A 124,107-nucleotide genomic window follows, 5' to 3' on the forward strand; every position below is an offset into this window, starting at 1 on the left:
AAAAAAAAAAAAAATGTTTATTTTTGAGAGAGCCAGGTGAGCAGGAGAGGGTCAGAGAGAGAGTGCGAATCTCAAGCAGGCTCCGTGCTGTCAACGCGGAGTCCGATGCGGGGCCCGAACTCACCAACTGTGAGATCGTGAACTGAGTGGAAATCAAGAGTTGGACGCTCGCCCACTGAGCCACCCAGGCGCCCGCCCCACTTTCTGCATGTTTTGTAACAGCCATCCTAACGGGCGTGAAGTGGTACCTCACTGTGGTTCTGTTTTGTGTTTTTCCCTGATGGTTGTGAACGTGGAGCGTTTTTGTTTGTGCTTATCAGCCACCCGTGCATCTTCCTGGGAGAAGTGTGCGTTCAGGTCCTCTGCTCATTTTTAGATCCAGTTGTTTGCTTTTTCTGATGTTTAACGTAATTTTAAGTCAAAGAGCCTGTGGGAGTCCGTGGTTTTGTTAGAAATTCTTTGGTCAGAGGGAAAAGAGAATCTGGGTACCTTCTGCCCAACGAAAACGAAAAATTTACAGCTGAGATCAACTCCTAAGTTCAGCTGACCCCGAATAGTAAGTTTAAACAAGATAGAAATGTTTCCCATAAAAGTCCAGACTGCAGCGCTGGGTCCAATTAAGTCCTCAGGGTAAGTGGTTTCTCTGGAAGGACAGTTCTTTTGGAGACGTGGCTTTCACCTGTTGGCTTTCGTTGCTTCTGTGTGCGAGACACGACACCCATGGTCTCCTGGCAGCGTGACACCGTAGACGGTCAGACTCACCCTTATTTTGTGTACCGGGAAAAATGGTGCTAACCTCTGACACTCACCCGGGCTGTGAGATAATGCTAATTTCGGAGACGTTAAAATGTGAAGGAGTTAGCATCTTCAAAGTCTTAAGCCTAAGGCCTCCGGGCTGTCTATGTGCTGACTCCTGGGTTCTGCGCACCCCCAGCTGTCTCAGTGGCTTCCTTGGGACCGTTGGGAACAGTCGCCTGGGCTGGGAAGACAGCAGCCTTAACCTGATCTTTGCTGCTGGTCAGCCTGTCAACATTTCAGGGAGGTCGAGGAGGGCTTGGCCCCAGGATCCTATCCTGCCCTCGCCGCCTCTCCCAAACTGTCGGTGTGACTGCTCCAGTTTGGGGACGAGGCCTGTCTTCAACCCTAAGGGGCCCCAAGAGTGAAGGTGACAGGCAGAGACCCCTGGACAGAGCTCCGTGTCTCCATGGCCTGCTTCACTCAGCCTGCGGCCCCCACCCGCCGCCGTCCTGCCCTCCCAGCTACCCACGAGCCGCTGCCAGTCCTTCAGGGTCCTTCCCTCCCCCTCCCTGGGGTTGCCCGGATCTCTCCTTGTCCCGTACCTTCACCCCTCTAGCTCCTACCCAGTCTTCCACATCTCAGCTGGCGAGCCCATCAGATGGACCCCACCGGTCACACGCCTCGCCTCCCTGCACCCGTCCATCTCGGGCCTCGTGTGTTACTGAATTCCTGATCGTGAGATTCCTTGCTGCGTGCCCCTCCCCCCTGCTAGAATGTAACAGCTTCATGAGAGCTGAGGTAGTTCTTTTTGTCTTCATTGGAATTTTTCCCCCTACTTTCTCAAGAGTGGTGGCTAACCTGTGTTCCGCATTTGGCGTTTTCCTCTCGCCTGGTTTTCCACCCACATCATGAAGGTGACGAGAAGGATGCTCTAATTTCATGGAACCGAAGGAGCCCCGTGGTTGCCACAGACACTGGTATGTCTTACATGTGTCTCCCCACTCCTGCAAATTAACAGCATTCTTTTTTTTTTTTTTTTCCTTTTTTACGTTTTATTTCATTTTTTTTGAAAGACGGAGACAGAGCACGAGCAGGGGAGGGGCAGAGAGAGAGGGAGACACAGAATCGGAAGCAGGCTCCTGCTCTGAGCCGTCAGCTCAGAGCCCGACACGGGGCTGGAACTCACAAACTGTGAGATCATGACCTGAGCTGAAGTCGGTCACTCAACTGACTGAGCCACCCAGGTGCCCCTAAAAAAAAACTACTTAAAAAAAAGAAGTAAAGGAGCACCTGGGTGGCTCAGTCAGTTGAGTGACCGACTTCAGCTCAGGTCATGATCTCGCAGTCCAGTCCGTGGGTTCAAGCCCCACGTCGGGCTCTGTGCTGACAGCTCGGAGCCTGGAGCCTGCTTCGGATTCTGTGTCTCCCTCTCTCTCTCTCCACCCCTCCCCCGCTCATGCTGTCTCTCTCTCTCTCTCAAAAATAAACATTTAAAAAAAAGTAAGAACAGGGGCTCCTGGCTGGCTCGGTCGGTGGAGCGTGCGACGCTTGATCTTGGGGTTGTGAGTTCGAGCCCCACCTTGAGTGTAGAGGTTACTTAAATAAACTTAAAAAAAAAAAAAAAAAAAGAGGGACTGACCTCTGTTGCCTGTATCACAGCGTAGACTCGTGGACCCCGCACAGGTCATTCACTCACTCGTTCACCGTGTGTGCACCGAGCTCCTGCCGTGTGCCATCACCGTGTCCGGGGCCCTGCAGTGAAGCTGACAGCAGTGACAGCAGCGTCCTGCCCCCACGGGGCCCCCGTGCAGGAGCAGGGACCGAAAGCAGCCAACGCTGTAAAGTGCGAAGCGGCCGTGGTGCCCAGCACCTCTCCTGCCTTCCGCTCCAGCCCTGCTGCAGCTTTTCTTCTGGGTCTTAAACCTGCCGCTGCCCCCGGCCTCCGGGTCTGGGCCCACACAGCTCCTTCTGCCCAGAATTCTCTTCCTACCGCCGAACTACGCAAGCCTCAGCTCCCGTGTCTGCTTGTCGGAGGCCTCCCCCAATCCCACAGAACTGGCCAAGGTCCCCCCGAGTCCAAGACCCGCCTCGGCTCTCCTGCCGTAGCCTCTTCCACCGAACAGTGAGGTGTCGGGGGGCGGGAACTGGGCCCAGACTCGTCCTCAGCTCTGTCCTAAAACAGCATATGGCATGTGGTTGGTGTTCAGTAGGTAAATGGTGGGTGAGTGAATCAATGAGCCCCTGGGACTTGGGAGACAGACCCACACAGCCCTGGGACCCGAAGGGTGACCCGGGGTTGGCCCTGGCAGGTGAACTGTAACTGACTAGTTTTTAGTATGTTACATTGTCCTGTGTCTCGGGCAGATCACGGGGGGGTCTGGCCTCCTGGGAGGGGACGTGGGGAGCGGCTGGGGACACTGTGGCATCTCCATCCTGGAGACTTCCTACACCTGTCCGCCTCTGTCCCCAGAATGCAGATGGGGAGTGTGTGGAGAAGCGAACTCTAGCTGGCCTCTCAAGGGACCCTTCCAACGTCCCAAAGAACAGAATCTCCCCCAGCTGCCATCTGGGAGGGTGGCTGTCCCTGGAGGGGTGGAGTGGCCGCTCTGCTGCTGCTCTGTCCTCACGGAAGTGGCCCGCACGTGGCCCGGAAAAAACAAAACGTTGGATTTTCCAGAACTATTTCCCCACGTGCTGTTTGAATGTAGCGTTCTGATGTCCTGAGGATTTACAGCATTTTGGTGCAAAGAAAAGTTTCTACTGGGCACCCCGAGTCAGAGATCGGGGTTCAGACCCTTGCCGCGGTCTGGCGGCTTCCCCACCCATGTCCTTGGGTGCGTCACCTACTCATCCTGTGGAAAGGGTGACAGCACCAGTGGGCAGGTACAGAAGGCTGCACGTGGGCCGAGCTGAGAACAGGGCCCTAACTGGTAAGACAGGTCAGCTGTCCCCAGCTCTTCACGTCCCCCACGCCGTCTCATCAAGACCAGTGCCATCTGCACGGGGCACAGTGCACCTGCCCTCTGAGTTCAGCTTCCTTGTGCGCACCTTCTCCAGGGGCGGGGGGGAGCCATTAAGTGTGGAGTCTACAGGGTTAAAGCCTTGCTGCTCTGGGGGCTGTTGCCCAGAGCAAATGGGTGACAGAGCAGTCCGTCATCGGGGCTCTGCCCGCAGGGAGTAGGACAGGCGAAGTCAGCCACAGGCCGCAGGTGACCAGGGCCTTCCCCAGCCATGTGAGGGGGGTCGGCCAGGCTGTGCAGGAAGTCATGAGGGGAAGCCAGGGCTCCATGGGACCAGGCTGTGGCCAGAGGGGGTGGCCTGAGGTTGGGCCTCGCTGACTGGGTGGCCTTCGGGGACATCCCCCTGTCGTGGCACCAGGCTGAGCCCTGACCACAGGGTACTCCTTTTCAGGTCCTCTTTGACTGGAGGTGGCAGGGTTTCTCTCTCCGTTTCCAGAAGCCGCCAAAACAGCCTCTGAAAGTCCCCAGAGTCCTCTCTGCCTTATGGCAGGGCAGCAAGGGGCCCGGGTGCAGAAGGGACCATTCTTGGCTACCCTGGACTGGGAACCCATGGGATCTCAGCTGGGAAAGAAGGTGAGGGAGGCTTGGAGAATTTTTCAGATCTCAGATATGGTGGGGGGGTGGGGGGTGGGGTGGGATCTTTCTTGCCCTCAGGGCTGGGGAATCAAAACCCCAGCCCAGAGGGAGACCTCTCCTTTCTAATCCCAACAAATTCGGACAACCTCCCCAGCCCCCCTTGCCAAAGTCTGCTGGGAGTGGGAGGAACAGCACGAGAAACACCCTCCCGGGTTGGCGGGGTCAGTCCCAGCCAAGTGGGCAGAGCACTGAGCCTGGAGCCGTGGGCCTCTGAACCTCAGTTTCCTCATCTGCGGAATGGGGATTTTAATGCTGGCTACCTTATGAGGGTGTTTCGAGGACTAAATGAGATAATAAATGCTTAGTGCAACAGCTAACACTTTGTGCTTGATAAATACAAGGGACTGATTGAAAGCAGGCGTCTGTGTAAGTATTTGAAGGTGGAGGTCCTGTCTTTGGGGAGGTCTACCCCACCAGACTTTAAACATAGTAAGGAATGTGGGAGGGAAGGGGAAAGTTCTAGGTAGTTTCTCTGGTAAATGATTGGTAAAGGACCCTGCCTGGCCCCATGTCCCTCCCAGGGCGGGCCCCCATGGGCCTGCATGCCCAGGAGAGACGGGTGGGTGGGTGAGAACAGCATGGCTGGGCTGACCAGAGGCCTGGAAACCACTCAGGCCTTTCCAGGAATCGTCGGGTTAGAACTAGGGGCGTGGGGCTGGCTGACACAGCCTGGGAAGAGAGCGGGATGTGGGCGTGAGGTTACGCAAGCCTCCATCCATCTCCTTTAGGAACAAACCTCTCTCCTGTCTTCCCTTCAAGAACTGTTGTCCAGACCTTTCCTCAACCTCCCCGCCTGGCCCCGCACTCCTTGCCCCCAACCCCCCACCTCTGGAAACCATCCCTGGCCTTCGTCTTCCCACGTCTCTCGACCAGGGCCGGGTGGGCTCATTGGATCTTCTTGCCTTGCTTGGGCGGGGGCCGGGGTTCCCAGGGGCTGCTCAGCCCCGTCGGCCCCAGCTCGTCGATGCCCATGGAGGACGTGGTGGCCACCAGCATCGGGAAGAGCCAGTATCGCCCCTGGGCCCACAAAAAGTGGGTTCAGTGGTGGCCCCAAGCATGGATCTTCCCAGAACCTCAGAATGTGACCTTATTGGGGGTTGGCGTCTTTGCAGACGCCACCAAGGTAAGGCTCTCAGGATGAGATCATCCAGGATGAGGGAGGGTCTAACTCCAGCAGCGGGTGTCCTCGTAAGAGGAAAGGAACACGCGGACACTGGAGAGAGGACGTGACGTGTCTGGAAGCCGAGGGCTCCGGGATTGCTGGCCGCCTCCAGGAGCTGGGCAAGGTGCCTGGGACAGATTCTCCCTCAGAGCCTCCAGAAGGAACCGACCCCGCAGACACCTCGCTTCGGGGCTTGCCGGGGAACGAGGCGCGGCCCTGTGCGGGGCTGGCCCCCTTGATGGTTGCTCACGCGGGCGCCCCGGTCCACAGCTGGGCTCTCAGCTGCAGGAACTGCCTTTGTGGGCAAGCAAAGCCGCTGCGTCACGGGCCGAGCGTGCCCCGCCACCACCAATTCGTACGTTGAAACCCTAACCCCGCGCACCTCCGAAGGTAACCAAATTAGGAGATCAAGTCTTTAAAAAGGTGATTCAGTTCCTTACAACCCAGCACGACTGGTGTCCTTATAACAAGGGGAAATTTGGACTCAGATGCGCACACACACACACACACACACGGAGGAAACACATTTGGGCTTTGTCAGCCATGGGGCGCGTGGTCCTTTGTCCGGACAGCCCCGGGAGACTGATTCCCCCCCCACACACTCCCCCCCCCCGCTGCACACACACACGCGGCCTCAAGGGCACACGCCCTCCTGCACGCTCACATATCCCCTCACACGATCAGCACACACGCACGCACACACACACACACACGTGCTACAAGAGGCCTTGTCGTTGTCACTGTGGCCCCAGCACCTAGTCATTTAACACCCCACTGGCCTCCGCTGCTTTCATGGAAGCCAACGTTTGGTTTTTCTTTTGCCGAGAGCTTCTCAATTTCTCTCGGTCTCACTTTTCATTCTGACTGGGAAGGTTTTTTTTTTTTGTTGTTTTTTTTTCAATCTCTCTCTCTTGTGGTTTTGGCTGTGCCAGTGGCTGCAGCTCTGTCCCCTCCAAGTGTCTGTCCACTGGGGGGGGGGGGGAGGGGGACGTGCCCTGCTTGTCAGTCCCCTCCCCCGCCAGCTGCCCAGCCCTTTGCAAAATGGAAGGTGGAGGGGAAGGACATGTGAGGGTGAGACGCGAGGTCGCCGCGGGGGCTGGGGTGGAGGCCGGACCCCAAAGGCACGAATGTGTCATTCAGCCTCCTCTACTGGGAGTTTCTGTGAGCAGTTCGAGAAGTGTTTGGGCACAGAGAATCGTGACGTGATAGCTAGAGCCCCTTCAGGGACTTGGGGTCACCAGCTGATCACAGAGCTTTCCTGGGGATGCTGACACCTGCTTGCCCCAGATTCTTGCCCCTCCCCCAGCCACCACGCTTGGGGTTCTCCAAGCCGGGCCTCCACCCGCTTCCTTCAGACCGTCTTCAAGTTCAATTCTGCCTCTGCTAACAGAGGAACCCTGGGCAAGGCCCTCCATGCCCTCATTAACTCAGAGTTGTGAAGTATGAAAAGTTCTAGAACAGTCCGTGGGAGAAAGCAGCCTCTTCCTGCTTCCAGACGCTTCAGACCCCAAATCCTATGACTCCCCTCTTCCTTTTCAGATTATTTGGATTTGGGGAGAGGGGCCACGGAGAGATGTGGTGCATCACCGGAATAGCAGAAAATTGTACTTTTTCTTCTTTCTGATGGGATATTGGATAACTCACCCCTCAACTCAGTTTCATATCCATCAACTGGCTATTGTAATGCCTACCTTGTGGGACACAGGGAAGAATAAACGAGCTCGTGAGACCCTACGCCCCAATGTGACCATATTTGAAGATAGGGCCTCTGGGGACGTACGGTTAAGTGAGGTCATAAGAGCCCCGGTCCTATAGTGGGCCTTAAAAGGAAAGGACAACGGGGGGTACACAGCCAGGAGCAAGGTCAAGTGAGGACACTGAGAAGGTGACTGTCTGCAGGCCAAGGAGAGAGACCTCAGGAAAACCAAACGTGCTGACACAGCGACCTTGGGCTTCTAGCCCCTAAGGCTGGAACTAGGCTTCTGCTGTGTGAGCCCCCCAGTCTGTGGTATTCTGTTACAGCAGTGAGAGCAAGCTAACGTAGAGGCTATTTTTTTAAGTGTTTTTTGTTGTTGTTGTTGTTTATTTATTTTGAGAGAGAGAGAGAGAATGCAGGGGAGGGGCAGAGAGAGAGGGAGAGGGAGAATCCCAAGCAGGCCCTGAGCTATCAGCACAGAGATCGATGCAGGGCTCGATCCCGTAAACAGTAAGATCATGACCTGAGCTGAAATCAAGAGCCGACACTCAACCGACTGAGCCACCCAGGTGCCCTTAACATAGGGGCTATTGTTGGGATCACTGGCATGCACAAAGAAACTGGTCAGTAAATGGGAGGCAGCGTCGTCGGTGGGAGGCAATTCTCCCTGCCGTTTCTACAGATCTCATGGCGGCTTTTGTCCTGGACAGTCCGTTTGCACAGCGCACAGCCGAGGGACCTAGTGACTGTCTCCCTGTGGGTCAGAGAACAAGTTCATTTACCCTTTATGATGGTAGGGTCTGCCACCACCACCCCCCCCCCCCCCCTCCAGTCCCCAGTAGAGATCTGCTTCCATTGCCGGGTAATAAAAATAATGTTATCTTGGGGCAAAGGATGAGTCTTATGAGATCGGCGGTCTCCTAAACTGTGACCCAGACAACCGTATGCTCAGCATTCAGCTGGGCCAGCGCCACGCATCACTCTGCGGGACTGGAGGGCAAGGGGACCCGTTCAAATACGGGGCTCAAGCTGCATGCTGTGCGGAGAGCAGTAAACCATTTAAATCCCTTTGGGCTTCTGGAATGCCACGGAAGGGTGGCAAGCCAAACTAATTGTTTGACATTTATTATCACTGACTCAGGATGGCTGTATTCATTAAATCAAATATTTATAGTGCCAAGCCCCGGGGGGGGAAAAGCATTGAAGAAATTAGGCAAAATTCCCTGGCTCATTGAACTTGCCTTCCAACGGGGGTTCTGAGACTCTATGCGCAAGTGCGCCTGTGTGCGTGCGCTGAACCCTTGGGGACCTCGGGGGCCTGCAGGGAGCATGGTGGCCTCATTTGTACTAGATGGCGGTGTATTTGCATGTTTAGAATAGATCCCTGTCTTTGTAGTAGTCAGGCAATGAATATTCGCGAGCTTCCTGTGTATCCAGCACTCCGTGAAGACTTATCAGCTCCTTTAATCTCTGCGCAACCCTGTGAAGTGGGTGAAGCGGGCCTGGGAGGTTAACCAGCTTGCTCCGGGTGGCTCAGCTGTGGCAGAGACAGAGGCACGATTTGAACCCAGCTTTGTCTGACTTACTTTCCCCAAATTCTTGCTTGCTTGCTGCTGCTTCTTTTTTTTTTTTTTTTTTTACAACACTGGGTGTGCCTCCAATTCCATTCTATTCATACAAGGCATTTCTTTTTCTTCTTTTTTGAAAAAGTTTGCGGCCCAGGTGCTCCGTGTGCCGTTCATTTCGCTGAGCCCCGGGGAAGGCGATGGGGATGCCAATGCAAGGAAAAGCTCGCCTTGGCGCCTGGGCTCTTGCAACGCTGAGCTCCCACACAGGGGCCCTGGGGGCTGAGCTCTGCCTGACCTGGTCATTTTGAAATCAGGGGCCCCTCCTGGGAAGGATGCAGCCTGGGGAGAGCTGCAAGGCAGGCTCAAAAATCAGGGCTTGAGATGACTCATCTGTGGCTATTTATTATCCATCTACATTTCTCGGTCTGATTGGGCTGCTCGAGGGCCAAGCCTCCTTTTTTCTGGGTGCTGAGTAAGCAACCCAGCGTTCTGCCCACTCTGGCCTCATCTGGAGCTCGCTCTTCTCGCCCTTGGCAACGCTCGGGCCCCGTGGGGCCACGGGAAGTTCCCCCCAACTGCCCTCACCGAGGTCTTCCCAGCAGCGCCCCCCCCGGCCGGTTCCTGTCCTTTTTCCCCAGACGGCTCTTCCTTCTGTTCTCAGCCTCTATGTCACCACCTCAGGGAAGCCCTCTCTGACCACCGCACCCACCCCACCGCAGTCTGCTTACGTGGGCAAGATGGAGTCATTCATGTCAAGCAGGGGCCTCTGTCGAGCAAATGACACAAGCAGGGAAGGGCATCACAGCTATAAGATAGCGTCCGACACCGGCTCTCTTGGCATACAGAAGGGCCAAGGGAGGATTCAATTCGATGGCATCTGAACAAGTCAATGGCTTTCTGTAGTTCACCATCGCTTAGAGCATCAATGGCAGTCATTTTTGTTTTTAATCATTTACCCGATCCATCATTTCCTCAGTCATCTCTACATCGTCATCTCCCGTTTCTTGAGGGGCATCAGTATCTGGTTCAATGACACCTTCGTTGTCAATTTCTAGAACACTTTCTTCGCCTGATGGTTTCCTCTGCCTTCTTACTTGGCGATTTTTCTTCCTTGGGATTGTCTTCTGATTGAGTTTGATAAGTAGCAGGGGGTAATCCCCCCTCCCCCTCCCCAAGGCTCTCCACCAACTCCCTCAGGAGGCGCATTTCCTCAGTGTGCAGAATGCTCGGATCCTGCTTACGCATTTTCACAAAGATCTAAAGCTCACTCACGGTTGGGGGGGGGGGGGTCTGTGGTCCACAGGCTCCCTGTGGGGCAGTGGACCCTGCAGAGGTTGCCGCCAGATTCCAAGCGCAGGTACCAGCTCAGCATGACTGTGACCGTGTGGAAGGGGGCGGCTCCCGCGAGCTCTCCCGACGTTTTCTCTTGTTGCATTAACCAGATACTTCACCTGTTGCCACAACGGAAATTGCCACGGTGGTAACGAGACCCCAAGCATCGCGCAGAAAATTAGCCAATCCTACCACCTGCTTAATTTTTTAAAGGTTACTTATTTTGTTTTCAATTGTTATTTATTTGGTTTTTAGAGACAGCGAGCGGGAGAGGGAGCAGAAGGAGACGGAGAATCATATTCTTTTTTTTAAAAATTTTTTTTTGATGTTTATTTATTTTTGAGAGAGACAGAGATAGAATGCAAGTGGGTTGGGGCAGAGAGAGAGGGAGGCACAGAATCTGAAGCAGGCTCCAGGCTCCGAGCTGCCAGCACAGAGCCTGATGCGGGGCTCGAACTCACAAGCTGTGAGATCATGACCTGAGCCAAAGTCGGACGCTCAACCGACTGAACCACCCAGGCGCCCCTCATATTCTTTTTTTAATGTGTATGATTTATTTATTTTGAGAGAGCACCAGCTGGGGAGGGGCAGAGAGAGGGGGACAGAGGATCTGAAGAAGGCTCCGCGCTGACGGGCTGACAGCGGCGAGCCCGATGCGGGGCTCAAACCCACGAACTGCGAGATCATGACCCTGAACTGAAGTCAGACGCTCAACCGACTGAGCCACCCAGGTGCCCAAGCTTGAGAGGATCTCAAGGAGTCTCCACACTCAGCTCGGATCCCGACATGGGGCTTAATCTCCCAAACTGGGAGATCACGACCTGAGCCGAAATTGAGAGTCGGGCGCTTAACTGACGGAGCCACCCAGGCGCCCCACCATCTGCCTAATTAACGCAGCATTAAAAGAAGCAAGGTTTTTCACATTAGCGGAGAAAGACGCACCAAACAGCAGACCCGGCCATACCAGACCTCCCAGAATCTTCTGACAACGATCTAGATTTGGCACGTACAACGTGGGGGGGGGGGGCAGGGGGGGGATGATCCAGAAATTGCCCTGATCGTTGAAGCGGCCTGGGAAGATCTCTCAGATTTTTCAGAAGACACGTCCGATGTCGATGCCTGGCCACAACAGGTAAACGCCAACTGGTGTGAGTGCCAAGATGTGCTCACCCCCGCGAGGCATCCTTCTTTTAATGATTGCTTCTTGACTGAACTACAAGCAGTGCTAGGAGCCTTACAACAACTACTGAAAGTCTCAAAGAGATGGATTGGTGGCTTTTCATACCGTATTGTCAATGTCTCCAAGGGCTGATTCATCAGAGAGATAATGGAGGACACGATTCTAGGCTACGAACATACCCCACCCCGTACCACATTATTGGCAAAATTTGGTGGCCCCATGATCAACTGTGATCAACATCCCGATGAACTCAGAAGACAAAAATGATATGTTAGCTCCTGAATACAATACAACATTCCCTACAGCCCCAAAACAGCTCACACCTGAACTCAGTTTTTCAAATCATGCCCCAACCACACCAGGGTTGCCTGAGCACATATCAGGCTGTATTTTATACAGTAACATCTTTTCAGAGCTAATTACATACGCACTTCATTCTACCAGAGCTCAGAAAGCAGCTTGAAGACACGTCAGCACAATTTTAGAACCAAATTGTTATTCTAGCTTACAAACTGCACACCTTGGGGCACCTGGGTAGTTCAGTCGGTTAAGTGTCTGACTTCAACTCAGGTCATGATCTCACAGTTTGTGGGTTCGAGCCCCACGTCGGGCTCTGGGCCGACAGCCTCAAGCGTGCTTCAGATTCTGTGTCTCCCTCTCTCTCTACCCCTCCCCTATGTGGGTGCTGTCCCTCTCTTGCTCAAAAATAAACATTAAAAAATGCTGCACACCTTTGTCGAGCCATATACAGAATTAACTACGCACTAGATGATTGTGGACAAAATACGATAACATGTGAAAGACCAGAATTATGTTCTTTCAATGAAGACTTTTTTTTAAATGTTTATTTTTGAGAGAGAGAGACAGAGCACGAGTGAGGGAGGGGCAGACCGAGAGGGAGACACAAAATCGGAAGCAGGCTCCGAGCTATCGGTGCAAGAGCCCGACGCGGGGCTCGAACCCACGAACTGCAAGACCGTGACCTGAGCTGAAGTCGGACGCTTAACCCACTGAGCCACCCAAGCGGCCCAAGACCCGTGTATTATTGAGAGAGGATGTTGGAATGCTACACACTGTATGAGAATGTTCCATTGCAAGCCACAGTAGATACATGGTATTACCAACCCAACACCAAAAATCCTTAGGCCAAATATGTTTGAGTCTATTTTACTTAACCTTCTGAGAATTGTATACAAACCCATGCCACAGAGAGCTGAAATACTCTTCCAAAAGAAACAATGCAAGTTGTACTATATACAATCTGAACATAAAATTTATGGCACAGAGTTAGGAACAACCACCCACGAAGGGCCCAACTGACCACCCATCAACAGGATTGAGTTTAGAAAGCCTACAGTTCTGGTAGGATTAGGCATCATCTCTAATTTAATTATCTCCGGAATTCAGGAAGCAAGAATTCAAATTACGAAGCAGGAATTATTTGCTTTTTAAAAACGTGTGAATCCCCTACTTAATACAGTAGGAAGTTTAGATTCCAAGATCTCAGCATTCTGAGAACTATATTCCCTTGTCTCAACTGTGCATGATTACCATGCCTACCAACGGGAATTAAAAAAAAATTAAAAATAAATTTTTTTAATGTTCATTCATTTTTGAAAGACACAGAGAGACAGAGCACAAGCAGGGGTGGGGCAGAGAGAGAGGAGGACACAGAATCTGAAGCAGACTCCAGGCTCTGAGCTGTCAGCACAGAGCCCAAGGTGGGGCTCGACCTCACAAACCGCGAGATCATGACCCGAGCTGAAGTCGAACGCTCAACAGATTGAGCCACCCTGGCGCCCCCACCCCCCAATTTTTTTTTAATGTTTATTTATTTTTGAGAGAGAGAGAGACAGACAGAGTGTGAGCAAGGGAGGGGCAGAATCCCAAGCGGGCTCCGGGCTCTGAGCCGTCAGCACAGAGCCCGACATGGGGCTCAAACCTGAGAACCGACATGGGGCTCGAACCCGAAAAACGTGAGATCATGACCTGAGCTGAAGTCGGACCCTTAACCCACTGAGCCACCCAGACGCCCCTATGTGTGCGGCATTTCAACAGGCCGCCTGCTCACCGTCCCCTAATGTTTCATCAACCTCCGCAGTCACTCCTTGGTACTTTCCTTGTCAGGGTCTGAAACTCTGGTGTCAAACCTTTGCTCCCGTGGAGAAGGCGGATGGTACCAAGCAGCAAATAAGCATGATAAAGCAGGGGGGGGGGGTGGGAGAAGAGGGCAGAAGACTGAGGTCTGGGGACTGTCCCTGCACTAACTTGCTGCCCGACTTTTCCTTAGGGACCGTGTAAATGGGTGGGGGAGGGGTTATCCCACGGTAGCGACTCATCACCTTCCAGATCCCTCTCAGCACTCACACTCTGCGCTGCCTTCTTATGCAAATCAGTAGCTGGGGGCTGTGGGTGATGACTGTAGGGTTTTTGTCAGCCCAGAAGAGAGTCCCAGTCTCCAGCAGGGACCCCGTGAGTCTCCGGACCTAGCCGAGGCCCGAGTCGGGGCTGTGCCTCAGTTTCCCCAGATCGTCAGGCTTCGGCTCCTATTTGGAGGGAGAGAAGGCCCTGGGTGTGATGGCCGCCCCTTCCTCAGTGGTGTACCCCCGGAGGGGTCCCCGGGAGGCAGGGCTGATGTCTCCCGGGGCCCCTGGCCTTGTCGTTCAGTCATCCAAAAGATATGCATTAAGCCCAGCCCTGGTCACATCAGTGGACAAGGCAGACGGTCCCTGCTCCCATGAGCTCCCGTCCTGGGGGGGACAGTCAGGCTCCTGGCAGAGACAGTTTTAGATGGTGGTGTAAGGTGTTCCTTGAAAGGAACAAACAGGGTGAGGTGACAGAGACTGGCCCCAGCCACTTGGGGGAAGGCCTCTTTGAGGTGGTTCCATCTAAGCCAAAAACCTGAAAGATGAGAAGTGCAGCATTTAAACAATTTATCTTTTTAGGGATGCCCGGCCGTCTCAGTCCGTGGAGCATGGAACTCTTGATCTTGAGGTCTTGAGTTTGAGCTCCTCGTTGGCCATAGGGTTGACTTTACAAAATTTAGTTTGGGGGGCACCGGGGTGACTCAGTCGGTTGAACATCTCACTCTTGATTTCGGTTCAGGTCATGATCCCAGGGTCGTGGGATCGGGCCCCGCATTGGGCTCTGTGCTAAGCATCGAGCCTGCTTGGGATTCCCGCCCCCCCCCCCCGTTTTCTCTCCCATCTTCTCCCCCCCCCATACTCTCTATCTCTAAAATAAAAAATAAAAATTCAAAAAAATTTATTTTTATAGCTTTATTGAGGTATAATTGACATATAAACTTTATTTAAGGTACACAATTTGGTGTTTTGGCATATGTATGCATCCATACAACCACAACCAAGGTAATGAACATATTCATCACCCCACAAGTTTCTTTGGAGGGCCAGCATTTTGAAAAGTTGGGGAATAGGGTTTCAGGCAGCAGAACTGGCAAGTGCAAAGGCCCTGTGGCAGGGACAAACTTGGTGGCCCCCGGAGCAGAAAGGAGGCCAGTAGGGAACGTGATAGGGGATGAGGTGATGGTGGTGAGGGGCAGGAGCTCCACATGGGGGTCTTTTTGGTCTAGGTAAGAAGCTGAGTTCTGAATCTAAGTGCTTCCTCGACACCCTCTTGACTGGTGAGTAAGCAGCCACTTTATACTTGGCCATCAGCTCCTCTGGCCTTGTTCTCACCAAGGCTCTTCTGAGAAAGCAGCCATGTGGGTCTATGACACCTGCGAATGACTTAGTAAGTGGTTTCCCCCAGAAATGATTTATGTTTTACTGGGGCCTTCAATACGTCCACCCAAAGGAGTGAGTAATGATGGAATTTCAGGCTGATGGGCAGGCCCGTGGGAGGAGCCTTGATCAATCACTCTTCTGTCTCTAAGTTCTCAGCCTTCAGAAAGTGAAGCTGGCTTCTTGAATGTTCTGGTCGTAAGTCACGATTTGAGGACAGGGTGCGTTTGACTCCCTCCAATCCTCCAGACTTGGTCCTTGGGAGCCTCCCCCAGCTGGACTGCCAGGGGCAGAAGGGGAAGGAGGGGGGTTGACAGAAGCCGATCCTCATAGAGCAAGTTCCTTGACAACAGACAGCTCTGGGAGCTTGAGAGCAGACCGGAGGACCGACCACCAGGCAGTGAGGAGTACCCCTGGGGCTTCAGGACAACATGATTTTGGGGGGCCAGTTCCAGCAAGGACAGCCACCACCCTAGAGAGGAGCGAGGCTTACTCTAGAGTCACAGATTTGGGTTTGAATCATGACTCTAGAAACTTAGTAACTGGGTGGCTTGAGCAGATGATTTCTCTGAACATCCGATTTCTCATGGATTTTATTTATTATTTTTTTTTAAATTTTTTTTAAATGTTTTTATTTATTTTTGAGACAGAGAGAGACAGAGCATGAACGGGGGGAGGGCCAGAGAGAGAGGGAGACACAGAATCTGAAGCAGGCTCCAGGCTCTGAGCCATCAGCACAGAGCCCAATGCGGGGCTCGAACTCACGGACCATGAGATCGTGACCTGAGCCGAAGTCGGTCACTTAACCGACTGAGCCACCCAGGCGCCCCTCTCATGGATTTTAAAAAATCGTCCCTTAAAACAAAAATCATCACTTTGCAGGGCTACTGTCCAGGTACCTTGTAAGTACCTTTGATTCATTTATTCTGCATTTTTTTTTTTTTTTTACCATACACCCATTTTGTGCCATGCATGGAACATGGTGGGCAAAATCCCTGCCCCCGGGGGTTACTTTTCCTCCTCGGAAGCCAGCAGACCCTGGCCTTGATTTTTCCATCTGTAGGGTGGGGGCAGTGCTCCCTGGAGAGAAGTGTGGCTCATCCAGGTAGGAAGGTCCCTGTAAGGAGTGGTGCCCTCTTTCCCGAGGAGCCACCTGGGGAACTCTTGTCCAGGCACACAGGATTGGGGACGTGCTCAAGGGTACACCCCCTCCTCACCTGTGCCTCTGACTGAGCTGCTGCTTGTTTCTTTCTTGCACCCGAAGCCTCTAATTCCATGATTAATATTGGACTAGGCTTGGTTTCCTGAGAGTTGAAATGACTCACCCCCATTCACAACGGCCCTGCTGAACATGAAGGTCTGGGGGAGACAGGGACTCCGTGATGGGGAGCTGAGGCCCCTGGGGTCATCCCTGCCACCTTCTCGGCCTTGGCCAAGTCTCTTTCCCTCTCTGGTCTTACCTTCCTCCTCTGTCGCTCTGGAAGGTGGAAGGAAATATTGGAAACCGGGAAGAACAGTGGAAGCCCCTGCCAGGCTCCTGGTCCCAGGAGCTCAAGAGGGTTACAATCGTCTCCTGGGGTCTGGTCAGGGCCTCCTCACGGTTCTAGTCACAGGAACCTTTTTAGTCCTCGCTGCAACCCTTTGCAGTGGATACGCTGTTCACATTATGCATGAAGAAATCGAGACTCAGAGAGGGTGAGTAACTTGCTGAAATCCACACAGCTAGTAAGTGGCAGAGACAGGGCTGGACCAGTGCCTGGTCCTCGTGTCTCCGTCAGCCTAGAAGAGCAGGGCTGGAAGTATCCTGCAGGAGCCCCGCAGGCCCGGATGAGACCCAGGCCTCCTCTCCTTCATTCTCCCTGGAGCCTCAGACCAAGAGGACTTAAAGCAGACTGTCAGATACCAGCCCCCCATTAAAAATTTTTTTTCTTTTTCTTTTTTTTTTTAATGTTTATTTGTTTTTGAGAGAAAGAGAGAGATAGAGAGCGAGCAAGGGAGGGACAAAGTGAGAGGTAGACAGAATCCCAAGCAGGCTCTGTGCCGTCAGCACAGAGCCTGTTGTGGGGCCTGAACCCATGAAACATGAGATCATGACCTGAGCTGAAATGAAGAGTTGGATGCTTAACCAACTGAGCCACCCAGGTGCCCCTAAAAAAAATTTTTTTTAATGTTTATTTAGTTTTGAGAGAGAGAGAGAGAGAGACAGAGCATGAGCAGGGGAGGAGCAGAGAGAGAGACACACACATACAGAATCGGAAGCAGGCTCCAGGCTCTGAGCTGTCCGCACAGAGCCTCACGTGGGGCTCGACCCCACGAGCTGTGAGATCATGACCTGAGCCAATGTCGATGCTTAACCGACTGAGACACTGAGCCCCCAGCCCCCCATTTTACAGATGAAGGCACTGAGGCCTGGAGATGGGTAGTTGTACAGCTAGATGCAGACCTGGGCTCGAACCTGGGCTCCTTACCCTCCTTCCAGTCTTCCCACCCCTACAGCTGCCACCTATTAGGCGGGAGCCTAGACGGAGCCCGTAGCGGGGCACGGAGGCCCGAGGAAGTGCCCCACAGCAGCTGTGTGACTAGCAGGCTGGCCTGTGCTGAGGCACAGGGGGTGGTCGCCCATGTAGCATCACCTGAGAGGCCAGGGAGGACCTCTGACCCCAAGGCTCTCGCCTGCGGGCACCCAGAACCCCATCTGAGTCATTCCTAGCTGGAATGGTGAACGCCATGGGAAACTCATGGCTGGGGAAGGGGAACCCCGGACTGTGAGCATTTCGCCTCTGGTCCCAAACGGAGAGGTCTGGGGCCGCAGCAGGGGCCTGGATACCCAGTGGGGGTGGGGCAGAAGGCAGCGAAGCTCTTTACATGTCAGAGCTTTCTGCGTCCACTCTTTTATTCAGGGTTCATTGCAGCCCTCAGAAGGCTGCCTGGCAGCTTTATTTATTTTTTATTAAAAAAAAAAAGTGTATTTATTTATTTTTGAGAGAGAGAGGCAGAGCACAAGCAAGGGAGGGGCAGAGAGAGAGAGGGAGACACAGAACTTGAAGCAGGCTCCAGGCTCTGAGCTGTCAGCACAGAACCCCGACGTGCCTACGTGGGGCTCGAACTCATGAAGAGTGAGATCATGACCTGAGCTGATTAACCAACGGAGCTACTCCTGCGTCCCTGCTTGGCGGTTTTAAAACCCACATCTGGCAGAAAAGGCCACATGCCACCGGTGGGCCCCGTCCACCTCCTGGTATTCACACGCCTGTGCAGTCCCCACCCACAATGGGGAGAGCCAGCCTGGGTCACCAGTAACATAGTGCGGAAATGACGAAACATGGCTTCTGAGGCCAGATCATCGTCTACGGCCATACCATCCTGAACGCGCCCGATCTCAGATGAGGCCAGATCATCAAAGTCATTGTGGCTTCCATCTTGTTCTTTGGGGATCACTTGCTCTGGAGGAAGCCAGCTGCCATGTTGTAAGGGTACTCAAGCTGCCTCGAGACTGATGCCTCCTGCCCACAGCCATGTGAGTGGCTGATTTTGGAAGCAGGTCCTCTAGTCTCAGCCAAGCCTTCAGATGCCTGAAGCCCCCCGGGGGACATTTGACTGCAACCTCCTGAGAGACCCCCCGAGCCAGGATTACCCTGTGCAGTACCCCCTGGATTGCTGACCCACAGAAACAGTGTGATATAATGTTTATTGTCAATTTAAGCTGCCAAATTTTGAGATACACAGCAACAGATAACTAATACACTCAGAGAAAAGAAAATGTCTTGTGACATGGCTAGCCCCAGGACTCCTATAGCCGTGATCTTCCTCCTGGGGAAAGCAAGGGTGACAGGGGCCTAGAAGGAAAAAAGGAGGCGGCTGAGGCCTGAAAGTCAGACACGGTTGGAGCCAAATCCCAGCTCTACCACTCTCAAGCTGTGTGACCTCAGGCAAGTTACTTAACTACTCTGAGCCTCGGTTTGTTCATCTGTGAAGTGGGGACAGCAATACTGACTTGAAATCTCCTTGCCAGGATTAAATATGTAGCCAAGGGCCTGGGTAACCTGCTTGGGGGGTGTACTCCTGGAGCTCATCCAGGCAGCTGGGAACCCCTAGTGTTTGTTCCTTGCCAACTTGAAGGAGTGAACTTCCTGCCCCCAGCCCTCTGTGGCCACTCCTCACCACCTTCTGAGAAGCCCGAGCTGAGTGACCAGGATCCACCTAGTGTCCTGGGCCTCGAGGCAGGGAGACCTCTGAGGCTTTGACTTGGAGGCGGCCGGACTCGCAGGGCCTGCCCGATAAGCTCCCTAATACAGAGTCCCACTTGCATTAAGGCTCCAGAGAAAGGTACTCAGAAAAGCACCTGGGCTAATCAGAGCGGAAGGGTCCGGGCTTTCCTCTTCCGGTTTGCAGCCTCCTACCTGCCGGCTGCTGCCTGTGGCAGAAAGAATCCCTTTATCTGCCGAGGGTATTTTGGGGCCATTTGGGGCTGGGGTTCCCAGCTGTCGGGGAAGTCCCTGACTTTCCTGAGCCTGTGTCTCACTTGTATCTCTTCCGCGACACAGGCTGCCTGTTCCCTTCCGAAGGCTTCCTGCTGTGCCCACCTTGTGTCCCCCTCGTCCGAGACGAGATGGTGCGGGCAGGCACTGCTCACCTTCCCGCCCCCTGCAGGCATGGGGTTGGCTTCCACAGCTCACTCTGGGCATGTGTGGCAGCCTGTGGCCCCCGCGATCCCACAGCGGCGCCTGCCTGCCGCACCTTGCATGGGGCCCAGGGACTTCCCCTCCTGTTCTTCAAAGCACTTTCACACTTGCGAGGGGGTTCGTGAACCGCCTGGAACCTGCACAAGGTGCCCACTCGGCCCCGTCCAGTGCCTGCCCTTTATAGTCCCCTAGGCCGCCAGTTTCCTGGGCCGCTGCGATTTCGACAGTAGAGGCCGGACTTCCCCGGGCTCCAGCTCGTCCCCTGGCCCCAGAACGTGCCCTTCTCCCTGCTGGCCAGCTGTGGGCTCCCAGCCCTGTGCCGGGCACCGTCTCGGGCTCCCGAGGCATCTCGGTTCTCCAGGAGCCCACAGTTTCCTGGGGCAGATGGATCCACGAACCAGTCATTACAGTCATGACGCAGTAAGACCAGTTCTAGAATTGACGTACAAAAAAACGACAGAAACCGCCTTTCTGACTGGGAAGATGGCTGGGGGGGGGGGGGGGGGGGGCGGGGAGAGGGACAGTGCCAGGAAAGTGACAACGAGGAGGTGGCCCTGGAGCAGGCTCTGAAGGTACATGGGAGGCTGAGGTGTGTCCCGAGGGAAGGACCAGGATGGGCAAAGCCATGAAAGAGGCGGGGGAAGCTGGAGGGGAAGACAGGACGCTAAGACTGGGCCATGGTACCAAGGGCCCTGAGTGCCCCTGGCTTGGAGGAACCGGAGCCTGGTGGATTCACTGTGCCGTGCCTCGGTTTCCCACCTGCACAACAGGTATGCCATCTTCCTCGTGGGATTTTCCAGAGGATTGGAGGAAGCAACGCCTGAAAAATCCTGGCCCCAAGTCAGCACTCAAAGGCAGCTGTTGTTATTGTCATCAAGTAAATTACATGAGTTTTCATGTAATGAGAGCCCCCGCCCCATCCCCACCGCAGGTCTGCGAGGCTTCTATGCAGAGGAGATGTGGGGAGCTGTCCTTTAGGAAGCCCGTGAGGGGAATGCCAGGGAGGGGACGCAGGCTTCCAGAGCACCATTATTATGATCATTTTTAATGGATGTGTAGTATTCTAGTAAGCTGGTGTACCATAATCTTCTTAACCCTTAACCCCTGATGTTGTGATTCTTAGGGTATTTCCAAAATGTATAAATAACATTTTAGGAAACATTGCTGTGTTTATAGTTTCCTTTTTTCTTCTTTCCAGTTGAACTATTACCTTGGTTTTTCTTTATGGGGGTGAAATGACTGAGCCACAAGTTGTAAACATTTTTTTTTTTTTTTGCGGCGGGTTGGGGGGAGGTTGGGGTGGGGGTGGGGGTTGAAGGGGGGCTTTTGCTAAGAATTGCTACATTGCTTTCTGACCAGGGTTGTTAACATTTACCAGCAGAGCATGAACGCATATTCCAGTTTTACCACAACTTTGGGGTTGGATTTTACCAAAGTTGCTTTTATAAAGAAAAGCAAAAAAAAAAAAAAAAACAACAAAAAAACCCTGATGATTTAATGAGTCGAAGATGACATCAAAGGTTGCTTTAATTTGTATATCTTCGCTCGCTAGAAAAGTGGAATTTTTAAAGCGTGTAATTAATGTTCATTGTATTTCCCCTGTGTCCACTGTTTTGATGTTGTTGTTTGGTTATGCATATGTGTTTTATTCAGAGAAGCTCTTCTATAGTAGAAAGCCCTGACCGGAGGTGTCCTGAGTGACTCCTGCCCCTGTCTGGCTCTGTAAACATCATGGGTGGTCACTTCCACTGTTACTCACTTGTTTTTTTTAAACCCTCTTTTAAAAAATTTTTAAAAAATGTTTATTTGTTTTTGACAGGGAGAGAGACAGAGTGTGAGCGGGGGAGGGGCAGAGAGAGAGGGAGACCCAGAATCCAGAGCAGGCTCCAGGCTCGGAGCGGTCAGCACAGAGCCCGATGTGGGGCTTGAACTCACGAATCCCAAGATCAAGTCGGACGCCCAGATGAAGACGGACGCTTAACCGACTGAGCCACCTAGGCATCCCATAACAGACTCTCTTTTCTTTTTTTGTTTTTATTTATCTTAAAGGAGAGAGAGAGAGCGTGTGTGCACACAACTGGGGAAAAGGCAGAGAGAGAGGGGAGAGAGAATCCCAAGCAGGCTCTGTGCCGATGTGGGACTCAAACCCGAGACTCATGAGATCAGGAGCCGAAATCAAGTCGGACGCTTAACTGACCGAACCACCCAGACAACACTTACAATCACTCACTTAAGTATTTAAATTGTTTAATGAAGTCCCAGCTCAAACATCCCAGGGCACTGGGCCCGGGCACCCAAAGGAGAGCCCGGAAGGGGGTCTCCCCGGGGTGGGTGCCCACTGCAGAAAGTTTCTCCAAGCGGAATCCAGGAGCACGAGGACAGTAGGGTGTGGCAGGAAGGGCAGCTGTGGAGTCCTGGTGGGAAACTGCTGGTGGACCAGGAGATGAAGACGTTTCTGTAAGATGGGGGGGCCTTATACTTTGCAGGACAGAACGAGGTACAGATCCTGAGAGTCACTGGGCCATTCTGGGCTCAGCGAGAACAACTGGCTATCTTTAATCACAGCACCCAGGATTGGCTGCCTGTGTCTTGGTTTCCAGGTCTGGGAAAAGATTACAAAGACAAGCAAATGAGTCCCTGACCAGCAGCCTCCCTGGTGGATGTGCAGTATATGTGTCTGGAATGTACAATGAAAGGAGTAGAGAAGCCATGGGTTGGAGAAGCATGGGAAGGGAAAATAACCCTCTGCAAATGAGAACTTAATCGGAATGAGGCTTGTGTAGCTTCTTTCTCTTAGGTAAGAGTTCTAGCCTCTTCCTCTAGGCAGACGACGTTCAGGGGGGCAGGGAAATATTTGTGGATTGATAACCAAACGCTCTGTTCTCTGTCCATCAGTCCCTTCAACAGTCAGTCCATCCGCCTATCCAATCATCTGCCCTTGTGTGTGCCCATCCATCCACTCACCCACCCACACACCTGTCCATCCGTCCACCCAGCCACCCAGCCATCCAGCCAACCACCTATCCACCCGTTGATCAACTCACCCACCCACCCATCCATTCATCTGTGGATTCATTTTTCAGCATATATTTCTTCATGGATGTTGGCTGTCTCTGCAGTCTTCTGACTCCAGCTGTCCCTTTGAAAAGAATCCCCAGGACAAGAGAGAAGGTCTGGGTTGATCTGTGTCAGAAGCAGGAACCTACTCAGGTCTGGCCCTTTCTTGGGGTGGGGGTGGGGTGGGACCTTTGCACCTGGGACCTCCCAATCTCCTGAGTCCCCCACCTCCAGAAGCAGGGGGTGGTGGGCAGGGTGTGTGTGGGGGTGATGTGGGAAACAAAGGCGGAAGGAAATGGTAGATAAAATAAAATTTCCTTCTGACCTGCAGCCAAGGTGCTGCTCTGTCTTCCCAGCGAGGCAAACTTGGTCCACACGCCAATATCCATTGTAGTCTAGAATGTGATGGGGGAGCAGGAGAGGGCAGAGCCTTTATGGCAGGCAGTGATCATAGCGATTTTGTTTCAGGGCTACCTTGAGTTGCTTTGATGCCAGAACCTCTGAAATATCCTGTGTGTGGGACACCACCCAGGACGCAGGGGAGGATTTTCTTGATAATGGACCCTGTCTATTTTTCTAGGATCATGGGGGCATCTTCAGTCCCAAGGACTCTCCCTTGACATGCCTTTTAACCCACTGGAAACAATTCAGATTGCAAAGATTGAAGAAAGGACTGACCTCCTCTAACACTGCCTGGCTTCAGTAAGGGTCAACCAGTTAGACCTCTCCTGCAGAAAACTGGGCAAATGGATGGAAGTACCAGGCCTTCATGGCTGTAAATCAGGACCTGGTCCTAAGGGCCTCTTGCAGAATGGTTTGGCCACTAATCAGGCCAACAAACCTCCTGCTCTATTGGATGATAATAGTCTAAATAGGTCTCCTCCAAATAAATCCAGGTTGCTGGAGGAAACACAGGCCATCCTTAATGAAGACGATACTGCCCCTCTCTCCCACTGTTCCTTCTCCTAATAGATGTGGGGGCTTCTCCCTCATATATTTCCTGGGCTCATGGTTATAATCAGAGTCAACTGTCTCTGGTAAGTCTCCCTTCGACAGGGACTTTACGTAATATTCCCAAGTAGTTGCTGAAACTCCCTTTGTTTTCGGGAAGTTCCCCGTTCTCCTGCCCCATGTGGACTGCATATTTCCACTTTGGTGGGAAAATCATGGTGTCTGCTCCTCTGTCTGAGCTGGCAAAGTTTAGAACCAGGAACCCTCTTTCTCTGCCCTTTGGTGGCACCCTGCCTCTTCTGCCTCCTCCTGTTTCTGCACCCCTGTGGGTGCGGCCTGCATAAGTGGTTCCCACAGAGTCCTCTGTGGTGCCTCCTCAGGTACCATCGGCTCCTCGTCCCGCCCTTGTTGTCGAGGAGTGAGGAGCACCCAACCAGAACTTGCTCCGCCCCCTTCAGATTTCCCCACTAGTGTCCCAGGTAAAACACTGACAGTGGGGAGCAAATTGACTTTTAAGTGGACACAGGTGGAACATATTCAGTACTTAAGCTAATTTAAGTTTGTTGGTTTAATTAAAATAGGCATGTATTTAGAGTTATCAGCATTCAATATGAGAATGTATTCTACCTAGGTTTACTGAAGGTCGAATAAGCTAGTGGTCTCTGTTGCAATTTGTTAGCAAAAAGTTGACTTAAAATGATGGTTAATTCTGTGTCAAAGTTTTCATGGGTAATTGTTAAGATAGCTTTCAAAGTCTTTGGTAACTTGAAACTTCAAAGCTTTGCATGATAAATGGGATTCAATCCATTGGACATCTAGGTCTTTTCCAAATAGGCTGGGGCACCGAAGCATTGATTTCTGAACATAGGTGTGTGTTTTTGGTTTCTTCTTATTGCAGAGAAGCTAAGGATACTTGGGTCTGATGGTAAACATTTTTTTGTTTATTTATTTATTTTGATAGATAGAAGGTGGGGAAGGGGCAGAGAAAAACAGAGAGAGGGAGAGAGAGAATCCCAAGCAAGCTCTGCACTGTCAGCACAGAGTCAGACTCAGGGCTTGATCTCTTGAACCGTGGGATCATGACCTGAGTTGAAATCAAGAGTTGGAAGCCCAATGGACTGAGCCACCCAGTTGCCCCAGTAAACCTTTGTGCTTAAATGTATTCATAAATTTGCCATCTAAAGAATTCTGGTGTAACAAACCATTCATAATGGGTTACTGCTTAGTTTTCACTGGAGACTGAAGTTTGCAAGAGTTAAAAGTGCTGCTAATTGTAATTAGATGGAAATTAAGGAAGCAACTCCAAATTAAAAAAAAAAAAGGATTTTTCTCTTTTGTCTTCCTGGAAAACTAATTTCTACGCTCTTTCTTTATCAGGTCTTTGATTACTTAAAGTTAAAACCTCTCAATATAAAAGGAGCTCAGTGGGTTTTTTTTTGTTTTGTTTTGTTTTTAACGTTTATTTACTTGTTTTGAGAGAGACAGAGAGAAGCAGAGGCAGAAAGACAGGAGAGAATCCCAAGCAGGCTCCACAATGTCAGTGCAGAACCCCTCTTGGGGTTCAAACTCACAAACCATGATATCATGACCTGAGCTGAAATCAAGAGTCAGAAGCTTAACCAAGTCACCCAGGCACCCCAGAGCTAAGTTTTCCTAGTAACTGTATAATCCTACATATTTGCTTTTGGAATCTTTTATTGTTACCTTGGTTAAATAAATAATTAAGTTTTGTAATGCTCTCTAATCCTCTAATCCACTTTAGGAAGTGCTTTATAGCTTTCTAAGTTTTTTTTTTTAATTTTTAATGTTTATTTATTTTTGAGAGAGAGAGAGAGAGAGAGAGAGAGACGGAGTGTGAGTGGGGGAGGGGCAGAGAGAGAGAGAGAGAGGGAGACACAGAATCCAAACAGGCTCCAGGATCTGAGCTGTCAGCACAGAGTCCAATGGGGGCTCAAACAGCGAGATCATGTCCTGAGCTGAAGTCGGATGCTTAACCGACTGAGCCACCCAGATGCCCTGTAGCTTTCTAAGTTTTTAACAAACTTCTCAAGATTTAAATTGTAAATGAAGTCTTTTTGACCAAGTAGATGTTTTTATTTGGTATGTTAAGTTATTCCGGGAGCACTGTCAAACAAATAATAAGTCATATAATAGTAAGTTGTAGGTTATGTTTGGGTAAATGCTATAACTATTCTAGAGATAATATGCAATTCATAAGGTCTTAATATGTTTTGGTAATAAGACTGTCATGTGATATTGTGATTATCGAAGTGTTTTGTGTTACAGAAATAAATGGATTTCCTTGTCAACTGCATCAGAATGAACTCTCATATCAGATGAACAATGTCCATTCCTGACATTTTGTCATTAATAGTTAATTGTTCTGATTCTCTTACAAAAAAACTAGTTTCATCTTTAAGGAGATTTATAAAAAGGACTTTTAGGGGGCACCTATGTGGCTCAGTCGGTTAAGTGTCTGACTCTTGGTTTAGGCTCAGGTCAGGATCTCACGGTTCATGAATTCAAGCCCTGAGTTGGGCTCTGCGCTGACAGCACGGAGCCTGCTTGGGATTCTCTCTCTCTCTCTCTCTCTCTCTCTCTCTCTCTCTCTCTCTCTTTCTCTCTCTGTCCTTCCCCTGTGCTCCCTCTCTCTCTCTTTTGAATAAATCAACTTAAAAAAAATAAAAAGGGCCTTTAGGACAAATACAGGTATTTGACATCTTTAAAATCATAAAACTGAAATAGGTTAAGAATTTCTAGAACTAAAAAGCTGCATTTATGTGGTCTGGGTGCTCAGTCTGTTAAGCATCCGACTCTTGATTTTGGCTCAAATCATGATCTCGCAGTTTGCGAGTTGAAGCCCCGCGTCGGGCTCTCTGCTATCAGCACGGAGCCCACTTTGGATCCTCTGTCCCCCAATCTCTCTGCCCTGCCCTTGTGCTTGCTCTCTCTCTCTCTCTCTCTCTTTCTCTCTCAAAAATACATACACATTTCGGGGTGCCTGGATGTCTCAGTCAGTTAAGCATCCTACTTAGGCTCAGGTCATGATCTAGTGAGTTCGAGCCCCACATCAGGCTCTCTGCTGTCAGCACCAAGCCCACTTCAGATCCTCTGTCCCCCTTCCTCCCCCACTCATGCTCTCTTTCTCTAAAAAATAAATACACATTAAACAATTTTTTAAAATAAATATATGTTAAAAAAAAAGCTGCTTTCAAACTAAACAAGACTTAGTAATGACGAAGGAGCATAAGGCAAATTGATAATCCACAAATGCCTTCCCGGCTTTGGTGGGATACATGTGACATTCCCCAGGGCATTCCTGGCTGCTCCAAAGCTAAAAAAGGAGAAAAACAAATGGTTTACTGATAGAGATCACAGTCATGCAGGATATGAGTCTCCATCAGTTTATAAATGTCTGCAATTTTATCAATAGCCTAACCTCCAGAGACCCATAGATTCAGCTTCCTGGAGCCCTAACATCACGGTCCCCTCCATAGAGATGTGGGGAATAAAGGCAAGAAGGGAATGGCAGATAAAATTCAATTTCCTTGTAACCTGCAGTCCACTGACAAATACTTGAGGCAGGGGAGTATGACATTTCTCCGGGAACTCCCTCCTGCCTTAATGTTCATGCTTTGCTGGAGGGAAAAACAACCTTAGCCTGACAACAGCTAGACCTCCAGTATCTTTGGAGTCCTCTGTAGCATATAAAAGTCCTTTTGGAATCTTATCTTTTTTTTTTTTTTTTTTTTAGTGTTTTAAATTATTTTTATTTATTTTTGAGAGACAGACAGAGAACCAGCGGGGGAGGGGCAGAGAGAGAGAGGGAGACACAGAATCTGAAGCAGGCTCCAGGCTCTGAGCTGTCCGCACAGAGCCCGTCGGGGGGGCTCGAACTCACGAACCGTGAGATCATGACCTGAGCCGAAGTTGGTCGCTTAACCAGCTGAGCCACCCAGGCACCCCTGGAACGTCATATTTGAATTTTTTTTTTTCCAACGTTTATTTTTTTTGGGACAGAGAGAGACAGAGCATGAACGGGGGAGGGGCAGAGAGAGAGGGAGACACAGAATCGGAAACAGGCTCCAGGCTCTGAGCCCTCAGCCCAGAGCCCGACGCGGGGCTCGATCTCCCGGACCGCGAGATCGTGACCTGGCTGAAGTCGGACGCTTAACCGACTGCGCCACCCAGGCGCCCCTGGAACGTCATATTTGAGAGCGACATGCATAGACTCAGATATGAGTAGACAGTTTTAAGGAACTAGGATTGACTTTATGATGCATAAAGCCATAAAGCCCCTTGGAAATGTTGGCCTGATACCTTGCTTACAGAGTTCCCAGCAGCCTTCCCATCTGAGTAAAGACAGTCACTTCCTTGCAGGTGCAGGAACCTCAGGATATCTTGGGGACCTTGTGAAGAGGAATTCCCCCAAATCTACAGGTATTGCAGGCGAGTCTCAGGGCAAGTACTTGGCTTGGTGTCTGGCCTTGGCGAGGCCACTAAACGCTCAATCTAGACACTCCTTTTGAAAAAGTTCCAGCAAAGCAAACTTTAAAAGATCTATATGCTCAATCACTATTCTTGCTTAGTTTCTGTAAATAATTAGGCCACGTCTGTTAAAATTAGACTTGTTTGCTAAATGAATAGATCCCGAATTCTTCTGATTTCCTCAGATATTTGGCTATGACTCTCCAAACCAAGGTTTCCAAACTTCTTCCAAAAAGCCCTTTCTCACTGCAGACATATCAATAGATGGAGACTATAATGCTTTATTAAGTTATTCCCTTGAGGCCAGGTTCATTCATACGTTTCTAAATAAATATACCGTCCATATCCTTCCTGAACCCGAGCGGATAGTGCTAGAAACCCACCCCATATAATCTGGTTTATCTCACGGATTGAAAGCCTAACAAAGCAGGGGATTTAGCTCCAAAATGGAAGGGCCCCCGCCAGGTCCTATTATGTACTCCCACTGCAATAAAAGTAGGACCTTCCTCATGGGCTCACATATCAGGAATTAAACCTGTTCCTTCCCCACAGGAATCTGGCACACCAGCTGACATGCTTTCTTATTCCTGTGAACCTGTGGGTGACCTCCAATTTCTCTTCAAGCGACGATGAAGAACTGGAGGAAAATTCTGATTAACCGTCAAAGGCCATTTTTATTGGGCTTCTTCTCATAGTGACATTAGCCACATTTTGTTGTCTTTTCCCGTGTCTCCCTGCCTGGTGCCAAGATTCCTTCGCCGCCATAACTTCCAGCTGATAGATGTTCCTTTCTACTGAATGAGGTTCATATACATGTTGTCCCCCTTGGATGGGCTGCCTCTGCCTTTGGGAACTCATATATAAATATATATAAAATGGTCAGGTGGGGAATTAATACATATATAATCATTATACATATTTATAGTTATATATATATAATTATATATATATCATGGTCAGGTGGGGAATTAATGCATATATGTAATAATTATATATATTTATAATTATATATACATAATGGTCAGGTGGGGAATTAATATATATGATAATTATATATATTATATATATAATGGTCAGGTGGGGAATTAATACATATATATAATTATATATATGTTTATAACTATATATAATGGTCAGGTGGGGAATTAGTATATATATAATAATTATATACATTTATAATTATTATATATAAATGGTCAGGTGGGGAATTAATACATATATAATTATATATATTATATATAATTATATATATAATTATATATATTATATATATAATGGTCAGGTGGGGAATTAATATATATAATTATATATATAATGGTCAGGTGGGGAATTAATACATAATAATTATATATATTTATAATTATATATATAATTATTATATATAAATGGTCAGGTAGGGAATTAATATATATAATTATATATATTGTATATAATTATATATATAATTATATATATAATGGTCAGGTGGGGAATTAATATATATTATATATAATATATATAAATAATAATATATAATATATATACTACTATGGGTAGGGACAGCACACCACCCCTATTCAGCAGGAAGAAGTTACAGAAGAAAAGAAAGACCTTCCACCCTCAGCGACCTTAAATTAAGGGTCAAAATGGTTCCGGGGACAATGATGTGGGGAACAAAGGCCGAAGGAAATGGCAGATAAAATTAAATTTCCTTATAACCCGCAGCCCATTGACAAATACTTGAGGCAGACAGAGTAAAACATTCCTCCTGGAACTTCCTCTGGTCTTAAGGTAAATGCTTTGCTAGAGGGAAAAACGGCCTTAGCTAGGTCTCAGGGATCCTGCGAGTCTTCTTCAAGCATAAGAAAGTCCTTTTGGAAACCTGCCCCTGCCTTTCCCGCCCCCAGCTCCCAAGTTTATGATCACTCACTCCTCGCAGTCCCCGGGGCGGCTGTTTCTGCCCAGGGTCCGGTCCCCAATAAGATCACCTTTTGGCATCAAAGACGTCTCAAGAATTCTCTCTCGGCCCTCCGCTAAGGACGCCACCCCCCCCCCACCCCTCTCCAAAACCACATCCCCCTGGGGGAGCTGCCTTCCCGGCCCCTCAGCCCCGCTGGGCCAGGCAGCAAACTCCCTGGAGCTGGGGGACCACGCCTTCTGTCCAATAGCGGCAGGTCTTTCAAACAGCCCGAGGCGAGCCTGGCTGGTCCTGAGTCATCTCTGCACGTGTTTGTCCGCGCTTACTTTGCTGCCGGTAGCGTTCCTGGAAACAGTTCGGGGTACACCTCGGGATGCTGGAGGAAGTTAAGAGCTAAGGCAGAACGGTCGGAGAAAGCGGTCACTTTTGAAGTGACTTTGCAGCTGTGGCTGGTGCCAGCGGGGTGCGCCGGGGGAAGTGGGCTGGCGCCCGAGGTCCACGCAGGTGCGGCTCCGGGGCCCCGGCACCGCACGTGGGCGCAGCGCGCTTCCCAGGCCGCCTGGGTGGGCACCTCCCTGGCCAGCTCAGCCTCCCGCCCGCCGGGATGCGCCCCCTCCGCGCTGTGCTGGGTCTGCTGCTCCTGGGGGTGCTGGGAGCCTTCCCGCAGGTAAGCGGTCGGGTGGTCCGGAGTCCCCTCTTTGCCGCCACTGCCCAGAGCCCCTGGGAGCGTGGGCAGCGTGGGGGGCGGGGGAGGCCAGGGAGTCTCCTCCCCTCATTAGCGCCCAGCTGGGGTGAGGGGGCACAGGTGACAAGGAGGGGGGCCTCAGTGTGCAAGTATTCACAGGTGGGAGGTGGGCCGGCTGATGGGGGCCCCTCCTCTCCCCGCCCGGGGGCGGAATGCTGGGATTATTCATTCCGTCCAAGGCAACTGAGCGGTGGGGGGCTGCCTGCAGGAGGTAGGCTGTTTGTGGGTGGGGGTCCTGGGCAGGCCAGCTGGGGCCTCCATGACCAGAAGAGGACGGTGTTGGGGCTCTCCCTGCTACTTGCCCCTGGTCCCTAAAACGGTTGGCTTGGGGGAGTGGAGTGTGGGTGCGAGGCAGGGGTGAGGGTGCTAGACAGGCCAGACTAGTATCCCCCCCCCACACCCCTGTCTGGATTCCTTGCCCTGGAGCACGTGGTAGGGGACTACTTGAGGAAAAGTGTGCGCTTACCAGTGGCCAGCACTGAGCTAGGCATGGGGTGGGGAGAGAGCTCAGGTTAACCAGAGGTGGTCTATCATGCCAGCGCCCAAGCGGCGGGTCTGAAGAGGAGAGACAGGCCTGTGGCTGACCATACTACCCGGGTGGAACACAGTAGGTGTTGGTGAGGGCCCGCCCAATCTTGGTACCAAGGACAAAAGTGGGAACAGCAGTCTACTGAGGGAGGGGCAGGCCCACCCCCTTTAATCCTATAGGAAGGGTCCCTCCAGTGTGGAGGTCAGTCCTATTCATCCCAACCTCGGGAGCCGGGAGCCGGGAGCCGGGAGCCGGGAGCCGGGAGCCGGGAGCCGGGAGCAGGGGAAGAGGGTAGAGGGGTGGGCTTCAGGCAGGAGGAGGGAGAGTTTAGGTAGAAAGGGGGGCCAGCAAATGCCTCCCACCCCGCCCCAGTCTTCAATGGGACTGTATGAGACCACCCCCCAACAGAGGGCAGAGGGGGCAGCTGATGCCCTGGCTAGAGAACCCTCCTGGCCCTTCAAATCCTCTGCTGGTGACCTGGGGGAGGGTGTGAGTTTGGGGTGCCAAAGTCTTGGGGAGATAAAGGGAAAGAAGGAATGTGAGGCAGGACTTGGGGGCTTTGCTAGTGTTTGGTGGCTGGAACTCCTATGCTTCCTTTCTATAGCGAGAAACCCCTGTTTAGATGAAAACCGAAAAAGGATGCATTTAATGACACAGGGATATATGAATATATCCTCAGTGCAGAAAGTACAGATAAAGCTAAATCTTTGGACCTCGCCTCTTCTTGATTCCTTTGGAGGTGTAACTGCCGTTATGGCCCTGATGTTTCCTTGGCCGACCTTGATAAACGCGTGTCCATATTTTATTAGTGTTGTGGAAGTAGGTGGGGTTTTCCATATACTCCACAGAGTGTACCATCCTTCATTTGGCTGTTACTATGTCTGCAGTAGGTCTTGGGGATACTGCCTCAGCGAGCCCCTGTTTATCCTTTAAAAGGCTGTCTACTGTTCTACCAAATGGGGGGTTCCATTGTTTTACTTGTTTATGTCCCCGATGGGTGGGTGATGAGGTTCCTCCCACTGTTTTTTGCTTGTTTGCTATTGCAACGTATAGCCCCACAGCCCCGTATGGATGCTTCTGGGAACGCGTATGCTGCTTTCCCAGAGAAGAAGCTGAGAAGAGAATGTAGAGGTTGCTGGGTGAAAACGCATTCAAATTACAAGACGCCACCGAATTGCCTTCCAAGGTGGCTGGACAATTTACCCCCGACCAGTAGTACATGAGTATCGACTTCCCCACATCCTAACCGACCTTTGATCTTATCAGAGTTTTTATTTTTGTCAACGTGACCGGTGAAAAGGGCCATATCCTTGTTGTCTTAATTTGCATTTCCCGCCTACTAGAGAGACCGAGTGACTGTCGTGGGCTAAGACACTGGGTCATTTCTTGGCAGGAATCGGGCTCCCTGTGGGGGTGGGGGCTGCCAGCTCCTCCTGGGACACCCTTCGACTCAACCAAGCTTTCTTCTGCCTCTGCTGTCCCAGTAAAGTTTTAGGAATTCATTATTTTTTTTTAATTTTTTTATTCATTTTTGAGAAAGAGAGAGACAGAACGTTAGTTGGGGAGGGGCAGAGAGAGAGGGAGACACAGAATCCGAAGCGGGCTCCAGGCTCCCAGCTGTCAGCACAGAGCCCAGCATGGGGCTTGAACCCACGAACTGTGAGATCATGACCTGAGCTGAAGTCAGACGCTTAACCCACTGAGCCACCCAGGCGCCCCTAGGAATTCATTGCTCAAAAAAAAAAAAAAAAAAAAAAAAAGAAAAGAAAAGAAAAAAAAATCCCAAGTCAAGGGTTGCATTTTAAATCTTTTTTCTCACCGTCTGATTTGAGACTCCATCATTTTGTGGTTGACGCCCGAGATGAGAATGCTTTCTTGCTGTGTGTCACCTTCTGAGAAAGAGATTTGGCTTCTGATGCCTGATACCATAGTCTCCCCAAGAGTGGTTTTTGTAATGTGACCCACGATTGCTCTGATGTGACTCCGGAGAAGAATTCATTGCCCTAATGCCTCCCCCTCCCCTTCAGCCCCTCCATCCTTCGCACCCCGGTGGTGGCGGCCGCGCAGCGACGCCCAGGGTCTTTCCACGAGCTCTTGCAGCCTTCACATTCCCATCCTGAGCTTCCAGCGCTGAAGTTACAACACAACTCCCTCCCACACCCACTCCCTCCCGTTCCACCTCCTTTTCCCTCCAGCCAGATGTAGACCTTTGAGGCTCCCGCTGGGCACGGTTCTTGTTTGCTGGCGTGGCTGATAAGCTCTGTATGTCTCTCTTCTCACCAGGCTTTCCAGAGCTGGGCTGGTGACCCCGTGGAGTGGAGTGCTGATCAGTGGGTTTTAGGTACCGGCAGATGGAGAGGAGAGAGTTTCTGGTTTTGTTTGGGAAAGGGGACTTTTCCGGGGGCCGCTCAAACGCTGCATAGGGGCAGTTTATGCACCAGGAGGAAGGGACCTGGAGGGCAGGGGGTGCCGGATGTGAAGAGCGGTCAGCGGGGAGCTTCGGGTTGGTCTTACTCAGGGCCTCCCCTCCCTCAGAGAGAGGCTGGGGCAGCCAGGAGAGCACAGTGGGGTTTGAGAGGGGCCATTAGTCAGCTTGAGAGCAGTCAGTGCTGGAAGAAGGGCAGCGTTTACTGTAAGTTTCTGACTGTGCTCTCACTCATATCTGACCTAGACTTGTTTCTTGAGTTGATTGTGATTCATCCTTAAGCTCAAATGCACCTTCCTCAACAATGCTTTCACCTCGGGAACATCATCAGAAGGAAAACGGGGCTGAGGGATGTGTGTGTCAGGGCCTGGGGAGCCCCGGAAACTTGGGGGTCCTTGGCACAGATAGGTAGGTTAGGCCAGCCGGGGCCGGCGTGACCTCGTGGTCTGTCTGGGGTCATGGTCCCCATTTCCCAAAGAAGCAGAGGCTCAGAGGCAGAGGAGGGCCTTGTCCACAGTCCCAGGACTGGTCAGGGGTTGAACAGGACCACCGCGCCAGACCCTAGGGACAGAATGTCAAAAAAGGCACCTTAAGCGAGACAGTTCTCCAACATCTCTCTCTCTCTCTCTCTCTCTCCTGCCACCTCCCCCAAGGGGCCCTTGGGGTGGAGGTAGGAAGAGTTCAGTCCCAAATCTTTGCTGCCTCTGGTTGAAAACTGCTGGCATCCTCAGTGGCCTCGCTGGTGGGAAGGGACTTTTATATGTCACCCAGTTCAATTGCTTATTGACTTCTTCAGTCTTCAGGGACATGCATCTGAATACTTCATTCATTCATTCATTCATTCATTCATTCATTCATAAAATCATAAAGCTGCTCTGTGCCTGGCATGTGCTGAGTGCTGTGTAAAGGTAAGCCATTATTAAGCTCCTGTTGTATGCTAGGTATGGTGAATGCAGGATGAAGGTGAACCAGTCCTTGCCCTTGAGGATTGTGAGAAGAGGGACACGGAGGAGAGTGACCGGTGCTATGTAGAACCCTGTCCCCCACCAGCGGGATCCCACAAAGGGCGTGCCCTCTCCTCCACCTGGGTTGGTGGGGGACAGCTTTTGGAGTGGGGGAGATGAGATGGCCAGGCTGTAGAGTGAGTGACAAGAAGCTGTGTACCGTGGATGGTGCCAACGTCCTCACCAAGGGCCGGGTGGAACAGCACGTCAGCGAGGGTGTGTTTGCGGGCCCGGCGCTCGGAAGCTCCATCATTAACTTCCACGCAAGGTCTCTGAGCCTCCAAAAGCTACATGCCTGACACGCTTCCTGCACCGGGGGAGTGCACGCTTTGCTGAAAAGGTTCCAATCGCCCAGGACCATGAAACCCCTAAACCAAATCTTCGCCTTCCTGCTCAGAATGTGTGTGTCCACCGCTGCTGTGTCAGAAGAGGGAGGCCAAGAGTTGGGTCTTGGGGAGGCTGGGAACCTGGCTTCCCTCTCGTGCAGGCTGGGATGGAGGTGGTCGAGGAAGCAAGCCGGCTCCTCTAGCTGGGGGAGGAACCCAAGGCACCTCGGAGGGCAAAAGCCCAAGTACCACTGGGTACTTCTTTTTTTTTTTTTTTAACGTTTATTTATTTTTGAGACAGAGAGAGACAGAGCATGAACGGGGGAGGGGCAGAGAGAGAGGGAGACACAGAATCGGAAGCAGGCTCCAGGCTCCGAGCCATCAGCCCAGAGCCCGACACGGGGCTCGAACCTGCGGACCGCGAGATCGTGACCCGAGCTGAAGTCGGATGCCTAACCGACTGAGCCACCCAGGCGCCCCATTGGGTACTTCTTTAATGCCATTAAACTTTCCCTGGCAGCTGCGGGTGTCCCTCGGTGGCTGCTGCTGGGACTGGTGGTCCAGGGCTGGCAGATTTTATCCCATCTGAGGTATAGCTGAGTGTGAGGCCCAAGGACTTGCTGCAGCCCCAGAACTTTCGGGATGACTGTAATCCAAACAGTTGGCTCAGGCAGCCGGCCCCGGGTTTCTCTGGGGGGGGCGGGGAGGGGCTTCGGTGAGAAGTGAGGAGTCGCAGATTTTGAACTCCAGGCCAGACCCTGACAAGGTTGACTTCGTGGCCTCCATCCCATCCGTTTCCTCACCTGTGAGTGGCTCTGTAACCTTAAGTGGCTCCCCATGGCCAAAGGCAACATTTCCCAAAGTCACTTCCAGAGAATGAATAGGAGTTGCATGAAGAGAGGGTTTTATGGCCAACTCAGGGTGGGAAACCATTTGTGTCTCTCTCCCCAAGCTTTTCCGTGGCGAGTTAGAGAGCAAGCAGGCACATTAAAGGCCCTACGATTTAAAACGCAAACCTCTCCAGTGGAATCCAGTGGCTGGGTGGTGGGTTGTATTTTGTTTTTGCTGGCCACGCTTGGACATCGGGTAGTATTGGCATTGGATGGAACAGTGTGTGGGAAATGACAAGAAAGTGCAGACTGTGTGGCCCTGAGTCCTGAGCCTTGTCTCCTTCTGCAAGCTGCTGAGCCCCCCCCCCCGCCCGCCATGGCTCTGTTCTTTCCTGCTTCCGCATCCTTCACTTCTGCAGGGCTTCCTGCCAGGGATGCTCCCCCCTCGTTTCCTCCTGTCAAGATCTCACCCTCCTTCAAGAACAGGGAAGTGCTCCTCGTCCAAGAAGCCTGCGCGACTACCCTGGGCTAGTTTTTTCCCCTCCTTACCGTGCGACACTTGCATCATTCTGCTTTGGTTTGGTCATCCGTGTGCTCTTCTGATCTTGTCTCTGAGCTTCTCCCACAGTCATTCTCTCCAGAGATTGCTGTTTAGTGTCTCCCGTGTGCCCGTCGTGGGAGCTGCGTTCGTGAGCTGGAAGCATCTGGAACTGGCTTTCGTGTGGCCCCTAACACCTAACCCAGCGCCTGATTCCTGCTGGGCCTTCGAGGAATGCTTGGTGGCAGGGGGGACTTGGTGGAGGGGGGGTGGGGAACTCGGCTTTATTCTTTGCCTTTTTGGCTGGGGCCCTGGTTTAGCTCCCCGTTGTGGCTGTCATTACCATTTAGGGGCTCAGAACAACACAAAGGGTTATCTGTGGTTCCTAAATCCCAAACGTCACCGGGCTGGAATCAAGGTGTGGGCAGGCCTGCCTTCCTCTACGGAGGCTCCAGGACAAAACCCACCCCCTTCCTTTTCCAGCTGCTGGAGGCGCAGGCTCTCTGACCCCGCCGCGTCCAAGCTTTCTCGGACTCTGACCCTTCTGCCCTTTCAAGGACACTTGTGATGGTGCTGTACTCACCCAGATAATCCAGGACCATCGCCCCATGTCAAGGTCACTGATTAGCAACCTCAACTCCCCTCTGCCACATAAGGTGACCTAGTTCTAGGTTCTGGGGATCGGGACGGGGATGCCTTTGGAGGGGCATTGTTCGGCCGACCACGGCCCCCTTCTCTTCTGCCTCACCGGGAAGATTCTCCGGGAGAATGGCTCCTATTCTTGTCAACTCCATCTCAGAAAAGGTGCTCACCTATTCCTCGTGTTCCCTCCTACCAGGGGTGCCAGACTGCCTCCTCTGCGGCTGTATCTGTGTCTTACTGCCTTTGAGCCTTCTCTCCGCCACGGGGCCAGGCCACACACAGCCATGCACCCTCCCCCCTCAACAACCTGGAGGCCTGTGTGCAGACCCGCACACAGGTGTGGGAGCTGCAAGGGATGTGGCCCGTGGGCAGGGACAGACTTCATGTCTGTACATGTGTGGAAGGTTGGGCAGGAGCATGACTTCAATTTTAGCTGGGCTCTTGGCCTGGAGCTCCAGTCTGCCCTGTGGGTTGACAGTGGGGCTCAGAAGCCCCCAGGACTAGGAGAAGACAAAACCCAGTCTGGTGGCAGAATAGCCTCGTGGTTACTTACAAGCAGGACTGTAGTCAGCAGAATGATAGTCCCTTAAAATGTCTGCATCATGACCCCTGGAACCTTATGGAAAAAGGAGACTTTGTACATGTGGTTAAGAGTCCAGACCTTGAGGCGGGGAGATTAGCCTGGATTATCCAGGTGGTCCCACTGTCCTCACATGCATCCTTAAAAGAATCTTCCTGGGGCGCCCGGGTGGCTCAGTGGGTTAAGCATCTGACTTCGGCTCAGGTCACGATCTCGCGGTTCGTGAGTTCGGACCCTGTGTCGGGCTCTGTGCGGACAGCCCGGAGCCTGGAGCCTGCTTCAGATTCTGTGTCTCCCTCTCTCTCTGTTCCTCCCCCGCTCACACTGTGTCTCAAAAATAAGTAAACATTAAAAAAAAATTTTTTTTTAAAGCAGAATCTTCCCTGGCTGTGTCAGGGAAGGGTGATGTGGAAGAAGAGGGAGATGGGATGGAAGGATCTGCCCCAGCAGTGTGGGCTTTGCAGAAGGGGGAAGGGGGCTGGCAGAGTTGGAGGAGTCAAGCAGTGCAGTCCAGGGAACACAGCGGTCTCTAGAAGATGCCCTTCGTTGATGGGCAGCAAAGAGATGGGGCCTCAGTCTTCACCACAAAGAAATGGGTTCTCCCCCATAGCCTCCAGCAAGGATGCAGTCCTGCCCGCACCTTGATTTTAGGCTGCTGAGACCTGACCTGAATGGGGATGTAAAGCGGGGTGGGGGTGGGGGTTCCCCGAGGATGCGGCAATGCACGAGTGAGGTCAGAAGGATGGGTGGGGGTGTGCTGGGCAAGGGGAATGGGGTGGTCAAGGGATGCACAGGCCAGCTGGGGCTCCTGGGCCATTGTCCACACTATGGGCTTCACTCACAGTTGAGTCGGAACCCTTCTGAGTGTCTTTCAGCAAGGTGGAAGGAGGACACCAGGTCTGCGTTTCGAAAAGATCCCTCTGGCCTCTGCACTGTGAGTGGGGCATGGGGAACGAGGGTGATGTGAGGAGGGCCTTGGACACCCTTGGGGGGTGGTGAGGAGGCGCTGGTGAATTTGAGGGTAGCACTGGAGGTTAAGCAGGCAGGACCAGTAACAGAGCGTTGTGGATAAGAGCCTGCGCAGGATGATTCGGGCCAAATCCTGGCTCTAACGTTGCCCAGCTGTGTGATTTTAGGCGAGTTTCTTAATCTCGCTGTGCCTCAGTTTCCCCACCTGGTAGTCGGTGGGGCTTGGGGTTCTGCGTTTTTAGCGAGCTGCCGAGGGGTGCCAGTGCTCCTGGCCCAGGCACCTCACCTTGAGTAATAGAGGTGGGGGTCCCCTGGGGTGGGGGTGGGGTGCACCCCCCCAGCTCTCCCTGGCTCTGACCCCTTTGGGTATTTTGCATTTGACCTGACTCCTCCAACCGCACCCCCCCTCCAGTCTCCAGCTTGGTCCCTGCAGGTGAGACTCCCCTCCTGTTCCCCTCTGCGGCTGAAACCAGGTGGGGCTTTTTGAAAGTGAAATTTACCAGGTTTTGCAGGGAAAACCAAACCAGCCTGAAAATAGGCAGGTTTAGAAATGGGAAGGTTTCGGGCCACCCTCTTTTTATCTTGATGCCTCCAAGGTCGGGCCGCCACAGGCCTCGGGTTGCACAGCTCGTTACCCTGTGGACACCTCGCTCTGCCTCCACCCTGCTGGGGAACCCCACCCAAAAGCCCCCCTTCCAGTCCCCGGGCTTCCCCCTCCCACTCTCCCCTTTCTGACGCCCCTTCTCTTCCAAGGCCAGGGCCAGTTCCCCAGGGGCGGCAGGAACTGATGGGCCATCCGGGGTCTGGGCCCATGGCCGGCGGGGATTGTTGGGGCCCCAGTATTCGGAGGGTCAGCCTTCTCGGGGCTGCGTTGTGCTGAGGTAAATGACCTGTGTGAATGGGCAGTGGTGCAGGGCAACAGGGGACATGGGGGCAGGTGGGGAGATGGCGGGAGGAGGAGAGTGACGAGCAGGCCCAGAGGTGAGGGCTGTGCAAGCTTTGGGAGATCACAGTGTCGCCGAGGTGAAGCCCAGGACCCCAGATGCCAGCTCTCTCTAGTTTATGAGCTGGGTATACCCTGGGAAGGTGCGGTTGTCTCCCCTACCGGAGAGACAGCTCCTAGAGGCTGTTTGGGGGCCCCGTCGGCTCTCTGGTGCTCCGTGGGCACTGGATGTACTCACGGAGTGGTCTGGAGTCAGCTGACCTGGACCCAGATCCTGCCCTGCCACAAGGTGCCGCCTTGGGCAGCTCGTTCTCCTCTCTGAGACTAGTTTTCACGGTAGGAGGGTCTCACAAGGGCTGCTGGATTCAATTACTGCTGTTACTTCTACCACACGTGTGCACCGCACTGGCCCCATTTTCTGGGCACTTGCAGAGTCATGACATCATAGGCAAGAAAATTCCCCTAGTGTCTCTGCCAGAGACGGCCAGCCACAGCTGCCTGGGGCATCTGCGGTGGATGCTGGGGGCTGGCCCTGAGCTGTGCCCCTACCTGGGCTCCGCCTATGCCCCTTTCCCCGTAAGCCCCCCAAGGGAACCCCGCCACCACGACCTCGACTTCTCTCACCGCATCCTGGCTGAGGTCCCACCGACCTTGTGGACCGCGAGAGGGCAGCGCCCCCTGGCGGCGGCAGCCATGGATTTACACAGGTTTATCGCTGAAAATTGTTGCCGTCTGTTTCCCGGGCACCTATTATTGACACGTGTGGTTTTGTACAATTGCTTTATTTCTCTCTGACGATGTATGCTCCTGCTCCTCCTCCTCCTCCTGCTCCTCCTCCTCCTCCTCCTCCTCCTCTTCTCCTTCCTTTTCCTCTTCCTCTCCTTCTCCTTCGCCTCCTCCTCCTTCTTCCTATTTCCATTTTCTTTTGCTAAACCATAGCAAGTTAGTTGCAGACATTTTGAATTTTTACCCCTAAATATTTCAGCAGGTTCTTCTACAACAAGGACACCTCTTAGATAAACAGGTTATAAGATTCAGGCTTTCAACACTGATAGGACAGAATCAGATACAAAGTACGTATTCAAATGTCATCAGCAATCTCAATATTCTCTTTCATAGCCCCACCCAGATTCAGAATCCAATGCAGACATTGCATTCAGCCACCATGTCTCATTAGTCTCCCTATTCTGGAACATTCCACAACTCTTCTTTGTCTTTCATGCAAAGAGTCCAGGCCAGTTGTTTTATAGAAAGTCCCTCAGTTTGGGTTTATCTGATGTATCCTCATGATTTGATTCAGATTATGGAGTTTTGTTAGAAAGACCACGAATGTGGCAGGATATCCTTCTCAGCACAATAGACTGTTTTTCTTTTATAGATGGGCAGCCTGTGGGCCAGAGAGGGGAAGAGAACTGGGGATATGGTGAAGCTCAAATATCATCTGTGCGTTTAGTTGCTGTGTGACCTCGGGTGGGTGACTGCACCTCTCTGAGCTGCAGTGTCCCCATCTGTAACATGGGGTGATGATGGGTGACTGGGAGTAGGGGGGCAGTGATATGCAATACCATGGGTTCCCTATTCCCTTCCACTGACCCAGGATTGGCAGGAAGTGAAGAAGAAGAATTCAGGCTCCCATCAGCTGTCCCCCCCAGACCCTGGAAACAGAGCAGGGGCTGGACCTACATCTCCTCCAGAGTCCATAGTTATCAATGAGATGAGCAGGAAGCCAGGAGGGGAAAACCCAGGCCAGAGACCCAGAATTTTCCCCACACTCAGCAGGCCTAGCAGGCCTGAACCCTCGCACCCGACTCCACCCCACCTGTAGGCTTCCAGGCTCACTGGGTGAAATGCTGTGGGTCAGACCGGGGTTGTCCTGGCAGGTCTCTCTTCCTAGAGAGGCTCCCAGGAGCTCCCCACTCTCCTTGAGAAGAATGGGATCCTGCTGGAGGGAGGAGGCTGGGTGTGGGTGGGTGAAGAGAGGGTCCTCAAGGCCTGGGGCTCTGGATTAAATGAGAAAGGAGGCACACAAGTGCCATGTGACTAGTGTTGCACAAACGTCACGTTATATTTGTTATTTCCCATGTACCTGGTGACGTTTCAGATGTGCAAAAAAAAGAAACAAGGAAAATGTAATCGATGCTCCGTGTGTCCACTGTCCTGCCACGCTGGCCTCCTCCTGCTCTCTGACCACAAAGGAAATATTTCTTAGTTTTCACTGTTCCCTTGTCTGGAGAAGAGAGTAGGGAAGCCCTGAGGCCAGCCAGGCCTCTCCCCCTGTGGCTTCTGCTCCCCCCGCCGCCCCAATCCAAGAAAGCCCTTTCATCCTCATCCATCAGGCCAGATGGCAGGCACCATCTGGGAGGCTGCAGATACAGAGGTGGGACACAGCTCCCTCCTTCCCTCTCCCCTCTCCCTCCCGCCTCCCTTCCCGAAGTCTAGAAACCTGGTTTCTGCTCTGCTCTCATTCAACCAGGACAAAGTTCCTCCCCCAGGATGTCAGCAGAGAATTTCCTCTCTTGAGCCCCCTCTAACAAAGGGGCTTAACTTTCAAAGAGCCCTGGAAACCTATGGGGAACTTGTTAAAAATGCATGTTCCAGAAAAAAGCGAGTCTTGACCTCTACTTCACACCATGCGCCAAAATGAAACCTACCTATGGCAGGTTAAACGACAGCATCTAGTGGATAATGTGGGAGAGCATCTGTATGACAGCGGGCTGGCAAGTATTTCTTACATAGGACATTAACCGTGAAAGAAAAGACTGATAAATTGCTCCTCATTAAAACTAAGAACTTCTGGGGGCGGTGACTCGATCTCAGAGTTGTGAGTTTGAGCCCCACTCTGGGTGTAGAGATTACTTAAAATTTTTTTAATGTTTATTTATTTTGGGGAGAGAGAGAGAGAGAGAGAGAGAGAGAGAGAGAGCACGCATGAGCAGGGGAGGGGCAGAGAGAGAGGAGACAGAGGATCCAAAGCAGGTTCTGCACTGACAGCAGAGAGCCTGATGTGGGGCTCGAATTCATGAACCATGAGATCATGACCTGAGCCGAAGTCAGATGCTTAACCCACTGAGCCACCCAGTGCCCTGGGTGTAGAGATTACTTAAAAATAAAAATCTTAAAAAGATCAAAAAACAAAACTAAGAACTTTTGTTCATCAAAACTCTCCCTTAAGAAACTGAAAAGGCAAGCCATAGAATTGGGAGAAGATATTTCCCAATACCAAAGGGCCTGTATCCAGAGTATATAAAGATTTCCCACCCATCAGTGAGAAAGGTCAGACAATCTAATTTTTTAATGTTAATTTATTTTTGAGAGGAGAGAGAGAGAGAGTGTGAGGGGAGAGGGGCAGAGTGAAGGAGAGAGAATCCCAAGTAAGCTCCACACTGTCAGTGCAGAGCCCCATGTGGGGCTCGAACTCAAGAACCTCGAGATATGACCTGAGCCGAAATCAAGAGTCGGACGCTTAACCGACCAAGCCACCCCGGTAGCCCAACGGTAATACCAAATGTTGACAAGAATGTAGAGTGACTGCAACACTTCTAAACTATAGTGAAGTGTCGGTCCAGTTTGGAAAACCGTATGAAGAGTCTATCAAGGCTGAGCATACATTACAACCCAGCAATTCTGCCCCCTACGTATATATCCAATAGAAATGCATACATTTGTGCACCAAGATATATGTATAGGAATGCTCCTAGTGGAATTATTCATAACAATCAAAAGTGGAAACAACCCCAAGGGCCATCAAGAGTAGAATGGAGCAGTACATTGTGCATGTTCACGCGATGTAGTACTACAAAGCAATGAACCTGAATGAATGGCCGCCATCTGCAACAATGTGGGTGAGTCTCACAATATGATGTTGAGTTGAAGAAGCCAGTTGCAAGAGAACAGAAATGATTCTATCCTACGTCAAGCTCCAAAGGTGACCAAACAAATCAATGGCGTAGGAGCTGGGTTAGCGGGCACCTTTTGTGTGTAGTGCATGGGAGAGGCCTGAGGGAGGGTGCTGGGGTGTTGCCCATGTCCTGTGGCTTGATCTGGGTGCTGACTGCAAGACGTGTTCACACTGTAAAAATTCAGTGGGTATGCATCTGAGGTCTGTGCACGTTTCTGTGTAAGCGTGTGAGACTTCAAAAAACAAATTTCCTAGAAATCTGTATTGCTGGGTCCATGCCAGAGGCCAGGTAGGAGGCAACTGAATTAATTAATGCTGGGGAGAGAGGATGGGGACTGGGACCAGGTGGAGGAGGTGAGGACATTGGTCCAAAGAGGCAGAGAGAGAGAGAGAGAGAGAGAGAGAGAGAGAGAGGGAGAGAGTTTGCTGCTGGGTTGAATGTGAGCATGAGAAGAGCGAGTCAGGGGAGACCCCGGGTTCGGGGCTGAGTTATGGAAGGCTGGAGTTGCCATCACCCGCGCCCCCCCCCCCCCCCAGCTGGGGTGCATTTGAGGCAGATGTGAAATCGGTTATTTCTGTCCCGATTGCCTTCTAAAACTTGAGGCTGTGTCTCAGGCCTGGCCTTGACGATGAGTGGAGACCAGGCCTCCTGGGACCTGAGGGGCAGGAGAGAGGATGCGTGTCTGGGACCGGCCCGGTCTCACCAATTTATCCCGTCCTCCAGGATCGAGTTCCGAGGGACGGCTATGCTGGAGACCCTGGCCACCATCACGACAAAACTGCCGGTAGGTGCTGTTACTGCTGCCCCGTGGGTGAGCGGGGGTGCTGGGGACAAGGGGGGATTTTTGTCCTCAAGTTATAAAATTCCAGGGGGAATTGGCGAGTGGCAAGATGGGAGCCCAGATTGCCCTGTTGGCTATAGGTTCCTGAAGGCCAGCCCTCTGAGTTTTTGTTTTTAGTGCCCCTTATGAACTTATACAATACATGCACTGGCCTGAGACCTTCACATGCATTGCATGACCTCATAAGATCCCCACAAGCATCCTTTATCATTCCTACTTTGCAGACGAGGCTGTTAGGGGTGCTATAAGATAAGGTAACTGGCCCAAGGTCACAGAGCTGGGGGAATGGTGGAGCTGGCCGGGGCTGGAGCCCAGGGTTCTGTGACCCCAGAGCCTGGGCTCTCGACACCCCCTGGCCGCCCCTCATTTCTGGGCCTAGAAGCCCTTTGTGGTCCTCATGTTTTTCAGCCCAGAATGTGTGTTTATCCCCCGGGCCCCCTGAACTGTAGATCTCTCTGGAACCAGGCTCCCTGCTCAGCGCACATTTCTGGAAGGCTCACCCTCCCTCAGCACAGTGATAGGCTCTGAGTAGATCATCAGCCTGCCCATCCCCACTCTTCGGGTGATGCTTAGGCCCAAAGACTCGAGCCAGCAGAACAGGGTCGGGAGGCACCGCCAGGTGCTGTGGTTGTTATCGCAAGTTCCCAAGGCACATCCAGGGGCCTTCGTGGGGCGGGGTGTGAGATAGAGCTGAACCGTGGTCTCTGACCTCTGGTGGCAGAGTCTTGAGGGGGAAAGATATGAGTTCTGGCAGCGGAGGCTGTGAGGGCTGTACGTGCCTGGTTCACGAGAACTGCCTCATGCTCGGAGGCCCACAGGCCACTGGCAGTGGGGGTGAGTGACCTTCAGGATGGGTGGGGGGCCACCTGCCCATCCTCTAAGCCTCCCAGCATTGCTGTCTGGAGGGTGGCAACAGGCCACGATGCACAAAGTCACCGAGGGTAAGTGGCCCGAGCCAGGCGGGAACCTCAGTCCGTCCGTCCGGAAACCTGCACGCAGCCTCTTTTCTCCACCGTGAGGACAGGCCGAGCCCTGCGCCACCAAAGGACCGTGAAAAGCATTTGGGGAAAGAATTTGATATTTTGGTTTTCCAAAAATGATTCAGAGTAGTCACGGTGGGGAAAAGAAATAGACCTTTATTGGATTTTCTCACTTTTATGTTGTGGTTTAGTATGGGTTTTGAGGTGCGTGTATCAGGTGGGTGCCTGTGCTAGATCTTGGGACTCCAGTGCCTAACTGGCCAGCCCCACCCCCAGACATATACCTGCCCATCCCCCCCATCCCTTCGCCGCTCTCTTACCTGCCCACCCCTCCCCCTTCTGTTTCCTTCACCCCCTTCCCCAGTCCTTCTTCCACCCCCCCCCCCCCCCATCCATGTCCCCGTCTACCTCAGTCCGCTCTGGCGGCCAGAACAGAACATCACAGACCGGGGGGGCTTCAACAACAGACAGGTGTTTCCTCACTGTTCTGGAGGTTAGAAAGTCCAAGGCCAGGTTTCCAGCAAGGTTTGGTTTCTGGTGAGAAGCCTCCTCTTCTTCTTGGCTTGCAGACAGCCCCCCTTGTCATGGCTGGAGGACAGAGAGAGAGAGAGAGAGAGAGAGGAGAGATCTATCTTTCTTCTTTCCTTATAAGGCCGCCAATCCTATCAGATCAGGGCTCTGCCATTATGATCTCATTTTTTCTTTTGTTTTTTAGTGTTCATTTATTTTTGAAAGAAAGAGAGGGTGTGAGCAGAGGAGGGGCAGAGAAAGGGGGGACAGAGGATCCGAAGCGGGCTCCATGCTGACAGCAGAGAGCCTGAAGCGGGGCTCGAACTGTGAACCGCAGGATTGTGACCCGACCCTTAAGGCAGACGCTTAACCGATTGGGCGCCCCCACTTCTGACCTCATTTAACCTTGATGACCTCCTAAAGACTCTCTCTCTCCGAATAAGGCCTTCAACGCATGGATCTGGCGGGGGGGGGGGGGGGGACACACAATCAGGCCACAGAGCCACGCTGCTCCTCCCACCCCCCTTTCATCTGCTCTGCTTTTTGTCCCCCTGACAATTGTTTATTGCTCCTTGTTGTTGTCGTGATGTCACTTGTCCCCTTTCCGGCCTCTTTCCTTTGGCTTTTCTACCAGAACTGCCGTGCTTGGTGTCCTCTGAACGCACTGTGTGCTTTCAAGTCTCTGGGTCTTCTGTCTGCACCTGTTGCACCGCCCCCTCCCCCTCCCCCTGCTGCAGTCCTGGCACCCCTTCCTCCATGAAGCCTTCCCTCACCGGCCCAGTGCTGTGTGGCCGCTCACACGCTGCTTCTCCCCGGGACAACTGCAGTCAGGGTGGCCCACAGGGCTCTGTGACTTTCCATAGGATCCATGATTCCAGCTGTAGGAAGAAAGACACTTCCTTCCCATGCCCTCCAGCTGCCCTCACCCCTGCCTTGCTGGTGAAGTGGGTGGAGGCAGAGTGATGTCTGGGTCCCCGGCTCCCTCCACTTCGATGCTGTGACTTGTGAAGAAGGGGACTCCCCTCCCCCTATGTTCCCTCTCCATGGCCCAGCGACTGGGGGTAGGTGAGCACCTATGCCGAGGTGTGGTGGGCGGGGCATTTTGCTGGAGTTTTATTGACTCTGTGCTTCCGGCAAGCAAGAGGAAAAAAGAAAAACCCACAAAAACCCCTTCCTCGGTCTCTGGGGGAAATTTCTGACATTTCGCCCGCCCTCTGCAATCAGCGCTCAGCTCAGCTGTGTGGCAAGGTTGGCCGGGGGTGAGTTGCTGGAGGGAGGAAACTGGGAGGCCTTTTGAAATTGAGAAATTTAGATGTCACTGAATCTCTCCTCTTGCCCAGTCTGTAAATGCTCTTTGTAGCATCCTTGACAGCTGATCCCCAGCCCTCTGCTTACACACCCCCAGTGACGGGGAGCTCACTCACTGCTTCATAACCAGGACAACATTACCGATGATGGAGTGTGTCTATGCCAGCCACAGGGCTAGCCCTTTACCTACATTAGCTCCCCAAAACCCTGATAGGAAGCCCAGAGAGGAAACTTGGACTTGATGAGGTTCAGAGATTTGCCTACAGTCACATGCTAGTAAGGAGCCAGCGGGGGCTCCAGTGTGGCCGGCTAACTCAGACACCTGAGCTCTTCCCCCTTAGCTGGTGTTGACCCCCAAGACAGAGCAGATCAGTGAAGGAGACAGCAGAGTCTATCAGCAAAGACCCCATGTGGGGGCTACAAACCCCTTCCTATTCTAGACCCTACTTCCTGGATCAATCTGCCCTTGGTGCCCGGACTCCCTTCCCAGAGGAAGGGATCTCCCCTGCAGACGTACGAGTCCCGCCCAGGTGTGGGGGTACAAGGGAAGCCAGGCCTGGTGTTAGGCAGAGAGCATGGCTTGCTTGGGGCCTGGCAAGTATATCCCATCTTGTCCCAGGAGCAGAGGGTCTCTCCGAGGGCTGTGAGCAGCGGGGAGTGGGAGGAGGCCTCCCTGGCCCTCTGGCCCTTGGCCGAGCTTGGCTGGCCTTTAGTCCCCTCCCTGGTCTGTTCTCCCTCAGTCACCTGAAGGGACGCTTGGCAAACATCTTTCAGCCCCAATTCCAGATCCCAAGAAGGAAGGGTCTGATGGTGCAGATAAGTCCGGATGTCCACCTCTGCTCTGGTCCCCCCAGGCCAGGACTGCTCTAGATGACAGCTCAGGGGAGAGGTGGGCCGGGGGCAGTTCTCTGAGAAGGGTGGCCTGTGGGGTGGTAAGCCCTTGCAAAATGTGTCTACTGCAGCAGGCTGTTAGAACCCGGGATGGTGATGGGGTGCCTGGGTGGCTCAGTTAGTTAAGTGTCCCACTCTTGATTTTGGCTCAGGGCATGATCTCACTATTCATGAGTTCATGTCCTGTGTCAGGCTCTGCACTAACAGCATGGAGCCTGCTTGGGATTCTCTGCCTCTCTCTCTCTCTCTCTCTCTCAAAAATAAATAAAAATTTAAAAAAACATTAAAAAAAAGGAACCTGGGATGGTGTTGCTGGGAGCCATGGGAACTCACTCCCGGGGCACCTGACCTGATCAGAACATTCAGGGGGTCTTCCTGGAAGAGGTGGCATCTAAAGGAGTCCTAGAGATGAGCAGGGATAGGCCAGGCCAAGGCAGGGACGGGGTGTGCTCTGGGCAGAGGCACAGAATGTGCAAAGGTCTGGAGGGGAGTAGGATGGGCTGCTGAAGAATGGGGAAGTTTACATTTGGCTGCAGCCCAAGCCTGGGGTGTGCAGGGGAAGCCCGGGAGGGCAGGCTGGAGGAGCTGGTGGCCCAGACTCAGCATGGAGCAGTTTTCAGTGTGGGAGTTTTTGGCACGAGAGCAGCTGGGGCAGGTTGCCTGATGCTGAGCCAGAGGTGAGAGGCGGTGTGAGAATGTTAGCACAAACTTTGAGAATATCTGGAGTCAGCGACGGGCCCTGAGCCAGAGGGGATGTGGCTGGAGGCAGATCAGGGAAAGGGGATACGTGGGGACCAATTCTGGCATCACCACCACAGCTTTGGAGCCTTTCTCAACCTTTTTTCTCCCTTTCTTGCTTCCTTCTTTCCTTCCTTCCTTCCTTCCTTCCTTCCTTCCTTCCTTTTCTTGCTTTTCTTTCTTTCTTTCTTTCTTTCTTTCTTTCTTTCTTTCTTTCTTTCTTTCTTTCTTTCTTTCTTTCTTTTTCTTTCTGTTTATTTATTTATGTATTTTGAGACAGAGAGAGGGAGAATCCCAAGCAGGCTCTGCGCATGGAGCCTGATGTGGAGTTTGATCACAGAAACTGTGAGATCATAACCTGAGCCAAAATCGAGTCTGACGCTTCACTGACTGAGCCACCCAGGCGCCCCTCAACCATTTTTGTTTCTGATTATGAAAGTGATATCCAGGGGCAGCTTGGTGGCTCAGTCAGTTAAGTGTCTGACTCTTGATTGTGGCTCGGGTCATGATCTCACAGTTCATGGGTTTGAGCCCCGCGTTGGGCTCTATGCTGATGGCACAGAGCCTGCTTGGGATTCTGTCTCTCCTTCTCTCTGCCCCTCCCCTGCTTGTGCTTTCTCTCTCAAAAAAATGAATAAACTTAAAAAAAAAAAAAGAAAGGAAGAAAGTGCTATTCACTACAGAAGATCAATGTGGAAAACGGGAAAAGAAGAAAATAGAAATGAATCAACAGTTGTAATTCTTTGGCTCCGCCTATTCCAGACCCCCCCGCCCCCCCCCCCCCCCATGGCCTTTCTGTTCTTGGCACAAGCCATGCTTGTTCCTGCCTCAGGGCCTTTGCACTGCAGTTCCCTCTGCCTCGAGTGCTCTCCCTACAGCTCTCTGTGCAGCTGCCTGCTTCCAGCCTCCCTGATCCCACTCTCTGGAGCTCTCACCCCTCTCCCTCTGCCCTCTCTCTTGGTTCCTGCTTTATTTTCCTCAAAGTTTGTATCCACACTGGAAGCCAACTTGCTAATTTCTTTTTCTTTTTTTAAAAAAAAATTTTTTTTTAACGTTTATTTTTGAGACAGAGACAGAGCATGAACGGGGGAGGGTCAGAGAGAGGGAGACACAGAATCTGAAACAGGCTCCAGGCTCTGAGCTGTCAGCACAGAGCCCGACGTGGGGCTCGAACTCATGGACCACGAGATCATGACCTGAGCTGAAGTCGGCCGCTCAACCGACTGAGCCACCCAGGCGCCCCCCGACTTGCTAATTTCTTTCTGCACTTGCTTGCCTCTCTTCCCCAGGCTAGAGGGTAAGCTCCACAGGAGCAGGGACCTCACCTTCTTCTATCTCTAAGTCAGTGCCTACCACAAAGGTGGTAGTCAATAAAGGTGAATTGACTGAAAATATAATCCTGCCACTGGATTAGTCACTCAGGTCTGCTTCAAATCCTTGAACCGATTTCCTGCAGCAGGGGGTTTCTAAAGTTCACCCCAAACAGCCCCTGGTGCTGAGAGGTGATTTTAAAGAGATCCAGAGAGGGGATCTGGATGGGGATCAGGAAAATTCCACCAGGGGATGGTATTTCATCCTGAGCTGGCTGTATACACAGTTCCCAGTGGGTGGAAATGCAGATGGGCAGGTGCCTCAGCCTGGGCAAAGCACATTTGTATTTGTTCTCTAGGGCTGTCATTAACCAAATACCACAAACTGAGTGGTCAACACAACAGAAATTTATTGCCTCACAGTTGTGGAGTCTAGACGTCCAAGATCAATGTGCTGGTAGGGCCATGCTCCCTCTGAAGGCTCTGGGGAAGGGTCTCACCTCTCTCTCAGCTTCTGGTAGTTCCTGGCTGCTGACATCATGCCTCCAGTCTTTACCCGGCTGTGTTCCTGTGTGCATGTGTATTTCATGTCCAGATTCCCAGTCTCCCTTTTTATAAGGATCCCAGTCATTGCAGATCATGGCCCACCCCAATGATTGCCTTTTAATTTAATTACCTTTGTTAGTATGCTGTCTTCAAACAAGATCGCATTCTGGGGGCGCCTGGGTGGCTCCGTCCGTTGAGCATCCAGCTTGGGCTCAGGTCATGATCTCATGGGTTGTGACTTCGAGCCCCCGCATCGGGCTTTCTGCTGTCGGTCAGCACAGAGCCCACTTCGGATCCTCTGTCTCCCTCTCTCTCTGCCCCTCCCCCACTCACTCTCTTTCTCGCAAAAATAAACATTAAAAAAATCATATTCTGAGATGCTGGGGGTTAGGGCTTCAGCATATCTCAACCAATAACAGCATTCGACCCATAACAACATTGCAGGACACAGGGGGTGGGGTGCTAGAGAAAAGCCCAAGCGGCACAGTGTTGGCTGCAGCATAGAGCCCGTGAACTGAGTCGTGTACAGTAACGCCAGAGCAGGAGTCGGAGACAAAGAATGCGAGGCTAGTTCCATATTGATTAGGTGGTCAGAGCACGTATTGGTCAGAAATGTGCCAGGCCCTGTGAGATGGGAATCATTGCTGCGCTGAAAGGGAAAGATTCAGCCTCGAGGAGCTGACATTCATGTGAGGAATTCAGACCCTGAGACAATTTGTCCCACAAATAAATGCGATCACACATCTAGATTAAATAGATTACAGCAGAGTTAGGTGGAGGAGGGAGAGGTACATGGGTCTCTGATAGTTTATAACAGTGGCCCTGGCCCAGTTACTGACAAAGCGATACGTTGACAATGATGTGAAGGCTGAGCAGGAGTTTACCAGGGAAAAGGTAAGAGGAATATTCCTGGCAAAGGGCAAGCTTGTGCAAAGGCCCTGGGGGCTGAAGGGAGCATGGCCCCTTTGGGGGACATGGAGATGCCAGTGTGGCTAGAGATTAGACAGTAGGGGGGGGTGTAGGCGGGCAGAACCTCCTAACCCAGTAAGGACCTAGGCCTCTATCCTGGGAATGAGAAGGATTTGAAAGTTTTAGGCAAGGGAGGATGGGACCAGATTTACCTCTCTGAAAGACCACTGGGCAACTACTGAAGTTTTCTGAGCTAGAGGGTGTTAGCCATCAAGCTAGTATTTTTCCAGAGGTTCTTGCATGCTGTTCTAGAGCAGGGGTTTGCCTTGGGGTCCATGGATTCCCTAGTGCCCATGGGTATATTTCAGGAGGGCCCTGAACTGAACGAGGTCACTCATTTTTCATCAGCCTCTAACTAAAATGTCCTGTATGAATTCCTTCCATTATGAATCAAGATAACAAAACATACTGATAATATCATAGTACCTGCAGTTTTTCCATCAGTAGAAATCAGACATTCTCATGACATACTGCAATTATATTAGAGTTGCTACCGTTGTTATGAAATATTTATGTTCATCGGTACTATGAAACCATACTTATTAGACATTAATGAGTTTATAAAGAATCACATATATGGCTAGATCTTAAATTATTTTAATGTTCTGATAACTGCATTCTCACATAGCTAGGTTCCTTTGTAATCCTTTGTATTTTATTTTATGCACTCAGAAACACAATCCTGAGCAGTGTCCCAGGTTTCCCCAGAACGACTAGGGGGCACGAGAAATACTGAGACCCCATGGTTTAACTTTAGTCTGTAACCACTCAGACCTAACTTATTCAGGCACAAACAAGACAAAAGAGAAATAAATGGCTCAGTAACAGAGAAGTCCATGGCACCATAAATTCACTGAGAATGTCCTCAGCAGTCCATTTCTCTCTGTCTCTGGACTTCTCACCTTTGGATCATCTCGTTCTCAGGCACCCTGCCCATCCTGCACCTGCCACGACCTGGCAATGCTGAACTTAAACCGCCCTTTGCACCAGAAGTCTGAAAGTAAAGAGAAGGGCTATTTCCCAGGAGCTTTTGTGAAACTCTCAGAGATGGGGCTCATTGGCTGGCATGGGTCATGTGTCTAAGAAGCAATTAGAATGGTGAGGAAGATGTACTCTGATTGGCCTGTTTGGGTCATGTGCCCGTCTGAAGGATGAAGTATTCTGATTGGCTTATCTGGGTCATGTGCCCATCCTGAGGGCTGAGGCATCTGATTGGCTTACCTGGGTCATGTGCCCATCGTGAGCGATGAGATATTCTGATTGGCCTACCTGCGTCATGTGGCCATCTTGGAATCGAGCGGTGGGCGGGTGGCCTGTCAGTACGTGACTGGAGGGAGAGCCCGCAGGGCAGGGGAAGGCGCCCTGCCCGCTTTGCCCCAGGCCGTCGGTGTCAACGCGATTCGTGTCGCATCCCTGTGTAGTGGGAGCAGGGAACGGTTTGGCACTGCTCGCTGATCCGCGAGCGTCTCAGGCTGGCTTAGGCTCCGCAGCGTCTCGGGACTTAATGGCTCCCCGGTTCCTGCAGTGAAGCAGGCCTCCTGCCCAGGAAGACAGCCGCCAGTGCCCCTCCGGCACTTGCTGTGTGCTAAGCACACGTTTATTTTCACAACCCCTGTAACCCGCTCAACAACCCTGACAGGTTGAACTTAACAGTGCCCGTGAGGTGGAACCCCAGGCCCAGGGCTTCTCCCAGCTGCCAGGGGACCCTGGGGCAGGTCGGCCCTCCTCTGCGCCAGCGCTTCCGTCTGTAACGCCAGCGGCGGACTGACATGTTTGGGCGCTAAGGGGTGGAACTGGCGGTGGCTTTAGGGAGGAGCGGTAACCGGTGGGGAGGTGAGGCCTCTGCCCTGGCGGCCTGGCCTGGAGCTTCTCTGCTTCTTTCCCCAGGGCTGCCGTGCCCCCAGGGGTCACCTGACTGCAGGAAGCAGTGTGAGCCCGACTACTACCTGAACAGGGACGGCCGCTGCACGGCCTGTGTGAGCTGTGCTCGAGGTAAGGGCTGTGTTCTCGCCTCCAGGGGCAACTTCTTGGGAGGGGTCACCGGGGGTGGGGGGTGGCAGAGAAGGTAGGGAGCATCAAGATTTGCTGCCTGGACTCCGGGTTGGCCCCCTGGTGCCTCGCTTTACCCCTCTGGATTTGTGAGTTGTTGTCAGCCATGATGTTTTGCATCCGTTTTCAGAGAGACTTAGTTAACCCGTTTCCTCAAGGGAGGGACTCGCATTTATTGAGTACAATCTTCACAAGACTCCTAGAAGATTTTGTTTTTCTTTTCATTTTAATTTTTTTAAAATGTTTGTTTATATTTGAGAGAGAGAGAGAGAGAGAGTGCATGAGCAGGGGAGGGGCAGAGAGAGACGAGACACAATTCGAAGCAGGCTCCAGGCTCCGAGGTGTCAGCATAGAGCCTGGACGTGGGGCTGGAACCCATGAACCCTGAGATCATGACCTGAGCCGAAGTTGGATGCTTAACCGACTGCGCCACCCAGGCGCGCCTGTTTTTCTTTTTTTAAGTGATCTGTCTGCCCAAGGTGGGGCTCAAACTCATGACCCTGAGATCAAGGGTTGCATGCTCTACAGACTGAGCCAGCCAGGCACCCCGAAGGTTCTTTTCTCATCCCTGCTTTACAGTGAGGAAACCCAGGCTTAGGAGGTTAGGACCTTTGCAAAGTTACAGAAGTCTCGTAAGTGGCAGATGTGGAGTTTGAGCTGTGGTCTGACACCAGGAGCTGTGTTCTTTGCCTGCGACCACAAGTGCTTCCAGGAGATTCTTCCAATGAGCACTTTCATTGTTAATTTCTTATTAGGGTGAGTGAATGTGGTTTGTGAGCTCTCTGGTGTTTGTTTTGTTTTGTGCGGGTTTTTTGTGAGGTGGGGCTGGGAAATTTGTTGAGATTTCTTGTGCCCTAATAAATGTGGATATTTTTAAAGCCTATTTTTAGTGTGTTTGGAGAAAAATGTGTGTTCTGTTTGTTGTGTACAAAATTCTCTACATACCTATTGGATCAAGCTTGTTAATTGTGTTTTTCAAATAATATGCATTCTTCTCAACAAATTTTTTTTGAGTTTATTTTTTTCAGTAACCTCAACACCCAACGTGGGGCTTGAACTCACGACCCCCGAGATCAAGAGTCTCATGCTCTTCCAACTGAGCCAGCCAGGCATGCCCCCAAAATAATATGCTTTAAAAAAAAAAATTGTTATTTATTTTTGTCACCTTCCCAAAGGTTGATGTCACAGATAGATGTGTTAAAATTCATCTTCCCTATGCTTTTTTTTAATCAGATTTTCCTTGTGTTCTATTTTTTTTCTCTATGTCAAAGCTATGTTATTAGGTACAGTGTTTATGAATATTGTGTTTTCTTGGTGGACTGGACCTTTCATCAGCATGAAATGTGTAATATACCTCTTTGCTCCTTATAATGTATTTGCCTTAATTCCATTTTCATTTGATGTTAATATTGCCATACATCTTTGTCTATGTGAGCATTTCTCTGGTGTATCTTTAAGTTTTTAAAATTAATGACGATGTTGTATGAAATAAAAGTTATAGGCATTCATTATAAAAAATTCAAGCAATACAGAAGCGTAAGGAAGAAGGCCAACTCTGCCTGTTCCCCATCATTGGATGTCTGACTGAGACTTCTCTGTGTATATATAGAGAGAGAGAAGGAGAATGGGAAGATTTGTAGCCAGACTATACACACGTAGAGAAAGGGATTTAAAAATTTTTAATTTCTTTTAAAGAGAGAGGGAGAGAGTAAGCAGGGGGAGAAGGGCAGAGGGAGAGAGAGAGAATCTCAAGCAGTGGCTACGCTTAGCATATACCCCAGCGAGTGGCTGGACCCCTGATATCTGAGCAGATATCAAGAGTCAGATGCTCAACTGACTGAGCTACCCAGGCACCCTGGGAAAAGGGATTTTTAGAGGATGAGATCATACTGTTGATGACATTCAAGCAATTACATTTAATTTTATTTAAATGTATCAGAGGAAGAAGAAAGCAAAATTAAAAAAGAATGAAATGATCACAAGAGACAGTAGTTTATAAGAAAATCCTCTAAAATTAAGAAGAGGTGTTGAAAATCAAGAAGCAGTTAGGAAGCATTTAAGGAACAACTATGTCTTGTATTAAATTCATGTTCTACTTGTTTCAGATTTTGGACGGGATGGAGTAGATTGGCTTCCTATAATGAAAAATGAAGTAATTAGCCTGCCTCCTCCCTGTCCTCTTCCTGACTTATTACTTTTCTTTTCTTTGTTATTGCCTGTGGCATTTATATTCTTTTCTGTGACCCACAGTCCCTTGGCGTGTTTGTTTTAGTTTGGTATTTAAACTCATTCGTTGTACAGTATGAGCACATTGACCACAGCTTCACTCTTTCTGAACTTTTTTTGTAAGTCTATTTCTTTCTTTCTTTTTTTTAACATTTATTTATATTTTCGAAAGAGAGAGAGACAGAGCGCGAGCAGAGGAGGGCAGAGAGAGGGAGAGACACAGAATCCAAAGCAGGCTCCAGGCTCTGAGCTGTCAGCACAGAGTCCAATTCAGGACTCAAACTCATGAACCATGAGATCATGACCTGAGCCGAAGCCAGAGCTTTAACCGACAGAGCCGCCAAGGCACCCTCTGCTCTAGGAAGTTCCTAGATTCATAACATATTTATCTTTTGTGACGGCCTCATTTCACTTAGCATAATGTCTTCAAGGCACTGTATCATGTGTCCGAAGCTCCTTCCTTTCCAAGGTTGAATAATATTCCGTTGGATGGATCTACCCCATTTGGTTTATCCATTCGTGCCGATGAACACTTGGGGTGCTTCTGCCTGTCAGCTGTTGTGAATACGGCTGCTGTATACCTGAGTCTACAAATGTCTGTTCAGGTCTCTGGCGTCAGTTCTTTTGGGTAGACTTAGCAGTGGAACGGCTGGATCATGTGGTAATCCTGAGTGTTACTTTTGAAACTGATTTTAGGAGTCTGAGGACCTGGGTGGGAGGCCGAGTGCAGCCAGAGATGGGTGGCGTCCTTGCTGGAGCACAGATCTGCCTTCCCTTCTGTGAGATCGTCATTACCAGAGCTCCTGCGGCTGCAGAGAGATGCACCCACTCCCGGGGTCTCTACCGATTTCCACTGGGTCTGCCTGCCCGAAAGTTAGCCAGTCCAGCACCTTTCCCACCTTTGTTCAGGCTTGTGATAATTATGTTTGGCTACTACTCTGGGGTTTAAAACCTTTTTTTTAAGTAGGCTTTACGCCAAGCGCAGAGCCCAGTGCGGGGCTTGAGCTCATGATCCTGAGACCAGGACCTGAGCTGAGATCAAAATCAACCAAGCCACCCACGGTTTTACATGAATTTCACAGGGGTGTCCACTGTTTGTCCTCAGCCGGCCTGCCTCTCTCTTAGATTTTCTACAATTCTCAGGATTTTAGTCTCTCCTCAGTACTGCTTCTGGGGTGCAGGCGAGAGTTAGGGGCTACAACAGTGCAACCACAGCAAGGAAGAGAGAGATGATAGAGCCTCCTGCGATGGTTTTAGGGGCCAGGCCTGGGAGAAGCCCTTATCATTTCTGTCCACGTCCCATTGCCAGAATGCCATCATATGACCCAAACCAAACTGCAAGGGAGGCTGGGAAATGTAGTCTTTCTGTGAGCCCACTTGAATTGGCGGACACAACGTTGTGCCCAGGGGGTTTCTTTTTATGGCTTCCGTTTCCTTTGTGCCCTTCCTTGAGCTCCAGGGGATTCTGTTTTATAGCTGCCGATTCCTGAGAATATTAATTGTACTGATTCTAACAGCTCGTTCTGTTTTTGTTGTTGTTGCTTTGTTTTTTGTTTTCTATTACCTGCTTTCTCAAGAGTTTTTTTGAGCTTGGAGGTCTTTTTGCTTGGTGCTGGTTTTCTCTCATGGGTGGTGGCCTCTAGTTCTGCACATCCTATCTGATGACCACTGGGAGGGGTTCTGTTAAGTGGCTGATCTTCTGGGTCTGCAGGCTCCCTTCTTCCCAGGTATGACCAGCCAGGGCACTGTCCCGTTACCTCCCCTGAGAGTCTCCTGGGGGAGATGCTTGGCTTCTGGGTCTGTGGCATCAGTGGATGAGAAGTGTGGGGAGACCCCCTGGGGCACTCCCCATCGGCTTCCCTGGGGCCTGCCCCTGCCCTCACCCACTTGGAGACTGGAGTACCCCACCCCAGGGCCTCTCCCAGAGTAATCCTCTTGGGTATATTCTGGGCTTTGGTCTCCTTCTTCCATGCGATCCTATCTGCCTTCCATATTCTAGGAAGTCTTCATTGCTGGTTGACCAAGGATGCCCTGTGTTGCTTTCCAGGGATGTGTGCATTTGTTAATTACTTATACCGGTGATTTTTTTTTTCTCTTGAGATCAAATTCACCATTGTTTTCTTTTAAATTCATTTTAATTACACTCTTTGCTTATTTGTTTTTGAAATAAGTTCTACGCCAAACATGGGTCTTGAACTCATGACCCTGAGATAAATAGTCACATGACCTGCCAACTGAGCCAGCCAGGAGTTGGTAAAATTCACCATTTTAAAGTGTGCAGTACAGTATTTATTTATTTTTTTTAATTCACAATGTGGCACCACCACCACTATCCGATTTCAGAGCATTTTCACCTCCCCCAAAAGAAACCCCTTCTCTCCCAATTCACTCCTTCTTCCATGCCCTTACAGTGACTCATCTAGGTTGTGTCTCTATGGATTTGCCTACTCTGGGCATTTCATCGAAATGGAATCATGCAATATGTAGGTTTTCATGACTGGCTTCTTTCACTTTGCAGTGTTTTCAAGGTTCATTATGTTGTGGTACCAGTCATTCCTTCTTTTCTTTTCTTATTTTAGTGCTCATTTATTTGAGAGAGAGCGAGAGAGAGAGAGAGAGAGAGAGAGCGAGCAGGGGTGGGGTAGAGAGACAGGGAGAGAGAATCCAGAGCAGGCTCTTTGCTGACTCAGTGCCCAATCCCACAAACCTGTGAGATCCTGACCTGAGCCAAAATCAAGAGTCTGATGCTTAACTGACCGAGCCACGCAGGCACCCCCTGGGTCATTGCTTTTCACAGCTGAATAACATTCCTTTGTATGGACACACCACGTTTTGTTTATCCGTTCATCGGTTCATGGACATTTGGGTTATATCTACTTTTTGGCTGTTATAAACAATACTGCTGTGATCATTGGATTTAGGGCTCTCCTCCCTAACCATGACAACCACTGATCTTTTTAGTGTCTTTGTAGTTTGTTTTTTCCTGAACGTCGTGGAGTTGGAATCACACAGCACGTAGCCTTTTCAGATTGACTTCTTTCACTTAGCAATATGCACTCAAGGTTTCTCCGTGTCTTTTTTGCCCATTTTAATGGGGTCATGAATTTGTTTTTAATATGATGGTAATGACGTCTGGGGATATGAGCGGGGAGCGGAGGCTGCCTCATAGGCCACACCTGCCATCTTGCCTTGGTTGCAGGAACCCTCTGGAAAGAAGGGCCGGGTGTGCGGGCTCCCTGCCCGAGGGGAGGCCAGAATGATGCCTTGTCTCACGTGCCAGGCTGTCCCTGAGGGGTCCCTGGATCCCTTCCCCGGTCCTCCCTCTGCCTCCCATGCCCGTCTCTGTGTCCCTTAGACGACCTTGTGGAGAAGATGCCGTGCTCAGGGAACTCCTCCCGCGTCTGTGAGTGCCGCACTGGCACGTTCTGTGCCACATCAGCCACCAACTCCTGTGCCCGCTGCATCCCCCACACCGTCTGCCCGAAAGGGATGATTGTCAAGGTCCAGGGTAAGTATCCCCACCCTCAGCCCAGCACCAAGACCTGTGCCAAGCTGTACCCCGCCTCCACCACCGTCCCAGATCTCCAGATGACCTCTGACCTTCTCCTTCCTCCTTCCTGTTGGACTGACATGTCTCCTTTCGAGATGCTGTGGGTGTACCATTTACTCAGAGCCCCCCAGCCTCTTCCCTGCACTTTGGGTCCCAGGCTCAGAGAGACCCTGATGGCCTGAGACACAGGCCTGGCTGGAGGAGTGTTGGGTTAGTGGAGACTCGGGGCAGAAGTTCTCTGATGCCTGAAAAACAAGAGCAGAACTCAAGTCTTCTGTACCGGGACTTTCCCAGGGTTTTGGGGCTGTTTTTCCCAACTCACAATCGAGGCATTGGGAGTTAGAGGAGCTGAGAAACTCGGATTTCTTTTCCAACTTGCTGTGTGAGTTCAGGCACGTGCTTTACCCTCTCTGAGCTTCTGATTTTGTGACAGTACAAGGGGCCAGAAAAGAGGCCAGAAAAGAGGTAAGGGCCACAGATCCGGTGCAGGTGGTATTGAGAGCACGTTTCAGAGGGAGGTGGGAGAGTGGGTGGGCTTTGGACCATGGCCCACTAGTGGTGCCACAGCCACACGGGCTGGGAGGCTGCAGGGTGGAACCAGAGAGCTACACCCATTAGGGAGAAAAGTGCCAACACTGAGCCCATGACGCTCCTTCTCCTCAACTGGTCCTTTTCCAAAGCCCAGGCCTAGATTTTGCCCAGATTTTGCTCCCCAATTCTGTCTCCCGTTCCCACCCCCATTTCCTCCTGTCATTCCTTGCCCACGGCTGACAGGCAGAGCCACTCTGCTTAACCAAATCTGATTTCTCTCTGCCTGTCTCTCTCACCCCCACACAGCTGCCATAAAAACACTTCAGTATTTTCTCATTTCTACAGCGATAATGACATGATCCCTTGGCAAAAGAGAACAGGTGTTTGGAGGGATTTCTTTAATTCTGCTCCCGTTGGCATTTCTGGGCTGCTGGTTTATCGGGCTCCATGTCCGGGATCTATGAACAAAGAGAAACCCCAGGGGACTTGCCACTGTGTCCTTCCTAGGGTTCCAAGGGCTACCCTCTCCTCTCCACTGTTCAGAGCCTTCTTTGTTTCATACATTATTTTTATCTGTATAAAACACGTATATGCATGTTTTATACATGTGCCCGGGCGTTTAGCTGTCCTTATTGGGAGGACTAGGGAAAAGGGCACCCAGTCCAGCTTCGCACGAGCAGTCTCCAGGACGTGACCCTGCACGCGACCCTGCGCCGTGTCCCCCTCCCTCCTCCAGGTCAGACTCCCGCCGGCCCCCTCCTTTCTTGGCCCCACTGGTCTGCTCACTTTCGGCTCCGTGGATGTGCGGTGCTTCTCACTCCTACCAGGCGTTTGTGCGTGGTGTCCCCTCAGCACATCCTCTCCTCCTGCTCACTCGGTCACCTCCTGCTCAGCCTGGCCTCTCTGTCCACACCTCACTTCCTCAAGAGGAAGTGCCATGACTTGTGACAGGTCACATCTCCGTTGTGATCTCTCATCACACGGAGTCCTTTTCCAACACGGATGTGAACACCGGTGTCTGTCTTGGTTCGATCAACGCTGGCCTCCCTCCCTGGGCCGTAGATGCGTGAGGGCCGAGGTCATCTCCCCATTGCCTGATCAAGGCCAGGCACAGAATCTTCTCTGCAGAGATCTATGCAGAAGGACGTGGGGGCCCCGGACAGCTCAGTGTTGCGGGTGGGTGGGGCTCAAATCTGGCCCAGTTCTCCCCGGGTCACACAAATGCTGTGCTGAGGGGCTTGCGGCAGCGCGCCACCTGCGAACAGGGCCGGGGGTGGAGTGGAAAATGCTCTGGGCTGGGCACCAGGTCCCCGGGGTATTGTTCGCCTGCAGCCGTGGGGCATGTTCCCACCCCATCCTGGGCTTCAGTGTCCCATCTGGGAAATGTAGAGTTGCCACTAGACGGCCCTGGGGGACCTTCCAGCTCTGAAACAATTGCATCTCTGCTAGCATCGGTTTAGAGTTCTGTTCCAGCCAGGGCCCGTGGACCCGCTCCAGAAAGGAGGCCCTGTTTTGGTGGTGTTCCTGCGACTGCCGCATGGTGGCGCCCGAGCCCCCCCTTTGCTGCCCCTAGACCCCTGCTGCCCCTAGCGGTACCATTGGCCACATGCCTCCACGGAGCGTTTAAAAGGTGGCCAGTTGCAGGCGTACAAAAATGTAAAACATCTCATTAATTATCGTTATGTTGCTTGTCTACCTCTGTAGTTTAGATATATTGGGTCACATACATTAAATTAATTTCACGTGTTTCTTTTTACTTTTTAAAAAATTTATCTTTCTTTTTACTTTTTAAAAAGGGGTTACTTGGAAATTTAAAATGACAGCGTGATTCACATCATATTTCTGGGGGACAGCGCTGCTGGCTGACTTCTGGGCTCCCACGTGGACGCTCCCAAGGGCAACTCTCCAGCTGCAAGATGGACAGTAGTTTCCGCTTTAGCGTCAGCCGGTAGCTAAGCCGCATGGGGCAGCTTACATAGGTGTTCCCTCCTGAAATTTTCAAAACTCCAGAAAGTAGACGGAAGTATCCCCATTTTAGAACGGGGGAAATTGAGGTCCAGGGATGGCAGGTAAATCGCTCAAGACCACAGAGCAGGGAATGTCTGGGCTAGACTTTGAATGTCACACCCAGGCCTCGTCACGCCAGCGCACTCAGAAATACGAGACACATGAGCATTGCTCAGGCCCCCTCCACTGAAGCCTTCAGATCATAATCGCACACGTGGGACTGTTTCTAAGCAATGGGACAGAGATCTAGAAGGGGAAAAGGACACGCTGTTCATGGGGCGTTTACTCTGTATCACGCAGTGTGATGGGCACAGTGAGGACATGTTAGAGGTGGCAGGCAAACTCAGATCCACCTGATGGAAAGTGCTACGTGTTTTTCCTCTTTACCGTGTTTGCACCCAGGATTCTTCAGGAGTCTTTGGGTTGCACGTAACAAAATCTCAAATTTTTTGGCTGATGTAACTGCAAAGTCTGGGGCTGGCTCTGGGTAGTATCAGGCATGGCTGGATCCAGGAGCCCTGTCTTTACCTATTTGTCACCTCTGCTCCCCCAGATCCAAGCTTGCCTCCTACCCAAACCCAGTAGAAAGACGGTTTCTCCTTCCTGCAATTTCAACAGCCATAATTGAAACCACGACATTGTACCTCATGGGCGTGGCTGGGGTCACGTGCCCACCGCTGAACCAGCTCCTCGGGGTCAGAGGAATCAAAGGGATTGATTGGTCCAAAGTCGTCTGGGTTTACTCCTGGGAGGGTGGGGTGGTGAGTCGGCCTCAGCCCCGTGCACAGATACTGAGACTGGGGAGAGTGTTCCGGGGAGAATCGGGATGCCTTAGCCCGAGGGGGAAGGGGTGCTGGGCAGGCACAAACACCAGATGGCCGCTGCGTTTTCCAAGCACCTCATTCCGAACTGTGGGTCGTGGTGGGAAAGAATCTGTTCCTAGAGCCTCCAAGCTCCTCGGTAGCACATCTGTCCACCTTGTGTCCCCTGCAGGCACAGCACAGATGGATACTGTGTGTGAGCGGCCTTCCCCGGTGACCAGCCCTGACCTCGGCACGGGCCCAGAAGACTGCCAGGCGCCCACCAGGTGACTCCCGGCCCTCTCCCTTCCAGCTGAATGTGGCATGGGGCTGTCCCAGCCCCAGGATGCCCAGAGCCCAGCTGGGCTGTGGTGTGGGTGGGGTTTGGCCCAGGGTATCAGGACTCCAGGGTGCCTCTCTGTCAACCCAGCAGTCGCTTGACCTCCACTGTGTGCTGAGTGTTGCCCGAGCGCACGAGAGAAGGTCTAGACGGCACAGCCGTGGCTCCCAGGAGCGGACGGTGGGGCTGCCAGAGGCCGTGGGCTGAGGGGCTGGGAACCCCTTTGCTGTGGAAGCGGTTACCCCTGAGCACAGACCTCCCTGCGTCATCAGGAGGGTTGGCAGTGCCCTTTCCGGCTTCTTTCTCAGCGACACCAGCGCCCAGGCCGGGCCCCTGGTGACCTCCTCAGTGAGCTCCGGTGCCAGGACCACGCTCCTTGGAGGGGGCACTGCCATCACCCCCGAAGATGATTCCAAAAAGACGGGGGCCCCCGGCTCTCCGTCCTCTGTGAGGAAGCCCAGTCCAGATCCAGGTAATTTCTCGAGAAGCTTTGGGTTGTTTCCCAGGGCAACGGCGTCTCACTGGCAGGCGACCTGTGTGTGGCGTTCCCCTGGGCAGGTGGGTCTCTCCTGGTCCAGGGAGAAGAGGGTCTCTAGGTCCCTTGGGGCTGCAGGCTTCGAGGGCCAGAGGGGATAAAGGAAGAAGTCGTTCATTTGACAGCTTAGTGCCTGCTGTGTGCCAGACACCGAGGTCCTGGCAAAGCGGCAGGTGTGGATATGACGCCCTCCTGGTTCCTGTGGTGACGGGTTGGGGTCCTCAGTTCCCTCCTGTTTATCGCCGACCAGCCTTCTGTTGTATGGGTGTATACACCGTGTATGTCCAGTAGTGTTTGGATTTGGGTTGTTTCCACTTTTGGCTACAGTTAACAGTGATAAACAAGTCTTTGTTTTCATGTCTCTAGAGGGTTTGTTCAGTTTTAACTGAAAATTTCTTTTTTTTTTTTTTTTTTAAATTTTTTAAACGTTTATTTATTTTTGGGACAGAGAGAGACAGAGCATGAACAGGGGAGGGGCAGAGAGAGAGGGAGACACAGAATCAGAAACAGGCTCCAGGCTCTGAGCCATCAGCCCAGAGCCCGACGCGGGGCTCGAACTCACGGACCGCGAGATCGTGACCTGGCTGAAGTCGGACGCTTAACCGACTGCGCCACCCAGGCGCCCCTGAAAATTTCTTTTAAGTGCATTCATTTATTTTGAGAGAGAGCACGGGGGAGGGGCATAGAGAGTGGGAGACAGACAATCCCAAGCAGGCTCTATGCTGTCAGTATAGATCCCGATGTGGGGCTCCATCCCAAGAACCATGAGATCAGGACCTGAGCCAAAACCAATAGTCTCTGCTCAACCAACAGAGCCACCCAGGTGCCCCGCTAAAGAGGTGTCCCTAATTTTAAAGTCATCACGTGGGTCCATCTTTTCTCTTTATGTCCTGCCTTGTGTTCGCTGCAGTCTCCACTGAAGTCTCAAAGACATCCTGCATTACCTTCCAGGATCATTACTGTTCTGCCTTTCACGTTTAGATCCGCTGTCTGCCTACCTTTTGTTTGTGGCGGAGGCAGCGGTCATGTTGCAAGAGGCCGCATGGATATGCAGTTGAACCAACGCCTTTTATCGAACAAATTGTCCTTTCCCCGCTGATTTGCCTGCCATCTTTGGGGTAAATCTAAGGTCCATAGGTGCCTGGCTGTGATCCGGACTTCTTATTCCTTTCCGTTCGTTGTCTTTTTGTCTGGTCTGTGTGGATGCCATGTGGTCTCGACTCCAGGAGATTTTCGGTATATGGTGGAACAACTTCCCCATCTCTGTTCTCCAGCCCTGCCCTGGCTCTTCTTGGTAATTTGCATCTCTGCGTCGACTTTAGAATCAGCCTTTCACATTCCACAAAACGTCCCGTTGGGATTTTGATCGGGATTGCACTGAATCTGTGGATCAGGTTAGAGAGAATCCGTATTTTTATAGCATCAAGTACACGGGAAAGCCGTATGTTTATTCAGGCCGTCTTTATTTATATACATATATACACACACACACATGAGGCCCCGCTTTCACGGTCTGTATTCGTACTGCAAATCAAGATCGGCCGTCTTTATTTTTATGTATTTAATTTTACTTAGGTCAGTTGAACCTCTCTCTCCCAATGATGTTTTATTAGTTTCCATGTGGAACGATTTACATCTTTGTGTTAGATTTCTAGGTATTTGATGTTTCTGATGATGATGACAGTGGTATTGTATTTTTCAATATCGCGGGTTGTAAGTCTTCATTTTTAGTATTGTTTTGAACCGTGTGAGTAGTCAGTATGTGACAGCCTAACCTGTCACAATAGCAGTCTCATAGGGTTCAACCCAAATGTATAGACACTCAGCTGAGTTTGATGTAATAACATTATATCCAGTTACCTTGCTAAACTCACTGTGAGTCCTAATAACGTATCTGCCGATTCTTCTGTGTAATCTGTGCACCTAATGATGTCATCTGTCCCTGGCAGCCTGGTGTCTGCCTCTCCTGGCCTCACTTCTTTTCTCTCCTTTCCTTGCCTTACTGCCTCGCCTGGGACCCCAGGGCCACACTGAGCGGAAGCTGTGGTAGTCGGCATCCTTGCCTCGTGGCTGATCTCAGAGGGAAGTGGCCCCAGGGTTTTGAGGAGGGTGGTGACATGGTGGGGCTGAGGAGAGGGCTCTGGCGTAGTGGCAATGACAGATCGCAGAGGGAAGGGCCTGGAAGCAGAGAGGCATTTCAGAGGGAGTCAGTGCTGTTTTCCTGTGTGGCTGTAGACCCATTCCTTCCCTCTCTGGGCTTTAGGACTCCCTCTGCAGATTGATCTGACACGTGAGGAGTCTGCCTTGGAGCTGGTGGTGGCGACTGGGTGAAGAGGTGGTGGTGAATGATGGGGCCTCTGCCAAGGTGGCCTGGGCTAGAGCTTGTCTGCTTCTTTCCCCAGGGCTGCCGTGCCCCCAGGGGTCGCCTGACTGCAGGAAGCAGTGTGAGCCCGACTACTACCTGGACAGGGATGGCCGCTGCACGGCCTGTGTGAGCTGTGCTCGAGGTAAGGGCTGTGTTCTCCTCTCCAGGGGCTACTTCTCAGGATGGGGTCCATGGCGGCCGGGAGGTCGCAGAGAAGGTAGGGAGCATCAAGATTTGCTGTCTGGACTCTAGGTTGGCCCCTTGGTGCCTCAGTTTACCCCTCTGGATTTGTGAGTTGGTATCATCATGATGGTTTGCATCCGTTTTTAGAGAGACTTAGTTAACCTGTTTCCTCAAGGGAGGGACTCACATTCATTGAGTTCAATCTTCACAAGACTCCTAGGAGAAGAGTTTATGTTTCTTTTTTTAAGTAATCTCTGCCCAATGTGGGTCTCAAACTCATGACCCTGAGATCAAGGGTCGCACGCTCTACAGACTGAGCCAGCCAGGCACCCAGAAGGTTCTTTTCTCATCCCCGCTTTCCAGTGAGGTAGGCTTCGGGAGGTTAAGGGCCTTTGCAAAGTTACAGAAGTCCGGTAAGTGGCAGATGTGGAGTTTGAGCTGTGGTCTGACACCAGGAGCTGTGTTCTTTGCCTGCGACCACAAGTGCTTCCAGGAGATTCTTCCAATGAGCACTTTCATTGTTAATTTCTTATTAGGGTGAGTGAATGTGGTTTGTGAGCTCTCTGGTGTTTGTTTTGTTTTGTGCGGGTTTTTTGTGAGGTGGGGCTGGGAAATTTGTTGAGATTTCTTGTGCCCTAATAAATGTGGATATTTTTAAAGCCTATTTTTAGTGTGTTTGGAGAAAAATGTGTTTTGTGTACAAAATTGTCTACATACCTATTGGATCAAGCCTGTTAATTGTGTTTTTCAAATAATATGCGTTCTTCTCAACAAATTTTTTTTGAGTTTATTTTTTTCAGTAACCTCAACACCCAACGTGGGGCTTGAACTCACGACCCCCGAGATCAAGAGTCTCATGCTCTTCCAGCCATGCCAGCCAAGCATGCCCCTAGATAATATGGTTTTTTTTTTATTCTTAATTATATTTGTCTCCTTCCCAAAGGTTGATGTCAGAGATAGATGTGTTAAAATCCATCTTGCCTATACTTTTTTTCATCAGATTTTCATTGTGTTCCATTTATTTTTTCTCTCTATATGTCAAAGCTATGTTATTAGGTATAGTGTTTATGAATATTGTGTTTTCTTGGTGGGTTGGACCTTTTGTCAGCGTGAAATATACCTCTTTAATCCTTATAAAGAATGCCTTAATTCCAGTTTCATTTGATATTAATATTGCCATTCTTCTTTGCGTTAGCATTTCTCTGATGTATCTTTTGAGTTTTTAAAATTAATGACAGTGTTGTATGAAATGAAAGTTACAGGCATTCATTATAAAAAATTCGAGCAATACAGAAGTGTAAGGAAGAAGGCCAACTCTGCCCATTCCCCATCATTGGATGTCTGACTGACACGTCTCTGTGTATATATAGGGAGAGACGGAGAATGGGAAGATTCATAGCCAGCCAGATTGTACACACATGGAGAATAGGGATTTAAAAAATATTTTTTTAACATTTTATGGGTTTTTTTTGAGAGAGAGAGCGCAAGTGGGGGAGGGACAGAGAGTGAGACACAGAATCCAAAGCAGGCTCCAGGCTTAGTGTCAGCACAGAGCCTGAGGTGGGGCTCAAACCCACAAGCCGTGAGATCATGACCTGAGCAGAAGTTGGACGCTTAACCGACCAAGCCACCCAGGCGCCCCTGTTTCAGATTTTCGATGGGATATTGTAGATTGGCTCCTGTCACAAAAAATGAAGTAATTAGCTTGTCACCTCCTTGTCCTCTTCCTGACTTTTATTACTTACGTATTTTTTTTACATTGTTACTGCCTGTGGCATTTATATTCTTTTTCTGTAACCCTCAGTCCCTTGGCATGTTAGTATTAGTTTGCTATTTAAACTTACTCACTGTGCATTATGAGCACATTGACCACAGCTTCTCCAGTCCTGATTTTCTCATTTTGATTTATTGATTGGTTAGTTAGATTTCACTGACCTTGGGATTTATCAGTAAGGACTCATCTTTGCACATCCCTCAGAGGATTCTTTTATGTTTGAGAATGTTTCTTGCCTTTATATTCCAATGACAACCTGGGCAGATATATGATTATTCCTGGGACCTGTGTTCTCCAGAACTTTGTAGACATTGGTGCATTGTCTTCTCATGGTGAATATTGCTGGGGAGGGGTCTGCTCTCTGCCTTCTTTCTCCTCTGTAGGCGACTGCAAGAACAATTCTTTCTTTATCCTTAATGATAAAAAACTTTGAACCAGACTGTGCCTTGATATTAATTGTTTGGAAATAATTCTGGAATGTCTTTTTTTTTTAAGTTTTTACTTATTTAAATAATCTCTACACCCAACCCGCAGCACCTGTAGCCCGAAGATCAAGAGTTGTATGCTCCACCGACTGAGCCAGACAGGCACCCCTGGAATGTCTTTTTTCTGTCTGCACGTTTAGTTCTTCCTTCATTTCAGGGAAATTGACCTGGAATTTAATTTCTTTTTTTAATATTTATTTTTTTATTTTGAGAGAGAGAGAGAGAGAGAGAGAGAGAGAGAGAGCGCAAGTGGGGGAGGGACAGAGGGTAAGGGAGGGGAGAATTCCAAGCAAGCTCTACCCCAGTGCAGAGCCCAGTGCAGAGCTCGAACCCATGAACTGTGACTTCATGACCTGAGCCAAAATCAAGAGTTGGACTCTCAACCGAGTGAGGCACCCAGGCGCCCCTGGATTTTTATTTCTGCTAAATACATATCTCAATGTCAACTTAATGGACTCTAGTTATCCTTCTGTTTGATTGTGTTTGCCTTTCCTCCCTGTTTTATTTCATTGCATTAATATCTTTGTCTCTTCACCTTGCATTCACAGATATTTTCTTGATCCTTTCTCCATGCTGTGAACTCTATTTTGTTTCTCATGTCTTCTGCTGCTTGCCTCCCAGCTGTCGCCAGGGCTCCTAAGACACTGCTAATTTATTTATTGGATATCTGTGCGGTACATCTCAGTTTGCTTTCTTTAGCTCTCTAGTCTTCTTAGCCCATCCTTTTTGAAGATCAGCTTTTCTTTGAGCTTTTCCTTTGCCAAACTTCTATTCTTCTTAAGTTCCTTTATAGTGGGGAGCATGCTTGGGATGGCTTCTGTTTGTTTTAGACTGGGTTCTTTGTCTTTCCAAAACATATTTCTGTTTCTTTTAGATTTTCTATTTCTTTTCCTGTCTTCCCTGTCCTGGTACAGTGTGACTTCTCCTTACATTCCCCCCACCTCCCCACCTACCTCACCGGGCTCTACTTGGTCCTTTCTGCTCAGAGCTTCACTGGGGACCGAGTGTTACTTAAAAAAAAAAAAATGCTGTAGTAAAATATACATAACATAAAATTTGGTGGCACTTAATACTGTGGTAAAATATACGCATATAAAATGTATCATTTTGGCATTTTAAGTGTCCTGTTTAGTGGCTTTAAGTGCATTCCCATTTTAGGGCAACAACCGACAATGTCTAGCTCCAACACTTGTTCTTTTGCCCCAGCTGAAACTCGGTTCCCGTTAAACACTAGCTCCTTAATGCCCCCTCCCCCACCAGCCTTTGGCAGCTCCCAGGCTACTCTTTGTCTCTGTGAATTTGACTACTCCAGGAAGTTCATATGAGTAGAATCATAACATATTTATCCTTTGTGACGGCCTCATTTCACTTAGCATAATGTCTTCGAGGCACTATATCATGTGTCCAAAGCTCCTTCCTTTCCAAGGTTGAATAATATTCCGTTGGATGGATCTACCCCATTTGGTTTATCCATTCGTGCCGATGAACACTTGGGGTGCTTCTGCCTGTCAGCTATTGTGAATACGGCTGCTGTATACCTGAGTCTACAAATGTCTGTTCAGGTCTCTGGCGTCAGTTCTTTTGGGTAGACTTAGCAGTGGAACGGCTGGATCATGTGGTAATCCTGAGTGTTACTTTTGAAACTGATTTTAGGAGTCTGAGGACCTGGGTGGGAGGCCGAGTGCAGCCAGAGATGGGTGGCGTCCTTGCTGGAGCACAGATCTGCCTTCCCTTCTGTGAGATCGTCATTACCAGAGCTCCTGCGGCTGCAGAGAGATGCACCCACTCCCGGGGTCTCTACCGATTCCCACTGGGTCTGCCTGCCCGAAAGTTAGCCAGTCCAGCACCTTTCCCACCTTTGTTCAGGCTTGTGATAATTATGTTTGGCTACTACTCTGGGGTTTAAAACCTTTTTTTTAAGTAGGCTTTACACCAAGCGCAGAGCCCAGTGCGGGGCTTGAGCTCATGATCCTGAGACCAGGACCTGAGCTGAGATCAAAATCAACCAAGCCACCCACGGTTTTACATGAATTTCACAGGGGTGTCCACTGTTTGTCCTCAGCCGGCCTGCCTCTCTCTTAGATTTTCTACAATTCTCAGGATTTTAGTCTCTCCTCAGTACTGCTTCTGGGGTGCAGGCGAGAGTTAGGGGCTACAACAGTGCAACCACAGCAAGGAAGAGAGAGATGATAGAGCCTCCTGCGATGGTTTTAGGGGCCAGGCCTGGGAGAAGCCCTTATCATTTCTGTCCACGTCCCATTGCCAGAATGCCATCATATGACCCAAACCAAACTGCAAGGGAGGCTGGGAAATGTAGTCTTTCTGTGAGCCCACTTGAATTGGCGAACACAACGTTGTGCCCAGGGGGTTTCTTTTTATGGCTTCCGTTTCCTTTGTGCCCTTCCTTGAGCTCCAGGGGATTCTGTTTTATAGCTGCCGATTCCTGAGAATATTAATTGTACTGATTCTAACAGCTCGTTCTGTTTTTGTTGTTGTTGCTTTGTTTTTTGTTTTCTATTACCTGCTTTCTCAAGAGTTTTTTTGAGCTTGGAGGTCTTTTTGCTTGGTGCTGGTTTTCTCTCATGGGTGGTGGCCTCTAGTTCTGCACATCCTATCTGATGACCACTGGGAGGGGTTCTGTTAAGTGGCTGATCTTCTGGGTCTGCAGGCTCCCTTCTTCCCAGGTATGACCAGCCAGGGCACTGTCCCGTTACCTCCCCTGAGAGTCTCCTGGGGGAGATGCTTGGCTTCTGGGTCTGTGGCATCAGTGGATGAGAAGTGTGGGGAGACCCCCTGGAGCACTCCCCATCGGCTTCCCTGGGGCCTGCCCCTGCCCTCACCCACTTGGAGACTGGAGTACCCCACCCCAGGGCCTCTCCCAGAGTAATCCTCCTGGGTATATTCTGGGCTTTGGTCTCCTTCTTCCATGCGATCCTATCTGCCTTCCATATTCTAGGAAGTCTTCATTGCTGGTTGACCAAGGATGCCCTGTGTTGCTTTCCAGGGATGTGTGCATTTGTTAATTACTTATACCGGTGATTTTTTTTTTCTCTTGAGATCAAATTCACCATTGTTTTCTTTTAAATTCATTTTAATTACACTCTTTGCTTATTTGTTTTTGAAATAAGTTCTACGCCAAACATGGGTCTTGAACTCATGACCCTGAGATAAATAGTCACATGACCTGCCAACTGAGCCAGCCAGGAGTTGGTAAAATTCACCATTTTAAAGTGTGCAGTACAGTATTTATTTATTTTTTTTAATTCACAATGTGGCACCACCACCACTATCCGATTTCAGAGCATTTTCACCTCCCCCAAAAGAAACCCCTTCTCTCCCAATTCACTCCTTCTTCCATGCCCTTACAGTGACTCATCTAGGTTGTGTCTCTATGGATTTGCCTACTCTGGGCATTTCATCGAAATGGAATCATGCAATATGTAGGTTTTCATGACTGGCTTCTTTCACTTTGCAGTGTTTTCAAGGTTCATTATGTTGTGGTACCAGTCATTCCTTCTTTTCTTTTCTTATTTTAGTGCTCATTTATTTGAGAGAGAGCGAGAGAGAGAGAGAGAGAGAGCGAGCAGGGGTGGGGTAGAGAGACAGGGAGAGAGAATCCAGAGCAGGCTCTTTGCTGACTCAGTGCCCAATCCCACAAACCTGTGAGATCCTGACCTGAGCCAAAATCAAGAGTCTGATGCTTAACTGAGCCACGCAGGCACCCCCTGGGTCATTGCTTTTCACAGCTGAATAACATTCCTTTGTATGGACACACCACGTTTTGTTTATCCGTTCATCGGTTCATGGACATTTGGGTTATATCTACTTTTTGGGCTGTTATAAACAATACTGCTGTGATCATTGGATTTAGGGCTCTCCTCCCTAACCATGACAACCACTGATCTTTTTAGTGTCTTTGTAGTTTGTTTTTTCCTGAACGTCGTGGAGTTGGAATCACACAGCACGTAGCCTTTTCAGATTGACTTCTTTCACTTAGCAATATGCACTCAAGGTTCCTCCGTGTCTTTTTGGCCCATTTTAATGGGGTCATGAATTTGTTTTTAATATGATGGTAATGACGTCTGGGGATATGAGCGGGGAGCGGAGGCTGCCTCATAGGCCCCACCTGCCATCTTGCCTTGGTTGCAGGAACCCTCTGGAAAGAAGGGCCGGGTGTGCGGGCTCCCTGCCCGAGGGGAGGCCAGAATGATGCCTTGTCTCACGTGCCAGGCTGTCCCTGAGGGGTCCCTGGATCCCTTCCCCGGTCCTCCCTCTGCCTCCCATGCCCGTCTCTGTGTCCCTTAGACGACCTTGTGGAGAAGATGCCGTGCTCAGGGAACTCCTCCCGCGTCTGTGAGTGCCGCACTGGCACGTTCTGTGCCACATCAGCCACCAACTCCTGTGCCCGCTGCATCCCCCACACCGTCTGCCCGAAAGGGATGATTGTCAAGGTCCAGGGTAAGTATCCCCACCCTCAGCCCAGCACCAAGACCTGTGCCAAGCTGTACCCCGCCTCCACCACCGTCCCATATCTCCAGATGACCTCTGACCTTCTCCTTCCTCCTTCCTGTTGGACTGACATGTCTCCTTTCGAGATGCTGTGGGTGTACCATTTACTCAGAGCCCCCCAGCCTCTTCCCTGCACTTTGGGTCCCAGGCTCAGAGAGACCCTGATGGCCTGAGACACAGGCCTGGCTGGAGGAGCGTTGGGTTAGTGGAGACTCGGGGCAGAAGTTCTCTGATGCCTGAAAAACAAGAGCAAAACTCAAGTCTTCTGTCCCGGGACTTTCCCAGGGTTTTGGGGCTGTTTTTCCCAACTCACAATCGAGGCATTGGGAGTTAGAGGAGCTGAGAAACTCGGATTTCTTTTCCAACTTGCTGTGTGAGTTCAGGCACATGCTTTACCCTCTCTGAGCTTCTGATTTTGTGACAGTACAAGGGGCCAGAAAAGAGGCCAGAAAAGAGGTAAGGGCCACAGATCCGGTGCAGGTGGTATTGAGAGCACGTTTCAGAGGGAGGTTGGAGAGTGGGTGGGCTTTGGACCATGGCCCACTAGTGGTGCCACAGCCACACGGGCTGGGAGGCTGCAGGGTGGAACCAGAGAGCTACGCCCATTAGGGAGAAAAGTGCCAACACTGAGCCCATGACGCTCCTTCTCCTCAACTGGTCCTTTTCCAAAGCCCAGGCCTAGATTTTGCCCAGATTTTGCTCCCCAATTCTGTCTCCCGTTCCCACCCCCATTTCCTCCTGTCATTCCTTGCCCACGGCTGACAGGCAGAGCCACTCTGCTTAACCAAATCTGATTTCTCTCTGCCTGTCTCTCTCACCCCCACACAGCTGCCATAAAAACACTTCAGTATTTTCTCATTTCTACAGCGATAATGACATGATCCCTTGGCAAAAGAGAACAGGTGTTTGGAGGGATTTCTTTAATTCTGCTCCCGTTGGCATTTCTGGGCTGCTGGTTTATCGGGCTCCATGTCCCGGATCTATGAACAAAGAGAAACCCCAGGGGACTTGCCACTGTGTCCTTCCTAGGGTTCCAAGGGCTACCCTCTCCTCTCCACTGTTCAGAGCCTTCTTTGTTTCATGCATATTTTTATCTGTATAAAACACGTATATGCATGTTTTATACATGTGCCCGGGCGTTTAGCTGTCCTTATTGGGAGGACTAGGGAAAAGGGCACCCAGTCCAGCTTCGCACGAGCAGTCTCCAGGACGTGACCCTGCACGCGACCCTGCGCCGTGTCCCCCTCCCTCCTCCAGGTCAGACTCCCGCCGGCCCCCTCCTTTCTTGGCCCCACTGGTCTGCTCACTTTCGGCTCCGTGGATGTGCGGTGCTTCTCACTCCTACCAGGCGTTTGTGCGTGGTGTCCCCTCAGCACATCCTCTCCTCCTGCTCACTCGGTCACCTCCTGCTCAGCCTGGCCTCTCTGTCCACACCTCACTTCCTCAAGAGGAAGTGCCATGACTTGTGACAGGTCACATCTCCGTTGTGATCTCTCATCACACGGAGTCCTTTTCCAACACGGATGTGAACACCGGTGTCTGTCTTGGTTCGATCAACGCTGGCCTCCCTCCCTGGGCCGTAGATGCGTGAGGGCCGAGGTCATCTCCCCATTGCCTGATCAAGGCCAGGCACAGAATCTTCTCTGCAGAGATCTATGCAGAAGGACGTGGGGGCCCCGGACAGCTCAGTGTTGCGGGTGGGTGGGGCTCAAATCTGGCCCAGTTCTCCCCGGGTCACACAAATGCTGTGCTGAGGGGCTTGCGGCAGCGCGCCACCTGCGAACAGGGCCGGGGGTGGAGTGGAAAATGCTCTGGGCTGGGCACCAGGTCCCCGGGGTATTGTTCGCCTGCAGCCGTGGGGCATGTTCCCACCCCATCCTGGGCTTCAGTGTCCCATCTGGGAAATGTAGAGTTGCCACTAGACGGCCCTGGGGGACCTTCCAGCTCTGAAACAATTGCATCTCTGCTAGCATCGGTTTAGAGTTCTGTTCCAGCCAGGGCCCGTGGACCCGCTCCAGAAAGGAGGCCCTGTTTTGGTGGTGTTCCTGCGACTGCCGCATGGTGGCGCCCGAGCCCCCCCTTTGCTGCCCCTAGACCCCTGCTGCCCCTAGCGGTACCATTGGCCACATGCCTCCACGGAGCGTTTAAAAGGTGGCCAGTTGCAGGCGTACAAAAATGTAAAACATCTCATTAATTATCGTTATGTTGCTTGTCTACCTCTGTAGTTTAGATATATTGGGTCACATACATTAAATTAATTTCACGTGTTTCTTTTTACTTTTTAAAAAATTTATCTTTCTTTTTACTTTTTAAAAAGGGGTTACTTGGAAATTTAAAATGACAGCGTGATTCACATCATATTTCTGGGGGACAGCGCTGCTGGCTGACTTCTGGGCTCCCACGTGGACGCTCCCAAGGGCAACTCTCCAGCTGCAAGATGGACAGTAGTTTCCGCTTTAGCGTCAGCCGGTAGCTAAGCCGCATGGGGCAGCTTACATAGGTGTTCCCTCCTGAAATTTTCAAAACTCCAGAAAGTAGACGGAAGTATCCCCATTTTAGAACGGGGGAAATTGAGGTCCAGGGATGGCAGGTAAATCGCTCAAGACCACAGAGCAGGGAATGTCTGGGCTAGACTTTGAATGTCACACCCAGGCCTCGTCACGCCAGCGCACTCAGAAATACGAGACACATGAGCATTGCTCAGGCCCCCTCCACTGAAGCCTTCAGATCATAATCGCACACGTGGGACTGTTTCTAAGCAATGGGACAGAGATCTAGAAGGGGAAAAGGACACGCTGTTCATGGGGCGTTTACTCTGTATCACGCAGTGTGATGGGCACAGTGAGGACATGTTAGAGGTGGCAGGCAAACTCAGATCCACCTGATGGAAAGTGCTACGTGTTTTTCCTCTTTACCGTGTTTGCACCCAGGATTCTTCAGGAGTCTTTGGGTTGCACGTAACAAAATCTCAAATTTTTTTGGCTGATGTAACTGCAAAGTCTGGGGCTGGCCCTGGGTAGTATCAGGCATGGCTGGATCCAGGAGCCCTGTCTTTACCTATTTGTCACCTCTGCTCCCCCAGATCCAAGCTTGCCTCCTACCCAAACCCAGTAGAAAGACGGTTTCTCCTTCCTGCAATTTCAACAGCCATAATTGAAACCACGACATTGTACCTCATGGGCGTGGCTGGGGTCACGTGCCCACCGCTGAACCAGCTCCTCGGGGTCAGAGGAATCAAAGGGATTGATTGGTCCAAAGTCGTCTGGGTTTACTCCTGGGAGGGTGGGGTGGTGAGTCGGCCTCAGCCCCGTGCACAGATACTGAGACGGGAGAGTGTTCTGAGGAGAATCGGGATGCCTTAGCCCGAGGGGGAAGGGGTGCTGGGCAGGCACAAACACCAGATGGCCGCTGCGTTTTCCAAGCACCTCATTCCGAACTGTGGGTCGTGGTGGGAAAGAATCTGTTCCTAGAGCCTCCAAGCTCCTCGGTAGCACATCTGTCCACCTTGTGTCCCCTGCAGGCACAGCACAGATGGATACTGTGTGTGAGCGGCCTTCCCCGGTGACCAGCCCTGACCTCGGTACGGGCCCAGAAGACTGCCAGGCGCCCACCAGGTGACTCCCGGCCCTCTCCCTTCCAGCTGAATGTGGCATGGGGCTGTCCCAGCCCCCAGGATGCCCAGAGCCCAGCTGGGCTGTGGTGTGGGTGGGGTTTGGCCCAGGGTATCAGGACTCCAGGGTGCCTCTCTGTCAACCCAGCAGTTGCATGACCCCCACCGTGTGCCGAGTGTTGCCCGAGCGCACGAGAGAAGGTCTAGACGGCACAGCCGTGGCTCCCAGGAGCGGACGGTGGGGCTGCCAGAGGCCGTGGGCTGAGGGGCTGGGAACCCCTTTGCTGTGGAAGCGGTTACCCCTGAGCACAGACCTCCCTGCGTCATCAGGAGGGTTGGCAGTGCCCTTTCCGGCTTCTTTCTCAGCGACACCAGCGCCCAGGCCGGGCCCCTGGTGACCTCCTCAGTGAGCTCCGGTGCCAGGACCACGCTCCTTGGAGGGGGCACTGCCATCACCCCCGAAGATGATTCCAAAAAGACGGGGGCCCCCGGCTCTCCGTCCTCTGTGAGGAAGCCCAGTCCAGATCCAGGTAATTTCTCGAGAAGCTTTGGGTTGTTTCCCAGGGCAACGGCGTCTCACTGGCAGGCGACCTGTGTGTGGCGTTCCCCTGGGCACACCTGGGTCTCTCCTGGTCCAGGGAGAAGAGGGTCTCTAGGTCCCTTGGGGCTGCAGGCTTCGAGGGCCAGAGGGGATAAAGGAAGAAGTCGTTCATTTGACAGCTTAGTGCCTGCTGTGTGCCAGACACCGAGGTCCTGGCAAAGCGGCAGGTGTGGATATGACGCCCTCCTGGTTCCTGTGGTGACGGGTTGGGGTCCTCAGTTCCCTCCTGTTTATCGCCGACCAGCCTTCTGTTGTATGGGTGTATACACCGTGTATGTCCAGTAGTGTTTGGATTTGGGTTGTTTCCACTTTTGGCTACAGTTAACAGTGATAAACAAGTCTTTGTTTTCATGTCTCTAGAGGGTTTGTTCAGTTTTAACTGAAAATTTCTTTTAAGTGCATTCATTTATTTTGAGAGAGAGCACGGGGGAGGGGCATAGAGAGTGGGAGACAGACAATCCCAAGCAGGCTCTATGCTGTCAGTATAGATCCCGATGTGGGGCTCCATCCCAAGAACCATGAGATCAGGACCTGAGCCAAAACCAATAGTCTCTGCTCAACCAACAGAGCCACCCAGGTGCCCCGCTAAAGAGGTGTCCCTAATTTTAAAGTCATCACGTGGGTCCATCTTTTCTCTTTATGTCCTGCCTTGTGTTCGCTGCAGTCTCCACTGAAGTCTCAAAGACATCCTGCATTACCTTCCAGGATCATTACTGTTCTGCCTTTCACGTTTAGATCCGCTGTCTGCCTACCTTTTGTTTGTGGCGGAGGCAGCGGTCATGTTGCAAGAGGCCGCATGGATATGCAGTTGAACCAACGCCTTTTATCGAACAAATTGTCCTTTCCCCGCTGATTTGCCTGCCATCTTTGGGGTAAATCTAAGGTCCATAGGTGCCTGGCTGTGATCTGGACTTCTTACTCCTTTCCGTTCGTTGTCTTTTTGTCTGGTCTGTGTGGATGCCATGTGGTCTCGACTCCAGGAGATTTTCGGTATATGGTGGAACAACTTCCCCATCTCTGTTCTCCAGCCCTGCCCTGGCTCTTCTTGGTAATTTGCATCTCTGCGTCGACTTTAGAATCAGCCTTTCACATTCCACAAAACGTCCCGTTGGGATTTTGATCGGGATTGCACTGAATCTGTGGATCAGGTTAGAGAGAATCCGTATTTTTATAGCATCAAGTACACGGGAAAGCCGTATGTTTATTCAGGCCGTCTTTATTTATATACATATATACACACACACACATGAGGCCCCGCTTTCACGGTCTGTATTCGTACTGCAAATCAAGATCGGCCGTCTTTATTTTTATGTATTTAATTTTACTTAGGTCAGTTGAACCTCTCTCTCCCAATGATGTTTTATTAGTTTCCATGTGGAACGATTTACATCTTTGTGTTAGATTTCTAGGTATTTGATGTTTCTGATGATGATGACAGTGGTATTGTATTTTTCAATATCGCGGGTTGTAAGTCTTCATTTTTAGTATTGTTTTGAACCGTGTGAGTAGTCAGTATGTGACAGCCTAACCTGTCACAATAGCAGTCTCATAGGGTTCAACCCAAATGTATAGACACTCAGCTGAGTTTGATGTAATAACATTATATCCAGTTACCTTGCTAAACTCACTGTGAGTCCTAATAACGTATCTGCCGATTCTTCTGTGTAATCTGTGCACCTAATGATGTCATCTGTCCCTGGCAGCCTGGTGTCTGCCTCTCCTGGCCTCACTTCTTTTCTCTCCTTCCCTTGCCTTACTGCCTCGCCTGGGACCCCAGGGCCACACTGAGCGGAAGCTGTGGTAGTCGGCATCCTTGCCTCGTGGCTGATCTCAGAGGGAAGTGGCCCCAGGGTTTTGAGGAGGGTGGTGACATGGTGGGGCTGAGGAGAGGGCTCTGGCGTAGTGGCAATGACAGATCTCAGAGGGAAGGGCCTGGAAGCAGAGGGGCATTTCAGAGGGAGTCAGTGCTGTTTTCCTGTGTGGCTGTAGACCCATTCCTTCCCTCTCTGGGCTTCAGGACTCCCTCTGCAGGTTGATCTGACATGTGAGGAGTATGGGTGCCAGCCTTGCAGCTGGTGGTGGCGATTGGGTGAAGAGGTGGTGGTGAATGGGGCCTCTGCCCTGGCGGCCTGGCCTGGAGCTTGTCTGCTTCTTTCCCCAGGGCTGACCCCGCAGCCGCCGTGTCCCCAGGGGTCACCTGACTGTAGGAAGCAGTGTGAGCCCGACTACTACCTGGACAGGGACGGCCACTGCACGGCCTGTGTGAGCTGTGGTCGAGGTAAGGGCCATGTTCTCCCCTCCTGGGGCTCCCTCTGGGTGCAGGGGGTCTTGGCTGAGAATCTGGGATGGAAAACCTTGAGTTTGTTCTGGGACTGGTGAGTCCTCAGGAGCCTAGCTCTCCATTCTAGCATTTTTGAGCAGTTAGATTTTCTGAGTCCAGTTGTGATTATAGGGTTTTAATGGCAGTGATCCCTTTTCAGAGAGCTTCCATTTGCTCACTCCTGCAAGGAAGCATTTGTCATAACCTACCCTGTTCTAAACTTGTCTCGTTATTTTTGGTAGCTACCTTATGGTGCATGGATTACAAATATCCCTGTTTTACAGAAGGGAAAACTGAGGCTTTGGGAACTGAGGCGTTACAAAGGCCACACATCCTTGTGAGAGCCAGAGCTAGAGTTTGAACTTTGAGATTCTCAGTTGTGGTCATTCCCTGCGCTGTCCCTTAGCGCATGCCCTGGACCGGCACTTGCTGGGTGCCTGCTGTGTAGACAGTCAGCTCACTTATGGCAATACCAGCTGCCCCATGACGTCTGTGAGGGCCACAGAGGGCAGGGGAAGCTGCCCAGGACCCGAGGAAGGTGTGATTATGTCTCCTTGTCCAGAGTTTCTTTCACACAACAATGCAGCCTGAAGTCCAGGGAGGCCTGAAGAGGAAAGAACACTGTTTGTGGTCACCAGGGGCCACTGTTCCAGTTATGAGGCCACATAGCAAGTTTTGTCAAAGCTTGTGGTAATAAACCATTCTTTGTACTCGTGAATCTGTGGGTCAGAATTCGGACAGGGCACTATGGGGACAGCTGGCCTCCGCTACACGAGGTCTGGGGTTTCCATTGGAAAGTGTGAAGGCTGGAGGTTGGAATCATCTGGAAGCATTTTCATTCATGGGTCCGGGTTTGATGCCAACCGCAGGCTGGGGCCTCGATGCTCTCTGTGTTGGCCTGTATATGGCTGACTTTGGGCTTCCTCAAGGCCTGGTGGCTGGACTCCAAGGAAGGGGGAGGGGTGGGCACAAGCCATATCCCTTTTGTTGACGTTACCTCAGAAATCACACGTCGTGACTTCTGCCGGTTTCTACCTGTTGAGGCAGTCGCAAATCGCACTGAGTCATCGGAAGGAAAAGAAATCAGGCTTCTTGATGGCTAAGTGGCAGAGGCGTAGACGAGCAGATGGGGCCAAAATATTGCTCTGGCCATTTTGGACAAATGTAACCTGTCATAGCCACCATGTCAGATAGAGAAGCAGGAGGTGGCTGTTAGTCTGAGAATTCCTTTAGCTCTAAGGATGAAGCCCTGCAAAGCAATGGGTGCAATACAGGGGCTAAGAGCACAGACTCTGGAGCTCAAGTGGCTGGGTTCAAATCTTGGCTCCACCCCTTTCCACTCTTAAACACAAGCACGTTTCTTAATTTCTTGTGCCTCAGTTTCCTCATCTGTAAAATGGGTATAATAATAGTACTCTCCCAGAGAGCTGTTGCAGGAATTAAATAGGTTAAACCAGGTTAATCTGAGCAGAGTGCTCAGAGTACTACCCCCCTCACCTCGATTGTATTAATGCTGCCTCGCAGGCACTCAAAGGTATCAAGAGCTATAATCATGAGAATAGCTATTACTGTCCTGTCTCACCTCTCTCACTGCTGAGCTCACTCTTGCCCTCCACACAAATTCTCCAGAGCCTCTCTGCTTCCCACTCTCTCTGGAGGTTTCAGGAAGAAAGTGTGAGGTCCTTTATCATTAGAGGTCTTTTCAGTATCCTGCTGACTGAGAAAAGCCCTTAATGACCAAGTCATATTTGTCTAATCTAATAACGCCGTAATTCTATTTTCACCCACATACAGCACACAAACTATTTCTGAACATATGTAAATGCATTATTATATGTTTTCTGTTCACGAAACCTCTAATATTTTAATTTTGGGGGAAAACCCCTTTCTGTCATTGAAAACGTCAGACCTGTTGAGAAGCAGAAAGAGTCAGGAACGGTTATGGAATATTCCCCAGTTTTAAAGAATGATCAAGGCGGGGCCAGTGTGGGTCCACCTATGTGCACGCCCACTCACCCTGTCCTCTAGATTATTTTCTTTTAACAGCTGTATTGAGGTATGATTGACAGGCAATGCAATGCGATGTCTAAAGTGTGCCATTTGATACGTTTTGACATACGCACGTAGTGGTGAAACCATCGCTACAGTTGAGGTAGATGAACTCTCCATCCCCCTGGAAAGTTTCCTTGTGCTTCTTATCATCCCTCCCACCACTGTTCACCCCGCGTCCTTTCCCAGGTCACCATTCTGCTTTCTGTTACTGTGGAAGAGTTTGCATTTTCTAGCATTTTCCATAAACATAATCACATAGTATGTACTCTTTTTTCCTGCCTTCTTTCACTTAGCATAACTATTTTGAGCATGCCAAGAGATCCGCTCAACGGAAGAGTCATATGAGCATTTGCTTCTGGACAAAGGAATTCTCTGCCCTCCTGGGTTCTCTGGAGCCCCTGCCCTTGCCATCCCAGATCCTTCCCCATGACCCTTCTGTGTCCCTTAGATGACCTGGTGGAGAAGACACCCTGTACCTGGAACTCCTCTCGTGTCTGCGAATGTCGACCTGGCATGTTCTGTGTCACACCAGTCACCAACTCCTGTGCCCACTGTGTCACCCGCCCCGTCTGTCCACCAGGCATGGCCACCAAACCCCAGGGTAAGCAGTCTGTACCCCCAGCCAAGGGGCTGAGGTCTGTGCCCCTATAGCTGTACTTTTCCCTACCCCCAGCTGGGCAAATGACCTTCAACCCTAGCTGTTAACTAGGTCAGGTTTGGGCTTTGGTTTTTCTTTTAATAGCTAGATCCAGCAAGTGGAGTAAAATCTGGATTTGGGGGCGCCTGGCTGGCTGAGTTGGAAGAGCATGTGACTCTTGATCTCGGGGTTGTGAGTTCAGGCCCTGAGTTGGGTGTAGAGATTACTAAAAGATAAATCAATTTTAAAAAATGTTTATGTATTTGGGGGGGGGGGCGGTGGAAGAGAGGGAGAGAGGGAGAGAGAGAATCCCAAGCAGGCTCTGTACTGTCAGCTCAGAGCCCAATGCAAGGCTCGATTTAATCTCGTGAACTGTGAGATCATAACCTGAGCAGAAACCAGGAGTCGGATGCTTGACCGACTGAGCCACCCAGGCACTTCAAAACATAAATAAACTTAAGAAAAGTCTAGATTTGGCATTTTGGTAAGAGATTCTGATAATATTTTTTAAAATTCTTCCTTCTGAAGGTGTTGGGTTTGTAAAATTTTGACTTGTTTTTAAAAGGCTGTTCGATGACTCAAGACAGATAAATGAAATTTTTGAAGATGGTTCCAACTCAGATGGTAGACATTTGGGGCGCCTGGCTGTCTCATTCAGTAGAGCATGGTGCTCATGATCTCAGGGTTGTGAGTTCAAGCCCCATGTTCGGTGTAGAGCTTACTTAAAAAAAAAAAGAAGAAAGAAAAAAGAGAAAAGGAAAAAGAAAAGATGGTAGACATTTGCCAGAGTGCAGAAAATTATAAATTCTTGATGGTGGGGGAAAAAACCCAAAACACGGTTCATCAGTAGATGAGATTTCAGCAAATTCCTAGAAGGTAGAAAACAGAGGGAAGGGTGGTGATGGATGAAACCAGGGGGAGGAAAGCTCCCCCCGGGATTCAGTGTTGCAGGAAATGTGAGCGGTAACTTGCTTTGAAGACCCCACAGAAGCTCTGCGCTCAGAGCAGGCAAGTAAAAGGAAGGATGGGATGGGAGCGAGATGGAGAATTGAAAGGTACAGAGGGTTGCAACTTCAGCTTGAAAATAAAAATTAAAGCCTGTAACAGAGGCCTACCACGGACACTGACCAGTCTGAACAGACGGTACCTGAGTTTTCATCCTCTGGTGAAAATTGTCAACTTTTTGGCTAAAGATACTGAAGGAGTATCTAGGGAAACATAGGGCTACTGGTGGGGGTACTGCCACCCTGCTGTAAAGCCCTCTTTGGTTGTGTATTTGGGAGTACGCCCTGTCGATAGGCTACCCCTGCCGAGTCACCCTGGAGTGAAAACTGCCAGCCTGCACTCCCCCCATGGGCTCAGAGTTCCTGGGTGGATCTCCTACTCAGGGAAGAGACCCACTTTGAAAAGGACATGCTGGAATATTCAGCATCGTTCTTTTTATTATTTTTTTTTTTTATTTTTTAAATTTATTTTTCAGAGACAGAGGGCGAGAGACAGAGCACAAGTGGGGGAGGGGCAGAGAGAGGGAGACACAGGCTCCAAAGCAGGCCCCAGGCCCTGAGCTGTCAGCACAGAGCCTGACATGGGGCTCAAACTCAAGAACTGCGAGGTCATGACCTGAGCTGAAGTTAGAAGCTCAACCAACTGAGCCACCCAGGAGCCCCTCAGTGTGGTTCTTTTTAAGTAAATATGAGTGAGCAGTAAAGATATCCAGACTGGTAAGGAAAACCAGCAGCATGAAAGAGAATAGCAAGATACATTGACAGAAACATTTACTATGGATGGAGCAATAGGAATTGCTTCAGGAATAGCAATAGAAGTTTAAAAATTTAAATTAGTGTCTACAGGGGGTGCCTGAGTGGCTCAGTCCATTGAGTGTCTCTTGATCTCTGCTCAGGTCATGATCCAGAGGTTCATGGGATAGAGCCCTGCGTTGGGCTCTTTGCTGACAGGGTGGAGCCTGCTTGGGATTCTCTCTTTCCCTCCCTCTCTCTCTCTCTCTCTCTCTCTCTCTCTCTCTCTCTCTGCCCCTCCCCCACTCACTCTCTCAAAAGAAATAAACTTAATATAAATAAATAAGTAAACTAGTGTCCACAGAAAAATTCAAGTTGCTACATCCATAAAGCGAGAACAGAACGCAATGAAAAAGAAATAGTAAGAAAATAGAGGACCAAAAAAAAAGGCTTTTAGAAAGTGTGCCTGTTACCAATGGTGGCCTCTCAACTCTCATTGCACCCTGAGCTCCTGCTGTGCAGTAAAGGGCTGGACTCTTTCCGCATTTCTCCTCGTGAACGTGATGTTAAGCTTTGCCCGTAGAGGGTGCTGGGGAGCCACTGCAGGAAGAAGGAGGCTTTTCTTGGCTGCATTTACTTTTTCTTGCTCTTGCTGCACACTCTCTCAGCAGGGCGCATGGGTGGGGTCATCTGGTCCCAGTCATGCTCCCAGAGTCGATGGTCCCTTGCAACCTCATAGCCCCAGCCTAGGTCTGGTGACCACCTTGGCATGGCCCTTCCAGTGGGGACACTGGTACATCCCAGGCCTCATGTCAGCAGAAGTGCCATAATTCCCTCGGTGCACTCCCAACCCCAAGTCTTAGGTCTTCTGCATTCCCATTTCTCATGGCCCTCTTGACTTGGTCACTGTGTGCTCCGGGCCTTGTACCCACAGCGGTGCCCCAACTTTCCTTGCATACTTGACCTGAAAAATACAAGATTTCAGACTGAAAGGACTTACCAAGAGCAAAGCAGGATGAATGAAGATTACCCACACCTAGACATAATAGACGTATTTATTTATTCATTCACTAGTTGACAGACATTTGGATTATTTCCAGTTTGGAGCTATTTTTTAAATTTTATTTATTTATTTTTGAGAGAGAGAGAGAGAGAGAGAGAGAGAGAGAGAGAAGGAGGGAGGGGTGCAGAGAGAAAATCCCAAGCAGGCTGTAGGCACAGAGCCTGACGTGGGGCTAGAACCCACAAAACATGAGATCATGACCTGAACCAAGATCAAGAGTCAGATGCTTAACCAACTGAGCCACCCAGGCAACCCTCCAGTTTGGAGCTATTATGAATACAGCAGTTACAAACATTCTTGTACAACTCTGTGTGAATATATATTTTTGTCTCTCATGAGTAAATACCCAGGAGAGGGATGACTGGGTCACTGTGCTGGCCACACAGAATGTCTTTAAGGGTCAATTCAGAACCTGCCACCACCTGTGATCTGATCTCACAACCTAGTTTTACAGATGGAGAGAATCATAGGGCCAGAGCTAGAGCTGGAACACAAGGATACTGAGTTTTAGCCCCAAGTACTCTCCACCAGACCACATCAGCTCCTTCTTAGTTCTGAACCTAGAATTTTCAGTTAAGATACAATTAAGTTTGAGAGCAGAACAAAAACATTTCAGACATAAAAGGGTAGAAAGGTTTTCCCTTGTGTCCTCTTTTAGAAAGTACTTGAAAACGTAATCCAGCTAAATGAGGGACAAGAAACAAAATCCATGAATCTAGAAAACAGTGACTCTGTCCCAGGGGAGCAAGAAAGGGAAGTCCCAGAATGATAGCTGTGTTGCAGACCAATTGAACCAGATAAGAGGGGTAAAATGAAAGAGGGCTCCAGTGAATTGTCTTGTCTGCAGGAATGAAAGAAAGAATTGCAGTGAACTTTATGAGTAGTACCTTTGAAAAACTTCATATGGTGAAGGCACATTATTCTTTTATCAACAAGAAAAAGAAAGGCCATTGAAAACTCCAGGGAAAATAGAAAGCTGACAAGAAATTTACACTCCAAATATGAAGATGAAAATTTCATCTGACTTTAAGCACTTGTTGGATATACAAAAAGATAATCCATTTTATCTTGATGCTAAGACCATTCTCCTTCAAATGGCCCAAGGATCAGGTGTTTGGATTTAAAGAGAAATATTTCAATCTGGTAAATAATAATCCTTTTTAGTTCTAAATTGGGACAAAGAGTAGGTAGGTTCTTTTTTTTTTTTTTTTCTCTCTTTCAGTGGGTCCTTACCAGAGAACACAGACAGGCAAAGTAGTGGCTAAACAATACCTTCTGTTTACCTCCAGATTGAAAGAAGGAAGAAAAGGGGAGGGTCACTAACCCAGGGAGGAAGGAAGAAGGTATGGTACACATAGAGAGGTTGAGAAGCATCCAAAGACCACTGGGTCCATCTTCTCCACTTAGAGAAGTTCTATTGCTGGATTCCAGCAGGTATTCCAGTGGGAGCTCAGACTGAGGCTGCCTTAGAGAGACACCAAAGGGCTCTCTGCTCATGGTGCTACCTGCGTGTATCCATAAGTGGTATATTTGAACACAAGAACTTCTCCAATCCTCTCAAAGTCAACTCTTGTTGAAACCAATGACATCTTAAATGTAATTCAAATACTGATTTACAAATAAATAGAAATTATAATAACAAATTGCATCATGTTCCTCATAGGCTAAAGCCTCCAGGCTTCAGCTAATTCAGGTAATAGTCTGGTGGCCATGTGGAAAGACATAGCATCTATTTGGAGACCGCCAAAAGAGGAGAGTTCCTCAGGACCCTACTAATCCAAAAAGGAAATTAATTCTTGCTTCACTTTCTCTTCAAGGTATTTCAGGAAAAATCTGAGAGGCAGCACAAGAGCTTTTTAGAAGGGAAATGAATGTGGGTGGGGGATTTGCTTTGTACCCCATCAGAGGAGGGGTGCTGTCACCAGGAACATGGGGGTAAAGAGGGATAGTGATCAGCTTCAAATGTGGGCCAGTTTTTTTAGCCCTACAAAAGCAGTTAATTATAAACTTGTAAGAAAGTGCTCATTCCCAAGGCAGGAGGTGTGCTCTGGGCTGGGACTAAGGAGCCCTGCCTTCTGGCTCTAGCTCTGGCTCTATGATTCTCTCCATCTGTAAAAAAGAGGTGGCTGGGTCAGATCAGAGGAGATCATCTCTGAATGGTCCTTAAAGACATTCTGTCTGGTCAGCAAAGTGACACAACCTTCTCCCTCCAAGGTACTCAACAGGAATGAAATTCTATGTCCTCACAAAGACTTGTATGAGAACATTCAGAGCTACCTTATTTATAATAGCTTCAAACTGGAAACAACCCAAATGTCCATCAGCTGGTGAATGAGTAGGTAAATGGTGGTACATCTCTGCAATGGAACATTGTTCCATGGAACATGTTGCTCTGTGCAACATTAATGAATCTCAGAAATATTATGCTGAGTGAAAGAAGCCAGACGCCAGAAAGCACATACTGCCTGATTCCATCCTGTGCAATTCTAGAACAGGCAAACCAATCTACAGTGACATAAAGCAGACCAGTGGTTTCCTGATGTGAGGGGAGGATTTATGGCAGAAAGGCACTAGGGAACTTTCTGGAATGATGGGAATGTTGTAGATCTTAAATGGAGTTAGAGTTACATGGATGTATACATTCTTCAAAACTCGTCAAACTGTACACTTAGAGGTCATTTTCTTCTATGTAAATTATGCCTTAATGAAGTTGATTTCAAAAGAAAGACTTTAAAAATTGAGGCTACATTTAAATATCAGGGGATAGTATTTAAATTTATTCATTTATATGTATTTATCCGTTATTTATATAAAAGAGTGAGCGAAGGTAAGCAGGGGAGGGACAGAGAGAGAGGGAGAGAATCTCAAGCAGGCTCCTCACTGTCAGTGCAGAGCCTGACATGGGGCTCGGACTCACAAACTGTGAGATCGTGATCTGAGCTGAAATCAAGAGTCAGATGCTTAACCGACTGAGCCCCCCCCAGGCGCCCCCAGGTTTCTCTTTTAAATAAAGTCAGAAGACCTAGAGCCACCAAGCCACCTTCCTGTGTGACCACAGTTGGCTGGAGATAAGGAGCAGCCTTTTCACTTTGATCTTTTGAGACACGAACCAGACCGTCTCAGCCAGCTGTAGCTGCAGGAATAGCGGCTGACAAACAACGTTGACGTTTCAGTGTTCAGCTCCTGCTCCTCCGTGGGTCAGCTGGGCACTCTGCTGACTTGCCTGGGCTTATTTATTGGTTTGGTGTGGGTTTGCTTCCAGCGTTTCTCATACTTCTGGGACCAGCGGGGGCCCCTCCCTGCCCAGAGCAGCATCTCCTTATGGCGGCGGTGCAAGTGCAGAAATGCCCAGGCCGGAAACAGGCACTCTTACTTCTGTCCTGCTCCCCTGACCGTCAGAGTCGCATGGCGTTGGTGAGGCAGAAACAGACCCCTCCTCCACCCGAGGAGTGGACCCTTGATTCAACCTACCACACGGATCCCATCCTATATCGCTAATTAAATCGTTGCTTTGGGGAGAAAGACAATTTTTTAAAAATTTATTGATTTATTGAGAGAGAGAAAGCTAGAGAGTGGGGGAGGGGCAGAGAGAGAGAGAGAGAGAGAATGAATGAATCCCAGGCAGGCTCCGTGCTGTCAGCACGTAGCCCAACCAGGGGCTCCAACTCACAAACTGTGAGATTATGACCTGAGCTGAAATCAAGAGTCAGATATCAAGAGTCAGATGCTTAACCGACTGAACCCCAGGCGCCCTGAAAAAGCCCCACTTTTTAAGAACAGCTTTATTGCAGTATACTTTACATACCACAAGATCTGCTGGTTTTAGGTGCGTATAATTCAATGATCGTAAAGAAATTTACAAAGTTGCAAAACCATCACCACGATCTAAGAGACCTCACGCCTTTAGTGGTCAATCCCCATGTCCCTCCCCAGCTTGGACAAGCACTGATCTACTCTCTGTCCCTCTAGATAAGCCTTATCTAGACATTTCCAGAATATGTGTTCTCTATCGGGGTTCTTTCACTCAGACTAATACTTTTGGGGTTCATTCAGGCTGTCACATGTATTAGTGCTTTTGTTCCTCTTATGTCCACACAATATTGTGGTACTGATGTACATTTTATTTACCCGTTTACCAGTTGATGGGCATTTGGGTTGTGTCCACTCTTCTGGCTGTGATGAAGAACACAGCTATGAATGATCACGTACAACAGACAGTCGTGTACACGTTTTAATGCGGCTGCACACCAGCCTCCCCTATGCGCTCGCTCTCTTCCTTCCCCCACCTATGAGCCTCCCCACTTTCAATTTCCTCTGCTTAGATGGCCCTACCCATACACACATCCCAGCAACAGCCTCCCAAGGGAAGCCTTCCTGGTCAGATGAGGTTGAGTCTCCCATTAAAGGGAGCCCATGTGCCTTTGTGTGACACCTGCATCGTGTCTGTGAGCCCCACCAGCCTGCAAGCCCCTGACGGTAGGGATCGGTTTTGTGCACTGCTATGTCCCAGGCTGCAACATGGTCCCTGGTACACAGTAGGTGCTCAGTAAGGAGTTGTTGCATGGAGGGAAGGAAGGAGGGAGACAAGGAAGGAGACAGGGCCAGAACACTAACCTGGGTCTGCCTGGCTGCAGTGTCGTTCCTGCCTCACCGTGTCGCTTCCCTGGAAGTTACCAGTCCTGCTGGGTAAGGCTCCTTGACACTGATTCTACGACCACTCCCTGCAGGTACAGCTGAGAGGGATGCCACCCATGAGCCTCCGCCTCCCCTAGAAGCCCACCCCGAGTGCAGCACCAACCCAGAGGACAGCAAGGCGCCCACCAGGTGACTCCCTGGTCCATTTTGGGGGAAGCTGGGCTGGGGTTGGAGGTGGGGCCTGGGCTGGATCTCTGTGCCGAGCTCACAAGTCATCTTGGAGGATGTGTGCCCATTTCTGTGCTGGGGTGGCTGGGAATGGCTCCTGTGTACACACTTCCCTCTTTCCATCTCAATCGTCAGTCTTACCTCTGGCTTCTCTCCTGGCAGCGCCATGGCCTCTCCGGTCTCCGCAGAAGACCCCCAAGGCAGTAAGGAGCATGGAGGGGGCAACACCCACACCTGGGGAGACACCTTCACATCAACGAGCTCCCCTATCTCTTTCTCCTCCACGGGAAAGCCCATTCTGGTTTCAGGTAATGATTACCCCCCGCCCCCAGAAAGGAGGGTCTGCCTCCCAGGAGGCCAGGAGGAGGGAGGTTTCTTCCTGGGCAGCAGCATCCATTGGGTGGGGGAGCCCAAGGTTGACCCCAGGTTTCTGGCTTCTTGAGCTGGGCCTGCGGCTCGGTCACTAGCTAGTGATTGTTCCTCAGTTCTTGTGAGCAGGGACTTTGTTCACAGCTTCATCCCCATGGCCTGTAATTGCTACTCAGAAAATGTTTGTACCTGGTTAGCTCAGTTGGTAGAGCATACAACTCTTGATCTCAGGGTCATGAGTTGGAGCCTCACGTTGGATGCAGAGTTAGTTCACTTAAATAAAACTTTTTTAAAAAGAAGAAGAAGAAACACGAGAGACGATTAAACGTATTGGTGAATGGATATATGACCTTGACTAGTTGCTTAATTCCTTTGAACCTCGGTTTTCTCACCTGTAAAATTGTAACGCCATGTAGCACGCAGGGCAGCAAGCATTGGAATACATGCAGCTAGTCCAGTACGGGCAGGGCTCCTTCTAGACAGACATTCCAAGTGCGCTTCATTTTAGGGCTTGCAGTTCTCGTGCCAAACACTAGGGGGCGGCAGTTCTCCAGCCGGCCATCCTCAAAGCGCCCGTCCTGGACTTGCAGTCTCAGCAGCTTGTTAGAAGAGCAAATTGTGGGCTCCACCCCAGCCCCACTGAACCAGACTCTGTATTTGAACGTGGCCCCCGGAGATCCCTATGCACATTAAAGTTTGAAAAGCACACATATGGCGCATGCTACTTTTTAACATCTGAAACTGGACTTAAAAATCAGTAACTAGGTATGCGATCTTCATAAGGGACAAAGGATAAAAGGAGCAATTTAAGTACTAGGTTGTAAAAAAGTATATACTTAGCTAGCGGTTAAGCGTGTAGGTGCTGGAGCCACCCTGGCCTGGCCCAAGCCATGATTCTGCTGTAACCCTTTGCCATTTAAGTGAGTTACTCAATCTTCGCAAGCCTCAGTTTCCCTCGTTTGTAAAAATGGAGATGGTAGCGGTGCCTGTGTGATATTCAGGGAACGCTTGCTGAGCGTGTTTATGTTCTCACGGAGCTTTCCATCTGGAGGGGAGCTGGGAGTCCTCCCAGACTCCCCATGTCACCTGCCTCGCTACTCTGCCCGCCCCCGCCCTGACTCTGGCCACACCGGAAGTGCCACAGGCTGTCGGGGGACACACATGGCATGTGCCCTTCTCCACGGCCACTGAGACTGTGACTTCTTTGTTGTTGTTGTTGTTGTTTTTAAATGTTTATTTTTGAGAGAGAGAGGGAGAGAAAGGGAGTGCGAGCCTACAAGCAGGGGAGGGGCAGAGAGAGTTGGGCAGAAGATTCGAAGCAGGCTCTGTGCTGACAGCAGAGAGCCTGATGCGGGGCTCACTCCCACGAACCATGAGACCATGACCTAAGCCAAAGTCAGATGCTCAACTGACTAAGCCACCCAGGCGCCCCTAGACCGTAACCTTTTGGACCTCAGTTCCTTCACTCTGGCTCTGTGACTCCTCAATTTCTCGCTGTCTAAAAATGGTTTGCTCTTCTGTCAACTATTCAACTCCCCCGATGGGCTCCCTAGAGCCAGGTGAGGGAAGGCAGGTCGATAAGGGCCTGGTGCCAGGGAGATATAGGGTCTGGGTTTCAGTCCCCTCTCAGGGAAGGACCTGGTCCTGCCAGCCTCCATGGCATGTGTCCCAGGAGAAGGAGAACATAGTCTGGGCTCGTGAGGGCCGTCCCATGTGGTTGCAGCAGGGCCCCTGGCACACTGCGATGGTGGAGACCTCGGCGCCCCCCCCCCCCCCCGCATCAGGGCGGAGAGTGCAGGGCCGCCTCTGTGTTCCAGGACCTGTGCTCTTCTGGATGGTCATGATCCTGGTGGTGGTCTTGGTCTCCCTCTCCTTCCTCCTGTGCCACTGGAGGGCCTGCAGGAAGTGGATTCGGCAGAGTGAGTAGATGTGTCCTGGGGGCCTTAGAAAGGGCCAGGCGCCCTGCACTAGTCTGGCTGGGGCCCTGCCCTGCCCCCTGAGGCTCCCTGAGGCTGGCACCTCCAGCCAACTCTGCTGTCCTTTCAGAGCTCCACCTGTGCTACCCTGCCCAGACCTTCCGGCCCACGCTGGAGCCTGTGGGTAAGTGTCCACGTGTCCAGAGGGGCTGCTCGGGCCACACGGACACAGTAGCTCTGGGCCCTGGGTTTGGGGCTCCCTCTGTCCGCAGCCTCATCTGTAACAGGAATGTGATGCGGGTGGGAACTGCACGGCCTGTGCCTCACGGTCCTCCCAGAGGGCTGGCAGGAAGGTTTAAGATCCACCTCGTCTTTCGTTCTTTCCTCCACGGTGCCTCCCGGAGAGGCATTCCTGAACGCCTTCCCCTCCTTCCGAGCCTCCCTATGCCTTCCTTTCTCCCCTCTCCTGCTGGCAGCGAGGGGCATAGTGGTCTGAAGGGCAGGCTGATAGGGCTGGGATCCTGGGTCTACCACTTACCAGCTACATGGCCTCGGGTGAGTTTCTTAATTCCTGTGTCTCCATTTCCTCACCTGTAAAGGAACAGTGGGACTTCGGAGGGCAGGCGTGTGGATCCGTCGAGGTGGGCCTGTTGGTGCTGTGCGGAGTGTGTGGTGGGTGGGGCCGTGCAGCGGGGGGACTGTTGACTGACAGACCGGCCAGTGTTGGGGGCCTTTTTCCTCACCAGGAATCTCAGGGCTTTCTGAATTCGAGGTTGTTCTGAAGCCCTCCCTGGCCCTTACTCTCTGATCTCTGCCCGGCTTCCGGGTCAACTTTTGCAGGCCGCCTTTCGGAACCCCTGACCTATTTCCAGCTCTCACCTGGTGTGTGTGTTGTGGGGGAGGGGTCCCAGCCATCTGTGCCCCAAGTGCCTTTTCTCCCCTGTGCAGCCCTTTCCAGGCAGGACGAGGTCTTCATCAGCACTCCATAAACACTGATTGAGCACCTACTGTGTGCTGGGCCCTGACCGTCGGGGAAGGAGTGAATGGGAATTGTCTGAGCTTCCCTTTCTGCTTTCGAGGCAGGCTCCCATAGAGGGTCTCACTGACCCAGAAACCCCAAGGGAGGTGGGTGATGATCGCCATTCCACAAGGAGGCAGCCAGGCTCAGAAAAGGTGGATAAGTGCCTGGGGCCACACAACCTTCAAGGCTCAGGCGTGGTCCTTGAGATTGTGGACTTTGTCTGTGGAGTACAGACCTGTCACCTCCACCTTCCTCCCCCCAAGCTGTGTCCACCCCCAGGGTCCACTCATGAGCCCAGTGGTCAGCCTCAGGCCAGGTCACAGCTCCTTTGTCCCCCAGGCCCCCATCTCCCCAGGGCCCTTGGAGACCCTCACTGTGGCCCGCCTTTTGACTTGAGCACAAAACCTGTCCACTGAAGCCTGTTTTGAATTTGATGAGTTTCACAGCAGGTGCATGTGCTCCCTTAGCAAGGGGGGTTTTCGTGTTTTGATAGTTTCAAGCCTTTTTCCATGAGCTGTCAGCCCTAATGTCTCATTGAAACCTGTGTTTGCTTTCTTGACATTTTTCTAGTATTAAAATTTCCATTGCCGTCAGTTTATTTTTTTCTTCAAATCTTCTTGATGGCAGTTTTGCCACAGAGAGAGAGAGAGAGAAAAAAAATCACCTCTTAAGAAGCCAGACCTACAAGGAACCAAGCTCTGAGACTCAGTGGTGGCCATCCTGTTTGGGGCTGTTTTCGGCCCTCTGGCTTCCGGTGGGTCCCTGGGCAGGGGGCTGAGGTGGGGGGCTGGGTTCCCAGGCCTGAGATGGAAGGAAGGCGGGGCCAAGATGAGCACCCAGGGCCCAGGATGAGAACGGACTAGGGGGGTGGATGCCCCATTCCCTCCCGAGCAATGGGTGCTAACGGGGGGAAGCGGCTTTCATTCCTGTGCTTGCTCATTCGTGTATTTAGATCCAAGTGGCTCTGTGCTGGATACCGAAACGGTGGTAGCTCTCCCAAGCCTTCAGACCAGTGTCAGTTCTTTCAGGGGACGGAAGGCTAGCAGGATGGGAATGCGTGACCCAGCCCTCCCTATCCTGGAGCCCCAGCGCTTTACCAGCCTTCACTTGAATTGATGTGACTTTATGGCACATGTCCTTGGTGACAGGCATTTGTAAAACACATACGTGTACAGGGGGTCTGTGAGGCGTCTGCTATTTTTATTCCCATTTCACAGACCAGGAATCAGAGGCACAGAAAGGTGGAGGAACCTGTTTAAGGCCACTTGGTTAATAGGCAGTATGACCAGGATATTGTTGTTGCCGTTGGTGGTGAGATTTTTGTACAAAGGGCCTCTCACTATTGACGTGTGGGGCCAGGTCGTCCTTTGCTGTAGGGGCTGTCCTGTGTGTTGTAGAAGGTTCTGCAGTTTCCTCGATCTGTAGACCCACCAGATACCAGTAGCGCCTCCCAGCTGTGACAGTCAGGCACATCTTCAGGTAGCTCACTGTCCCCTGGGGGTGGGAATCACGCCTGGTTGAGAAACACTGACTAAAATTCTTTTAATCCTTCCTTTTAATGACACTGAAGTCATTATCTGCTACTTCAAGCAGGTCGAAGTTGAAAAACATTTTGTGTTGTTTTGAAACAATTTCACACTTACAGAAAAGTCACAAATGCAGTACAAAGAACTTAATTTTTTCTGAACCTTTTTAGATAAGTTGCCCACTTAATGCCTTATCATCTCCAAATACTTTAGCGTGTGCTCATACAAACATGGGCGGATTTTTAGACAACGTAGTGAAACCATCAAAATCAGAGAATTCACACCGATGCATTTACCACCAACTAATTCTCAGACCCCTTTCAACTTTCTTCATTTATCCCAACAACATCCTTTATAGCAGAAGAATCCAGAATTTCGTGTTGCATCTGGTTGTCATGTCTTTTGAGTTTCCTTCAGTCTGGGTGCATTGCCGCCTTTTCCTCCATGTTCACGACTTTGCCACTTTTGGGGATCCCAGCCCTGGGTTTGTGGATGTCCCTCACCTTGGGTTTGCCTGATGCGTCCTCACTACTGGAGATTGGAGTCCGGTCATGCGTCTCTGGTGGCGGGAAGATCCTAGGAGTGACACCCAGTTCCCCTGGTGGCATCCGTCCTGCCAGGCTGCAGCACCAAGTTGCTCTTTTCTCCTTGGCAAGTGCTAAGCACTTTCAGGGGGGGGGTACTTTGAGGCCCCGGGAATAACCGCTTCCTCAACAAACTGTCTTCTTTTTCCTTTGTGTTTATAGCTGCCTGGACTCTTGGATTGCTATTTTATTCTGTTGCCATCGTTATTTAATTGGATGTTCAAGTTGCCTCAGATTAGGCCAGTGGGGGCCCTTGAAGCTGGCTCCTGTGTCCTTTTGTCCCATCCTTTCCTGTTTTGAGCACTTCTTTAAGATGATCCCAACTTGCCTGGTACTTTCCTGCCCTCGCCCTGGAATCGGGTATGTCTCCGAGGAGCCTAGGTCTTAATCTCGGGGTGCCCATTGCCAAAGCTTGGCTGAACCTCTGTGCCAGACTCCTTCCCTGGGTCCGGTCTGCTGCCCGCAGCACCCAGGAGCCCAGGCCACATTGGGGCTGGGACTGAAAGGGGAGAGTGACCAAGATGGAAGGGACCGATAGTGTGCGCATCAGAACCCCTGTGCTCGGCTATGGTGGCCCTCAGAGTGGCCTCGGGGATACCATGCACTTGTCCCAGGGGTGGCCCCGATGCTTAGTGTGTCCCTGGACTCAGGTCCTAGGGTGCCAGATGCGTTTATAAGAAGATCACAGTTATTCCCCAAAGCAGGAAAACAAATCAATGAAGACAGTGGACTGAAGCAATGTTTTTAGGGGAAACGCACTTACGAAATCTGACCTCTGTACTTGGCATGACTGGTTCTGGGTCTTTAATCAAAGCACACACGTGGGTTGTAACGAAGCTGTAGGCAGACATTAGTACCTCTGGATTCTGCCTTTTCACCTTTGTGTTATTTTATGCTTGTTTCCAAGAGTCAGTATCAAATGCTGATTTTCTCTTTGGTGGGATGGAGTGCCGAGCCTCGTTAATGTCCCGGGACCCACTATATGCCAGGCAGCATCCTGGGCACAGTCCCTTTTTCACGTTTAAATTAAAAAAAAATTTTTTTTTTTTAAATTTTTTTTTTCAACGTTTATTTATTTTTGGGACAGAGAGAGACAGAGCATGAACGGGGGAGGGGCAGAGAGAGAGGGAGACACAGAATCAGAAACAGGCTCCAGGCTCTGAGCCATCAGCCCAGAGCCTGATGCAGGGCTCGAACTCACGGACCGCGAGATCGTGACCTGGCTGAAGTCGGACGCTTAACCGACTGCGCCACCCAGGCGCCCCTAAATTTTTAAAAATTTTAAACACACTTCATTTTTTAGAGCATAGGATATTTGAAAAGATAGTACAGAGAGTTCCCTTATCATTTTCTCTATTTATTTTTTCCTCCATTATTAATGTCTTACGTGAATATGGCATATTTGTCACAATAAACGAATCAATATTGATACATTACTATTGACTTTATAAAGTCCGTACTCTATTTAGGTTTACTTAGTTTTACCCGACCTTTTTTTTTTTTTTTTTTTTTTTTTTTACTGTTCCAGGCTCCCACCCAGGAAACCATGTTACAAATAGTTGTTGTCTCTGCTTGGGCTCCTCTGGGCTGGGACAGTTTCTGACTTTCCTGTTTTTGATGACCTTGGCAGTTTTGTCTTGTTTTTTTAATTTTAGAGAGAGAGTAAGAGCATGAGCAGGGGAGAGGGGGCAGCAGGAGAGAGAATCTTCAGCAGGCTCCATGCTCGTCACAGAGCCCAACACAGGGCTTGATCCCATGACCCTGGAATCATGACCTGAGCTGAAATCAAGAGTCGGATGCTTAACCTACTGAGCCACTCAGGTGCCCGTCCACCCCCATGACCTTGCCAGTTTTGAGGAGTACTGGCCAGTTATGTTGCAGGATGCCCCTCTGTTGGAATTTGTCTGACATTTTCCTCCTTATTAGATTGGACTTAAGGGGTTAGGGGAGGAAGACCACGTGAGTACAGGGTCATTCTCATCATATCACGTCAAGGTTCATGCTCTCCGGGTGATTAATCATTGGGCACCTTCACGTTTGAGATCTCATTTATCGTCACAAAAACCCTCCAAAGTTGGCATGATGTGTCCCATTTTCCAGACATGAGGACTGAGCCTGGGAAGGTGAAGTAATGTTGTGTTGGCCTTCCTGCCAGGAAGGCCTCTGCTTCAAGACTGCTAAGCAGCCTCATTGTTTGGCATCTGGCTCGTTCTCAGTTTTTTGTTTATTATAAATACCACCTCTGTGCACAACCCTGTTGTGTTCTCTTGGGTTTTTCCTGAGGGTGTGTACCCAAAGAGGGATTACTGGGTCAAAGGGTGTGAGGTTTTCCTTGCCAGTTGGCTCTTGAGAAACATGGAACCGGTTCACAGGGCATGAGAAGCTGTGTTCCTTTTTACCCACATCCTCTCCAAGACTGAATTTTATCACTTTTATTTATTTTATTTTATCTTGTTACTTTGTTGTACTTTCTCCCTGTGGCCACCCAAATCAAAGTTGGCTGTTTGCAAAACTCAAACTCACTCTTAAAGGACAAAGATGAGGCCTCACTGACATCATTTAAAGGAAGCTGCCTCGGGCCAGAGAGCATTTGGTGGCTTGGACTAGGGACAGTGGCTACCTAGTGGGAATGAGCCACGGCCTCCCAAGGTGACCACTGTGCTGGGAACACCAGTTACCAGAGGAAGGAAACTCGGTGCATTTGTTAAGTCAAGAATCCAGAATTGTGTCATTTTATACGCGTTCTCCTTTTGACCATCATTCTGGTTCCTTTCCTCTTTAGACACTTTGCTGATGGTCGCTTAAAAGGTACATGTAAGAGTGTTCCCCAAACTGACCTAATGTCTACACAGCATGTTCACACCACCTGTCTTGTTTGTATTATCACAGCTGGTGGGCCTCCAGTGAAGTGTTTCAGCTAGGATTCAGGGCTCATGGTTCCCAGAGCTGCTGAAATCAGAGAGTGTTCTGGAGGTGACTTAGCTCATTGGCATTTTCAGAGCAGATCTCTCTGGTCAGGTGTGCACACCCACAGCAGTCTATTCCAAGTCTCCGAGAGGGCCTCCTCAGGAGTCCTAAAGGGCTGTGTGTCCCTAGAGGACGGTCTATGCCGGGAGTTGATTTGCCCTCGGGTAGACCAGATGCCTGGGCACCATCTCCAGCTGTCTCAAATGGCCAGTGGGCCGTGGCTAAATACCAACATGTGCTTGGCCATGACCTGGCCCTGTATTTGATAGGAGAGAAAACCTGGGGGTGGGGGTTTGGGATAAGAGGTAGTTGTGCCCTGAGAATCCCTGAGTCTGTGCCTCCTGAGCCCACCAGAGGGGGATGGTAGGTGGCAGGCTGACGATGAGCAGCTGTCTTCCTTGAAGGTGGTCATATGGGCTCTTCCAGGCACGAGTCGTAGAAACCGAGCTCCCACAGAAGGCCTCCAGGGTCGCCTGGCTTCGGTGTGCCCGGAGCAGGTTCAGCAGAGGTCCTCAGGATCGGTCATCTGCTCTGTGTTACCAGCCCTGAGGTCTTCCGTGAGACCTTTGCATGGGGCTCTGAGGAGTTCTGGGCTCTCTAGACCCTGGGGGCTACAAGATAGTGTCCGCAGCCACAAACCAACCCGTTTGTGGGCTGGGGGAGGGCGTCAGTACTGTGATTGGCTTAGTGGCTGGGGGAGAGGTGGTTCCCAGTTCTCCCATTGCCGCTACAGAAGTGAGCGCTGGGAAATGAGTTTCTGTGCCCAGGGTTGGGCGCGGACTCTGAAGCCATCCACCGCTCTCCAGCCCGAGGGCCTAATAAGTGTCAGCCGCCATCCACGCGTGGGCTGGGACGGGACCAGGTAGCTCCCACACCCTCCTTGGTGAAGTCCCTGCTCTGCTTCTTTTTGCAGATTCCAGGCCCAGGAGGAACCGGACCGTAAGTAGCCCTTCTTTGCCCCGCCTCCCTGGCTTTGTGCCCCTAACTCTGACTCCTTCGCTAGCAGATCTGCCAGTTCTGAGAGCTGTGGGTCATTCCCCAACCACAGTGATGGGGTGCGCCCCCCGCCCCCGCAGGTTCAGGCTGGGTCTGCCCCCCGTGGGATGCTCTGAGCACAGCGGGGCGAAGCCAGGCTCTGGCAGTGGATGGGGAGCCCCACCCGCTCAGCTGCCTCTGGCTCCCAGCTCACCCTGCTGGGGACTCTTCCAGAAGGGCCGTGGATTTGGTTTGGGCCGATTTGGGTGCCAGGTGTGGTCAGAGGAAGGCCATGCTGACCTCCCCTTTTCTCCTTCACTCCTCTGTGGCTCTCATCCTCACAGCTGGGATGGCAAATCCAGAGCATGACTCTGAAAATGTAGCCATCACACATGGGCACTTCCCAGGAGCCAGGCACCTCGCTTGTGACTCTTAAAGTTACCTTGGGTAGGCCATACAACACTCAGAGGTTGGTGCTGTGGTCCATTTTACAAAAGAGGAAACAGAGGCACAGATGGGAAAGGATACTCCACAGCTGGAAAATAGATCAGCGAACCCTGGTTTGATTTGAACCCTGGTTTGTATGGCTCCAAAGCTGGTACCCTGGGCTCTAGGGACCTCTTCACCTGCTTTTTACAAGCAACTTGCTGTGGGCAGACGCTAGGCCAGGCTTTGCAAACTTTACCGTTGATCCTACGATTACCCCAGATGGGGCTTCGACACCTGGTCCTCACTGGGCTTGGCCTGGTGCCCTGCTGTGCACCCAGCCTCCAGGAGCAACCTTTGGGGGGAAGAGCAGGGGTGTTGCCATCGGGAGCTGAGGGACAGGGCAGGACATATGGATGAGTCTCATGTGTGTATGGTTCACCTATTTTTGTTTTCTTTGATCAAGTCTTCTATACCCTTTTTAAAAAAAATTATTTATTTTGAGAGAGTGTGCATGCATGCAGGTGGGGGAGGGCAGAGAGAGAGGGATGGAGAGAATCTCAAGCAGGCTCCCCACTGTCATCGCAGAGCCCATGTGGGGCTCAAACTTGTGAAACTGTGAGATCATAACCTGAGCCAAAATTAAGAGTCGGATGCTTAACCAACTGAGCCACTCAGGCGTCCCCCCTCACCCACCCATGACTTTCTTTTGACTCAGACTTTCACCCTTGGAGAAAGGTTTCCATCCTTTAGTCTTTAAATATAATAGAACCACAATGTGAGTTCAGTTTCAAATTATGGGAGGTCACATTCAAATATGCTTGGGTCAGATAAGTGGCTATTACAATACCAGGAAATTTCATGAACAAGGCATTTAATGATTTCTAAGATAACCAAACATCTTTTGGCCACGGGAGTCAGTGCTTTTATAGTAACTTGTTTAAAATGCCATCTTTTGGACTTCTAATTAATATAAAAGAATATTTGGGGTTATGTAGATATACTTTGTGAATTACTCAGACTCATTCCCTAACTAGTATGTGTTAGAACATTTCATGAGGGGCGCCTGGTTGGCTCAGTGGTTAAGCATCTGACTCCTGGTTTTGGCTCAGGTCATGATCACACGTTTCATGAGATCGAGCCCCAAGTCAGCCTATGAGCACAGAGCCTGCTTGGGATTCTCTCTCTCCCTCTCTCTCTGTTCCTCCCCCATGTGCTCATGTGCTGTCTCTTTCTCTCTCTCTCTCTCTGTCTCCCTCCCTCTCAAAAATAAACTGAAAAAACCCAGAACATTTCATGAGACCACTTCTCCTTTATGCTTACTTATAAAAGTAAAAAACTAAACCATTTTCCTGAAAATGTACAGAACGCATTGATGTAATCATGAACGACCGCTGTCCCAGGAGGTCAGGGCTGGGGAGTTGGGGTGGGTCTGGAGCGCACACTTACCAACAGGTGCTTTATGAGCATGGATTCCGGAGCAAGGCGCCAGGGTTCAAGTACTGGCCCAAACACTTACTAACTAACCTGCGCCAGTCCCCTGACTCCTCTGTGTCTCTGTTTCCTGATCTGTAAAATGGGGAGGGGGCTATTCTCAGTGCATCGCACTGAGTGATGCATTGGTGAGTGCAGTGTGGGATGCTGGCTACTGTCATTTAGTACAAGTTAAAAGCAACACGACTTCTAAAATTCTCCACAGGGACATCAGGCTCTCAAACCTGAGCAGCCTTGGGGCACCTGCGTGGCTCAGTCGGTTGGGCGTCCGACTTCGGCTCAGGTCATGATCTCACGGTTCATGAGTTCGAGCCCCACGTCGGGCTCTGTGCTGACAGCTCGGAGCCTGGAGCCTGCTTCTGTGTCTCCGTCTCTCTCTGCCCCTCCCCCGCTCATGGTCTGTCTCTCTCTCTCTCTCTCTCTCTCTGTCAAAAATAAATAAACATTAAACAAAAAAAAAAAACAGCTGAGAAGCCTTGGGTGGTGTGTGGCAGCTTTAAGGCAGAGAGGGAGACCCACTGGGGTCTACAGACATGAAGAAACAGGGGCTTCCCAGCTCAGAGCCCGAGGGGAGGTTGGGGCACCCCGCATCAACTCCCCATCTTCTGTGTCCACAGCAGTTGAGGAGTTGCATATTGGTGGCCAAGCCGGGCACAGAGGAGCTGGGATTAATGGGCCCCCCGGCCGTGGAGACCTGCCCCAACGGGGAAGCCTGCCTGCAGAGCATGCGGCTGCTGGATGCCAGCCCGGCCGGGAGCCCCCCGTCCCCCAGGGACCTTCCTGAGCCCCGGGTGACCTCAGAGCATACCAACAACAGGATCGGTGAGTCTGCCGATTTGGGGTGTGGTCAGGGCCGAGGGGGCAGCAGGGAGATGGGCACTGGCTCAGGGTCCAGTGCCCCCGACCGGAACCAGAGACCCTAGGGCACGAAGGCCCAGCGAGGAAGAGGCCCTTGTAAGCAGGAGATGCTTGTTGTGAGAGAGTTAAAGCATGCTTAGGTATATTACGAAGGCTGTTCCCCCTCGTTACCCCAATTCAAATTTCTGTAAAACAGGAATAGTGCTAATTCTGCCTCATAGGGCCATTGCGAGACGTGGAATCATGCGTGGGAGGTTGTCCTGGTGGGTGGGGGTGAAGGTGGGGGAAGGGGCTCCCCTGCCTGGTGCCTGTTGTTGAGGCGAGATGTGGACGCCGCCCCACCCCCCAGCAAAGAGCCCCGTGAAGGGAAAGGAGGACACCTTGAAAGGTGCCGGTGACAATAAGACCTGCCACTTGTCTAGGTGAAAGTCATCTCTCGTTGTCCCATGGCCTCTGAGGACAGTGTCTTCCTCCTCTTTTTATAACTGGGGACACTGCAGCTGGTGGGGGAGGGGGTGCGTGAAGAGATCTTCCCTGTCACACAGCCACTGAGTGGCCCAGCTGGGACACGGCCCCCCACCTGCGGGGCTCCGAAGCCTTTGGCTTGCCCACGGCGGCCTGGAGGCCAGCACTTCCCGAACTGCAGCCGCCCTCCCACTCAGGCGGACCTTCTGCTTTGGCTTCCCAACGGCCTCGCTGCCTGCTCTCCTTCTGCTCTCCACCCTGCTACACCCAGAGTGTTTGTGCCAAAATATATGCCCGTCCGCTGTGCACCCCTGCTTGAACCCCTGGGGCTGGGGCAGGGGTCCCTGTTGCTGTCAGGATGGATTCCAGGACTCTTATTCCGGCCTTCAGACCGGTCACCAACTGCCTCCTCCCCACCAGACTCACCTGCCTCCTGACCCCACAGGCCTGCTTCTCCTACCCACTGGCAGTTTCCCGAGTTCACAGAGCCCTCCCTCCCTCCTGAGCTTCTCTGCGGAAGCTGCTTCCTCACCCTGGATGGGCAGCTCCCTCTTTAAATCTCGTCAATTCCTGAGCTCCTGGAGGCCCCTGGCCTTTTGCCTCCTCCTCCAGGAAGTCTTCCTGGCCCTCTGCACTCTCCTGTCCAGACCAGATGCCCCTCTGCTGTGCTCCCCCAGACCCCAGGCCTCCTGACCTGGTATCCTCAGCACCCAGCAGTGTGACTATTTGTAGCCTCCCTTCCCCCCTCCCCTCACCCCTCCACCTGGCTGTGAGCTCCTTCTGGAGGGTTAACCATTGCTGGGTAATACCAAAGAGGCTTTGTTCTCCACATTTCTGCCGCAGTTGCTGGTGGATTGAACTCTTTGGGGCTGAGTCTTTCATATGAAAACAAAACTTTTGGAATTGTAGCTTTCAGCAAGGTTTTTTGTTTTTTCCCCATTTTTTAAAAGAGGGTTATTTGGGGAAATACCACCAAAGACATCTCCTTTACATTTCCTAAGAAGTCCTAATTTGAACGTTTGAGTCCCTGCCGAGGGCAGTGCCCAGAGCTGCGGGGGCAGGTGGAGGGAGGTGCCGAGCTCCCGGGATGGGAGTGGGCCGTCTGCTCCAGCTGGCCTGTTAGCCTTGCTGGCCAGCGTGGTGGTTGGGAGCGAAGGCCTTGGAGGTCCTCTCAGGAGCCTTTTGTCCTTCTCATACCATCCCAGAGGGGCCCCTGCTGCCCTGTCCAGCACCCCCGGGGACCAAACTGCAGCTTGAGCTTTATCCCTCGCCCCCAGGGCACCAGGCAGGGAGAGCCCCTTCACTTCCCACCAAGATAACTTGCCTGGATTCTAGAGCCCCGGGTGGGCTGCTCCATCCCAGTGTCCTGCTCCACCCCAGCTTTCAAGTTCCTTCTTGAGCTTCCTTATTCAGACTCCAGAGATAGTCACGGGGCCGGGCTGCTGGGAGGCCCTGAGTGCAAGGCCATGTAGCTGGGCCGGGTAAAGGCTCCTCGCTTCTCGGCTTACTTAGCTTCCCTGAGCCTCCAAAGCCCCAGCCATAGATGGTGGTACGACCCTTAGAGGATCATGCCTCTGATGGGGTGTGCTGCTGATTCATCCAAGCAACATACACCAGCAGCCCTACTACGTGCTACTCAGGCACAGCTGTGAAGGCCTCGGGTGGGCGATGGGAAACACGTAGCGAACACCTGAAGACCCGAGGTACGGCCCCGAGAAAGACTCCCAGGCTGCGGCTAATTGTCAACAGGGCTGAGGTTTCTTTTTTTTAATTTTGTTTTTAAGGTTTTTCATCTTTCAGAGACAGAGAGACAGAGCGTGAACAGGCTCTGAGCTGTCAGCACAGAGCCCGACGGGGGGCCCGAACTCACGGACAGCGAGATCATGACCTGAGCTGAAGTCGGACGCCCAACCGACTGAGCCACCCAGGCGCCCCAGGGCTGCCTGGGTTTACCTGGACCTTAAGAGGTTCATGGGGCTCGGGACTGTCACGGCCATGTCCCAGGAGTGCCCCCAGGCAAACCGGGACAAGTCCGTCACCCCTGGTTTCTGATTTAGGCACGTGGATAGGAGCGGAAAGGGTGGCCAGTCAGGTGGGGGTTTCTTCTGAGACTTCTAACTACCTGGTGACTTTGGACAGGTCTTTTAACCTTTCGGGGCTTTAGGTTTTTTATCTGTCCACGGGGACAATCCTAGACTCTCCCCCTGGCAGCCGGGATGTGAGGATTCGGGAGTAACGCGTGGAGGGTGTCTGGACAGTGTCTGCCACCAGCTAACCTCCTCTGGAGCTTCCCGGGGCTGCCACTTACCAGCTTCTCTCCCCAGGGCTCGCTTTCTCTCCTGGCTTTACTCTCTCCTTCCCTACCAGATCCCCACTGAAACTAGAGGAGACCGTGAGCCTCTCCCACAAGGAGCAGGCGGGCCGGGCCAGTGCTTAACTTCTCAGCACATGGTTTCTAGCTGTTTTATTTCCTTTGAGCCTCAGGACACCTGTGAGGTTGGTGGGGCTTACCGTGGATCGGAGAGATTGTGTCATCTGCCTGAGGCCACACAGTAGGAGTGACGAGGCTGGGGCTTGCACCCACCTCTGCCTCCTCACTCCGTCCAGCCAGGGCTCCCGTTCCCTCACTTCAACCCATCCTTTTGCTTACAGAGAAAATCTACATCATGAAGGCTGACACAGTGATTGTGGGGACCGTGAGGACCGAGGTGCCTGAGGGCCGGGGCCTGGCGGGGCCGACGGGGCCTGAATTGGAGGAGGATCTGGAAGGGGACCACGCGTACCCCCACTTCCCGGAGCAGGAGACAGAGCCACCTCTGGGCAGCTGCGGGGACGTCATGTTCTCAGTAGAAGAGGAAGGAAAGGAGGCCCCCTTGCCCATGACTGTCTCTGAGAAATGAGGCCTGGTCTGGGTTGGGGCTGAGAGGGCAGCTGGGTGGCCCCGGAGAGGCCAGGGTGGCACTAGTGGCACCAGGCTGGCAGCAGAGGCCTGTGTGGCCCGAACTGAGGTTCCGGCATCCGGTGGAAGACCAGCCTGGGCAGGGGGCTTCTGGTGGTTTCCAGTTGCGCCCTGCCCAGCTGTCCCCCCCAGCCCAGACCCCGGGGGAGCCCGGCTCGTGCCGTGGAGACAACCCAGGGGCTGGATCCGCAAGGCAGTGTTGGAGCAGCAGGCAGACAGCAGGGACTGGGCGCCCCGTCTCCCACCACTGCCAGGAAGACGCCCTCGGAGCCCGGAGCATCAGACGCACGCCGCCAGGGCCGGAGCTCACTGGCAGCAGAGATTGTGAGGCACAGACCCCTCGGCCTGCTTCTCTCGCCCGGGGCCTCGGGAGCAGTGCCCCCCTGACCTTGCTGCCATGCCGGCAGCCCCCAGTTACTGTGGTGTGGCCCCCATGGGCACCGAGCCAGCGCCTGTGGTGGTTTCTCCTGAGTCAGTGGGGAAGCCAAGGGACGAGGCATCATCCCCCATCTTGGCAGCGGCTGCCATGCTGTGCTCTGTGCCAAGGTGTGTGCCCAGCCTGGCCTCCTGCCCTGCTAGGGCTGAGCGAGACCCTCCTGGTGCCTCCAGCCCCTCCCTATGCTGCAGCCCCCACGGTGGGCTGAGGGCCTGGGGTCAACTGTCTCAAAATGTCCCCACCAGTTCTCCCAGTGGGAAGCATCTTGGGACCCAGATGTCTGTAGATGCTCCAGTTGCGGGGTCCTGCTCCAGCCGGAGACCCCGCCCACCCGGCTGCCCTCCTGGAGAATGGCCTGCTGAAGGGGAGCCATGGGCCCTTCCTGGATCCTTGCTGCTGTGTCCTGGGAAATGAAGATGCACCTTCCCCAGCTCTGCCACGCTTATAGATCCCGGCGGCCCCCCGCCCTGCCCTCGGGCTCCCCTGCTCAGCACCCACGGTGGGGATATGGATGTCAAAAAGTAACGCGGTTTCGCCCAGGCATTCAAATGCCTTCTTCTGGATTCTTGGAAAAGCAAGTAGTTCAGTCCAGATTTCAGGATCTTTGCAATTCACGAGAAGGAGAAGCTGCCCTAACTTGGGTCCGCTGGCCTGCTCTCCCCGGGGCTTTCAGACTCCTATAAACACACGAGGGGCCTTGGAGAGGGGCCTGTGGGCAGAGGACAGGTGGGCCGCAGCCCAGGGCATGGAGTCTCAGCCACCTAGAGGCTCCTGGAATTACCCCCTGCAGGAGGCCAGGCCCGGGAATCTGCTGTTTACCCACCAGCCTGCTCACTGTCAGGAGGAAGTCGAGGCTGGGTCAGGAATCACAAGGGTAGTTTCTGAAACTGCTCAGATGTTTTTGGGAAAGTTGGAGAGGCTAGGACGCTGACAGACATACCAGAAGCTGGAGAAGTTTACATGAAATTTTAGAGACAGCACCGGCACTGTGCCCTGAGCTTTGGCTCTCAGGGGCCCCGAGGACACCCCACCCCGCCCAGCAGGCCACCCAGCAGGGTTCTGGCAGTCTTGACTTGAAGATACTGACGCACGTCTAATGAAACGGAGCATTCCCTTGCCCAAAGGCCCCTCACAAAACTTTCGATCCTCCAAAACTTTTGATCCTCAGAAAATTAGTAAGGTCCCTTAAAAAAAACTAATCGTAAGGCTCAGGAAACTATCTTTGGATTAAGAGTATTTGAGAACCCCTGAGCAGGAAGGGTCTGGGCAGTCTCTCTCCCCACAGGACAGGGAGGTCCCTCTTCACCCATCCACCTGGGCAACCAGCCTCTGGTGACAGGGAGCCCACTATCTGCTGAGGCAGCCCTTCCTCTGCGTACCGCCTACTCCCTGGTCCCAGACCTGTCCTCCGAGGGTATGCAGAATAAAGCCTCTCTTGTCATAAGGCTCTCTTTGGGTATTTGCAGAAAGAGATCCCTGGCCTCCCCATGACCTTCTTCCCTCTGGGCTGGGCTGAGCAGCCTCCCAGCTTGGGAAAAGGGGAGTCACAAAGTAGTAGCATAAACACGTAGTCTCTGGAGGCGGGGGATGGAGGGGGCGGGCAAGGGGAAGACGAAGGGGTAAATGTGAGACTTGGACTTTGGGCCTGAGCTGGGGGGGAACTGCCCCCACAACAGGCAGCCAGCCTGGAGCCCCCCTCTGACTGTGGTTCCCCTGTGGGGTGGAGGAAAGAGACAGAGGGCTGTGGTCAGACCTCACCCACCCCATCCCCAGGACTCCAGCTCATGTCCAGACCTGCAAATCAACCCAGCCGTTTAGCCAGCGTCTGCCTGCCATGTGGCTGGTCTGAGAGCCACGGTGAATTTCCCTGTCTTGACCCGTGATCAGGGGCTACTTCTGAACCTCTGTCTGTTCTGATGTCCAGGTGGGCAGACGGGCAAGGCCCCTCCTACTCAGGCTAGCACTTCGTAGGCTGTAAGGATCCCTCCCGTGCACACGTACATCCCTCTTCCTGAAGAGTTTGTATTCGGGGAGTGACGGTAAGTGATGTGTCCTACGGAAGCTATTGCACTCAAAGGAAATTTATCATTTCCCAAGCTGTCTGGTAGGTTGTAAGCTGTTCTAGGTTCTGAGAATCTGTAAGTAAGGCCAGGGCTGGTCCCCGAGATGGAACAAGAGGCTTCTGTCTCATCTCACCCCTCCCCTGGGTGGGGGGAGATCTTGAAGACCGGTCACCGGGAACTGGCCTGTTGGGCTAAACAGAAATGAAAATCGGTGCTGACAGTGCAGGAAGTGGAGGGCGGGTGGGGTGGAGACTGAGACAAAGTGCAAGTGGGGGAATAAGGCTTGATTGGAGGCCACAGTGAGGATATTAAAAGTTTCGAGGTCCACTCCGTGACCCTCCCCCAGGCCCCTCGCCCTGGGCCAACACCCCATGCTGGGTGCACATCCTGGGGCCGTGCCCAGGGGCCAGAGGAGCACAGGTCACCAGTGTTTGAGAGCGAGGTGCAGGCAGGGAGGTCTGCCCCCCGCTCTCTGGGGCGTGGGCACAGAACAGCAGCAGTGTGCAGGTGGGGATGGGTCCTGGGGTCAGACCTGGGTTCGAGTCCTAGCTCTGCCACTTACCAGATGGGCACTCTTGGTTATGTGCCTCTATCTCCCTAAAGCGATTTCCTGGTCTTCGAGGTGAAGGTATCAGTCTCTATCCGGTAGGGTCATGGGGTTGCATTAGACCCCACCTGATACGTGGATTGTGCTTGCTGCATGGAAGCTTCTGTCCTGGGTGCAGCCTGGCTGCCACTTGCCAAGAGCGAGCCCTTCCTAGGCTAGCAGAATTCAGCTCCTTCCAGCCTACAAACAGGTCACCCTCAAAAAGGCATTATAAGTGGTGGTTGGTTCCAGCAAGCCTGTGTTTGCTCTGGTAAGGTTAACCAGGGCTTTCAGGCTCTCCTGGCACCTGGCCTCCCTTGGGGCCAAGTTGCAATGGAACCCCTCACATCATGGTCATAGGACTGGGCTGTTTATTAGATGTCTGGAACTCTGGGTATTTGTGATGTGCTCTGGGTCCCTCTGCAAGGGACGTCCTGCTCGTGGTTCTAGTGCATTCCAGGCTGCACTGCATTGCTGCTCAAGATCTTTTTTTTGAGTGGCCTCCCTCCCTCCTTCTTCCCGCCCTCCCTTCCTTCTGAAAACACCTATGGTGACCAGGCCCACATCTAGCTGCCGAGGGACCTAGGAAGGCCTAGGTCTGTCTGTCTAGCGCTCAGACTTGCTGTCCTGGGTCCTGGGTCCAGTGGATGGAGACTGATGAGTGTGCACAACTGATCAGTGAACAAGGTCATTCCAGGATTAATCCCACTGTGTGCTACAAGAAACCCCAATCTGGAGCCTGTGTCACAGTGTCTGGAAGGGAGGGGCAATTCTGGCCAGGTGGCCGGAGAAGTCTTCTAAGGAGGGGTCCTCTGAGCTCAACCTGAGGTGACATGACAAGAAGGAGTCTGGGGACCTGGCGGCAGAACATTCCGGCAAGTCAGGGGAACAGCAACCACAAAGGCCCTGAGGTGGGAATGGCCAGGAGATTCAGGATGCACGGGGCATCTGGGTGGCTCCGTGCGCTGAGTGTCCAACTCTTGATTTCGGGTGGGGTCACGATCTCGCGGTTTGTGAGTTTGAGCCCCTCATTGGTCTCCGTGCTGGTGGTGCAGAGCCTGCTTGCATTCTCGCTCTCTCTCTGCCTCTCTCTCTGTGCCTCTCTCTGTGCCCTGTGCACTCTCTCTCTCTCAAATAAACTAGAAAAAAAAAAAAAAAAGATTCAGGAAGCACAGCACCCTGGTGGAAACACAGTGAGCAGAACAGAGAGAAGCAGGAGGTGAGTGTGGAAAGCAGCGGGCGGGTCACGGGGGCCTGCCGGGCAGCTGTCAGGCACTTAGACTTCATCATAAAACATCATTATTTCTATTTTTCTCCTATTAGAACAATAAACATCCTGGTATTATCTCAGGAATAGGCGTGAAGGGCCGAAGCAGAGGCAGCAAAGGTTGTTTGAACCTATTTCAGAGGGAAGCCTGGGCCAGGGGCAGCGGTGGCCAGGAGCCAGGAAGCAGTGGGACGGGTGGTCTCAGGACACAGAGAGAAGCCTGCATTACTGATTCATGTGGCCCTGGTTGATGTCACCACAGGAGGCTGGCCGTCAGTCAGTCTAGTTCCCCCTTTCTCCGGGTGCCTTCCAGGAGAGTAAAAACCACACCAAAAATTCCTGGGGGAGGCTGGAGCCTTTGTTTGTTTTCGGGTGTGGGGCGTGGGGTCTCACCGAACCACGGCCTGCACTTTCTTCCTCGGTCGGCCAGCACGCGCCCCCTTCTGTTTCATCACCGTGGCTTCGCCTGTCGGGGAAGGAATGGCTCAGCTCGGTCAGGATTCACCTCCTGCTCGAGCGACTCCGGCTACGGGGCCTCCAGCAAAGCCCTTAAGCGCCTTTACCTTCGGTTTCCCAATCCGCAAAATGGGCACAACAGCTGCCTTCCGAGGTGGTCGTGCGGCCCAGCGGTAACGCGGGGCAAGTGCTCGGCCTGGTGCTAGGCATGGTCCCTGTTCAGGAAATCGCAGTCCAAGTAGGCGTTTCAGGAGCCTTACAGTTGGCTCCAGCCTGTCTGCATTCTTTCTGTATTTGAGCTTCATAATGATAGCTGAAAAGCCAAGTATCAGCGCTCCCTTTTACAGACCGGAGCTCAGAGAGGCAGACAAACTGACCTACTGTCACACAGCCGGGAAGTCCCTCTCCCGCCCGTGTGGCCAGGATGCCTCTGTGGTTGGGCTGTGTTTATGTAGAGCCATCAACTGGCACTGTGCCCTCTGGACAAGTTTCCTTTCACTTCCCAACTCTCCACAGCTGGGAGATGGGAAGGAGGTCGGTTTCATTCCTCCTCTTCCAGGGAGGCAGAGACGGTTACAGGAGGCCGGGGAACCTGCCCAAGGTCAAGTGGCAGGCCAGTTGTGGCTTTCTGAGTCTCCTGGTGAGGCAGAAAGGACACGAGGCTAGCCCAGTCAGAGCCTCTGTTCTTGGAGCTTCTCCCCCTGATCCTGCGGGCAGGGGAGACCCAAGGCTGGGAGGGCAGGCGGTGCAGACAGCATCTTCTGGAGAACCACCTGACCCCGGTATTGCCTTGTGCATCCTCAGTCACCCCCTTGTGCCCTGCTCTCTGCCCCATGCCCCTGAGGAGCCCCCGAGGAGCCCTCCCTTCTGGGAGCCCCAGAAGGAAGACCAGTTGAGAACAAGCCTCCCCATTTCACAGATGGGAAAACTGAGCCCCACAGAGGTAAAGCAATTTGCCTAACATCTCAGCTTGGTGCTGTGTGGAGACAGGGTGGGGGGAAATCACTGTTCAGTCCAAGTGAACAAGTAAAATCATTCTTCCGTTCTTTGTTTTTGTTTTTAATTTGGTGTTAAAAGTAACTGTGGTGAGTGAGTTGGGTTCTTATTTATGAGGCAGCTTTGCAGGAGTCAAAGTAGTTCCCACAGTCAGACGAGAACGTCGTGGGAGCAGGGCTTCCTAAGCACGCGGCTTGTTTGGTCCAACAGGGCTCCTGCTTTGAAGGGCCAGCGCTGGGTTTACTGCTTTGCTGTGCTGCCTGATAAATTATTAACCTTTGGACAAAGGGCCCTGTGTTTTCTTTTTTTTTTTTTCCACTGGGTCTCACAAATGACGTAGCTGATTCTGCATAAGAGGCAGCGAAATTGTTAGGAACTTACTCAGGTCCAAGGCACTTTCCATACTTTGCCACTTACCCTCATAGTGGCCGTGATTATAGATGAGCTCGCCGGGCCCCAGTCTGCAAAAATGTCGAATGGCTAGTAACTGACCTCAACTGTCCTGGTTCTCTCTTGCTACATCATAAACCACCTCACGACTTAGTGGCTTAAAACAACATCCGTCATTGATTGTGCTCACAGATGTGCAGTTTGGCCCCGACTTGGCAGGAGAGTCCACCTCGGTTCACACTGGTGCCCCGCGGCTGGCCCGGGGATTGTTGCGGCTTCTCCCCACGGGCCTCTCCTGTGTTCCTAGAACAAACCACCCCAGCGTAGGAAATAGGACCCGCCAGGTTCCTGAGATCTGGACCCAGAAACGGGCACAGCATCACCCTGGCTACATTCTGTTGGTTAAGCAGCCACAGAGCCCAGATTCAAGGTGAGGGGTTGTAGATCCCCCAGCCCTCAATAGGAGGGTCAAAGAATTTCGAGATCTTACTGTGTGACAGGCACTGTGCTTAATACTTCGTATATTGCCTCATTTCGTGTTCCCAATAATTCGACCCTTACTGCTCCCAGAGTTGCCTCAAGGAAGCTAAATATAACCTGTCCAAGGTCATCTGGATGGAATTTGAATTCGAGTTTTGTCTGTCTCCGGAGTGTGAGCTCTCACCTTGGGGACGACCTGACCTGTGCATTCAGGAGCCCCCGCAGTCGGAATGAGGCAGAGCTGGAAATCCAGCCTACGTCTGTTTGATTCCATAACTTTGGAGACATTCAAAGTAATCAGCTCAACACCCCAGTTTCCAGATGGGGAAACTGAGGCTGGAAGAGGTCTTGCTGGGCCTCCCCTGAGAAGGGGGGCAGCGTCTGGCACCTTCTAAGGCAGGATGGGTTCCCCCCCTCCACACCCTCGCCGGGGCTGCGCACAGCCTGGTCAGGAAGTTACAGAGAGCTGTGGGCAGGTTATGCAAGAGGCTGTCGCAGGGATATTGTTTTTCATTGCGATCACACTTCACTCAGGAAATACCCACAGCTTCGGTGGGTGCCGAGGGAGGAGGTGTTGAGGCAGGTGTCAAGGGAGGGCCCCTCACTTCGGGCAGAAGACCCCTTGTGAACTCTGGGGCACTGCGGAGATGGCCTGGCCAGGTTCATTCACTCAAAGTTCTCTGAGAGCCACTCTGTGTCCCTGTGAGCTGGGCTCTGACCAAAGAGGTAGGGTCTCCATCCCTACCTTCCAGGATGTCCTGCGTCAGTGAGAAAGACAATACGATCGTACTTATCGAGGCTTTTTGTGTTCTCATTTAAACCCCACAGTGCCCTAGGAAGTGATTGCTATTAATACCGCTCTGTTACAAGTGAGGAAACAGAGGCACAGAGTAATCCCATCACTTGCCTGAGGTCACACAGCTGCTAAGTGGTGCAGCCAGCATTCAAAACCCAGGCCATCCGGCTGGAGTCCAAGTTCCCAACCACTTGGCCATGCTATTCCGTCATAGCTGAGGCTGCGGTCACCGCTGTGCTGTGGCTCCGCCCTCAAGTCCCAGACCCTGCAGAGCACACCACCCGGGCATCTGCCAGGCTCCAGGCTCCAGAACCATACAGCGAATGGAGTTTGCCTCCTGGCTTTCATCCTCCCTTTTGGAAGCCCAGCTCCGACTGGGCTGTTCTCTCATACAACCTTTGATGGTTCCCCAGTACCTACAGGCCGGAGTCCGCCTGCCAATCTGGCCCTCGCAGGCACGTCCTACTACCTCCCGTGGCTCCTGTATCCAAACCAACCTGTGACCCAGCTGCGTCCCCTCTCGATTCCACCCCACCTGCCCCTGCCACCAAATACAGAAGACACGTCTCGCCGTGCAATCTCGGCCCAGCGCCCCAACTCCCAAACCTCCATCCTCCACTTCCTCCTCCTCCCCCTCCAGAAAGCCTTCCAGGACCACCCAGGACCAGGGCCTCTGTGTCCTCCAAGTTCCCACAGCCCTGACTTGTGAAGAGGGTTGGGGGTCAAGTCCCAGAAGGCTCACAAGATACATCTCTGTGCGGAGAGAAGAATTTGTTCACCCGTTTGGCGGAGTCGTTTGAGCAGCAGACCTGTCTAGAGCACCTATTGTGTGTCAGGGACTGTGCTGGGAAACACTGTGGGCTGGGAGAGGACAGGGATAGACGGTACTGCTCCCGGGGAGTCCAGGCTAACCACAGAGGCCGGCCTGGGGTCGGGCAGTGGCTGAGGATGTGACCGTCGCTGGGACTGAGGGAAGCATGGGGCGTGGGGCTCTAGTGCCCACGGCTTGGCACGTGGCCCGGAGGGTGGGCCTCCTCGACCTCCTGTGTGGAATGGGTTTCACGAGAGTACTTGTCCCAAAGATAGGTTGCAAAGATTAAGCCCGCTCATGGGTTTGTGAATTATTGAGCTCACACTGTATGTGCTGCTGGGTGCTGGGGACATAGCCCTGCCCTTGTGGAGGGACAAGAAAGGGAGCATGAGACAACTTTAGCCAGCGGTACCCGCTATAAAGACAAAAACCTCAGTGGTATGCGTAGGGCGCTCAGGGATGCGGCCAGGGCTTGGGGATTTGGTCCCCTTTGAAGGTCTGAGGGCGGGTGAGAAATTCGGGGCATGGTGTGAGAAGCGGTAATGGGGGCGTTTGTGGGTCTGGGGCAGAGGCCGCCTCTCTGCCGAATTCCCACCTCTGGGCCTCTAAGGACAAGGGGCGAGATGCCGGAGGCAGTGTCCTAGGGGGCAGCCCTGCAGGCGCTGGGAGGGAGGCGGAGGGGCTGGGCCCCTGGTGACAAGTTGCCACGACCTCACGAGGGTGGGGGAACTGCAGGGGAACAGGGCCTGCAGGGGGTTTCCTTTGAGTGTGAGGGGGGAGGAGAGGGACTGAGCACTTCGGGAACTTCACAGGGAAAACTTCCCCTGAACTCGTGGCGTGGAGGGGGGCGGGGGAGGGCAGCGCGCCGTTCTGGGGAGGCAGAATGCATGGCCACCGTCAAGTTCTGAGTCTCCATTTATCGAGCACCTACCACGTGCCACGTGCTGCGGGCTCCCAAACCCTGATCTTTACAGTATCCCTGCCAAAGGGACTTTTAAAAAAGATGATTTATTTATTTATTTTTGAGAAAGAGAGAGAGAATGAATGCAAATGGGGGAGGGGCAGAGAGAGAGGGAGACACAGAATCCAAAGCAGGCTCCAGGCTCTGAACTGTCAGCATAGAGCCCGATGCGGGGTTTGAACCCATGAACCGTGAGACCATGACATGAGCTGAAGCCGGAGGCTTAGCCGTCTGAGCCACCCAGGAGCCCCGGGGCTTATTTTTATTTTTTATTTATTTATTTTCTGATGTTAAAAAAATTTTTTTTTTAACATTTATTTATTTTTGAGAGACAGAGAGAGATAGAGCATGAGCAGGGGAGGGACAGAGAGAGAGGAGACACAGAATCTGAAGCAGGCTCCAGGCTCTGAGCTGTCAGCACAGAGCCCGACGGGGTCTCGAACTCATAAACTGTGAGATCATGACCTGAGCCGGAGCTGGATGCTTAACCGACCGAGCCACCCAGGCGCCCCTATTTTTTGATGTTTTAATTTATTTTTGAGACAGAGAGAAAGCACGGGCTGGGGAGGGGCAGAGAGAAAGAGAGACAGGATCCAAAGCCGGCTCTGCACTGACAACAGAGAACCCGATGTGGGGCTGGAACTTGCAAATCGCAAGATCATGATCCGAGCCGAAGTCGGACGCTCAGCTGACCGAGCCCCGCAGGTACCCCGTAAAGGGGACTTATTTATGCTCATTCCGTAGATGAGGAAATGGAGACTCAAGGAGAAGAAGTGATTTGTCCAAGGTCAAGGTCACATGCCAGTAAATGGCCTGAGCTAGGACTTGAACCCAGGTCCAGGTGATGGCCAAGTTGAAGCCGCCTTGGTCCTCGAAATTCCACCATTCATTCCCAGGAGCTGAAGCGTGCTGGGATCTCATTTGGGCACTTGGCCGGAGCAGGGTCTCCGTGGGCTGCGGGCGAAGGGGCGTGAGAACTCTGCCCGGCACACAGTAGGCACTCAGTAAGTATGTACGGGGTGTGCAGGGAAGGCAGTGCGGGCCTGGGGGCGGTGAGGGACTCTGGCTCCCTGGGAGCGAGGTCCTACAGACAGCTCCACGTGGACGATGGACTAGAGGTGGCCAAGTCACTGTCACCTAATTCAAGGAGCCCCCCGGCTCCTCAGCCAGGTACCCCTGTCCCTCCCACAAGCTCTCTGCAGAGGGTGTACCCACACCGGGTCATCCCTGTCCGGCCCTGCCCAGCTCTGGCCAGTAGACGTGTCCACGTAAACATCCGAATGAGTGAAGATTGGGAAATTGTACCAGGGGAAAAATTCTTTCTTTCTTCCTCCTTTTGAGTTGGGGAAGGGAAAAGTTGCTGGGAAAATGAGGTCAGCGACTTGAGTGTTGCGTGCTCCATGCTGATGAGCAAGGAGAGGTTTCACGTGCTGCGTTTCCCAAAGGAGAGGTGTCACGTGCTGGGTGCCACGTCAGAGAGACAGGCACAGAGCGACCCGGTGTCCAGCCTGGCTGGGCACTGCACCCCTCCCCCCAACCCCAGCCCTGTCGCTCCCTCCTTTCTCCCCGGCTGCTCCCGCTCTGAGCCAAGGTCTTGCAGATGAGAAAAACACGTGCCGGTTCTCCCGTCTGCAGGCCATCCCGGCTGGTGGCTCCCAAGCAGTGTGCTGACATAGCCGGAGGCAAACGGGGGACCCAGGGCAGGGCTGATACGCAAGAGGATTTGTGGCCCCCAGACCTCAGAGCCCCCTGCAGCCCCTCTGTCTCAGAGTACAGATGGGGAAACTGAGGCCGGGAGAGGAGAGCGATGTGTCCGAGGTCACAGGCCTCAGAACTAGAGCCCAGGGGCCACCTGGGTGGCTCAGTTGGTTGAGTGTCTGACTCTTGATTTCGGCTCAGGTCATGAACTCAGTGTTCTCGGGATGGAGTCCTGCATCGGGCTCTGTGCTGACAGCTCGGAACCTGCTTGGGATTCTCTCTCCCTCTCTCTCTCTGCCCCTTCCCTGCTTTTGCTTGTGCGTTCTGTCTCTGTCTCTCTCAAAACAAACTTAAAAAAAAAAAAAAAAAAGAACTAGAACTCAGGTTCCTGGTGCCTTAAATAGTAAAACGAAAACCAAAATCCTTACAAATAAGGAAGTAAGTAAAATCTGGGGGGAGAAAAAACTAACAAACAGAAAAAGTATAAGGAAAATGATAAACATTATGCGTGATCCTATCACCCGTTACCACTACTTCAAACATCTTGGTTTCTTTCCCTTCTAAGTAACTTTTAAAAACTATCTTCAGGGGCGCCTGGGTGGCGCAGTCGGTTGAGCGTCCGACTTCAGCCAGGTCACGATCTCGCGGTCCGGGAGTTCGAGCCCCGCGTCGGGCTCTGGGCTGATGGCTCAGAGCCTGGAGCCTGTTTCCAGTTCTGTGTCTCCCTCTCTCTCTCTGCCCCTCCCCCGTTCATGCTCTGTCTCTCTCTGTCCCAAAAATAAGTAAACGTTGAAAAAAATAAATAAATAAAAACTATCTTCAGTGATTTCTTTTTTTTAATTTTTTTTTTCAACGTTTATTTATTTTTGGGACAGAGAGAGACAGAGCATGAACGGGGGAGGGGCAGAGAGAGAGGGAGACACAGAATCGGAAACAGGCTCCAGGCTCTGAGCCATCAGCCCAGAGCCCGACGCGGGGCTCGAACTCATGGACTGCGAGATCGTGACCTGGCTGAAGTCGGACGCCTAACCGACTGCGCCACCCAGGCGCCCCAGTGATTTCTTAACCAAACTGAACTTTCCAACCTATGGTTATGAGTGACGTGGCCATTTTTCATAGCCCTCCTCACACTGTTAAAATGGTCTCCATCCTACGATTATAAACGGTGAGCAATTCATGACTTGGACTGTTGGCATGGGTGCCAAGAACTTCACGCACCGTTGCATTTGCCCTTCATGACACCTTTTGGAGGCCAGTGTAGTTATTACTGCCTTTCTACAGATCAAGAAATAGGCTCAGAGAGGTGTAGTGACTTTTCCAAGGTCACACAGCCAACGAGTGGCAGAGCTGGGATCCAGACCCTGGCAATCTGAGAAAACTGAGTTCTCTCTCCATATAAGATTCCACTATAGGGGCACCTGGGTGGCTCAGTTGGTTAGGCAACTGACTTCAGCTCAGGTCATGATCTCTCGGTTCGTGGGTTCGAGCCCCGCGTCGGGCTCTGTGCTGACAGCTCAGAGCCTGGAGCCTGCTTCGGATTCTGTGTCTCCCTATCTCTCTGCTCCTGCCCCGCTCACACTGTGTCTCTGTCTCTCTCTCAAAAATAAAAATAAACATTAAAAATAAGCCCCACAGAACTTGAAGATTCCACTACAATAAATCATTTTATGGCATATATATGTATATTATGTATATGTCCATATATATATATATACACACACACATGTTTGCTAATATATATATATATATATATATATATATATATTTGCAAGTCTCTGGTTTAGCTCATTTTCTTTCTCTCCAATGCGAGACTTCCTGTAGAAAGGGCAAGAGACCCCTGTGGACTGGAGACATCTTGGAGGGCTTCAAGAAGAAGGTGGGGTTGGAGCAAAGCCCTGAAGAATGGCTCTGCCTCAAATGGGAAGGCATTGCATTTCAATGTGAGAGTGTTTAAGCCCACACTTCCTGGGGGTTCAGGTGGGAGCCCTCTGGGAAAGTACTTTGGAGGAAGCTTTGGGGAAAGGTGAGGTAAGGACAGGTTTAGGAAAGCGATTCTCCCCAGGAAAGGCCAAAGGAGATGTGCCAGGTAGGCCTTTGCCTCCTAGCTGGGCTCGTCTGAAGAGCTGGGGCCACCAAGTCGGTACAAGCTCCTGGTGATGGGGGAGATGGGCCTGGTAAGCCCACCGCTCCCTAAGGGTCAGGCTGGAGAAAGCCCTGTGTTCGGGACACCAGAAGAACCCCAAGTTCTCCATCTATGAAGTGGCGCCTCTTTAGAATGAGTGGTACAACTCAACATAAGAGATCATGGCCTCGGGGTTCAGCAAATCCCTCAAAACTGACATTTTAGATTTTAATGATATCAGCCGTAGGATCGATTTGCTGTATGTTATGTGTTCGCACTCTGTGTGCTGGCTGTGAGGGCTCGGACGAGCCACTTAAGATCGTATATTGGATCATCTCTTAAGACTACTAGGCTCTGGGGCGCCTGGGTGGCTCGGTCGGTTGAGCATCCGACTTTGGCTCAGGTCACGATCTCAGGGTCTGTGAGTTCGAGCCCCGCGTCGGGCTCTGTGCTGACAGCTCAGAGCCCGGAGCCTGCTTCGGATTCTGCGTCTCCCTCTCTCTCTGCCCCTCCCCTGCTCATGCTCTGTCTCTCTCTGTCTCGAAAATAAATAAAAACATTAAAAAAAAAAAAAAAAGACTACTAGGCTGTGCCATTGAGCATGCCTGGAGGAGATATGGCGGCGATCAGCTGAGAGCCCAGGAGGTAGAAGGGGCGAGTTAGGGAGGGGTGCTGATGCCTTTCACCTCTCCACCCCCGGATGTCCAGAGAAAAATCAAACAGAAGATAGAAGATGCTCTGCACAAATGAAGGATGCATCATGGTGGCGGGGGGTTACACCAAATGGTGCACTGATGTCAGGTTTTTTTCATATTCACCTGTCAATTCAGTGCAAATCCCAGCTGGAGCTCGAAGAACGGAACGAATGTGTTCTAAAACATATATGGAAGAATGAAGAACCCTGTATACGAGCAAGGAGGACTCACTCTACCAGGAACTGAACAGCCTACAGAGCGCTACTGATGAAAACCATGGGGAACTATCCCAGGAGCAAGGCGGATGGAGACGAAGAGACAGTCCAGCCACCGTGCCATGTAATCATGATCGGGGTTGACATCCTGGGATGGGAGAGGCTCTGGAGGAAAATGAAGTTGGGGCTCTAGATTTTATACACCACAAACTGTCTGGTTGTGTTGAAGACCTTGGTGGGAGATGTCAAAAGCATAAAGTGAATGAGAACAGCCGTGGAAAAATATCTTTTTATCCTACGGGTTGGGAGGGAACTTTTGATGAAGATCTAAATAGGCAGAAAAAAAAGAAAAGAAAAGAAAAGAAAAGGAAAGAAATCAGTGGATTTGATGATTACATTAAACTGAAGGATTTTTTTCTTTTTAATAGCAAAGGGCACCACCAACCAGGACACCAGACCGAGGGCAGGATAAGAGAAATGTTTGTGATGTCTCAAATGACAAGGGATTAATATCTAGAATATACAAGGAATTATTGCAAAGCTGCAAGAAAAAGACAGGAAATAATAGAAATATGGTCAAAGGATGTGAATAGGCAGTTCACAGAAGGGGAAACCCAAGTGACTAACAAGTAATGAAGAGGTGCTCAAACCCACAAATATTCAGAGAAATGGAAATGAAGCGAGAGGCGGTCCCATATCACACCCATTGAATTGGCCCAAATCAGAATGGGACCCTTGTGACAGGGAGTGTGGCTGGGGTGGCCAGCCCGGGGGGGAAAACGATTGGCAGCTTCAGGGAAATAGGCCCACAGCAATGCCCAGACCCGGCAGTCCCAGCCCAGAGAGATCCCAGACCCCACGGACACCACAGGATTTTTGGACTGAGCTCACAGTGGTGGGGAGCGGGGCGGGAGCAGGGATTGGGGAAAAAAGAAAGTGTGGACTCTTGCATGGAAGAGGTGATTCATCAAACCCCCTGCAGGTGAAGTTCAAACAAACAGAGCCAGGGAGAAGTCATGCAAAAAAGATTCCATTCACACCAGCTACCAAATTATAAAATCCCTGGGAATTATTTACAAAGCAGGGGATGGGGGGTGGGGAGGGGGCCTCTCCAGGCCAGAGCGGCCCAGTCTGTAACGGGGTGGAGAACTCAGAGGGGACCCAGGGGAGGCAGGGAAACTGAGGCCAGGGTAAGGCGGGTCTGGAGAGATCAGGGAAGAAGGCAGCCATTGTGTCTTTAACTTTCACCAGAAAGTGGGGACGAGCCGGAAGCAGCTTCCCCAGGAGGAGGGGGGTTTGGAGAGTGGGGTGGGGGATGGGTGGCAGGTGGAGGGTTGGGGGCTAGTGGGTAGAGGAGTTAGGGGTTGAGGTTTGGGGGACTTGGGGGCACGCATGCCTCAAGTGAGAGGAATTTTGGCACGGCCAGGGCGAGGTTCTACCCTGAAAGCGGGTAGGAGAATTGAAAGCACTTTGAAAATATGAAGGGCTATAAAAGGAAACCCACTGACAAGATCAAAGGTCCTCGCACTTGTGGGCACGCGGGAGTCTCACATGCCGCTGGTGGGAGTGTAACCGGGTACAGCCCCTTGGGAGAGGAATCTGGCAGGACCTAGTGAAAATGAAAATGTGCAAACCCCACCATCTGGCAGTTCGACTTTCTAGGTTTAGGACCTAGGAGTCTAGGAGGCGCTCGGTCCCGTGCTTCTGGGAGGCAGGCGCCAAGGATGGGCATCCCCAAGCAGGGATGGAGGAAAGTGCAGGCACCCAGGCGTCCCCTAGCAGGGAGCAGGGAGCAGGGAGCAGGGAGCAGGGAGCAGGCTGTGGGGCAGGCTTGCGGGCCAGCACCACACAGCAGGTACAGAGAACGGGCCAGGTCTGAACTCATCAACACGGAAAGTTCTCAGAAACACGTCCGAGGGGAGGGGAAGCGATCAAGGGGCAGAGCGGCGAGCCTGGTTTTCTACCGTTTGTGTAAATGCAGAGGCACAGAGAACGATACTCTGTGTTGTTTGTTTAAACGAGAAGGCAGAAGACAGACTAGAGAGCCATGTAGGGCCACTCGGAGACTCAGAGTAACAGGTGCCTTTGGGGAGAAGGAGATGGGGTGAGAACTGGGCGGGGGAGGGTCAAGAAAGGCTTCGATTTTAATTATAAAATAAAATAATTTGAAGCAAAAATTAGTCAACAAATACAGAGAACCTGCTATTTATTTTTAATGTTTTTACTTATTTTTGAGACAGAGAGAGACAGAGCATGAGCAGGGGAGGGGCAGAGAGAGAGGGAGACGCAGAATCCGAAGCAGGCTCCAGGCTCTGAGCTGTCAGCACAGAGCCTGACACGGGGCTCGAACTCACAGACCGCGAGATCATGACCTGAGCTGAAGTCGGCCGCTTAACCGACAGAGCCACCCCGAGAACCTGCTATTTAAAGAAAGTATCTATCTAATGTCTGTGTTGCTATTCTAGGTGCTGGGGACCCAGGAGAGAACGAAAAAGGCGAGACCCCAGCCATCGTGGGAGAGACAGACAGACACTACACACACACAGAAGTTCTAGAACTGCTAAGAAAAAAAGTGAAGCAGGTATTTTAGTTAGGGGGTCAAAGGAGCCTGAGGAGGTGACATTTGAGCAGAGGCTGGACTGAAGTCAGGAAGTGATTCATGCAGGTATCTGGAGGAAGGGTGATCCAGATGGAGAGGCCTGCAAGTGCAAAGGTCTGGTGGCAGGAGCGTGCTCTGTGCGCTCAGGCCAGGCCGGGCCGGGAGGGCGGAGGGGTCAAGAGTTAAATGATATGATGTCAGAGAGGAATGAGGGCGGCCATTGGTTGTTAACATTGGTCAGTTCCGGGTAGTGGGAGTATGGGTGTTCTGGATCCTCGGCTTTGAAAAATTTTTTAATTAAAAAAAAAAAATCTGAGGGGCGCCTGGGTGGCGCAGTCGGTTAAGCGTCCGACTTCAGCCAGGTCACGATCTCGCGGTCCGTGAGTTTGAGCCCCGCGTCGGGCTCTGGGCTGATGGCTCAGAGCCTGGAGCCTGTTTCCGATTCTGTGTCTCCCTCTCTCTCTGCCCCTCGCCCGTTCATGCTCTGTCTCTCTCTGTCCCAAAAATAAAAATAAACGTTGAAAAAAAAATTAAAAAAAAAAATCTGAAAATGAAGACGATGTAAGGTAAAAAGATAGATGGGTGTTGGGGCGCCTGGGTGGCTCAGTCGGTTGAGTGTCGGACTTCGGCTCAGGTCATGATCTCACATTCGTGGGTGCGAGTCCCGCGTCGGGCCCTGTGCTGACAGCTCAGAGCCTGGAGCCTGCTTCGGATTCTGGGTCTCGGGAAAATCAGAATCCTCAAATGTCAGGACGCCGGCAGGGACTCGGTCCTAGTCCACAGAAGGCAGAGGAGCCAGGTGGTCATGCTGTGGCTGCCCCTTCCCCACCCAGGGCACGCCCGGTCCTCAGCCACGCGTCCTTTCTTGCAGAGGCCACACGCGAGCTCCCGCTCGCTGGGCCCCGGGTGGCACCATCATGCAGAGCTGGCGGTGAGGGTGAGATCAGCCTCTCTCCCCTGACTCTCAGCTGGCCCCACTTGACTCGGCTGAGAAACTGAGGGTCTTCAGGTGGTTGGGGGCTGACCTGGGGGCTGGTTCTTGAGAAGAGGCCACCTAGAACAGGGAGGTTGGGGCAGAATGGTGGGGGGGGGGTGCGGGAGGAGGACTGGAGGCCCTCTTGACTCCATTTCCCCAATTGCCTGGGGTCCTCTCTGAGGGTCGGGGGAAGGGAGCTCTGCACTCCTCGGCCCTCCTCTTCTTTGGAAGGAAATGGGGACAGGGGCTGGCTGCTTGCCACGACCAGGTTAGCCTGAGGTGTGGCCCTGGGATGGAGGGAGGGCCAGGGGAGGCACAGATGAAGAAGACAGTTTCAGGGCTGTGGCTAACACTGTGTTACTTCCTGTTCGTGATTTTAGGACGTGAGTCATCCAGGGGCTGGCCCAGGGCATTTAGGGCGCTGACATAAGCAGGACAGTGGAACGAGAGAAGGTGGCCTGCTCTGGCTGTGGGCCAAGCTGGGTGGGGATGGGGAGGTGGGCGGGGGGGGGGGTGGGGGGGGAGGGTCAGGCTGCCCGAGCAGCTCCTTTGAGATGGGATCCCACTGGGCGCCCAGACCAGGTGAGAAGGTACTGGCTTTGTGGCTGGTTCTGAGACCTCCCCACAGCGTGAACTGCCGTTGCCAACCCAACCACAGCTATGCCTTCCAGACCGCCCTTAGCCACAGCACCTGCTGCAGCTAAACCCTCTCTGCACAGGGTTCCCCAAAAGATATCCATTAGTCACCTGAGGGCACGTTAAAAAGCCAGATCATCAGGCCCTCAACAGACACGGGAGTGGGGCCCAGGAATCTGCACATTTAACAAGCCTTCCAGATGACTCTGATGCTGGCTACAGCTGGAGAGCCATATTCCTCCAAACGCCTGGCATGTAGCAGGTGTTCAGGAAATACCGGCGGACAGACTGGCTGTTCTTGGGCCCGATGCCTTCCACCACACCTGCTGCAAAGCACAACCATCAGCTCATTGGGGTGAGATGGTGGAGGGCCCTCTGAGAGCTATGGGCTGCACTGGGAAGGGAGGATAGGCTCCAGGGAGCCCCAGGCCAAGGGTATATACTGTGCGTGCAGC

General features: G+C 51.6%; 1 protein-coding gene across 2 annotated transcripts; it reads left to right on the forward strand.

The window, feature by feature from the left end:
- The first annotated feature begins 53,563 nt into the window (after positions 1–53,563).
- TNFRSF8 (TNF receptor superfamily member 8) lies at positions 53,564–107,349 on the forward strand. 2 transcript variants are annotated; one of them, XM_043573780.1, is made up of 17 exons: positions 53,564–53,665; positions 59,304–59,456; positions 63,030–63,123; positions 63,485–63,648; positions 66,114–66,218; positions 72,824–72,976; positions 76,548–76,641; positions 77,004–77,167; positions 79,400–79,516; positions 82,059–82,211; positions 89,774–89,870; positions 90,072–90,217; positions 92,096–92,197; positions 92,325–92,378; positions 99,206–99,231; positions 101,808–102,009; positions 105,163–107,349. In XM_043573780.1, exons 2-17 carry the CDS (start codon positions 59,321–59,323, stop codon positions 105,408–105,410), a joined length of 2,055 nt encoding a protein of 684 aa, XP_043429715.1. In that variant the 5' UTR covers positions 53,564–53,665; positions 59,304–59,320; the 3' UTR covers positions 105,411–107,349. The 2 variants fall into 2 exon arrangements, with proteins under 2 accessions (XP_043429715.1, XP_043429716.1); XM_043573781.1 differs by lacking the exon at positions 82,059–82,211 and having other exon boundaries at positions 101,805–102,009.
- Positions 107,350–124,107: the final 16,758 nt, after the last annotated feature.

This window comes from Prionailurus bengalensis, chromosome C1 (genome assembly GCF_016509475.1).
Source record: "Prionailurus bengalensis isolate Pbe53 chromosome C1, Fcat_Pben_1.1_paternal_pri, whole genome shotgun sequence".
NCBI classification, from domain to species: Eukaryota; Metazoa; Chordata; class Mammalia; order Carnivora; family Felidae; genus Prionailurus; species Prionailurus bengalensis.

Bases quoted from the DNA above. Each gene is read 5' to 3' on its own strand.
- TNFRSF8 (XM_043573780.1), top strand. From the start codon at position 59,321: ATGCCGTGCTCAGGGAACTCCTCCCGCGTCTGTGAGTGCCGCACTGGC. The intron at 76,642-77,003 runs GTGACTCCCGGC...CTTCTTTCTCAG, and splicing joins GACTGCCAGGCGCCCACCAG to CGACACCAGCGCCCAGGCCG. The intron at 92,379-99,205 runs GTAAGTGTCCAC...TTCTTTTTGCAG, and splicing joins GCCCACGCTGGAGCCTGTGG to ATTCCAGGCCCAGGAGGAAC.